The sequence below is a fragment of the Hyla sarda genome, chromosome 2 (genome assembly GCF_029499605.1).
Source record: "Hyla sarda isolate aHylSar1 chromosome 2, aHylSar1.hap1, whole genome shotgun sequence".
NCBI classification, from domain to species: Eukaryota; Metazoa; Chordata; class Amphibia; order Anura; family Hylidae; genus Hyla; species Hyla sarda.
Window position 1 is genome coordinate 102,052,772 of NC_079190.1, and position 144,179 is coordinate 102,196,950.

The 144,179-nt window shown below is 44.4% G+C and overlaps 2 protein-coding genes across 9 annotated transcripts; one reads left to right on the top strand and one right to left on the bottom strand.

Moving 5' to 3' along the window:
* Positions 1-22,873: 22,873 nt before the first annotated feature.
* Positions 22,874-85,895, bottom strand: LOC130358853 (E3 ubiquitin-protein ligase TRIM39-like). 7 transcript variants are annotated; one of them, XM_056562735.1, is made up of 8 exons: positions 85,785-85,895; positions 82,780-83,201; positions 82,225-82,320; positions 79,590-79,820; positions 72,958-72,980; positions 35,820-35,908; positions 26,588-26,699; positions 22,874-26,210 (listed from the first exon to the last, which is right to left on the bottom strand). In XM_056562735.1, exons 2-8 carry the CDS (start codon positions 83,197-83,199, stop codon positions 26,183-26,185), a joined length of 999 nt encoding a protein of 332 aa, XP_056418710.1. In that variant the 5' UTR covers positions 83,200-83,201; positions 85,785-85,895; the 3' UTR covers positions 22,874-26,182. The 7 variants fall into 7 exon arrangements, with proteins under 7 accessions (XP_056418710.1, XP_056418709.1, XP_056418704.1 ...); XM_056562734.1 differs by having other exon boundaries at positions 26,518-26,699; XM_056562729.1 differs by having other exon boundaries at positions 22,874-26,699.
* Positions 85,112-117,203, top strand: GTF2H4 (general transcription factor IIH subunit 4). Of its 2 annotated transcripts, none has more exons than XM_056562738.1 (14): positions 85,112-85,242; positions 87,148-87,267; positions 89,324-89,428; positions 99,943-100,074; positions 101,516-101,612; positions 110,832-110,920; positions 111,391-111,499; positions 112,447-112,515; positions 112,688-112,771; positions 112,947-113,079; positions 113,325-113,455; positions 114,472-114,519; positions 114,650-114,728; positions 116,332-117,203. In XM_056562738.1, the coding sequence occupies exons 2-14, from the start codon at positions 87,149-87,151 to the stop codon at positions 116,499-116,501; spliced, it is 1,365 nt and encodes a 454-aa protein (XP_056418713.1). In that variant the 5' UTR covers positions 85,112-85,242; position 87,148; the 3' UTR covers positions 116,502-117,203. The 2 variants fall into 2 exon arrangements, with proteins under 2 accessions (XP_056418713.1, XP_056418712.1); XM_056562737.1 differs by lacking the exon at positions 85,112-85,242 and adding an exon at positions 85,867-85,976 and having other exon boundaries at positions 116,332-117,201.
* Positions 117,204-144,179: the final 26,976 nt, after the last annotated feature.

The window sequence follows — 144,179 nt, forward strand, 5'->3', positions numbered from 1 at the left end:
TTTTTTTTGTTACCACACACCAGCAAAAATGCAAGAAAAAAAATACAAGAAAAACTGACAAAACGCAGGAAAAAGCTGGGACAGTTTTTCTGTTTTTTTTTTTATGATGGACATTAAACCTCAATGGAATCCGACCTCAAAGCAATAGAACAAATCCCTACGTCCACTTTTCCTGTGAGGTAGAGGAGTGTACGATAGAGCGAGGGGGGGGGGGGGGGGCGTTTCTATAATTGCACAAGATTTATCAAAGGAGTGCACAGCCTTAGTAAATTCTGAGCAAGAGTGCACAATAGACAAGCAGTGTAAAGGGGTAGAACTGTTTCTACAATAGACACATATTGATGAATCCCCCCCCAATGTGTGTATGTTCCAGCATCACGTCCAAGCGGCTAAAGATATTAACATGAAACTTGGCACACGTTACTTATATGGCAACAACAAACATAGGATAAGTAATTTAACCCTTACGCACCCCCATTTGCCAGGGTCGAGGTTTTTGTTCAAAGTCCCATACAAGTCTACGGGAAATATACTGTTACTGCATAACTTCTAAACGGCTGTAGATATTTCGATAATACTTTGTCACATGTTACTTATATGTCCACTTACTTAAAATATAGGTTGGTTAATTTAACCCTTAACTACCCCCATTTGTGAGGGTTGGGGTTTTTGTTTAAAGTCCCATGCAAATCAATAGGAAATGTATGTTCCCACATAACTTTCGTATGGCTGGAGATATTTCAATAATACCTGGTACACATATTACGGGTTGGGATAGGAGGTCGGGATATGAGGACAGGATATGAGGACAGGATATGAGGACGGGATATGAGGACGGGATATGAGGTCGAGATAGGAGGTCGGAATATGAGGATGGGATATGAGGTCAAGATAGGAGGTCGGGATAGGAGGATGGGATAGGAGGTCGGGATATGAGGACGGGATAGGAGGTCGAGATAGGAGGACAGGATAGGAGGTCAGGATATGAGGTCGGGATAGGAGGTCAGGATATGACGACGAGATAGGAGGAGGGGAGGAGGGGATATGAGGTCGAGTTAGGAGGTCGGGATAGGAGGATGGGATAGGAGGTCGGGATATGAGGACGGGATATGAGGACGGGATATGAGGTCAAGCTAGGAGGACAGGATAGGAGGTCAGGATATGAGGTCGGGATAGGAGGTCAGGATATGAGGACGAGATAGGAGGATGGGAGGACGGGATATGAGGTCGAGATAGGTGGTCAGGATATGGGGACTGGATATGAGGGCAGGATAGGAGGTCGGGATAGGAGGTCAAGATAGGAGGTCGGGATTTGAGGTCGGGATATGATGACGGGTTATGAGGTAGGAACATGAGGACGGGATATGAGGTTGAGATATGAGGATGGGATACGGGGTTGGAATATGAAAACAATATATGAGGACAGGATATGAGGTCGAGATAGGAGGATGGGATAGGAGGATGGGATAGGAAGACGGGATATGAGGATGGAATAGGTCGTTGTCACGATGCCGGCTGGCAGGAGGTGGATCCTCTGTGCCAGAGAGGGATTGGCGTGGACCGTGCTAGTGGACCGGTTCTAAGTCACTACTGGTTTTCACCAGAGCCCGCCGCAAAGCGGGATGGTCTTGCTGCGGCGGTAGTGACCAGGTCGTATCCACTAGCAACGGCTCAACCTCTCTGACTGCTGAAGATAGGCGCGGTACAAGGGAGTAGACAGAAGCAAGGTCGGACGTAGCAGAAGGTCGGGGCAGGCAGCAAGGATCGTAGTCAGGGGCAACGGCAGGAGGTCTGGAACACAGGCTAGGAACACACAAGGAAACGCTTTCACTGGCACAATGGCAACAAGATCCGGCGAGGGAGTGCAGGGGAAGTGAGGTATACATAGGGAGTGCACAGATGAACACACTAATTAGAACCACTTGCGCCAATCAGCGGCGCAGTGGCCCTTTAAATCGCAGAGACCCGGCGCGCGCGCGCCCTAGGGAGCGGGGCCGCGCGCGCCGGGACAGGACCGACGGAGAGCGAGTCAGGTACGCGAGCCGGGGTGCGCATCGCGAGCGGGCGCCACCCGCATCGCGAATCGCATCCCGGCTGGAGGCGGTATCGCAGCGCACCGGGTCAGTGGATCTGACCGGAGCGCTGCAGTAGCGAGAGTGTAGCGAGCGCTCCGTGGAGGAGCGGGGACCCGGAGCGCTCGGCGTAACAGTACCCCCCCCCCTTGGGTCTCCCCCTCTTCTTAGAGCCTGAGAACCTGAGGAGCAGACTTTTGTCTAGGATATTGTCCTCAGGTTCCCAGGATCTCTCTTCAGGACCACAACCCTCCCAATCGACCAAAAAAAAAGTTTTCCCTCTGACCTTCTTGGAGGCCAGTATCTCCTTTACGGAGAAGATGTCCGAGGAGCCGGAAACAGGAGTGGGAGAAACAAGTTTGGGAGAGAAACGGTTGATGATGAGTGGTTTAAGAAGAGAAACGTGAAAGGCATTAGGAATACGAAGAGAAGGAGGAAGAAGTTTGTAAGAGACAGGATTAATCTGGCACAAAATTTTGAAAGGACCAAGATAGCGTGGTCCCAATTTGTAGCTAGGGACACGGAAGCGGACATATTTAGCGGAGAGCCATACCTTGTCTCCAGGAGAAAAAATGGGGGGAGCTCTTCTTTTCTTATCAGCAAACTTCTTCATGCGTGATGAAGCCTGTAAGAGAGAATTTTGGGTCTCTTTCCATATGGTGGAAAGATCACGAGATATTTCATCCACAGCGGGCAAACCAGAGGGCAAGGGAGTAGGGAGGGGGGGAAGAGGGTGACGGCCGTACACCACGAAAAATGGGGATTTGGAGGAAGATTCAGAGACTCTGAAGTTATACGAGAATTCGGCCCATGGTAGAAGATCTGCCCAGTCATCCTGGCGGGAGGAAACAAAATGCCGTAAATAATCACCCAGGACCTGGTTAATTCTTTCTACTTGCCCATTGGATTGAGGATGATAGGCAGAAGAAAAGTTTAATTTAATCTTGAGTTGTTTACAGAGAGCCCTCCAGAATTTTGACACGAATTGGACGCCTCTATCCGAGACGATCTGCGTGGGCAACCCGTGAAGACGAAAAATGTGTACAAAAAATTGTTTTGCCAACTGAGGCGCTGAAGGAAGACCAGGAAGAGGGATGAAATGTGCCATCTTGGAGAATCGATCAACGAGCACCCAAACAACAGTGTTGCCACGGGATGGGGGTAAGTCTGTAATAAAGTCCATACCAATCAGAGACCAAGGCTGTTCGGGGACAGGGAGAGGATGAAGAAGACCAGCGGGCTTCTGGCGAGGAGTCTTATCCCGGGCACAGACAGTGCAGGCTCGCACAAAATCCACAACATCCGTCTCCAGAGTCGGCCACCAATAGAAACGAGAGATGAGTTGCACGGATTTCTTGATGCCCGCATGACCTGCGAGATGGGAGGAGTGACCCCATTTGAGGATTCCGAGGCGTTGGCGTGGAGAGACGAAGGTCTTCCCTGGAGGAGTTTGCCTGATGGAGGCTGGAGAAGTGGAGATCAGGCAGTCAGGAGGAATGATGTGTTGCGGAGAGAGCTCTACTTCCGAGGCATCCGAGGAACGAGAGAGAGCATCGGCCCTAATGTTCTTATCGGCAGGCCGAAAGTGAATTTCAAAATTAAATCGGGCAAAGAACAGAGACCACCTGGCCTGGCGAGGATTCAGCCGTTGGGCAGACTGGAGATAGGAGAGGTTCTTGTGATCGGTGTAAATAATAACTGGAAATCTTGAACCCTCCAGCAGAAGCCTCCATTCCTCAAGTGCTAATTTAATGGCTAGTAGCTCTCGATCCCCGATGGAGTAGTTCCTCTCCGCCGGAGAGAAGGTCCTAGAAAAAAAACCACAAGTAACAGCATGCCCGGAAGAATTTTTTTGTAGAAGGACCGCTCCAGCTCCTACTGAGGAGGCATCAACCTCCAATAGGAAGGGTTTAGATAGGTCAGGTCTGGAGAGCACGGGAGCCGAAGAAAAGGCAGACTTGAGCTGTTTAAAGGCGTCTTCCGCTTGAGGAGGCCATGACTTAGGATTGGCATTCTTTTTTGTTAAAGCCACGATAGGAGCCACAATGGTAGAAAAATGTGGAATAAATTGTCTGTAATAATTGGCGAACCCCAAAAAACGTTGGATAGCACGGAGTCCGGAGGGGCGTGGCCAATCTAAGACGGCAGAGAGTTTGTCTGGATCCATTTGTAGTCCCTGGCCAGAGACCAAGTATCCTAGGAAAGGAAGAGATTGACATTCAAACAGACATTTCTCCATTTTGGCATAAAGTTGATTGTCACGAAGTCTCTGAAGAACCATGCGGACATGTTGGCGGTGTTCTTCTAGGTTGGCAGAAAAAATCAGGATATCGTCCAGATACACAACAACACAGGAATATAAGAGATCACGAAAAATTTCATTAACAAAGTCTTGGAAGACGGCAGGGGCGTTGCACAGGCCAAAGGGCATGACCAGATACTCAAAGTGTCCATCTCTAGTGTTAAATGCCGTTTTCCATTCATCCCCCTCTCTGATGCGGATGAGATTATAAGCACCTCTTAAGTCCAGTTTGGTAAAGATGTGGGCACCTTGGAGGCGATCAAAGAGTTCAGAGATGAGAGGTAGGGGGTAGCGGTTCTTTACCGTGATTTTATTAAGACCGCGGTAGTCAATGCAAGGACGTAGGGAGCCATCTTTTTTGGACACAAAGAAAAATCCGGCTCCGGCAGGAGAGGAGGATTTGCGGATAAAGCCCTTTTTTAAATTTTCCTGGATGTACTCAGACATAGCAAGAGTCTCTGGGGCAGAGAGAGGATAAATTCTGCCCCGGGGTGGAGTAGTGCCCGGGAGGAGGTCAATAGGACAGTCATAAGGCCTGTGAGGAGGTAGAGTCTCAGCTTGTTTTTTGCAAAAAACATCCGCAAAGTCCATATAGGCCTTAGGGAGACCGGTTACAGGGGGAACCACAGGGTCACGGCAAGGAGAACTGGGAACCGGTTTAAGGCAGTCCTTGAAACAAGAGGGACCCCAACTCTTGATCTCCCCAGTGGACCAATCCAGGGTTGGGGAATGGTGTTGAAGCCAGGGTAGTCCAAGGAGAATTTCGGAAGTGCAATTGGGGAGGACCAAAAACTCAATTTTCTCGTGATGAGGTCCGATGCACATTAGGAGGGGCTCCGTGCGGAAACGTATGGTACAGTCCAATCTTTCATTGTTAACACAATTGATGTAGAGGGGTCTGGCGAGACTGGTCACCGGGATGTTGAAGCTGTTGATGAGAGAGGCCAAAATAAAATTTCCTGCAGATCCGGAATCCAAGAAGGCCATAGTAGAGAAGGAGAAGGTAGAGGCAGATATCCGCACAGGCACAGTAAGACGTGGAGAAGCAGAGTTGACATCAAGGACTGTCTCACCTTTGTGCGGAGTCAGCGTACGTCTTTCCAGGCGGGGAGGACGGATAGGACAATCCTTCAGGAAGTGTTCGGTACCGGCACAGTACAGGCAGAGATTCTCCATGCGGCGTCGTGTCCTCTCTTGAGGTGTCAGGCGAGACCGGTCGACCTGCATAGCCTCCACGGCGGGAGGCACAGGAACGGATTGCAGGGGACCAGAGGAGAGAGGAGCCGGGGAGAAAAAACGCCTCGTGCGAACAAAGTCCATATCCTGGCGGAGCTCCTGACGCCTTTCGGAAAAACGCATGTCAATGCGAGTGGCTAGATGAATGAGTTCATGTAGGTTAGCAGGGATTTCTCGTGCGGCCAGAACATCTTTAATGTTGCTGGATAGGCCTTTTTTAAAGGTCGCGCAGAGGGCCTCATTATTCCAGGATAGTTCAGAAGCAAGAGTACGGAATTGTACGGCGTACTCGCCAACGGAAGAATTACCCTGGACCAGGTTCAACAGGGCAGTCTCAGCAGAAGAGGCTCGGGCAGGTTCCTCAAAGACACTTCGAATTTCCGAGAAGAAGGAGTGTACAGAGGCAGTGACGGGGTCATTGCGGTCCCAGAGCGGTGTGGCCCATGACAGAGCTTTTCCAGACAGAAGGCTGACTACGAAAGCCACCTTAGACCTTTCAGTAGGAAACTGGTCCGACATCATCTCCAAGTGCAGGGAACATTGAGAAAGAAAGCCACGGCAAAATTTAGAGTCCCCATCAAATTTATCCGGCAAGGATAGTCGTAGGCCTGAAGCGGCCACTCGCTGCGGAGGAGGTGCAGGAGCTGGCGGAGGAGATGATTGCTGAAGCTGTGGTAGTAGCTGCTGTAGCATCACGGTCAGTTGAGACAGCTGGTGGCCTTGTTGCGCTATCTGTTGTGACTGCTGGGCGACCACCGTAGTGAGGTCGGCGACAACTGGCAGAGGAACTTCAGCGGGATCCATGGCCGGATCTACTGTCACGATGCCGGCTGGCAGGAGGTGGATCCTCTGTGCCAGAGAGGGATTGGCGTGGACCGTGCTAGTGGACCGGTTCTAAGTCACTACTGGTTTTCACCAGAGCCCGCCGCAAAGCGGGATGGTCTTGCTGCGGTGGTAGTGACCAGGTCGTATCCACTAGCAACGGCTCAACCTCTCTGACTGCTGAAGATAGGCGCGGTACAAGGGAGTAGACAGAAGCAAGGTCGGACGTAGCAGAAGGTCGGGGCAGGCAGCAAGGATCGTAGTCAGGGGCAACGGCAGGAGGTCTGGAACACAGGCTAGGAACACACAAGGAAACGCTTTCACTGGCACAATGGCAACAAGATCCGGCGAGGGAGTGCAGGGGAAGTGAGGTATACATAGGGAGTGCACAGGTGAACACACTAATTAGAACCACTTGCGCCAATCAGCGGCGCAGTGGCCCTTTAAATCGCAGAGACCCGGCGCGCGCGCCCTAGGGAGCGGGGCCGCGCGCGCCGGGACAGGACCGACGGAGAGCGAGTCAGGTACGGGAGCCGGGGTGTGCATCGCGAGCGGGCACCACCCGCATCGCGAATCGCATCCCGGCTGGAGGCGGTATTGCAGCGCACCGGGTCAGTGGATCTGACCGGAGCGCTGCAGTAGCGAGAGTGTAGCGAGCGCTCCGGGGAGGAGCGGGGACCCGGAGCGCTCGGCGTAACAGTCGTTGAGATATGAGGACGGGATAGGAGGTCAGGTATTGAGGTCGAGATATGATGACGGGTTATGAGGATGGGATATGAGGTAGGAATATGAGGATGGGATATGAGGTTGAGATATGAGGATGGGATACGGGGTTGGGATATGACAACAATATATGAGGACAGGATATGAAGTCAAGAGCTTCATCCTTTGTTGATTTTCCTCCCCAACAAGGATTAGGAAGGAAAAACCGGGCAACGCTGGGTACTCAGCTAGTATATATATATATATATATATATATATATATATATATATATATAAAACTCAATGTGTGTGTGTATGTTCCAGCATCACGTCTAAATGGCTAGAGAGATTACCATGAAACTTGCCACACGTTACTTATATGTCAACAATAAACATAGGATAGTTAATTTAACCCTTACTCACCCCCATTTGTGAGGGTCGGGGTTTTTGTTTAAAGTCCCATACAAGTCTATGGGAAATATATGTTACTGCATAACTTCCAAATGGCTGGAGAAATTTCGATAATACTTGGTCACGTTACTTATATGTCCACTTAAAATAAAGGATAGTTAATTTAACCCTTAAGTACCCCCATTTGTGAGGGTCGGGGTTTTTGTTTAAAGTCCCATGCAAATCTATGGGAAATGTATGTTTCCACATAACTTCTGTATGCCAGGAGATATTTCAGAATACCTGGTACACACATTAGTTATATATGATAGTTAAATTAACCCTTACCTACACCCTTATATAAAAGATGGGGTTTTGTTTCAAGTCCAAATGTGTCAAGACATGCCCACTGTTTAAGCCACACCCCTTTTATTCTCTTCCCTTTTTGTGCGTCGGTCTGGTTTGCAAATCACGCCCAGTCCCACAAAGTCACGTCCCCTTCTATTTTCAGCTTACAATATCTTCTTCACAAATAAGTCCCACTTGAGGACAGGATATGGGGATGAGACATAAAGGATGGGATATGAGGTTGGGACATGAGGACGGGATATGAGGTCTGGATAGGAGGACGGGATATGGGGATGGGATATGGGGTCGGGCTATGAGGATGGGATATGAGTTTGGGATATGGGGACAGGATATGAGGAAGGCATATGAGGACGGGATAGGTCGTCGGGATAGGAGGTCGAGATATGAGGATGGGATAGGAGGTCGGGATATGAGGATGGGATAGGAGGTCGGGATATGAGGATGGTATAGGAGGTAGGGATATGAGGATGGGATAGGCGGTCGGGATATGAGGATGGGATAGGAGGTCGGGATATGAGGATGGGATAGGAGGTCGGGATAGGAGGTAGAGATAGGAGGACGGGATATGGAGACAGGATATGGGGTTGGGATATGACAATAATATTTGAGGATGGGATATGAAGTCAAAAGCTTCCTCCTTTGTTTATTTTACTCCCCAACAAGGATTTGGAAGGAAAAACCGGGCAACGCCGGGTACTCAGCTAGTAGAAAATAAAATAGAAAATAATGGTAACTGTAAATCTCAAGGATAATACCAGGGTTACTGGTACATGATGAAATAGTATATGGGAGACCTTCAATTATAGGATTTTATTAAAACCATACAATTATAACTATAATTACAAGTCCTGTCACAGGGCCTTTGTGGCAGGATATAACATAAAACAATTGTAACAAAATAATGCACACTACTACAATAAAATAAATGATCCAGCACTTAAAAAAACAGTCCTGTATAGAACTGACCTGTGTAAATCTACGTTCATATAGTGGCAAAGTCTCACCCAAGCAAGGTGGTAGCAGGCGTCTCTTGATATTGCATACACACTTTACCTGCGAGTTTAGACGCATTAGAGTATGGGCTGATACTGCTGCGCTGTGAGGATCCAATAGTGCACAATGTAGATGTGCACTGGCAGGTGCTGCTGCAGCTGGTCCGTAAGCACCCGTGGATATCGCAGATACCGCTGGAACTCCAGCAGGTAGGGCAGTGTTAGAAGCGCAAGTATGCGCAACTAGTCTGGCAGTAGTAGGCTTGGAGGAGGCGGCAGTGTGACAGAAAAATGCGGCACTTGGATAGATGGAAGCAGCATTTAGATGGCAAGTACATACAGCACTGTGCAGAGTCCCCGTGGCTAGGCGCCTGATGTCAGCAGTGTTCTCAGGATCACCAGGTAAAGTCCAAAAGATGGAATGCTGGACCAAATATAATTGGAACTGCTGGATAAATAGACGACCCTTCCTTCAGTAGATATGTCAGTAAATGAAAATAAAAATATCCTTTTTATATTCACATGATCTCAATTTGAACAAATGAAACAGATGAAGCAAATGGTCACATTGTAATACATAATTCCAGGAATGGATCAAGTGGACCAGTCTCATATATCTAAGGTCCTAATACACATTGTGTTACAAGATAGGGAGAAGAATATATAATGGTAACAAACACATATACAGTCATGGCCGAAAATGTTGGCACCCCTGAAATTTTTCTAAAAAATGATTTCTCACAGAAAAGGATTGCAGTAACACATGTTTTGCTATACACATGTTTATTCCCTTTGTGTGTATTGGAACTAAACCAAAAAAGGGAGGAGAAAAAGCAAATTGGACATAATGTCACACCAAACTCCAAAACAAAATTATTGGCACCCTTTCAAAATTGTGGAAAAATAAAATAGTTTCAAGCATGTGATGCTCCTTTAAACTCACCTGGGCAATATAAAAAAAAAAATCACACCTGAAAGCAGATAAAAAGGAGAGAAATTCACTTAGTCTTTGCATTGTGTGTCTGTGTGTGCCACACTAAGCATGGACAAGAGAAAGAGGAGACGAGAACTGTCTGAGGACTTGAGAACCAAAATTGTGGAAAAATAACAATCTAAAGCATACAAGTCCATCTCCAGAGATCTAGATCTGCCTTTGTCCACAGTGCGCAACATTATCAAGAAGTTTGCAACCCATGGCACTGTAGCTAATCATCCCTGGGCGTGGAAGGAAGAGAAAATTTGATGAAAGGTGTCAACGCAGGATAGTCCGGATGGTGGATAAGCAGCCCCAAACAGGTTCCAAAGATATTCAAGCTGTCCTGCAGGCTCAGGGAGCATCAGTGTCAGCGCAAACTATCTGTGGACATTTAAATGAAAAGAAACGCTATGGCAGGATACCCAGGAGGACAACACTGCTGACATAGACATAAAAAAGCAAGACTACATTTTGCCAAAATGAACTTGAGTAAGCCAAAATCCTTCTGGGAAAACGTCTTTGGACAGATGAGACCAAGATAGAGCTTTTTGGTAAAGCACATCATTCTACTGTTTACCGAAAATGGAATGAGGCCTACAAAGAAAAGAACACAGTACCTACAGTGAAATACAGTGGTCCCTCAACATACGATGGTAATTCGTTCCAAACGACCCATCGTTTGTCGAATCCATCGTATGTTGAGGGATCCGTGCAATGTAAAGTATAGGAAGCTGTACTCACCTGTCCCCGCCGTTCCGGACCAGGTCCTCGATGCTGTCCCAGGGGCTCCCGATGCTGTCCCGCTGCTCCGGTATCTTCTTCGCGATCCTCTGGCTTCTTCCGCATCTTCTGCAGGGTCCGGGCCTTGCTTTCTGGTGACGTTATTACGCTGCTGCGCCGGCGCGGCGTGCGTAGTGACGTAATAACGATGCCGGAAAGCGAGGCCCGGACCCTGTAAAAGATGCGGAAGACACCGGAGGATCGCGAAGTGGACCCAGAGCAGCGGGAATAGGTAAGCGAACCTGCAAGGGATGCTTAAACTGCTTTCCGACATGAGCTTAAGCATTTTGCGCTGTTGGATAGCAGTTAATGCGATGGCCCCGACATATAAAAGCCTCGTATGTCGATGCTGACATCGACATGCGATGGCCTCTGAGAGGCCATCGTATGTCGATTTTATCATATGTAGGGCCATCGCATGTTGGGGGGTTACTGTATGGTGTAGGTTCAATGATGTTTTGGGGTTGTTTTGCTGCCTCTGGTACTGGGTGCCTTGAATTTGTGCAAGGAATCATGAAATCTGAGGCTTACCAACAGATTTTGGGTCACACTGTACAGCCCAGTGTCAGAAAGCAGACTTTGTATCAGAGATCTTGGGTCTTCCAGCAGGACAATGACCCCAAACATACGTTAAAAAAAAGCCAGAAAAGGATGGCAACAAAGGGCTGTGGAGAGATCTTAAAATTGCTGTTGGGAAAAGGTGCCCTTCCAATAAGAGAGAACTGGAGAAGTTTGCAAAGGAAGAGCTTATTGATGGTTATAGGAAGCAACTGATTTCAGTAATTTTTTCCAAAGGGTGTGCAACCAAATATTAAGTTAAGGGTGCCAATAATTTTGTCCAGCTCATTTTTGGAATTTGGTGTGACATTATGTGCAATTTGCTTTTTTTCCCTCCCTTTTTTGGTTTAGTTCCAATACACACAAGGAAATAAACGTGTATAGCAAAACATGTTACTGCAATCCTTTTCTGTGAGAAATTATTTTCTAGAAAAATTTCAGGGGTGTCTACATTTACAGCCATGACAAAAAATTTGGTTAACAACAAAAGTTAATCTCAATACTTTCTTATATACCCTTTGTTGGCAATGACAAAGGTCAAACGTTTTCTGTAAGTCTTCACAAGGTTTTCACATTGTTGCTGGTATTTTGGCCCATTCCTCCATGCAGATCTCCTCTAGAGCAGTGATATTTTGGGGCTGCCGCTGGGCAACACGGACTTTCAACTCCCTCCAAAGGTTTTCTATGGGGCTGAGATCTGGAGACTGGCTAGGCCACTCCAGGACCTTGAAATGCTTCTTACGAAGACACTCCTTCATTGCCTGGGTGGTGTGTTTGGGATCATTGTCATGCTGAAAGACCCAACCACGTTTCATCTTCAATGCTCTTGCTGATGGAAGGAGGTTTTCACACAAATGGCCCCATTCATTCTTTCCTTTACACGGATCAATCGTCCTGGTCCCTTTGCTGAAAAACAGCCCCAGAAGACAGAAGAGGATCCATAAGGGAGGAGAAGTGTAAGCCTTACCTTTATATGTCCTATTCCTTTTGAATACATTTCAGGCCCAAAAACTGCCAAAAACAAAAATAAGTGGAAACTTTGCCTAAAGGACACCACTCAAATAGTGGCAATCGTGGAAGCTTTTGTGTGGACAGAAAATCATATTCTAGCCACATCAGATGTCTCATCCCTTAACACCATAATCCGCCATAACCCGGGTCTAGCAGCCGTAAGGAGATTTCTTACACAGGGCCATATAAAACCACAAGAAATTGATTTAATTATCACAGCTATACACTTAATTTTAACACACAATAATTTTTATTTTGAGGGTGATTTTTATTTACAGCAGGTTGGTACCACCATGGGCACCAGATTTGCGCCAAGTTACGCAAATTTATTTATGGCGTCATGGGAGGAAGATAAAATCATTCCTCATCTTGGCGCAAATCTGGTGCTCTGGCATAGGTACCTGGACGATATTATTTTGATTTGGAAGGGTTTTTATTGATTTGGAATTATTTATTCACAATTTGAACACACAGACACCATATTCATTTTATTTCCATGATAAGTAAAGATTCTATAAAATTTGGGGATCTGGAGATCAAAGCCAATCTGGATAAATTAGTATGTAATACTTATTTAAAAAACCCACGGCCAAAAATGGGTTTATTGGTTACGATAGTTGCCATGTTGGCTGATGAATGTGCCCAAAGGCCAATATCGAAGATTAAAACGAAATTGTACCTGTGAAACTGCTTTTCTAGAGGAAACTAAGAACTTGTCCGTACAGTTCAAAGCGAAAAATTATCAAGATTTGCTGTTGACAAAATCTCTAGAACAAGTCAAACATCTTTTTTCACACCTAAGGAAACTAATTCTGCCACCTCTGATTATACCACTAAATTAATCAGTGAATACAAAAAAGTTTAAAAAATGATCAATGAACACTGCTATCTGATTAGACAAGATAAGGAAATCGGTTGGATGTTACCCGACCGTCCTTCCAAAGCTCCCAATTTGGGAATTGTAATGGCCCCTTCAGTAAAACCTTCAATTAACAAAACCAATAGTTCAAAAACCTGGTTGAATATCAAGGGGTTTTTTCCGTTGTGGTTTCTGCTCTAATTGTATGAAAACAAAAGGTTCCAAAAAAGTAACAGAGGTTACTTTACAGACTAATTCATCAGATTTCGTTTTTTTATTTATTTAGTTAGTGTAATATTTTGCACACTGAATAATAACATTAGTAATGCAAAAATTGTTTTTTTTTTTATAAAAATGATGACAAGTTGAGTTCAGTCATGGAACCATTGATGTCTACAATTTGATTGCATTCAACTGCCATATGTAAACCTAGCTTTAGAGATACTATAAAAAAATTAATAAAAAAGGAAATGTGAAAAAATGAAGGCAAAAGGCAGTCATTTAAAAATAAAAAACCAAGTTAAGCTGTAACCTTCTGACAGGAGGAATTCACAATCCGAGAGAACTAATGTCCTGTGACAATTATACTCGTGAGCGACAAAATAAAACAGAATAAGCGACACATTAATAATTAACAATGGAAAGGACAGAGTCGGAATGAAAGCCAGAGTACAAATACAACCCGACTTTTTAAATAAATAAGCACCTGGGTTTTTATCTGTTACCCCAATTTATTTTTTGTTTTATCTATTACTAAACAGCTATGGATTTATCTATATCTACTCTGGTTTGATAGATTTCCACAAGTAGCGCCTGACTAGGAAGTTGTTTTTTTTGTCTTGCCCCTGGGAGATGTGGCTATCTTATAAACCTCTCCCCTTTACAAAAGATAATTTTCCAATATCATACCATGTACCTCTACATAAATTATACAATTACCAAATACCAGTATACAAGAGGAAATATCACCAATGATACTCCCACCATTACAAAATCCAGTATACAGACACCAATATTACCAATAACACCCCTATAGGGGGGGGGGGGGGGCCTCTGCATACTTCGCTGGTGCCACGTTCTGTTCGTGTCAGAGAGTGATGTCTGGGTGTGGAAAAATTTCTATTGTGCCTGGGTGCAGTCCATCCCATACTCACAAATGGCCTCAGGCACGGACATTTAGAACAGGATTTTAGAAAGTGGCCATCTTCACCACAGTGGAAACACAGGCCTTCACTTCAGTGCAGCCATCTCTGCTCCTGTGGAGTCAATTTGCAACCAAGTTACATGGGTTCTTCCTTGGGCGTAGGTGGGTTTGTGGGAAACTGAGGAGCTTGCAGTGGACAGGAATAAGGAGTCACAGACCATTCCCTCTCTAGTCGTACAGCTAAAGTCATGGACTAGTCAAAGTTATAAGGAGTGGGGAAACTAACCAACAGGTCCTTTAGAAATCAGATGACCCCAACCCAACTGAGGCCGGATCTTTCCATTGGAAAGCCACACCCCATTTTTTTTTTAAAGTTGTCTACAACCCAGTCTCAGGGACAGTAGCTGCAACTCTGTCTTCAACCTAAGTGTATGTAAAAGTATGACCTACACTGTTTGCTGAATATAATAAAGCAAAAATGTTACCATAGCCAGCATCTTAACATAAATTTGAGATGGCACAGGATGGACATTTAGAGTGCACCTTGTAGTGGGAACTAGGAGGTAAAGACCGTAAAGGATGGAAGACCAGGGCGTTCCAACAATACGAAAGTGGAAAAATGCACAGCAGGTAAAAAAGTCAGCAGAGGAGCATATTTGGCACAAATGGTTAATAATGAAATAAAAGATGACATCACCAGGAGACCTGACGAAAAGCCAGTGGGTATGAAACAGTCGCCGTAGCCCAGGTGAGACGTCCCTGCTAATCTCCTCTCCAGCCTGGCAGCCTGTCCTTGTGTTACCGTGAGGTCTGTTACATCGATGAAATAAAGCAAGACACAGATTGAGCAGCATTACCGTGAGTGCATTCATACTTTCTTCTTACATATTCATGAAATAAAAGCTCTTGCTATAGGTTTAACCCTGAGGGTGCTCAGGTATTTAATGTAAACTGCCATAAAGCCTCCCTGTTGAGTAGTCTCCTGTGCATGTCTCCTCTCATAACACCAGGTAGTACCTTCTCTATAGAATAAGAGCAATTATGAACATTTACAAAATGTGCAATATTCCTTATTTGTTTCTAGAAGAATTGTTATCTATGTCATTCTGATGTTTTAGGATGTAAGTCCTAAATTTCAAATTGGTACCACCATATTTTATCTGGCATGTCTAACACACAATCACATAGAAAATGTTCATAGAACAGCAATTCAAAACCTGTTTGATGGAAAAATGGCATCCCTGTTGTCAGGAAAACATACAAGTTTTACACCGAATTCTAACGTGTCTATGAAATCAGCAACAGTGTAACCATGTATCACACTAAGCGAGGCTTGAACGAATAACGCTAGGTGAGAGCTGGTCACCCAGAGTAAAAGCTTATTTGGGATCAAAACAAAACAAAGATCTAAACTTGGTAAGATAAAATTCCAAAGCTTTTAGAGTGACATTCCATGGAATGCTAGTATAGAACGAGGCAACGTCATATGTCACCCAGCACCATCCCTCACTCCACTGTACATTGGCCAATCCTAAAAGTACATCCTTGGTTTCTGTGAGAAAACTAGGGACACATTGGACTAGAGGTTGTAAGAGCTGGCATAGTCACACAGAGATGCATTCAAGCAGGGAGCACACGGTGGACAGAATTGGACACATCAGGGGAGGTTCACTAACATGCAACTAACCTCTCTGATGTTAAGTAACCACACCTTGGGGGATACCCTCCTATGAGAGGCTGGACAATTCTTTGCAGTATTTGTCATGGGATTACTTCCAGGTTTAATGTATGTGGAAGCATCATTCAGCATAACTTGGATTTGTTCCACATACATCATTGTATCCATTGCCCTAACAAGTCCCCCTTATCGGACATATTATTTATCAAATCAAGGTCCAGCCTGAGCTCCCCGACTGCTTTTCATTCACCTTGGGTTAGATTACATGCTATGGGATGCCTGGTATGAATCTTATTACGTAATTTTAAAAACTGCTCCATTATGCACTCCTGGAAACGATCCATGCATTTCGATCGGGATGTGCAGGTGTAACTTTAATGGACTTAAAAGGGGTTTTCCCTTTCATTTTGCCTAACAAATACTCATTATATGGGCATTCAACATTGCTTCACCACATTATTGTGTTTCATCACTTCATAAAGTTGTAATATATTGACAAAAGATAAACTGATATTGATTTGCATGATGAATCAAGTGTAACAATTGTATTGTAATTACAGCATCAGTTTCTTAACTCTAAAAACAGTATTAATATTAATACACAGGAGAATAGTAATCTGAGTTTGTAATGTTATACAGCAAATAACAAGATAGTATAACCCTTAGAGTTCTGAGGTTTCTCATGCTCCCTGAGCGTCCTTGCTCGTACAAAGAGGTATTTATCTCTGGAGATATCCTATGGTGTTGATCATTAAAAGGGGCTAATTAGAAGCTATGCGGTTAATTAATGTGAGAAGAAATCACTGGAAAGATTACATTGGAAATATCACTCCGGGGTATACAGCAATGACCTGTATAATTTATTTGTGCTAATAGGTTTATATTTCTCAATCATGATTAGAAATATTAATTTAACAACTTATTTTCCAAATTTGAAGCTTCACCTAAACTCTCGCACATTTCATCTTCAAATTTCCAATTGTGTTAAAAACCTCAACATTTGAACATAGCCTTAGCCCTCCTCTATAGGACAATTGTTTACAAAGGATTTCGTGCATAAATGAAAAAAATGGCCCCATATCAGTAAATCAGAACATAGAGTAAACATCAAATTGTTACAGATACACAGATGGTTAATTCGGCTCACAAATTCCTCTGTTACATAGTTAGTACGGTCGAAAAAAGACATACGTCCATCAAGTTCAACCAGGGAATTGAAGGGTAGGGGTGTGGTGGAATATTGGGGGAAGGGATAGGATTTTATATTTCTGCATAAGCATTAATGTTATTTTGTTCCAGGAATGTATCTAACCCTGTTTTAAATTTATTAATCGTTCCTGCTGTGACTAGTTCCTGAGGTAGACTGTTCCATAAATTCACAGTTCTTATGGTAAAGAAGGCGTGTCGCCCCTTGAGACTAAACCCTTTCTTCTCCAAACGGAGGGAGTGCACCCTTGTCCTTTGAGGGGGCTTAACCTGGAACAGTTTTTCTCCATATGTTTTGTATGGGCCATTAATATATTTATATACGTTTATCATATCCCCCCTTAAACGTCTCTTCTCAAGACTAAACAATTGTAACTCCTTTAATCGCTCCTCATAGCTAAGATGTTCCATGCCCCATATTAGTTTAGTCGCGCGTCTCTGCACCCTTTCCAGCAACATAGTGTCCCTTTTATGGACTGGTGACCAAAACTGAACAGCATATTCCAGGTGAGACCGTAACAATGCTTTATAAAAGGGAGAGTGTCACGATCACACCCTATCGGTCCAGCCAAGACATTAGAGAGAGTGTGATAGTGCAAGGGTTAAGGCCACCAGACCTCTGGGTATCCACTACTAGTCCCAGCAAGTCACCAAATTAACCCTTAGATAAACGTGTTTCCACCAGAGCTGCCTTCAGAAAGGTGAGCTCATATATTTAGAGATCAAAGACCAGAGCTGATTAATTAAACATTTCATCTGATAAAAGGTATCACAGTGCTGACTATATAAAAATACAGAAACAAATTACATACAGTTACAAAAATATGAAAGAGTTTAGCAAGGCAAGTTCAGAAAACAAAAATGAAGTTCTTACAGCACGATGGTATAGCCATCCTTGTCAGAGAGAGTCCAGCTCTTTGCACAGCCTTGAACACACCGAGTCTAGCATTGTTAAATATTATATATCTGCCTTTTTGGAGGGAGACTCCATTCCCCCCTCCCCTCTGATCCTACCAGGGGGGCATCTCTGTTCCTGGCCCTCTTATCTGGGTTGATTATATGATGTGATCAGAGTGCCCCTTACATCCTGCTGCTTCAAAAGGCCTCTGACTACAAAGGAGATACAAACAAACAGCCTAACTCCCAATAAAATGCAATACACAAAAGGATACACCGTCTGAATGACCTGTCACCCATGTCTTGGATAATACATCACACACAGTTATAATTTATAATACACATATAGGATTTTAATAATCAGGCCTTGGGCCTGACAGGGAGTATTATGTCCCTGTCCCTCGAGTCCATGCCTCTTTTGATACTTGACAATATCCTGCTGGCCTTGGAAGCAGCAGTCTGACATTGCATGCTATTCTGTGATCTACAAGTACACCCAGATCCTTCTCTACCAGTGACTCTGCAGGTTTAACACCCCCTAAGACATACGATGCATGCAGGTTATTAGTACCCAGAAGCATAACTTTACATTTATCCACATTGAACGTCATTTGCCAAGTGGATGCCCAGATACTTAGTCTATCCAAGTCATCTTGTAACCTATACACATCCTCTAGAGACTGTACTGTGCTACAAAGCTTATTGTAATCTGCAAAGATGGAAACAGAGCTGTTAATACCATCCTCTATATCATTGATAAATAAATTAATCAACAGCGGTCCCAGTACTGAACCTTGGGGTACACCACTAACAACTGGGGACCAATCAGAGTACGAATCATTGACCACCACTCTCTGGGTACGATCCATGAGCCAGTGTTCAATCCAGTTACAAACTTAAGTTTCCAAGCCCAAAGACCTTAACTTACCTGTCAGACGTCTATGAGGGACAGTATCAAATGCTTTAGCAAAATCCAGAAACACTATATCCACAGCCATTCCTCTGTCAAGGCTTCTACTCACATCTTCATAAAAGCAAACTAGATTGGTTTGACAACTTCTATCCTTAGTAAACCCATGCTGGCTATCATTTATAATACAATTATCCCCTATGTATTCCTGTATGCAATCCCTTATAAGTCCTTCAAACAATTTACCCACAATGCACGTTAAACTTACCGGTCTATAATTTCCTGGGGAAGACCTAGAGCCCTTCTTGAAGATTGGTACCACATTCGCCTTGCGCCAGTCCCTTGGCACAATACCAGACACCAGAGAATCTCTAAATATCGTGAACAAGGGTACAGATATTACTGAACTTACCTCTCTAAGAACTCTTGGGTGTAATCCATCTGGTCCTGGAGATTTGCTTACATTAACTTTACTTAACTTACCTTGTACCATCTCTACATTAAGCCAGTTCAGTACATTACATGATGTGTTACAAGCATTGACCTGGCCAATGTCAGCTCCTCCTTCTTCCCTAGTATATACAGAACTAAAGAACCCATTCAGAAGCTCCGCCTTCTCTTGATCGCCCGTGACAACCTCTCCTGCTGCTCAATCTTTCTGAAATCCACTGCTCAGGAAGGGGCATGTCCTAGGCAAGCACTGAGCTTGCTCTTACCATGCATTCACTTCCTCCCTGGGTCTGCTGTGCTGGGTATCTTTATCCCGTCACTGCCGGCTGCTCTGTAACCCTCTCCTCTCTGTTTTCATGCTGCAATTTGATAGACAGGACAGGAGTGAGCACAGAGGAGTGCTAGTCCCACCCTCACTTACTGGACTTTGTCCCAGTCTTTACTTCAGTTGGGACAAAGATGATGCTGCAGCTGACCTGAATTTTGTTCTGGATGATATGGTGACCACTAGTGGCCGTGACCCCGCTAATCATAGCCGTAACCCTCGGGCTAACAGCGTGCGGCATCGAACGTTGTGCCGCGCGCTGTTAACCATTCAGATGCGGCGATCAAAGTTGACCGCCGCTTCTGAAAGTGAAAGTAAACGCTTCCTGGCAGCTCAGTCGGGCTGATTGGGACTTCGCGATAAAATCGCGATTTCCCGATCAGCTAGGGGGCAAGCGGAGGTCTCCTTACCTGTCTCCGCGGCGTCCGATCGTCGATTGATTGCTCCAAGCCTGAGCTACAGGCTTGAGCAATCGAGCCCCTATCTCACTGATCCGTGCAAAGCTATGGCTAGAGATCAGTGTAAGCAGTGCTATAGGTCCCTATGGGAGCTATAGCACTGAAAAAAAAAAGTTAACAAAGGTCATTTAACCCCTTCCCCAATAAAAGTTTGAATCACCCCCCTTATCCCATAAAAAAAAAAAAAAAACTGTGTAAATAAAAATAAACATATGTGGTATCGCCGTGTGCGGCAATGTCCAAACTATAAAAATATATTGTTAGTTAAATCGCACGGTCAATGGCGTATGCGTAAAAAAAATTCCAATGTCCAAAATAGTGTATTTTTGGTCACTTTTTATATCATGAAAAAATGAATAAAAAGTGATCAAAAAGTCTGATCAATACAAAAATGGTACCGATTTAAACTTCAGAACACGGCGCAAAAAATTAGTCCTCATACTGGCCCATACGCGGAAAAATTAAACAGTCATAGGGGTTAGAAGATGAGAATTTTTAACATATAAATTTTCCTGCATGTAGTTATGATTTCTTTTCGAAGTACGACAATATCCAGCCTATATAAGTAGGGTATCATTTTAACCGTATGGCCCTACAGAATAAAGATAATGTGTTATTTTTACGGAAAAATGCCCTGCGTAGAAACGGAAGCCCCCAAAAGTTACAAAATGAAATTTTTTCTTCAATTTTGTCGCACAATGAATTTTGTTTCCGTTTCGCCGTAGATTTTTGGTAAAATTACTAATGTCACTGCAAAGTAGAATTGGTGGTGCAAAAAATAAGCCACATATGGAATTTTATGTGCAAAATTTAAAACGTTATGATTTTTAGAAGGTGATGAGGAAAAAATAAAAATGCAAAAACGGAAAAACCCTGCGTCCTTAAGGGGTTAAGCTATTAACAGCTGTTTTTTATGGACTTCTACATTATTTACTAGTTAAAGCATTCCCAAAAACTGCACTTGTCTGCCATGGTTATCTACCGCTAAGAGAGAACGTAAGTGCAGCGTAACTTATAACTTAAGGCACACATTTACACATATGTGACTTTTTACAAACCCACATACGACTATTGGAGAAATTAGGTGCACCGAAGTACCACTCACATCGCTCTTCAGGGCTAGTTAGTAAAGTAATAAAAATAATATTTTATTAAAGGGGTACTCCGGTGGTATATAGGTTTTTACCTCACCATCATGCATTGGCTGTTTAGCGTTCATTCCTCTGCTCCCGTGCATTGTGCTCTCCTCGTTTTTTTTATTTTTCTCTCTCATGGTTTTGTGCTAGTTACTCATGGTTTTTCCGTTTCCGTTTTGTAGTGTGAGGACTACGATTCCCAGGCGCCCGGGCGTCTGCATGTCCCGCCCTGCTGCTATGTTCTTCCGCCCATGTGGGCCTGTCTATTCTGCAAACCCACACCTTTCCTTATTAATTATTCATTGCCCGCAGTTATAATTTGTATAATTTATTCTGCCCCTAATACGCCCTTTTTTTTTCTTTCATCTTTCTCCTGCTGATTGGTTTAACTGGCTTGCGTATGGCATTGTTGCTTGGGCCAATCACCTTTCTGCTAGGCAGGGTCACGTTGTCGCACATGCACAGGTAACTGAATCCAGAAAGGAAAATAGGTAAAAGTGCGCCTGCGTCGCAGTCATCGGCTGATTGAAGAATAAACAACCAATGGAAAAAACAAAACAAATTAGAAAGGAGGAGCGCCGGGACAATAAATGAATATTTAAGACACAGGTTGTTAGCGAAAAAAAAAAAAAAGACCGGAACGAAAAGGTCGTCTACACCCAGGAAGAACACGTCACGCACACAACATGGCCGCCGGACCCAGCAAACCAGTGGTCGCCAGCAAAAGGATCGCAATGAAACTACAGAACTTCTGATCATACCAAAAAGGTAAGATTGCAACACAACACAATAGAATACAGAAACCAAACTCCAGGGAACATACAAAAAGTATACTAGAGCCTATATAATCGCAACACTGCATAACCAGTGGAGTACCCCTTTAAAGTTCCATTGATGCTTTCTGCAGTATGATTACTATATGTCTTGGAAAAGATCACGACATATACCTCATATGTGTCAAAATGATGCTGTTCTCCGTGCAAGATCAAAAACACTAGATCAGATCATTAGAGCACGCTTTGTTGTCTCCTAACTCAAAAAATATTTGAGGGATGAAGTTTGAAAACAACTAATATTGATGAATTTAGTTTTTGCACTGATCACTTTGCAGTCAAACTGATATGTTTCCAAATGCTGTGGTTAGCAGCTCCACCACAGCCACCTTAACACACCCGTGCAGTGGACCTGCCAGCACCGCTCCAGCCTCAAGAAGCAATGTCCATACAAAGAGATGCCCAGCACCCAGTGGTCAGGTAAAAACTTCTTGCTTTTATTGTTGTTATTCACAGGACAAAACAGGTACAAAAATTTGTATTTATCTGACACGTTTCATGCAGTGATGAGTAGTAATCTTACTACTCACAGAACATGTTAAAATACACAGAACTTTGTCACATGACACAATAAAAAAATAAAAAAAACAGCTCTAAAACCTGGATCGGACCATACCCGAACATTGTGATACATAAAGCCCGGAATATTATAGGGTAACAAAAATAGTAAAATTGTTGAAATACGGACATAGATGTAACACCATAATATATTCTAGACTCTAATACATGGTAATGATATCTAGTCTTTGGTTAAGTCCCTGCCTCCTGGTATGTCCCCCTCGTACATTTCTATTGCTTTTTTCTTATTGATATGTTGTTATCTTTATTTTGCAGATCAGTATAATTAGTACAATTACACCAATATTCTATTTTATTTCTTTTTTTACAATTTATTATTCCCACAAAAGGGCTTTTATAAGCAAACATTAGGTTGCATTTACAGTTCAGTACTGTATGGCAGTAAACCGCTCAGTTACTCTGGCAGCCCATGATTGTGTTGGTGAGACCACTCCTTATGTAATGACACAAAGACGACTGCTGTAACTAGGTGTATCAGTGGTCATTTAGAGGTTAAATTATATACCAATAGGAAATATTTCCTACACAGTGTTGCCTGTATAAACACACTCAACACAAGGCAATGCACAAACAGCAGAAATATGTAATAATTTGACTTTTATTCTGAATTCAAAAAAAGTGCATTACATATTTTATAGATCTGTTTACAAACACACACAAAACTGCACTATCCCCACTGCGTGGATTAAAGAACACTATTTTTAAGTTTTTTCATACGCAGTAGATATTATCATACTTTCAATTAAACATGCATTGCCCTAAATGTAAAAGCATGAAATAAAATGAAAATGCAAACAGAATGCAAAACTTAAAACAAACAACTATTTAACTATTATCAACAACTACTACAATTATTATCTTTATTATTGTTAAAAAAAGCCTTAAAGGTAACCTGTCAGTTAGAATTTGCTGCCAAATTTGGAGCAGTCTGTCCCATTGGCTGACTGCGTGCACCCTGAAGAGTCACCACTTCCCCATCCACCTGCCATTGATTGACAGGTTTCCTCCTATCACTAAGCATAGAGAGAAACTTTTCAATCACTTACAGGTGGGCGGGGCAGCGGCAATGGTGAGTCTTTTAAGGACACAGTGACTCTTTTCAATGACTCCTCTTCGAATCTACACCATGTATTGGCATAAGGGACAGACATTTGGTATCCGTGTTTCTGTTCCTATGTTATGCTGCCCTTAGAGAGAAAGTAAAAAAGATATTTGTATTAAAGCAATGCTCCAATTTAGTAATATATTATCTATATTGCCCCCTTCATAAAAGGTGGACAATTCCACAGTGGAAGCAGATTTTGGTGAAGATATTTGCTTTGCAAAAAATTCAGTGGTCTTTGATATAACTGGGATTCTGCAGATTTGAAAATCATGCGTAAATAAAGCATTTGATCCCATGATGCTAAGTTATAATATTTTGTAATATGCTTCTATTACCTCCATGCACCACTTTGTCCTGTTTTAAAGGGGTACTCCCCCCTCTAGACATCTTATCCCCTAGCCAAAGGATAGGGGATAAGATGTCTGATCGTGGGGGTCCCGCCACTGAGGACCCCCGCAATATAGCATGCGGAACCCACCTGTTTCTGCTCCGGAAGCCCTGGAGGGTCTGGGTCCCGACCACCGGAACGGAAGTACGTGACGTCACGACTCCGCCCCGTATGACGTCACGCCCCGTCCCCTTAATGCAAGTCTATGGGAGGGGGCGTGACGGCCGTCACGGACGGGACCCGTGGCTAATAGCGCGCGGCATTGATCCCGGTGCCGTGCACTATTAACCCTTTAGGCGTGGCATTCAAAGTTGAACGCCGTGTCTAAAGTGAAAGTAAAACCATGCCGGTTAGCTCAGGGAGCTGTTCAGGATCGCCGCGGCAAAATCGCGGCATCAGCTGACATGACAGCTGGAGGAGCCCTACCTGCCTCCTCGCTGTCTGATCGCCGAATGACTGCTCAGTGTCTGAGATCCAGGCATGAGCAGTCAAGCGGCAGAATCATCGATCAATGGTTCCTTACGAGAAACCACTGATCAATTTAAAAGATCAGTGTGTGCAGTGTTATAGCCCCCTATGGGAGCTATAACACTGCAAAAAAAAAAAAGTGAAAAAAAAAAAAAAAGTTAATAAAGATCATTTAACACCTCCCCTAATAAAAGTTTGAATCACCCCCCTTTTCCCATAAAAAAAAAAAACTGTGTAAATAAAAATAAACATATGTCAGAATTATAAAAATATATCATTAATTAAACCGCACGGTCAATGGCGTATGAGTAAAAAAATTCTGATCAAAAAGTCAATACAAAAATGGTACAGCTAAAAACTTCAGATCACGGCGCAAAAAATTAGCCCTCATACCGCCCCATACACGGAAAAATTTAAAAGTTATAGGGGTCAGAAGATGACAATTTTAAACGTATACATTTTCCTGCATGTAGTTATGATTTTTTCCAGGAGTACGACAAAATCAAACCTATATAAGTAGGGTATCATTTTAATCGTATGGACCTACAGAATAAAGAGAAGGTGTCATTTTTACCGAAAAATTTACTGTGTAGAAACGGAAGCCCCCAAAAGTTACAAAATGGCGTTTTTTTTTCAATTTTGTCTCACAATGATCTTTTTTCCCGTTTCGCCGTAGATTTTTGGGTAAAATGACCGACGTCATTACAAAGTAGAATTGGTGCAAAAAATAAGCCATCATATGGATTTTTAGGTGCAAAATTGAAAGAGTTATGATTTTTTAAAGGTAAGGAGGAAAAAACGAAACTGCAAAAACGGAAAAACCCAGAGTCCTTAAGGGGTTAAAACAAGTCAAAATGAGGCTCAGTAGGGTGTGTGGCCTCCACGTGCCCGTATGACCTCCCTACAACACCTGGGCATGCTCCTAATGAGGTGGTGGATGGTCTCCTGAGGGATGTCCTCCTAGACCTGGACTAAAGCATCCGCCAACTCCTGGACAGTCTGTGGTGCAAGGAGCGAGACATGGCGTTGGTGGATGGAGCGAGACATGATGTCCCAGATGTGCTCAATCGGATTCAGGTCTGGGGAACTGGCGGGCCAGTCCATAGCATCAATGCCTTCTTCTTGCATGAACTGCTGACACACTCCAGCCACGTGAGGTCTAGTATTGTTTTACATTAGGAGGAACCCAGGGCCAACCGTACCAGCATAGAGGGATTCCCAGAGGGATTAATGTAATATAGCACAACAGAAACTGTAAATTAACACTGAATTCCGAGCTACTGACCATCTATATTATAAAATGACTCCAACTTACAATCTTAGTGAAATCCATTAGAGAACTAATCCAAATGGGATTTCCAAATACAGGAATACAGCTTTACATTTTTAAAAGCTGGTAATATACTTTAAAGAGATTTTTTTGTAGTACGCACATTAATGGCTTATAAACTTTATGTGCTCTAATAAAAACTATGAAAAGATGCTTTGGTTTTATTTGTGGAACTTTCCTGCAAAAAATAGCTTGGAGGAGAATCGTTAAGTTTCAGTTCCGTTCCTAAGGCTCCTACACAAAAAAAGGGAAAGATTTTTTCAGACACTTGCAGAAAATGAAATGTGAAAAGGTGTTCCAAATTCAGAGCATTGTAATAGGAAACATAGCCTTCATCAGTGTTTAAAAAGACTCCAATTCTTTCAGGTTGTTCCTTAGGATTCAAGAGGGTGTCTGGGTTGGTAAAAGCATAATATCTATCTGTATACATGCCAAGTAAACCAATTGCCCATATTCCTCTCCCTGGTTCAATTCTAAACATTCCTTTTCTACAGACAGACTCTTTTGCAATGCCAATGGTCCAGTATATTCCCCCTCCTACCTCCACTTCCCAATAATATTTCCCTTTTCTGAATCCGGTGGTTGCCAATACACATGGTTTTGAGTCAAACCTCTCTGGACAGGGGGCCAAATTCAGAGCCTCTTCCTCATATTTTACACATTTTCTGTTGCAGGTTACCAGAAGATTTGGGTTGACAGTTTTCAGATCCAGGGATAATGGAACTGGAAAGAAAAGGTGTAAAGATGTTTAGGTTATCTTTAAAGAACCATTCTGAAAACATGTTTTAGCACCACTGCACCCCTTCGATGATTGTCTATTAGACTCTGTACATATATTAAAGGGTACTTACTATATCAGTGTAAAAACATCTGAAATTACAAAAGTTTTGATCAGTGAGGGCCCAGGTGCCAAAACCCCTATGATCGCTAAAATTAACAGGGTGAAGCGTTTAGCCATATGCGGTTACCCTCCACCCTCTCCCTGCTGCAGGAGAAGGGCTTTCAGACTTTTTATAGTGCTCATCTCCTGCAACGAAAAGGGAGCAAAGTGAAACAGCGCTCAGACTCTAATGATTGGAGTAATCTTAATAAAGGGGTACTCCGGTGGAAAAAAACTTTTTAAAATCAACTGGTGCCAGAAAGTTAAAGGGGTATTTCCGGGCAAAAATATTTTATCCCCTATCCAAAGGGGTGGATAGGGGATAAAAATGTTTTGCCCGGAATACCCCTTTAACCAGATTTGTAAATTACTTCTATTAAAAAAACGTAATCCTTCCAGTACTTATCAGCTGCTGTATACTACAGAAGTTGTATAGTTATTTTCTGTCTGACCACAGTGCTCTCTACTGACACCTCTGTCCATGTCAGTTCCATGGACAGTTCCTAGCTTGGACAGAGGTGTCAGCAAAGAGCACTGTGGTCAGACAGAAAGGAACTATACAACTTCCTCTGGACCATACATTAACTGATAAGTACTGTAAGGATTAAGATTTTTCAATAGAAGTAATTTACAAATCTGTTTAACTTTCTGGCACCAGTTGATATAATCCCCCCCCCCCCCCCCCCCGGAGTACCCCTTTAACCCTTTCATTTTCCTCCTCACCTTCTAAAAATAATAATGCTCTCAGTTTTCCACCAACAGACCTATATTAGGGCTTGTTTTATGTGCTACCAATTTTACTTTTTTAACATGACATCAGTCATTTCACCACAAAATCTGTGACGAAACCAAAAAAACAATTATTTGTGGGACAAAATAAAACTAAATAAATAAAAATGCCATTTTGTAAGTTTTAGTAGCTTCCGTTTCTACGCAGTGCACTTTTTGGTAAAAATTACACCTTATATTTATTCTGTAGGTCCATACAGTTACAAGGATACCCAATTTATGTAGGTTTTATTTTACTACTTAAAAAAAATGATAACTACATGCGCCAAAATTAGTATGTTTAAAATTGTCATCTTCTGACCCCTATAACTTTTTTATTTTTCTGCATACGGGACTATGTGAAGGCTAATTTGTTTGTAGTTTTTATCGATACCATTTTTGTTTTGATTAGACTTTTTGATCGCTTTTTATAAATTTTTTTAGGATATACAAATTAACCAAAAATACGCAATTTTGGACTTGGATTTTACATATACGCCATTGGCTGTGCGGTTTAATTAACATTATATTTTTATAGTTCAGACATTTATACACGCGGCGATACCACATATGTTTATTTTTGTTTACATATTTATATATATTTTTTTTTTTATGAGAAAAGGGGGTGATTCAAACTTTTATTAGAGAAGAGGGTTAATTCACATTTGTTTACTTTATTTTATTTTTTACACTATTTTATAGTCCCCATAGGGGACAATTACATGCAGTCTTCTAATTGCATACACTGTTAAATACTATGCCACAGCATAGCATTGATCAGTGTTATCTGCACTCAATTGCTCCAGCCTGTTGAGCCTGGCTGGAGCATTACAGAAGAGATCGGACGGCGAGGAGGCAGGTAAGGGCCCTCGTGCCGTATTCTAAGCTGATCGGGACACTGCGGTTTCACTGAGCTGCCGGGAAGGCTTTTTTTTTTATACTAGCTGAGTACCAGGCGTTGCCCGGTTTTTCCTTCCTAATCCTTTTTGGGGAGGAAAAAAAACAAAGGAGGAAGCTTATGACTTCATATGCAGTCCTCATATATTGTTGTCATATCCCAACAACACATCCCGACCTCCTATCCTGTCCTCCTATCTTGACCTCCTGTCCCGACTTCCTATCCCATCCTCCTAGCCCGTCATCCTATCTCGACCTCCTGTCCCGACTTCCTATCCCATCCTCCTAGCCCATCCTCCTATCCTGTCCTCCTATTCCGTCCTCCTTTCCCGCCCTGCAATCTTGACCTCCGATCCCGTCCTCCTATCCCAACCTCCTATCCAGACCTCCTATCCCGTCCTCCTATCTTGTCCTCCTATCCCGACCTCCTACCCGTCCTCCTATCCAGACCTCCTATCTCGACCTCCCATCCCGTCCTCATATCCCGACTCATAATATGTGTACCAGGTAATGAAATATCTCCAGCCATATGGAAGTTATGTGAGAACATACATTTCCCATTGATTTGCATGGGACTTTATCACATGCTGTGCTCTGGCCACTCAGGAGCTGCAGGTGCAGGGCCAATCAACTCTGGCCTTAGTACCCGCACCCTCCTGAGATGGTCTTCATAAGGCTATCTTCTGCTTCATTGTTTGTGATATAGTTAATTTTCCTCACTAGCTCTCAACTTGTGCTTTGCTTTATTTCTGTGTATTCTGACCTTGGCTTGTTCTGTGATTAATCTTTAGTTTTTTTTTTTGTAATTGTACTGCGCCGCCATCTAGGTTTTTGCACAGTCCCTTTGACTTCTCTTTATCTGCCTGCTTGTTTATTTCCTGGATTTAGTTTTTGTCTTTACTTCTGTGCCTGTTAACCCCTTAAGGACCAAGCCCATTTTCACTTTAAAGGGGTACTCCACTAGAAAACTTTTATTTTTTTATTTTATATTTTTTTAAATCAACTGGTGCCAGAAAGTTCAACAGCTTTGTAAATGACTTCTATTAAAAAATCTTAATCCTTCCAGTACTAATCAGCTGCTGTTATGATCCAGAGTGCTCTCTGTTGACACCTGTCTGTCTGTCTCAGGAGCTGTCCAGAGCAGGAGAGGTTTGCTATGGGGATTTGTTCTTGCTCTGGACAGTTCCTGACATGGACAGAGGTGTCAGCAGAGAGCACTGCGGTAGGTGGAAAGGAAATTTAAAAAGAAAATAACTTCCTTTGGATCATACAGCAGCTGGTAAGTACTGGAAGCATCAAGATTTTTTAACAGAAGTAATTTACAAATCTGTTTAACTTTCTGGCACCAGTTGATAAAAAAAAAAAAAAAAGTTTTCTAGTGGAGTACCCCTTTAACCCCTTAACCCCTTAACGACGCAGGACGTATATTTACGTCCTGCGCCGGCTCCCGCGATATGAAGCGGGATCGCGCCGCGATCCCGCATCATATCGCGTGGGTCCCGGCGCTAATCAACGGCCGGGACCCGCGGCTAATACCACACATCGCCGATCGCGGCGATGTGCGGTATTAACCCTTTAGAAGCGGCGGTCAAAGCTGACCGCCGCTTCGAAAGTGAAAGTGACCCGGCTGCTCAGTCGGGCTGTTCGGGACCGCCGCGGTGAAATCGCGGCGTCCCGAACAGCTGATCGGACACCGGGAGGGCTCTTACCTGCCTCCTCGGTGTCCGATCGACGAATGACTGCTCCGTGCCTGAGATCCAGGCAGGAGCAGTCAAGCGCCGATAATGCTGATCACAGGCGTGTTAATGCACGCCAGTGATCAGCATTAGAGATCAGTGTGTGCAGTGTTATAGGTCCCTATGGGACCTATAACACTGCAAAAAAAATGTAAAAAAAAAGTGTTAATAAAGGTCATTTAACCCCTTCCCTAATAAAAGTTTGAATCACCCCCCTTTTCCCATAAAAAAAATAAAACAGTGTAAAAAAAATAAAAAATAAACATATGTGGTATCGCCGCGTGCGTAAATGTCCGAACTATAAAAATATATCATTAATTAAGCCGTACGGTCAATGGCGTACGCGCAAAAAAATTCCAAAGTCCAAAAAAGCGTATTTTGGTCACTTTTTATATCATTAAAAAATGAATAAAAAGTGATCAAAAAGTCCGATCAAAACAAAAATCATACCGATAAAAACTTCAGATCACGGCGCAAAAAATGAGTCCTCATACCACCCCATACATGGAAAAATAAAAAAGTTATAGGGGTCAGAAGATGACATTTTTAAACGTATAAATTTTCCTGCATGTAGTTATGATTTTTTCCAGAAGTGCGACAAAATCAAACCTATATAAGTAGGGTATCATTTTAACCGTATGGACCTACAGAATAATGATAAGGTGTAATTTTTACCGAAATATGCACTGCGTAGAAACGAAAGCTCCCAAAAGTTACAAAATGGCGTTTTTTTTTCGATTTTGTCGCACAATGATTTTTTTTTCCGTTTCGCCGTGCATTTTTGGGTAAAATGACTAATGTCACTGCAAAGTAGAATTGGCAACGCAAAAAATAAGCCATAATATGGATTTTTAGGTGGAAAATTGAAAGGGTTATGATTTTTAAAAGGTAAGGAGGAAAAAACGAAAGTGCAAAAACGGAAAAACCCTGAGTCCTTAAGGGGTTAAGGACGGAGCCCATTTTCACCTCTAGGACGAAGCCCTTTTTTGCAAATCTGACCACTGTCACTTTAAACATTAATAACTCTGGAATGCTTTTACTTATCATTCTGATTCTGAGATAGTTTTTTCGTGACATAATCTACTTTAACATAGTGGTACATTTTTGTGGTAACTTGCATCCTTTCTTGGTGAAAAATCCCCAAATTTTATGAAAAAATTTAAAATTTTGCATTTTTCTAACTTTGAAGCTCTCTGCTTGTAAGGAAAATGGATATTCCAAATATTTTTTTGGGGATTCACATATACAATATGTCTACTTTATGATTGCATCATAAAATTGACGAGTTTTTTTCTTTTGGAAGACACCAGAGGGCTTCAAAGTTCAGCAGCAATTTTCCAATTTTTCACAACATTTTCAAACTCACAATTTTTCAGGGACTAGTTCAGGTTTGAAGTGTATTTGAAGGGTCTTCATATTAGAAATACCCCTTAAATGACCCCATTATAAAAACTGCACCCCCAAAGTATTCAAAATGACATTCAGTAAATGTTTAACCCTTTAAGTGTTTCACAGGAAAAGCAGCAAAGTGAAGGAGAAAATTCAAAATCTTCATTTTTTACACTCGCATGTTCTTGTAGACCCAATTTTTGAATTTTTACAAGGGGTAAAAGGAGAAAATGTATACTTGTATGTGTAACCCAATTTCTCTCGAGTAAGCACATACCTCATATGTCTATGTAAAGTGTTCGGCGGGCGCAGTAAAGGGCTCAGAAGCAAAGGAGCGACAAGGGGATTTTGGAGAGTACGTTTTTCTGAAATGGTTTTTGGGGGGCATGTCGCATTTAGGAAGCCCCTATGGTGCCAGAACAGCAAAAAAAACTGAGCCTTAATACCCCACAGGTGTTTCACGACTTTTGCATATGTAAATAACAATTTTTTTTCCCCAAAAATGTTGGTTTTCCCCAAAATTTCTAATTTTTTAAAGGGTTAATAGCAGAAAAGACCCCCCAAAATTTGTAACCCCATCTCTTCTGAGTATGGAGGTACCCCATAAGTGGACCTGAAGTGCACTGTGGGCGAACTACAATGCTCAGAAGAGAAGGCGTCATATTTGGCTTTCTGAGAGCAAATGTTGCTCGGGGGGCATGTCACATTTAGGAAGCCCCTATGGTGCCAGGACAGCAAAAAAAACACATGGCATACCATTTTGGAAACTAGACCCCTCACAGAATGTAATGAAGGGTACAGTGAGCATTTACCCCCCACTGGTGTCTGACAGATCTTTGGAACAGTGGGCTGTGCAAAATTTTTCATTTTCACGGACCACTGTTCCAAAGATCCGTCAGACACCTGTGGGGTGTAAATTCTCACTGCACCCCTCATTACATTCCGTGAAGGGTGTAGTTTCCAAAATGGGGTCACATGTGGGTGTGTTTTTTTTTTGCGTTTGTCAGAACCGCTGTAACAATCAGCCACCCCTGTGCAAATCACCTCAAATGTACATGGCGCACTCTCCCTTCTGGGCCTTGTTGTGCGCCCCCAGAGCACTTTGCGCCCACATATGGGGTATCTACGTACTCGTGAGAAATTGCGTTTCAAATTTTGGGGGGCGTTTTTCCCTTTTACCTCTTGTGAAAATGAAAAGTATAGGGCAACACCAGCATGTTAGTGTAAAAATGTTTATTTTTTTTGCACTAACATGCTGGTGTAGACCCCAACTGTTCCTTTTCGTAAGGGGTAAAAGGAGAAAAAGCCCCCCAAAATTTGTTAGGCAATTTCTCCCGAGTACAGCGATACCCCATATGTGACCCTATTCTGTTGCCTTGAAATACGACAGGGCTCCAAAGTGAGAGCGCCATGCGCATTTGAGGCCTGAATTAGGGACTTGCATAGGGGTATTCTATGCCAGTGATTCCCAAACAGGGTGCCTCCAGCTGTTGTAAAACTCCCAGCATGCTTGGACAGTCAATTGCTGTGCAGAAATGCTGGGAGTTTTAGTTTTGCAACAGCTGGAGGCTCCATCTTAGAAACACTGCTGTACAATACGTTTTTCATTTTTATTGGGGAAGGGGGGTGGTAGGGGGGGCAGTGTACGTGTGTATATGTAGTGTTTTACTCTTTATTTTATGTAAGTGTAGTGTAGTGTTTTTAGGTTACATTCACACTGGAGGCAGATTACACTGAGTCTCCAGTTAGGAGTTTGAGCTGCGCCGGAAAATTTGCCGCAGCTCAAATTTGAAGCGGGGAACTCACTGTAATCTGCCGCCAGTGTGAATGTAGCCTGTACATTCACAGGGGAGGGGGGTCAAAACTACAACTCCCAGCATGCACTGACAGACCATGCATGCTGGGAGTTGTAGTTTTGCAACAGCTGGAGGCACACTGGTTGGAAAACCTTGAGTTAGGTTCTCTGACCTAACTCAGTATTTTCCAACCAGTGTGCCTCCAGCTGTTGCAAAACTACAACTCCCAGCATGTACTGATTGCGGAAGGGCATGCTGGGAGATGTAGTTATGCAATGGCTGGAGGCACGCAAGTACAACTCCCAGCATGCCAAGACAGCCTTATGCTGTTCCTGAATGCTGGGAGTTGTAGTTTTGCTAGATTTAGAGGGGTTCAGGTTGTAAATCACTGTTCAGTGGTCTCAAAACTGTGGCCCTCCAGATGTTGCAAAACTACAACTCGCAGCATGCCCAGACAGCAAACTGGGGCTAAAACGTGCAATCTTATGATTGCATATACTGATCAGTGCTATGCCATAGCATTGATCAGTGTCACCAGGGCTCTGCTGCTCTAGACTGCCGTGCAGGCAAGGAGCAGTAGATCGCAGATCGCACAACGGAGAGGCAGGTGAGGACCCTCTCATGGTCCGGTAAGCTGAACGGGAGATCGCTATTATGTCGCAATAGTCCCGATCAGCTCCTCTGAGCTGCTGGGACAGTTTCGCTTTCATTTTAGATGCCGCTATCAACTTTGATAGTGGCATCTAAAGGGTTAATACCGGGCATTGGCCTGATCGTTGGTGCCCAGCATTAGCCGTGGGTCCTGGCTGCCTACAGTAGGACCAACTGGGTTTAACCCGTTCTCCGCTGGTGAGAACAGTTTAAACCCTGTTAATGGGACTAGCGGGTATAGGTACACCCTTGGTCCTTAAAGGGGTACTCCGCCCCTAGACATTTTATCCCCTATCCGCGGTCCCGCTGCTGGGGACCCTCGGGATCGCCGCTGCGGCACCCCACTGTCATTACTGCACAGAGCAAGTTCGCTCTGTGCGTAATGATGGGCGATACAGGGGACGGAGCAACGTGATGTCATGGCTCCGCCCCTCATTACATCACGGCCCGCCCCCTTAATACAAGTCTATGGCAGGGTGCGACAACCGCCACGCCCCCTCCCATAGACTCGTATTGAGGGGGCGGGCCGTGACGTCACGAGGGGCGGGGCCGTGACGTAACGATGCTCCGGCCCCTGTACTGCCCGTCATTACGTGCAGAGCGAACTCGCTCTGTGCAGTAATGACAGCGGAGTGCCACAGCGGCAATCCCGGGGGTCCCGTGCAGCGGGACCGTGGCGATCTGACATCTTATCCCCTATCCTTTGGATAGGGGATAAGATGTCTAGGAGCGGAGTACCCCTTTAAGTACCAGGGTCCGAGGGTGTACCTGTACGCCCTTGTTCCTGGAAGGGTTAAACTCATTGCAACTTGGCCTGTTTCCCTGACTTCTGTTTGGTGTTTATTTATTTATTTTTTATTTGCTATGCCCTGCAACCTTACACTGTGGTTGGGGCCACCCTTTAAGGAGGTGGGCAACCCAAAAGCCATGGACAGAGGTCTGGGCGAGCTCAGGACCACACTTATCCTTGATAAGTCACGACACACCCCAGGAAAAAAATATTACTACTGCAGTAACTACGGTAAATAAAACTTTTTTGTTTAAATAAAATCTATACACCAGTATCACCAATAACACAACCAGACAAGGAACAAAACATTGTGCCACACCATGACCACTACCATTACCACCACATAGTTACTGGATAATACCAACATAATAATACTGAATAAAAACCATCATACACAGACCAATGGCTCTGCTATTGTAGCAGAGAGCAGACACCGCTCCCTCGCTACAACTGTAAAAGCGGCACCTGCGCTCTGCTACAATAGCAGAACGCTGACATGACCGCAGGCTCTCACAGAAAATGTTATATTCATATGAAGGTCAGGCATAGTGCAGCATATAGAGGAGGCAGGGAAGCTCAGCAAGCCAACTCCCTGCCTCTGTTGTGCAGAGAAGAGCTGTAGAAATACAACAATGGGGCAGCTATATGGGAACCTAACACCAGACATTGTGTGGTCGATTTATGGGTATACACTGCCCGACTAGAAGACTTGAACTATCTCAGAGCTAAGGGTAGACTCCATATAAGCAATATAATACAGTACAACTTTCTTTTTCTTCAGCCGACTACAAATCAATGAAATTATCTAGGGATAACAACCAAGTTTCAATTATTTATCTATGAGCTCTTTTTTGTTGAACTGTAACTTTGCTAAAATATAGGTGATAACAAAAATAATAGAACAACATGAATGTAATGACGTAACCTTGTTCTCACCTTGGAATAACTTTAAATTGTCCAGCGTTGCCCTGCTACCAGCATGTCTGGGTACTCTACATTTAGAGTGAAGAATTTCAGGAAGGTCCCTGAAAGGAAAGAAACATATGTTACACAATACAAAAACTTTCCAAAATAAATGCTTTCTGTGGTCAAAATATTACCATTTTAATATGAAACCCCTGAAAGATAAGCATCTTAGTGTATAAAAACAGCTTCTAATCTAGACTTAAAGGGGTACTCCGCTGCTCAGCGTTCGGAACAAAATGTATAACACTGATCCATTTTATCAGTGATCCACTCGTTCAGACTGCCTATGGCAAACTGTATTGGTAGCTCAGTCACAGCAGCGATGTTGACATGACAATGACATGACAATGGACCAGCTCCCCCAAGTTTGTATCACATGGATCTTATTCAGCCCCTGGGCAACCAATAACAGGCGCCGAACACTGTTTTAATAGTGTCATTTTTCACAACAGCATGTAAACAGGTATAAGATTGCAACTGAGATCACTGCATGCCCACTATTAAGCAGCAGCTGGGAGCCGCTGGGTATGGGGCAAGCTTGAGTATCGAGTATTTCTATACACTGTTATCGGTGCCTTGAGAGATTTTTGGTAGATTAAAGAGGTGTTTCAGTATCTTAGAATTGTATTTAAATAAAGCTATCACCCCAAGGCATATAACTTACTATTAGCAGTGTTGTCACAATTTGTACTAGCTTCTATATGCTTTTGCTTGACACAACGCTGGCAGCAGGTTCTGTACTTTCATTTTCAGTGTGGTGTTTCAGCAGCTCACCAGCTCCTAACTTCACTGCATCTGCTGTGTAAAGAGAGGTTCTGCAGCAGCTCTGGGTGGAGAACTTGCAAGAGCCTGTGGGCCAGGAGCAGGCAGGGTGGGAGAGCTGTGATGGAGTACAGTGATCATCTCAAGTGGCAAGAGAGAACAACAGAGCCACAAAACCAATGGATTTATGATGATTTAATAACTGGGAGAGACCCCTTTGGGGAAGAACAGTAAAGTATTCACTGCCTTGTCTATTTCTTGCAAGCTGTAAGGATTTCCACATATAAACATTGTGGGCTTCCTATACTAGGAGTCAGTAGAAGACATAAGAAGAGTTTGCTACAATAAGGATTGAAGATGAGGACTGGAAGGATATTTTACCACACCACGCCCCCTCCCATAGACTTGCATTTAGGGGGGTCCGTGACGTCACAATGCTCCGGCCCTTGTATCGCCCGTCATTACGCATAGAGCGAGTTCACTCTGTGCAGTGATGAAGGCGGGGTGCCGCAGCCGAGATCAAGGGGGTCCCCAGCGGAGGAACCCCCACGATCAGACATCTTATCCCCTATCCTTTGGATAGGGTATAAGATGTCTAGGGGCGGTGTACCTCTTTAAGACAATGTAAGCGAGAGTCCTGTATCCAGCTCACATCCTACGACATGGACTTGCCCGGATCCAGCACACAGCCAGGTGCAAAGTACTCGGAAAGAAAAGCAGAGATCCAGCAATGTCAGATGATTCCAGCTTTATTAGACGATCCACAATAAAACAAGTACAGTAATTGCTAGCAAAGCATCAGACAGCTTTCAGGCGCATGTGCGCCCTTCGTCAGTGACAGATTTAAGACACCCTCTGCCAGATGCAACAAAGCAATCCCAATACATAACAGTCCCTCATTCATGCTGTAAAGTGTTCTTCTCTTTGTATGCTTCATTTTTGCATCTGCGAACATAGAGCTAATGTGACTTGTCAAAAAGCTCCAGTTTTGCTTCATCTGTCAAAAGGACCGAAGAGACAAAACTTGAGCTCAAGATTACCAATGCATTCTGGAGCAAAATAAGCTGCCCGGTGTTAGGAAGCTTGGTCTCTGTTGCAGGCAAAACACAGCTAAAACACCCAAGAAAGGCTAAGAACAAAACACTGGACTTTTCTGAAGTGGCCTTCTATGAGCCCTGATCTGAATCCTATTGAACATCTGTGGAAGGAGCTGAAACATGCAGTCTGGAGAAGACACCTTCACACCTGAGACAGCTGGAGCAGGATCTTATGAGGAGTGGGCCAAGATACCTGGAGAAGGCTCATTAAGACTTACAGAAATCATGTGACTGCAGTGACTATGTCAGTAGGTTGTGCAAGAGAATATTAAAGGGGTAGTCCAGTGGTGAAAAACTTATCCCCTATCCTAAGGATAGGGGATAAGTTTGAGATCGCGGGGGGTCCGACCGCTGGGGCCCCCCGCGATCTCTCTGTACGGGGCCCCGGCTCTCCGCCGAGATAGCGGGTGTCGACCCCCGCACGAGGCGGCGGCCGACACGCCCCCTCAATACATCTCAATGGCAGAGCCGGAGATTGCCGAAGGCTGCGCTTCGGCTCTGCCATAGAGTTGTATTGAGGGGGCGTGTCGGCCGCCTCTTCGTGCGGAGGTCGACACGCCCCCTTCCCGCGGGCTGTCGGGGCTCCGTACAGGAGATCGCGGGGGGGACCAGGGGTCGGACCCCCCGCAATCTGCAACTTATCCCCTATCCTTAAGATAGGGGATAAGTTGTAAACCACTGAGTCACCACTGGACTACTCCTTTAAGTTCAGGTACCATCATTTTTGGGCAGATCAATTTCATTTTTTATTTTTATGATTCTGTTGAACCACAATTCAAAAGCAAGGTCTGATTAATTTTAAATAGTTTTTTCTTCATTATTAGTTTTGTCAGTTAAAGTTATTTATTGGCAAACCCAAAATTTTTTATTTGTGTGAGCAAATTGAAAAAGAGATTTTTTTGTACTCACCGTAAAATCTCTTTCTTGTAGCCTTCGTTGGGGGATACCTTACTAATGGGTATATGCTCTAGCCACTAGGAGGCGCAGGATATACCCGCCCACTGGAAGTGAGGTAATCAGTTTTGTCACAAAGCAGTAGGAGAAGCCAACAAAAACATAAGTCTGAAGGATCCCAGAAAGGAAACATGGAAAAAGAACCAGAAGAAACTATCTGGATAAAAAAAATGAAGACATGGGTGATTGCGGTGTCCCCCAATGAAGGCTACGAGAAAGAGATTTTACGGTCGCTCTTCATTGGGGGAAACCTTACTGATGGGATGTACCAAAGCAATCCCCAATGGTGGGAATAATGTCTACTAGAGGAAGGGAAACAGTAGGAGACCAATCAAAGGGAAACAGTCGGAGACTGTAAGGCCTAAGGACGAGACCCCAGGCAAGAGACAACAGAGGCCCAGAAGCTGAGCTCCTGAAAGATAACCCATCCATGGAGATGGACTAGGACACCAAGGAAAGGACCGTCCTTTGTAGAGACTCACACCTACAGTCCAAATACGGAGACAAGAAAAAGTAGACTAGGAAGCCAGTTGGGCCGGAACAATCCCGGAAGGCGGTTGTAAAACAAACCCCAAGGAACACAGAACCAGACAGAGTTGGGAAGTTGCTCGGCTGGGAAGCAAAAATGGAAAAGGGAACAAAAAGAGAACCCCATCCAGAATTGACCGAAGAGAACATGGCGGGAGACGCCAGGGAGAGCAGCGTACACCTGAGCAGAAGGCGAGCACCCAGGAAGCGAAATTAGCTTGGCTAGAGTCATCCGGATGACCCAAACGCCCCCATCTCAGGAGTACATGAACCCCAAAGAAGGAGACTGAAGCCATAACAGCAAAAAGGAACGGAACACCCTGAAAAAGGGGCATCCCTGAAACCGGAGCGACAGACATGGGAACTGGCGGCTCCCGAGTCACCTGGAAGACGTACATGGAAGGGTAAATGGCCAAGAAGAAAAGCGGTACAGAAAGACCCACAAAAAGGAAAAAAGGAAATGCGGAGAAGCCTAGGCCGGATCGCTACCCATGTCCGAAACCTCAACCATCACTAAGGCCCAAATAACCAGGAGGGCCAACGCAAAAAGGCACGCCACTGCGGTCTAGGATAGTGTCCAAGCTAAGGAGACAAACCAGAGTTGGACCCCAGAGGCCCGAGAAGATCAGAACACTCCGAAGTAAGATCCCATCAGGATGGGAACGAAGGGGAAAAAACAAAAGGGAACCCAGCAGAGGCTCCCCGATACGGGGCACAGGAAGTTCACTCTAGAGGATACCCAAAAACAGGAAGAGAGCCAGGTTGCAATAGTGGGCAGTAATCACAGAAGCATAGAGAAGGAAACAGCTCTTCTGAATGCTTTCAGCAAAAAAACAAGGGTCCAGCCAGATACCCCCCCCCAATATAGTGGGAAGAAAGAGATGGCTCCATCGTGGCAGAAGATAGCACACAGCGAAATAGTCCCCCAGTGAAGGAGAAAAAACACAGGGAGGTCGAGAGAAAACCCAGGCACCGACCACGCCAGCTCCCTGATCCCCGTACCCCACGGAAGGGGAATTGACAAGTGTGCCAGGTACTGTGGAAGCAAGGAAATGCCGCACTACGGCAACGGGACAAAGTACTGGGCCGTCGTAGCCTCCCAGGAACCCTATGATAACATATAGAGATATGGAGGGATCGGACCCCTGGACACAGGAGCTGGTCAAGAAACCAAGACATGGGTACAAATGCGAGTAAGAAGCACACGCACACCGCAACCAACAGCGTTGAGAGGAACACCCCATCAGGGTGAAACCCTAGACCAGATGGGTGCCAAGTTTGCCATCCTCGACGTGTTCAAGGCAACAGAGCAGATGCATGCGCCACCTTGCACAGGAAACCAGGAAAATACATGGAGGCAGAGGAGGCCCCAACAGGCCCCCTGCCAGAACAGAGATGCTCAACTGTCGCAGGTCTTTAGATCAAGATCACAGGAAAGCTCGAGGCACACTACACCCCATCTTTTAATGGTGCTACGCACCAGGACTGCATTTACAGATGCAGAGATGAGGAATGCATGTGGGGTAGGACAGAAGAGGTCCCAAGAACCCATAGAGGCACACTTTGTGGAACTTCACAGGGAAGGATTCACCGGACTGCAGTCGCGGAAGCGCCAGGAATGGGGGAGGTGACCTGGTGGGGTAGAAAGCCATGCAGACACAGTCTGGCTATCTGGCAGGGACCATGGCCACACCGGGTCCCGGATACAGAACCCCACACTAAAAGTGAGCTGCCAGCCGTAAGCCTTGTGAATGGCAGGCATGTGGACAGGGACCTCGTAAAGTTGGGAACCCCACAAACCAGCATGTGGAGCATTGCAGAGGGCCCAAGGAACAACATGGTGAGACCCCCCTCAGACTACTCCTTGGCAGTGGGTTACCTGAACTTCCTCCCCACTGTGGAAAGTGTATAGCAGTTGACCCGACGTAGCAGTAAACTACAGGAACAGCAGACTGGCTGACTGGTGGAGGATTCCTGAACGCACAAGAACACTCATTCGAACCCTCCCCAAGAGAGAGTGGTACAGGAGGGGAGGCCAATCTTATAGGTGACCAGGAGGTGTAGGAGACCCTGCAGACTAAGACTGGCTGAATGGCAGCAGTGAGGTACGGGAAGCCACAGCTATGCACGCGGCAGCCCAGAGACGGAAGACCTACAGCAGCGGAAACAGTACAGACGGTCTGGCGTAATGAGTGTCCCTCCAGGCACTGGTGATAAGGGGACACAGTCAGATAGGCAATGACTGTGCCCCTTTGATGCATAAGGAAGAGCAGTGAAGCCTAGAAACCATGAATAGAATCCCCGTCATCCTGGAAGATCGGGGGAAGCTTAGGAGCCGAGCATTGTATCTCGTCCTGCATAGGGTCCAAAGGACACGACAGGTTACTCCACCGGACACTAGCAGTGAGGTACTGTAATTTCAGCCGCAGATACTTCAGCCCTTGGAGAAGTGACAGGCAGCAGAGAAAACCATGCAGACCACTGTCTGGCTAATTAGAATGAGTCCATGTAGACGACAGGGCACTCCAGCGGTCACCTCGCACTAGTAGTGGGGTACCGAAATTCAGCAGCGGACGCTGCAGTGGTGAGATGAGTGACAGGTGAGACTCCTGTCTGGCCTAATGAGAGTAGGTGCAATCCATGGCCACGCAGGGACACTTGCACAGAGACCTCGCACTGGACGTGGGGATCCGGGACAGCAGCCGCGGATGTGGCAGCCTGTGGAGGAGAGAATAATGTATGTACACGTCAAGTACACCTGCGGACATGGCAAACATGTCATGACAACCGGTGGTAGAGGTGAAATAGTTCTGACTGTAACCCTGGTATCTTCCAAGGGATCATGAAATTCCTGGTACGACCCGCCACAGCGAGTAACATATGTCTCTGACAGAGTGAGAACCTTGGCGAAAGAATCCGTACACCTTTACAACTTTGTAGCCTTCAACGACTTTGCTGAACGCCACGTGCTTTCCGTGCAGGCGGTGTAGGAAACCATGCAGACACTGTCTGGCTAACTGGTATGGGTCCATAGCAGACAACGGTTCACTCCACCGGACACCTCCCACTAGCAGTGGGGTAACGGAACTCAGGCTACAGATACATCAGCCGTGTGATAGGCTTCATAGGAAACCATAAACAAATCACTGATATATAGATAAATAATAGCTAGCTCAAACTAACAAATCAAAATCTCAAATAGCTAAACATATTTCTTTATTACAAATAACTTGTTACAGAATACAATATATATAAATCCCCATAAAAACAGTAATTCACAACGATGCACAAAGTGCAATATTTATAGGGACAATCCCCAGTAGTACATCCTAACCCGACGCGTTTCCCCGTAACTGGGTAATTTACAGTAACATACGGTTCATCAGGGGTAAAAAGATGGTTGTGGTTGCTTTAAAGCACAAACTTATATGTGAGCAGCATATAAAACATATAAACAACGACTGAGGCAAAATACATGAAAAATCGTTATTAGATTCTGAGATAATCAAACAGTCTGTTCAGGTTTTGGAGCTGCAAATTGTAGTGATGCATCCTCAGACCTAAAAGAAAGAAAAAGCACAAACAGCAAAAGCAAGCAACAAATACAGCACATAAATAAAGCTAACATACAAGCCACATAAAGTGCAATAGAGGCAAGATGCTATAAGGAGCTGGCGACATACATGTAACACAGAGGCAGGACAGCATACAAGCAGAGCAGCATGTTGAGCATACAGATGTCTAAGACCATACGTGACAGATATGATAAGATATATTACAATACAAAATAAACCAAGGAAACCATGCAGACCACTGTCTGGCTTACTGGTATGGGTTCTTAGTAGACAAGAGGCCACTCCATCAGAGTAAGACTACTTTCCAGAAAATCGATATGAAGGGGGGCGCAGGGATGCGATGTATCTGCGCTGCACAAGCCCCATGCCACTGGAGCGGCGACGGCTCAAACCAGCGCTCTATAGGAGCGCCTGTAATCCACAGCATACCCTCCAAGATTAGGGGGAGGCAGAGAGTGAGTTAACCCGTGCTTCGCGTACTGCGAGGGAGAAGGTGGGCAGAGCTAACCACTCCGCTGAGAGCATAATGACACGAGGCACCCCAATGAAGATCGCTGCCAGCGTAATGAATCGCCCAGTGGCTAGGTAAGGGCAGGCTGTTGCGCTATGGCACTGAAAGCGGCTCCCTTACAGTCCGTCCGCAAGACAGTGAATGCTCTCTCAGCTCGTCTGAACCTGCAGATGATAGTGAAAGTAATAAAGAAAGTCTATAGCAGGCCCCCGCCCGACAATAAAATGAACACTTCCAATAAGCACCCTTGCCACACGCGAGCGATTCAGGTTCTGCAGAGGGGGAAATCGCTCCTCTCCATTAATAGAGTCCATAGCCCATGAAAAAGTAGGGTTAACCTTTGAGTGCCATCCATATCAGAGGGACCCCTGAAGAAAGAGGGGAGGGGGGTTCCCCACCTGAAAAAACAAAAGGGAGTAAAGAACTTATCTAAACAGCCCTTAATAGTAAATAAAAAAAAAAAAAAAGACCAGGTCTAAGGAGCTACCAGACACGTGTCTTGTTTCCTACTGACACTAGCTAAAACTGATTACCTCACTTCCAGTGGGCGGGTATATCCTGCCAGGGAGGAGACAACTTTTTTTCTTCCTTGTGTCAGCACATCCTAGTGGCAAGAGCATATACCCATCAGTAAGGTGTCCCCAAATGAAGAGCGACTGAGAAACTGAAATTTAGCAAATTTTGGATGGTCTCGTTTTCACACAATGCACTTTACGGTAAAATGACATGTATTCTTTATTCTTAGGGTAAAAACAATTACAATGATACCCATGATTATATACTTTTCTATTATTGTACCGCTTTTAAAAAAAAATCTTTATTTTTTTTTAACAAAATCAGTATGTTTAAAATTGCCTTATTTTGACCTATAACCTTCTAATTTTTCCATACAAGAGGCTGTATGAGGGTTCATTTTTTCTGCCATGATCTGTAGTTTTTTCTGGTACCACTTTTGCATATATATGACTATTCGATCACATAAAAAAATGTTTGGAATGTGATGTGACCAAAACACAGCTATTTTGGACTTCCTTCCTTCCTTTTTTTTTTTTTTTTTTTACTTTTACGCCGCTCACTGTACTACATAATTTACATATATTTTGATAGTTCAGACATTTATGCATGGGGTGATACCAAATATGTTTAAAACATTTTTTTTAACGCTTTTTGGGGGTAAAATGGGAAAAAAAAGGGTGATTTACACTTTTATTGGGGGAGGGGGATTTTTACATTTAAAAATTTTTTTTTTTTACACTTTTTCCCTTAGTGAACTATGTATAGCAATCAATAGATTGCTTATACTGTTCAGTGCACTGATCAGTATTATTAGCAATCTTCTTCTCTGGTCTGCTAGATGTCAGACCAGAGAAGACCCCGGGAGAGCAGCAGAGGCAGGTGAGGGAACCTCTGTTCGCCATCTTGGATGATCGGATCCCCGCGACTGATCCGATCATCCATTCAAAGGGCCGCATTGCCGCAGAAGCCGTGATCTGAATTGATCACTGCATCTGAGGGGTTAATGGCGGATATCAGCGCCTGATATTTTTGGCTGATGATAGCAGTCGGGACCTGCCGTGCATGATGCAAGCACCGTGCCAGTGCTTGTGTCATGTACGGGACGTAAATGTATGTCCTGGTGCGCTAAGTCCCAGTGTAACAGGATGTACAGGGTGGGCCATTTATATGGATACACCTTAATAAAATGGGAATGGTTGCTGATATTAACTTCCTGTTTGTGGCACATTAGTATATGTGAGGGGGGAAACTTTTCAAGATGGGTGGTGACCATGGCAGCCATTTTGAAGTCTGCCATTTTGAATTCAACTTTAGTTTTTTCAATAGAAAGAGGGTCATGTGACACATCACACTTATTGGGAATTTCACAAGAAAAACAATGAAGTCTTTGGTTTTAACGTATTATTTCATGAGTTATTTACAAGTTTCTGACCACTTATAAAATGTGTTCAATGTGTTGGATTGTCAATGCAACCCTCTTCTCCCACTCTTCAAACACTGATAGCAACACCGCAGGAGAAATGCTAGCACAGGCTTCCAGTATCTGTAGTTTCAGGTGCTGCACATCTCGTATCTTCAAAGCATAGACAATTGCCTTCAGATGACCCCAAAGATAAAAGTCTAAGGGGGTCAGATCGGGAGATCTTGGGGGCCATTCAACTGGCCCTCGACGACCAATCCACTTTCCAGGAAACTGTTCATCTAGGAATGCTCGGACCTGACACCCATTATGTGGTCGTGCACCATCTTGCTGGAAAAACTCAGGGAATGTGCCAGCTTCAGTGCATAAAGAGGTAAACACATCATCATGTAGCAATTTCGCATATCCAGTGGCCTTGAGGTTTCCATTGATGAAGAATGGCCCCACTATCTTTGTACCCCATATAGCACACCATACCATCAATTTTTGTGTTCCAACAGTCTTGGAGGGATCTATCCAATGTGGGTTAGTGTCAGACCAATAGCGGTGGTTTTGTTTGTTAACTTCACCATTCACATAAAAGTTTGCCTTATTACTGAACAAAATCGTAAACTGAGGGTCCTGTTCCAATTTTAGTTTTGCCCATTCTGCAGCACCTGAAACTACGGATACTGGAAGCCTGTGCTAGCATTTCTCCTGCGGTGTTGCTATCAGTGTGTGAAGAGTGGGAGAAGAGGCTTGCATTGACAATCCAACACAATGGGCAGCACATTGAACACATTTTATAAGTGGTCAGAAACTTGTAAATAACTCATGAAAGAATAAAGTTACGTTAAAACCATCATTGTTTTTCTTGTGAAATTCTCAATAAGTTTCATGTGTCACATGACCCTCTTCCTATTGAAAAAACAAATGTTGGATTCAAAATGGCCGACTTCAAAATGGCCACATGGTGACACCCATCTTGAAAAGTTTCCCCCCTCACATATACTAATGTGCCACAAACAGGACGTTAATATCACCAACCATTCCCATTTTATTAAGGTGTATCCATATAAATGGCCCACCCTGTACATTTACGTCCAATGTCCTTAAAGGGGTACTCCGGTGAAAACCTTTTTTCTTTTAAATCAACTGGTGGCAGAAAGTTAAACATATTTGTAAATTACTTCTATTAAAAAATCTTAATCCTTCCAGCACTTATTAGCTGCTGAATACTAGAGGAAATTCCTTTCTTTTTGGAACACTGATGACATCACGAACACAGTGCTCTTTGCTGACATCTCTGTCCATTTTAGCAACCATGCATAGCAGATGTATGCTAAGGGCAGCATGGAGGCTCAGTAGTTAGCACTGCTGCCTTGCAGTGGTGGGGACTTGGGTTCAAATCCCACTAAGTACAACAATAAATAAAGTGTTATTATTATTATTATAATAACGCCAGTAGAGAGAACTGTGGTCGTGATGTAATCAGAGAGCCTTCCAAAAAGAAAAGAATTTCCTCTGTAGTATTCAGCAGCTAATAAGTACAGGAAGGATTAAGATCTTTTAATAGAAGTAATTTACAAATATGTTTAACTTTCTGCCACCAGTTGATTTAAAAGAAAACAGGTTTTCACTGGAATACCCCTTTAAGGGGTTAAAAATATCATGGGTACCAAAAGTGAATGAATGACACCATATAGTGGTTGTCACAATGCTCCACTGTGGAACTCCCGACAAATACTACACAATCTGGTCCCCTTGGATCTATGTCACCGATTTTATGCTTCCCATTAATAGGTCTAATTGACCCCTGACAATTCCACACTCATATCTATGAATCTATATACCGTATATAAAACTCAACGTGTATATGTGTGTATGTTTGTGTGTATGTTCCAGCATCATGTCCAAACTGCTAAAGATATTAACATGAAACTTGGCACACACGTTACTTATATGTCAACAACAAACAAAGGATAGGTGATTTAACCCTTACTCACCCCCCAGGGGCGGGGTTTATGTTTAGAGTCCCATACAAGTCAATGGGAAATATATGTTACTGCATAACTTCCAAACGGCTGGCGATATTTCGATAATACTAGGTCACACGTTATTTACATGTCCACTTAAAATATAGGATAGTTAATTTAACCCTTAACTACCCCCATTTGTGGGTGTCAGGCTTTTTGTTTAAAATCCCATGCAAATCAATGGGAAATGTATGTTCCCACATAACAGGATAGGAGGTCGAGATATGAGGACGGGATAGGAGGTCGGGATAGGAGGTCGGGATAGGAGGACAGGATAGGAGGACAGGATATGAGGACGAGATATGATGACTGGATAGGAGGACAGGACATGGGGTTGGGATATGGCAACAATATATGAGGTCAGGATATGAAGTCAAAATCTTCCTCCTTTGTTTATTTTTCTCCCCAACAAGGATTAGGGTGGGTTCACACTACGTTTTCTCCCATACGGGAGCGCATACGGCAGGGGGGAGCTAAAACCTCGCGCTCCCGTATGCCTTCGTATGCGCTCCCGTATGTAATTCATTTCAATGAGCCGGCCGGAGTGAAACGTTCGGTCCGGTCGGCTCATTTTTGCGCCGTATGCGCTTTTACGACCGGACCTCAAACCGTGGTTGACCACAGTTTTAGGTCCGGTTGTAAAAGCGCATACGGCGCAAAAATGAGCCGACCCAACGTTTCACTCCGGCCGGCTCATTGAAATGAATTACATACGGGAGCGCATACGAAGGCATATGGGAGCGCGAGGTTTTAGAAAACGTAGTGTGAACCCAGCCTTAGGAAGGAAAAATCGGGCAACGCCGGGTGTTAAGCTAGTCTATATATATAAAACTCAACGTGTGTGTGTGTGTATGTTCCAGCATCACGTCCAAACGGCTAAAGATATTAACATGAAACTTGGCACACGTTACTTATATGTCAACAACAAACATAGGTGATTTAACCCTTACTCACCCCCATTAGCCAGGGGCGGTGTTTATGTTTAAAGTCCCATACAAGTCAATGGAAAATATATGTTACTGCATAACTTCCAAACGGCTGGAGATATTTCGATAATACTTGGTCACATGTTACTTATATGTGCACTTAAAATATAGGATAGTTAATTTAACCCTTAACTACCCCCATTTGTGAGTGTCGGGGCTTTTGTTTAAAGTCCCATGCAAATCAATGGGAAATGTACGTTCTCACATAACTTCCGTTTGGCTGGAGATATTTCAATACCTGGTACACATATTACCGGTCGGGATAGGAGGACAGGATAGGAGGATCGGGATAGGAGGAAAGGATAGGAGGTTGGGATAGGAAATCTGGATAGGAAGTCGGGATAGGAGGTCGGGATAGGAGGACCGGATAGGAGGATCGGGATAGGAGGAAAGGATAGGAGGTTGGGATATGAAATCTGGATAGGAAGTCGGGATAGGAGGTCAGGACAGGAGGTCGAGATAGGAGGACGGGATAGGAGGTCAGGATAGGAAGTTGGGATAGGAGGTCGAGATATGATGATGGGATAGGAGGTCAGGATATGAGGATGGGATAGGAGGTCAGGATATGAGGATGGGATATGGGGTTGGGATATGACAACAATATATGAGGACAGGACATGAAGTCAAAAGCTTCCTCCTTTGTTTATTTTCCTCCCCAACAAGGATTAGGAAGGAAAAACCGGGCAACGTCGGCTACTCAGCTAGTCTATATATATAAAACTCAATGTGTGTTTGTGTGTGTATATATGTATGTGTGTATGTATGTTCCACAAAAACGTCCAAACGACTATAGATATTAACATGAAACTTGGCACACGTTACTAATATGTCAAAAACAAACCTAGGATAGGTGATTTAACCCTTACTCACCCCCATTTGCCAGGGTCTGGGTTTTTGTTTAAAGCACCATACAAGTCTATGGGAAATATATGTTACTGCATAACTTCCAAACGGCTGGAGATATTTCGATAATACTTGGTCGCATGTTACTTATATGTCCACTTAAAATATAGGATAGTTAATTTAACTCTTAACTACCCCTATTTGTGAGGGTCGGGCTTTTTGTTTAAAGTCCCATCCAAATCAATGGGAAATGTATGTTCTCACATAACTTCTGTACGGCTGGAGATATTTCAATACCTGGTACACATATTACAGGTCGGGATATGAGGACGGGATGAGAGGTTGAGATAGGAGGTCAAGATAGGAGGACAGGATGGTCGGGATAGGAGGTCGAATTAGGTCGAGATATGAGGACGGGATAGGAGGACGGGATGTGGGATGGTCGGGATAGGAGGACAGCATAGGTGGTCGAGATAGGCGGTTGGGAGAGGAGGTTGGGATAGGAGAACGGGATAGGAGGTCGGGATAGGAGGACAGGATAGGAGGACAAGATAGGAGGACAGGATAGGACGACGGAATAGGAGAACTGGATAGGAGGATGGGATATTAGGTTTGGATAGGAAGACGGGGTAGGAGGACGCGATATGGGGTTGGGATATGACAACAATATATGGGGATGGGATTTGAAGTCAAAAGCTTCCTCCTTTGTTGATTTTCCTCCCCAACAAGGATGAGGAAGGAAAAACCGGGCAACGCCGGGTACTCAGCTAGTCAGATATAAAAGTCCACCTAGACTTAAAGCCATTGGAAACCACTCTGATGCCACCAACACTAACTCCACACAGATAGGAAATTGTTAAGTAAAGAGCGATATGCTGCCTTTTTGCAGAAAGGTGTTTCACAGGAATAGCAGCAAAGTGGAGGAGAAAACTCAAAATTTTAATTTTTTACATTAACATGTTCTTGTAGCCCCATTATGTTCATTTTTACAGGGGGTAAAAGGAGAAAGTCCCCCAAAATTTGTAACCCAATTTCTCTCAAGTTTGGAAATACCTCATGTGGATGTAAAGTGCTCTGTGGGTGCACTACAAGGCTCAGAAGAGAAAGAGCTAAATTTGGCTTTTGAAGAGCGAATTTTGCTAAAATGGTTTTTGGGGGCATGTCTCATTTAGGAAGCCCCCATTTAACAGCAAAAGAAAGAAAAAAAAACATGGCACACTATTTGGGAAACTACATTCCTCAAGGAACATAACAAGGGGTACAGTGAGCCGTAACACCCTACAAAACAACACCCTACAAACTTTCGTTAAAGTGGGACATAAAAATGAAAAAAAGAAAATTGTTATCCCAAAATTTTTCATTTTCACAAGGTATAATAGGAGACAACTCCCCCAAAATTTGTAGCCCAATTTCTCCCGAGTAAGGAAATTACCAATATGTTGACATAAAGTGCTCTGCAGGCGCACAACATGGCTCAGAAGAAGAAGAGCCATTTGGCTTTTGAAGAGAGAATTTAGCCGGAATAGTTTTTGGGGGCCATGTCACACTTACAAAGCCCCCATGGGACAGTGGAAACCCCCTCCTGTGACCCCATTTTGGAAACTATACCCCTCAAGAAATGTAATAAGGGGTGCAGTGAGAAAAAGCCTCCCAAACTTTGTAAAGTGTTCAGGGGGCGAACGGTAGGGCTCAGGAGGGAAGAAGCACCATTTGGCTTTTGGACAGAGAATTTGGCTGGAAAAGTTTTTGAGGGCCATGTCACATTTATAAAGCCCCCATGGTGCCCAGAAAGTTGAAACCACCCACATGTGACACAATTTTTGAAAAGATACCCCTCATAGAATGTAATAAGGGGTGCAGTGAGCATTTACACCCCACTTACGTTTGACATATTTTTGACAAGGTGGGCTGTGAATACGAAAAATTCAATTTTTCATTTTCTCGGACTACTGTTCCAAAAATCTGTCAGACATCTGTGGGGTGTAAATGCTCACTGCACCCCTTATTACATTCTGTGAGGGGTATCTTTTCCAAAGGGGAGTCACATTTTTTTGCGTTTATGTCAGAACCTCTGGAACTATCAGCCACCCCTGTGTAAATCACCAATTTAGGCCTCAAGTGTACATGGTGCGCTCTCACTCCTGAGCCATGTTGTGTGCCCACAGAGCACGTTACGTCCACATATGGGGTACTGTACCGTACTCAGGAGAAATTGCGGTACAAATTCTGGGGGTCTTTTTCTCCTTTTACATCTTGAGAAAATATAAAGTATATGGCCACATCAGCATGTTCGTGTAAAAAATGTAGTGTAGTGTGGTGTTTGGTGCTTTTACAGTATCTACACACGGTCGGGTTTACATCGAGTTTCCCGCACTCAAACTCGCAGCGGGAAACTTAGTGTACGGTGCTGTGTGCTAAGTGATGCTTAGCAGCGATGTACATTTACGGTGCTCGTCCTTAAGGGGTTAATCTTCTGTTCTGTATTATATATTTGCTCTTTTTTTCTCTCAAAAAATTTTTCAAAAATGTTTATTAACTGTTTTGAACTCAGAGGCATTCAATTAACAACACAAAATAAGCAATAAAGACAGCAGGTAAATCAAATGGAATGTCATGAAGAAGCCAAGATGGAGTGTCTGATTAGGGAATAGGTGGTTGGGTAGACAGTATTTAGGAAACAGGATAGTTTCCAGGGGGGGAGGCTACACATTAACTTAATCCGGTGGCATACCAACATGAAAATGCAACGTAATGAGATTCGGTGTAAGGCTGGGCTCACATCACGTTTTTACCAATACAGGACCGCATACGGCTGGGGGGAGCTAAAACCTTGCACTCCCGTATCCCTGCCGTATGCCGCCCAAATGTAATTCATTTCAATGAGCCGACCGGAGTGAAACGCTGACTCCGGTTGGCTCATTTTTGCCCCGTATGCGGTTTTCCCACTGCACCTAAAACCGTAGTCAACCACGGTTTGAGGTATGGTGGAAAACCGCATACGGGCCAAAAATTAGCCGACCGGAGTCAGCGTTTCACACCGGTTGGCTCATTGAAATGAATTACATATGGGCGGCATACGGCAGGGATACGGGAGCGCAAGGTTTTAGCTCCCCCAAGCCGTATGCGGTCCCGTATTGGTAAAAACGTGATGTGAACCCAGCCTTAGAGATACTCATCATGGCACAGCAGCTATTAAAGGAAATCTGTCATCAGAATCACACGCACTAAACCTGCTACACAGGCTTGTAGTGCGGGTGATCCTGATTAAAACGCTCCTTACCTGGTTAAAAATTGTTCAGCGGTTCTTCAGATATCTTTATTTTTAGTTTTCTGTTATTCCCTGGCTTGGGACTCAGTGGAAGGTGTTATCATCTGGGACTCGGCTATACGTCATTCTAGCTGGGTGGAGCTGCCGCCCGGCTCATGAATATTCATGACCTTATCCTAATGCACCAGACTTAGAAAAAGGAGTTAGACCACGAGGATAAGTTCATGAATATTCATGAGCCGGGCGGCAGCTCCGCCCAGCTAGAATGACGTGTGGCCGAGTGCGAGATGATAACACCTCCCACTGAGTCCCAAGCCAGGGAATAACAGAAAACTAAAAATAAAGATATCTGAAGAACCGCTGAACCATTTTTAACCAGGTAAGAAGCGTTTTAATCAGGATCACCCGCACTACAAACCTGTGTAACAGGTTTAGTGCGGGTGATTCTGATGACAGATTTCCTTTAAGCCTAACTATTTTGGAAACCGGTCGGTAAATAAAACAACTACTAATAGTTCAATCTAGGTGCCTGAATCTTTTAGCATACCAGCCTATAATATAATGAAATGGTTGTATGGTGTATTAATGGCTCCTTTCAGATGGCATTTAGAATGAGTCTTTCTTTTTTTGGAAGCACCAACTATTTACATGGACAGCATAATAGATGAGTAACATAAAGCATTGATAATGCACAAGAAACAAAATAAGCCCAGAGTTAACTGAATAGGGCAAATTAGTGCAGATGTATTAATTTTCTTGTCAAATTAATCAGTGCCAACAACTGTAAAACCTATCTGCATTAAAGTTCAACTGAAGAAGCCAGAAGGGAGTATTATGCTGCATCCTAATGGGGGAAAACAGGTATAACAAGGGAAGTGCTGTTTAACCACTAAAGAACTAAACATAATAAATTGTGTTTGACAAAACACTATAAAGTGTATATATTATATGCAGCTTGCCAACACCCACCGACTTATACAAGGCACAAGTACTGATGGCGTACAGTGCCGATTCTGTTGCAATAAGAAAACATAGCTTAAGTCCAGTGTCCAAAGCTTGTGCAAGAAGCCATTTTCCTGTGTTAAAGGAAAAGTGTCAGCCTGTTTACCCCCAGTAAACATTGGAACATTATAACATTGGGTTACAGCATTGGTGATCGGGTGTCCAAGGAGGGGTCACTTACTAAAATTTGTCCAGAAGGTCCTGAGATATGTCCCCCAGAAGATCGTCCGCTAAATTCAGTGAATTGCACACTTTCAATTTACATATTCATTGTCTGTGACTCCACTTCACTAGGAAGGGGGGTCATAGACAATGAATATGCAAGTGCACACAGGAGCCCCGCCTCCTGTGCACGATTCACTGAATTAAGCAGAGGATCTTCTAGGGGACAAATCTCAGGACCTACTGGACATATTTAAGTAAGTGACCCCTCGTTGGACTCCTGTTCACCCACAATATAACCCAGTATATTGGGTTTAGTGTGGGTGAACAGGCTGACAGTTTTCCTTTAATGGCATTTTAATATTAGATGAGTAAAGAATGTTTTTTGCACAGACTTTGGAAGCAGGATTTCATCGGTGTTTGCTTATAACAAAACAATGTTTTCATATCAACCTTTTTGGAGGAGTCTGTACCTGTACGTAAAGACAGACATGTGGAGAAACTGTTCCAGTGAGATTTCAGCAAATAGCCAAACACGGTGGTAAATGTTTTCAAATCAACTGTAAATTACTTCTATATAAAAATGTTAAGCCTTCCAGTACTTATCAGCTGCTGTATACTACAGAGAAAGTTGTGTAGTTCCTTCCATTCTGACCACACTGCTCTCTGCTGACACCTCTGCCAATATCAGGAACTGTCCAGAGCAAGAGAAGTTTGCTATGGGGACTTGCTTCTACTCTGGTCAGCAGAGAGCACTGTGGTCAGAATGGAAGGAACTACTCAACTTCCTCTGGAGCATACAGCAGCTGAAAAAAAAAAAAAAAAGGGAAAATGGTCACTAACCCCCCCCCCCCCCCCAACCAGTGGAACTGGCTGGTAGTCCGGGGGACGCTGATCAATATGATGCCTACCATGCCCGGATCCGTCAAGCTGTTCACCCGTTATCTTCATTTTTCAATATATGCAAATCATCTTGTAACTGGCATGGGCAGGGTTACTGCCTTCATCTGGCGCTGTGACGTCAGCGCCGCTTGTCCACAGCACCGCCAGCTTATGCATATTCATGCCCTCGCCTCCCCGCTCTGTATGTGACTCCACTGCGCATGTGCCGGCTTACTGCACCTTTACTTACTAGTAAGTACTACACCCTTACTGCAGCTCCGCTGGAATGAAGCCGCTTCCGGGTGTACACAGGAAGCCGGCACATGCCCAGTGGAGTCACATACAGAGTGGGGAGGAGAGGGAGAGGCGGAGGGAGGGCATGAATATGCATAAGCCGGGCAGTGCTGCGGACGAGCGGCGCTGACGTCACAGTGCCAGATGAAGGCAGTAACCACGCCTGTGCCAGTTAGAAGATGATTTGCATATATTGAAAGATGAAGATAACAGGCAAACGGCTGGACAGATCCGGGCATGGTAGGCATCATAATGATCAGCGTCCCTCGCACTACCAGCCAGTACCTCTGGTCAGTGCAAGGGGGGGGGGGGGGGGGGGTTTAGTGACAGTTTTCCTTTAAGATAAGGATTAAGATTTTTAATTTTTTTTATGCGTACTGAAGGTTAGATGCTTTGAGAGAATTGAGAAGAAATTTACGCTGTCTCTGCTTAGCCAGGATACATAAAGTGATGTCTACATAGGACATGCGTCCACATAAACTGTAATGTCCCTCAGTTGGTTTAGACTTAGGGAAGAGGGAAATGTGTATCCTCTCAATACTGATGGAAGCAGCCCTTTTCTTGCCGAGAAGACTAAAGTAGATCTCTGTAGCAACTCGTCTTTGTGGCAAGCCTTTTATAAGGACAGATTTACTGATGGCTTCTATTTTCCTGGTCTTCGATCAAGCTAAATGGTTAGTTTAAGACTCTACACTCTTTGCCCAGTATGTAAGCTTTGTTGCCAGTTCAGGCATTATTGCCTTGAAAGCTTTGCGAAGGATTGACCTATTAATCAGTTGAGGAGTGGTTCCCTCTTCTTCACAATCAGAAAGACTATCTAAGTCAGAGTCTTCTTGCAAGTCAGGAGGTGCTGGTTGCTCAGCTGCCATCTTAGAGGTCCCGGTAGGAAAGGAAACACTGCTCTTTTGTAGGACATTCTTTTGGCTTTTGTTGTTCCTGGGTGTGCTGACACTGTCCTCGGAACTTTCCCAGCTCATCCGGACCCTTTTTAAGCTGTAAAAAATTCAGTAATAGGCAATATAAATATGCACTGAGAGACAGCAATAGGCTCACATTGCTATCCTGTTCAGTGGCTAGGCTGTGCCCCCTATATATTTGAGTGTCTGAATAGGCACATATGGAGGCCTTAGGGGTCTTCTTTAGGGCACTGGCTGCCATGGAAACCAACTAACACCACAAAGGGGTGACAGAGGGAGCCCAGTTCTTTTGTCTGATCACTTTAACCCTTTAAGGACTCTTTTCAGTTTTTGCAATTTCGTTTTTTCCTCCTTACCTTTAAAAAACCATAAGCTTTCAATTTTGCACCTAAAAATCCATATGATGGCTTATTTTTTGCGTCACCAATTCTACTTTGTAATGACATCAATCATTTTACCCCAAATTCAACAGCGAAACAGAAAAAAAAAATCATTGTGCGACAAAATTGCAGAAAAAAACACACCATTTTGTAACTTTTGGGGGCTTCTGTTTCTACGCAGTACATTTTTCAGTAAAAATTACACCTTATCTTTATTCTGTAGGTTCATACGATTAAAATGATACCCTACTTATATCGGTTTGATTTGGTCGTACTTCTTGAAAAAATCATAACTACATGCAGGAAAATGTATACGTTTAAAATTGTCATCTTCTGACCCCTATAACTTTTTTATTTTTCCGCGTATGGGGTAGTATGAGGGCTCAGTTTTTGCGCAGTGATCTGAAGTTTTTAGCGGTACCATTTCTTATTCAGCTCCATTGGGTGACACAGGAACCGTGGGTATATCTTGCTGCCACTAGGCATACCAAAAAGAAGTCGGCCCCTCCCAGCAGGGTATACCCCACCTACTGCCTTAGAGACACTCAGTTTTAGCTTAGTGTCATAGGAGGCAACACGGGCCTGGATTGCTCCAGGCCTAGTCTTTTATTATTTTCTAGTGATAGTGTTTAGAAATTTTCGTCTTTTAAATTTTTATAGGTAGGGGCGACAGGAGCATGGCGCTGCCTGTTTCCCCGCATGCGACTGAAGGGCACAGTTCCATAGAGTATGGACCGTTATCCCTTCCTCGCCACCGGCCAGCACAGGTCTGTACCTTGGGTCCGGGTCGCCTATTGCCTCTGCTCGCCCCGCTTACAGAAGCCTGGCATGATGCAGCAGGCTTAGTCTGGTGAAGACTTCTCGGGACAGAACTTCTTGGAGGTAAGTATACCTCCATAATCAGGTGAGTACCTACACTACACCCCCCCCCATTTACTAGGGCTCCATCAGGGCTTATAGGGGGGTGACTTTATTCAGATGGGGGGACCTAAAACTTGGGGGCACTGGCTGCGACCTTGGGGGCACTGGCTTCGATCTTTTACTGGGCTACAGCCCCCACACATGGTGGGACAGCTGCCGGCCCTCCAGAAGACGGTTCCCCGAACCGCCATTCCAGATCCCGGTCACCCAGATCAGGAGCCTCCACTAACCGTTCCCGATCTCCGGGTGAATTGGCGGACTCAGAACCTCATTCGGATTCTGAAGAGCTGTCCTCCATGTCTGACTTGGAGGATGGCCTGGTGTCTGCAGTCAGGGACACTTTCCATCTACAGGACCCTGGACCCTCGGACCCTGCTCCTGAGGTTTCCTTTGCTTCTGGAGTTTGATGTGCTTCTGGAGACCGCCTGGAAACTTCCAGAGAAGCGCTTCCAAGGAACTAAAAGGTTAAAGTGCCTTGTGTCCATTAAAGGTTACCTGTGTCCATTCCCTCAGGACCTTATTTCTAAATGGACTGTTCCTCCATCTGTGGACCCCCCAGTCTCCCGTTTATCCAAATCCACCACTCTACCGTTGGCGGATGCCGCTTCCTTCAAGGATCCCGCGGACAAGCGGGTCGAAAATTTGGCCAAATACGCATTTGAGGCGGTAGGATCCTCCCTGCTTCCGGCCTTCACTTCCACCTGGGTTGCGAAGAACTTAGCGGTGTGGGCTTCTCAGCTTCGCCATTCGTTGCTCCATGTGGCTCAAAGCTTGGAACGCCGATTCGGCTTCCAAGAAATCTCTGATGGCAATGGCCTTTACTGGCGGTCGCCTCTTTGGGAAACGGCTAGACGACATCATCTCTGAGGCTACATGAGGTAAAAGTTCTTTGCTTCCCCAGAACAAGGCCCGCTGCACTACCGCTCGTGGGGTTTTTCGTAAGTCAACCTCCTTTCGGTCCTTTCGCCCCCTGGGTCAAGGGCGCCAGGAAAAATCGAGTCCCTCGCAAGGTAGGCAGGGCCCGTCCTTCAAACCTCGCTCCTCCTGGAAGCAGGATAATCGCTCCAACCGATTTCCCGCTAAATCAGGAACCCGCAAACCTGCCTCAACCTGAAGGGGCGCCCCCACCTCGGACTCCGTCTCGGGTGGGCGGTCGCTTACTTCTTTTCGGAACGTCTGGTTGGCACAAGTCCAGGACTCTAGGGTTCGGGATGTGATCTCCGACGGTTACCGAATCAAGTTCACTTCTTTTCCCCAGGATCGTTTTTTTTGATCCCGGCCTCCTCGTTCACCTACTCTGGCCGCATCTTTTCATTCTGCCATTCACACTCTGCTACAACAGGGTGTTATTGTGCCCGTTACACCTCAGGACCGTTTCAGGGTTTCTATTCAAACCTCTTCGTGGTGCCCAAAAAAGAGGATTCAGTTCGTCCGATTTTGGACCTGAAACTCCTCAACCAGCATCTTCGCCACTTCCGTATGGAGTCACTACGGTCAATCGTAGCATCCATGGATCAGGGTGAATTCCTGTCTTCAGTGGACCTTCGGGATGCGTATCTACACATCCCGATTTTTCCTCCTCATCAACGTTTCCTCCGCTTTGCCGTTCCGCAGGGTCACTTTCAATTTGTGGCTCTGCCCTTCGGCCTGGCCACAGCCCCTCGGGTTTTTACCAAGGTCCTGGCGGCTGTCATGGCCATTTTCAGGTCCCGGGGGGATCTGTCCTTCCTTACCTGGACAACCTTCTCATTAAGGCCCCGTCCCAGATCCAGAATGAGGAGAGTCTCCGCATCACCCTGCTGACCCTAACCAGCTTCGGGTGGCTGATCAACGAGGAGAAGTCCAACCTTTCTCCCTCCCAGTCTCTGGTCTTTCTGGGCCTACGGTTCGATACCGGGAGTGCCCGAATCTTCCTTCCTCCGGACAAGCGGAGTGCGCTGCTGTCAGGCGTTCCTCACTTGAGACGCCCGCATCCAGTGTCCATTCGTACTTGCATGGCAGTGCTGGGCAGAATGGTGGCGGCTATAACGGCGGTCCCGTTTGCACAGTTCCGTTGCCGTCCGCTTCAGTGGGCTATTCTGTCTCTGTGGGACGGATCCCCCCTGTCCTTGGACCACCGGATCTGTCTGCCCGCCTCGACTCATCAGTCTCTTCTTTGGTGGCTATACTCCCCCCTCCTTCAGAGCGGCCTACCGTTGAACTGGCTGGTTCTTACCACGGATGCAAGCCTCCTCGGTTGGGGTGGGGGGGGGGTGTTCTCCTGGACCGGACGGTCCAGGGCCGGTGGTCACCTCGGGAAGCCAGGCTTCTTATCAATGTCCTGGAGATCCGGGCGATATTCCTTTGTCTCCGACACTGGGAGTCTCTTCTTCGGGGTCGCCCGGTTCGCATTCAGTCCGACAACGCCACGGCCGTGGCGTATATCAACCGCCAAGGGGGCACTCGCAGCAGTGCCGCCTTGACTGAGGTGTCCAAGATTTTGACCTGGGCGGAACGCATGGTTCCCTCCATATCAGCGATCCACATTCCGGGGGTGGAAAATTGGGAGGTGGACTTTCTAAGTCGCTCATCTCCCGATCCCGGGGAGTGGTCCCTTCACCCGGAGGTGTTCGAGTCCATTTGCCGTCGTTGGGGGATTCCGGACGTGGACCTATTTACAACCCGCTTAAACCGGCAGGTTCCAAGCTTCGTGGCAAAGTCCAGAGATCCTCTGCGCTGGCCGCGGACGCCCTTGTCATTCCCTGGTCTCGGTTCACTCTCCCGTATCTGTTTCCGCCAATTCCCCTCCTTCCCCGAGTGCTCAGGAAACTCAAGGCGTAAGGCGTTCCGGACATTCTAGTGGCCCCGGATTGGCCCCGCCGATCTTGGTACGCCGATGTGGTTCGGCTTGTGGCGGATGTTCCCTGCCGACTGCCAGATCGCCTCGATCTTCTGTCTCAGGGTCCACTTTGCCACCCCAATTCACAGCCGCTGCGTTTGACGGCGTGGCGGTTGAAACCGTGGTATTGAAGGCTTGCGGTTTCTCATCTGCGGTTATTCGCACTATGCTCAGGGCACGTAAGCCATCCTCGGCGAGGATCGGGCATAGGACTTGGCGGGCTTATTTTCGGTGGTGTGAGGCCCGCTCTCTTTCCCCGGTCCGTTTTTCTCTGCCGAACCTTCTGGCGTTTCTGCAGTCAGGTCTTGAGACGCACCTGGCTCTTAGTTCCCTCAAGGGTCAAGTATCGTCGCTGTCTATTCTTTTTCAGCGGACTCTGGCTTCTGACTCATCGGTTCGCACCTTCCTCCAGGCAGTTGCTCACGAGATTCCTCCCTACAGGTCTCCTACTCCCCCTTGGGACTTGAATTTAGTTCTGAGTGCCTTGCAGTCCGTTCCGTTCAAGCCTATCCGCGATATTTCTCTCCGTTTCCTTTCCTGGAAGGTCGCTTTTTTGGTAGCTGTGACCTCGATCCGTCGGGTGTCGGAATTGGCAGCTCTTTCTTGTCAACCTCCCTTCCTCATTCTTCATCAAGACAAAGCAGTACTTCGACCGGTTCCTTCTTTTCAACCGAAGGTGGTTTCGTCCTTTCATCTGAACGAGGATATCGTTCTCCCTTCCTTCTGCCCTGCTCCGTCTCATCCTAAGGAGCGTTCTCTCCACAGTCTGGATGTGGTACGAGCCTTACGAGTTTACCTCAAAGCCACCTCTTCTTTCCGACGGTCGGAGTCGCTGTTTGTCCTTCCGGAGGACCGACGCACGGGTTTGCCAGCTTCTAAGGCCACCATCTCCAGATGGATCCGGTTCGCCATTTCTGAAGCATACCGTTCCAAGGGGCAGGATCCTCCCTTCCCGGTTACAGCTCACTCCACTCGCTCTGTGGGGGCCTCTTGGGCGGTCTTTAACAGGGCTTCGGCACTACAGGTGTGTAAGGCGGCTACTTTGTTTTCGGTGCACACGTTCGCCAAGTTATACCAAGTGCACACTTCTGCATCCACCGACGCCTCTTTGGGGCGTAAGGTTTTGCAGGCAGCGGTGGCTCTGCCGTCCGCTTGATTCTGGGTTACATGGTTTTCCCACCTCCGGGGACTGCTTTGGTATGTCCCACGGTTCCTGTGTCCCCCAATGGAGCTGAATGAGAAAAGGAGATTTTTTACACTTACCGTAAAATCTTTTTCTCAGAAGCTCCATTGGGGGACACAGCTCCCACCCTGTGTTGTTAGTTGTGATCTGAGTTTTGGTCGCCTGTCAGTCTGTTGGTTTGTAGTTTTGACTGGGCGCCCTCTGGACTCTGTATTTTTCGGTTCCTCCTATTGCTTTGGGGCTAAAACTGAGTGTCTCTAAGGCAGTAGGTGGGGTATACCCTGCTGGGAGGGACCGACTTTTTTGTATGCCTAGTGTCAGCCTCCTAGTGGCAGCAAGATATACCCACGGTTCCTGTGTCCCCCAATGAAGCTTCTGAGAAAAAGATTTTACGGTAAGTGTAAAAAATCTCCTTTTTGGTATTGATCGAACTTTTTGATCGCTTTTTATAAATTTTTTTCATGATATAAAAAGTGACCAAAAATACACTATTTTGGACTTTGGAATTTTTTTGCGCGCACGCCATTGACCGTGTGGTTTAATTAACGATATATTTTTTATAATTCAAACATTTCCGCACGCGGCGATACCACATATGATTATTTTTATTTACACAGTTTTTTTTTTATGGGAAAAGGGGGGTGATTCAAACTTTTATTATTTTTTTTTTTTGCAATGTTATAGCTCCCATAGGGGGCTATAACACTGCACACGCTGATCTTTTAAATTGATCAATGGTTTCTCATAGGAAACCATTGATCAATGATTCTGCCGCTTGAGTGCTCATGCCTGGATCTCAGGCACTGCGCAGTCATTTGGCGATTGGAAACCAGGAGGCAAGGTAGGGAACCTCCTCATGTCTTACAGCTGTTCGGGATGCCGTGATTTCGCGAACAGCCTCCTGAGCTAACCGGGAACATTTTACTTTCACTTTAGACATGGCATTCAACTTTGAATGCCGCGTCTAAAGGGTTAACAGCGCGTGGCACTGCTATTAGCCACGCTGTGGCCCTGCGTTATAGAAGTACAGGTACGCCCTGAGTCCTTAAGGGGTTAATGTATGGTCACTATTGATCTGCAACTAACACCTTTAGTGGATATTTCCTATGAAGGCACCATATATGCACAAAACATTTACAGTGTGTAATGCTACCTACATAGTGCCAGCACAATAAATATATACAGTGTGGCCCCAAGAGGTTAATACCCTAGAAAACAATACCCTTCCAAAGGACTAATTAGTAAAATTTTTTTAACTATTTAATCCAGTGGTCTACAATTTTTTGTAGGTTACAACATATTTAAATAACAAAAAAAGACCTGGTCTCAAATGGCAGGAGGTGCTCAACCCCAAATGCAGTTGTGCATATATACTGGGAGAGCAGATCCTGCCCTTGTGGTCCGTTGCTAAGGGCGATCCCCAGCATAAAAATGCATACAATGGAGGATGCCTGCAATAGACTAAAAATGCCACAATGGCATCCTACACCAGATAAACGGTGTGGATGTGTAACAATTAGAATACAATACGGGAATTTAGGTGCACTACTGTGGTAGATGTATACAATGACATTGGCTATCCCTCAACACTGATGTTAAAATTGAGACATTCGCCAGTGTATCCTTATATGAAGGACACACCAGAGCCAGCACACCAACGCCAAGGTTTCTCAAGTGGCACGGGACCTAACACTAACCTACCTGTGTGTGATAAGCAAAAACCAGGGGCCAGTGGGTAATTACAGCAGCATTAGGCCAACTAGCAGCCTCCTCCCAGTTACCTCCAGTGTGACTGGGCACACATACAATGGGAGGAGGGAGGCAGACTACAAGCCCCACCTAAGTTGGCTGATATGTGCACCTAAATTCCTGCATTGTATTCTAATTGTTACACATCCACACCGTTTACCTGGTGTAGGATGCCATTGTGGCACTTGTAGACTACAAGGGCAGGATCTGCTCCCGCAATATATATGCACAACTGCATTTGGGGTTTAGCACCTCCTGTCATTTGAGACCACGTCTTTGTTGTTGTTTAAATCTTAAACTTGGAGGTGTATAAACTCCACATTTAAATGGCCTTGATCACTATTAAGGCAGCATTAAGGTTCACCTGTGAGGCCGGCACACATATCAGCCAACTTAGGTGGGGCTTGTAGTCTGCCTCCCACCTCCCATTGTATGTGTGCCCAGTCACACTGGAGGTAACTGGGAGCAGGCTGCGAGTCGGCCTAATGCTGCTGTAATTGTCCACTAGCCCCTGGTATTGCCCATACGGCACAGGTAGGTTAGTGTTGGGTCCCGTGCCACTTGAGAAACCTTGGCGTTGGTGTGCGGGCTCTGGTATGTCCTTCATCTATGGACATACTGGCGAATGCCTCAATTTTAACAGTGTTGAGGGATAGCCAATGTCATTGTATACATCTACCACAGTAGTGCACCTAAATTCCCGTATTACAACATTTTTACCTGCAGAAAAACTAGAACTATGTTTTTTTAGTTTACTATTTCTATTTTAAGAAATTGTCAACTTAACTCGTGCAACTTAATTTTCTGCATTTTGAGCATAAGCTTTTTAACACTTTCTTCAAAAATGACATGTTTTAAAGGGGTACTCCGCCCCTAGACATCTTATCCCCTATACAAAAGGATAGGGGATAAGATGTCAGATCGCCGGGGTCCCGCTGCTGGGGACCCCCGGGATCGCCGCTGCAGCACCTTGCTATCATTGCTGCACAGAGCGAGTTCGCTCTGTGCGAAATGACGAGTGATACAGGGGACGGAGCGGCGTGATGTCATGGCCCGCCCCCGCAACACGTCGTCACACCCCCTGCCATAGACTTGCATTAAGGGGGCGGGCTGTGATGTCACGAGGGGGCGGAGCCATGACGTTACGCTGCTCCGTCCTCTGTATCGCCCATCATTACGCACAGAGCGAACTCGCTCTGTGCAGCAATGATAGCGGGGTGCCGCAGCGGCGAACCCTGGGGTCCCCAGCAGCGGGACCCCGGCGATCTGACATCTTATCCCCTATCCTTTGGATAAGGGATAAGATGTCTTGGGGGGAGTACCCCTTTAAGGGCAATTTAAATGGTGCAGGCTGTGGACCAATGCCAAAAAGAGCATAAGTAGCATAAAAAGAGACGCTGTTTAGTCCCCATGAGAAAAAATGTGAAACATTAATTGATGTTTGGAGGAAGTACACTACAATTTGAGAAATGGGTAATATCATGATTATCTTATGAATTCTTGTAAATAATCTCGTTACTCTTTTCCCTCAAATCTTGTATGACTATTTTCTGTCAGAAGTTTGTATTAAACTGAGTGCATTTTGAAATCTTTTGTAACATGGATAATAGCATATTTTACTAGCAAATTTAGGTTATGAGAATGCATCATGCCCCATAGTATTCCTTAATGTAGTGTCCTGTTTACAGATTTCCCCAGTTTTGTGTTTTCAATAAAGGTGCCATGGCAACCGGGGCCTATAAAAAGCTCCAATATGTGCGATGTAAAACTAAAGCTTGTTCCACAAGTAACATTTACAGAAAAAATAGAGTTATGGATCTTATAATATGAGGATACAAAAGTCAATTGCACTGCTCAAAAAAATAAAGTGAACACTTTAAACAACACAATGTAACTCCAAGTCAATCAAACTTCTGTGAAATCACACTGTCCACTCAGGAAGCAACACTGATTGACAATCAATTTCACATGCTGTTGTGCAAATGGAACAGACAACAGGTGAAAATTATAGCCAATTAGCAAGACACCCCCAATAAAGGAGTGGTTCTGCAGGTGGTGACCACAGACCACTTCTCATTTCCTATGCGTCCTGGCTGATGTATTGGTCACTTTTGAATGCGGGCGGTGCTTTCACTCTAGTGGTAGCATGAGACGGAGTCTACAACCCACACAAGTGGCTCAGGTAGTGCAGCTCATCAAGGATGTCACATCAATGCGAGCTGTGGCAAGAAGGTTTGCTGTGTCTGTCAGACAGACACCATGAGGGTGGTATGAGGGCCCAATATCCACAGGTGGGAGTTGTGCTTACAGCCCAACACTGTGCAGGACGTTTGGCAAATTTGCTACTGGCACCCAGTGCTTTTCACAGATGAAAGCAGGTTCAAACTGAGCACATGTGACAGACGTGACAGAGTCTGGAGACACCGTAGAGAACGTTTTGCTGCCTGCAACATCCTCCAGCATGACCGGTTTGGCGGTGGGTCAGTAATGGTGTGGGGTGGCATTTCTTAGGGGGCCGCACAGCCCTCCATGTGCTTGCCAGGGGTAGCCTGATGAGACCCTCAGACCCTTTGTGAGACCATATGCTGGTGCGGTTGGCCCTGGGTTCCTCCTAATGCAAGACAATGCTAGACCTCACGTGGCTGGAGTGTGTCAGCAGTTCCTGCAAGAGGAGGGCATTGATGCTATGAACTGGTCCGCCCGTTCCCCAGACCTGAAACCGATTGAGCACATCTGGGAAATCATGTCTCGCTCCATCCACCAAAGCCACGTTGCACCACAGACTGTCCAGGTGTTGGCGGATGCTTTAGTCTAGGTCTGGGAGGACATCCCTCAGGAGACCATCCACCCCTCATCAGGAGAATGCCCAGGCATTGTAGGGAGGTCATACGGGCACATGGAGGCCACACACACTACTGAGCCTCATTTTTACTTGTTTTAAGGACATTACATCAAAGTTGTATCAGCCTGTAGTGTGGTTTTCCACTTTGATTTGAGTGTGACTCCATATTCAGACCTCCATGGGTTGATAAATATGATTTCTATTGATAATTTTTGTGTGATTTTGTTGTCAGCACATTCAACTATGTAAAGACGAAAGTATTACATTTGATTAGTTCATTCATTCAGATCTAGGATGTTATCTTAGTGTTTCCTTTATTTTTTTGAGCAGTGTATTTTTCTTAATCAAAGTTAATCAATAAATTGTATGCATCCCAAAATGGTGCCAATTCAAAACCCAACATAAAAAAGGCCTCATAAGGCTATGTAGAGAGAAAAATAAACATTTGGAAGGTGAAGGGGCATCCCACAAGGGCTCAAAGGGAAAGCACACTGGAGAACATGTAATACAAGATTCAAATTCCAGGACGGGGTGGGGAGAGGTAAATAGTAAGGGCATGAGCCATGCCGTGGAAGAAGGTCTTGACATGACTAACTGAAGATAAGGGTCTCTGGAAAAGAGCAGAAAGAGCAGACACCTGACACTAACAAGAGCTGAGGTCCAAGCTTGTGTCCAAATGTATCAAAGAAGGGTCCCAACACTCAAGATACTAGCTCAATCTCAATTTGTTTATTTATGCATAAACATGGCATACATGAGTACGCATTACGGCTAAACAGCCTTTATCAACTGTGTGTTGTATCCGTTAGGACACATTATATAGGATATCATCCGACTCAAAGATACCGCATCATCACAATTAATTAATGAGAAACACATATGTAGAAAAATAATCACAGTAAATACTTGTATTATTCCGTGCGGAGTCTTCTCGGAGTAATCTTTCAATTCACTCCCCTATGGTTGTGCACTTTAAGCGACCATGTAGCGCTATGGCCCCCCCAAACAACAGAGCGGCAGCTATACTACATCTATCCAGATGTTAATACCCACTTGTCTTCTGTTTCTACCTTCATAGATGGTCACCGGATGTGCAGCAGTAAATAAAAGACATAATCACTGTGCAAGTTTAAATGGGCACTGTCATGAACATTTTTTTTGATATGTTGTAGTACTTAAGTACTACAACATATCTCTAATGTTGGGGGGGTAGGGGGAAGGGGGGTAGGGGCAGGAAGAGGCTCCCCCGCACCCGTCCCTCCCGCATCAACTCCCTCCTTCCCCCATGAAGCTCCTGTCCTGGGCGGCGGCAGCCAGCAAAGCCCCGGGCGGGGGGTAGGCCTGGTGCAGGGAGAAGCGCAGCTGGAAGGGGCTCCGCACGTCCTTCTTCAGCAGCCACCTGAGGGGAGTCCGGGGCTCCAGGGGCCCCTCCAGGTCCACTCCACTTCCATGGCCGTGCTCCGGCTCAGCTCCAGCTCCCCGCCGCTGTCCGCCCGGTAAGAGGAGTGAAAGAAAAGAGGAGCGGAAGGAGAAAGAGGAGCGGAGGGGGTAACTGCATCCATAGAATCATAGGGGCATTTGTAGATAGAGCTTGTGGGTCTTCAATCCGGGAGACAAACTGCAGCAGCTGATGATTGAGGCACAATGTTATGAGATTGACATCCGGGGTTCCCTACCTGAGGCAGATCTGGGTGAAGACCTTGGGATGTAGAGCCTATACTCTGGCATCGGTACACAGAATGTGCTGTTACATTCTATGTCTAAAGCTTCTATTAGTCTGTCTATTTCAGACACAGAATTGGCCAAAGGACAGTGGTAAACTTGGAGAGGAAACTGTTCATTTAGGGGTTAGCTGACCACAAAGACACTTGATCCAGGGAAATGGATAAAGGATGTCCATGCGCTTATGGTTTGTAAAAGAGCTTGTCCAAATGCTTCTATTCTTTAGTGAGCAGTTTTTTAAAAGAGAAGGAATAAAAAGAAAAGAGAGAAAAAAAAAAGAGATAGAGATGTAGAGATAGGCAGCAACCTACCATTGGTACCTGTGTCCCCCCAAAAGATGCCTTGGAAAATACAAATTTTCCTGATTATTTTCATATCATGTTTTAATGCTGTTTATTCATTGAATAATATTTACCCCGAGTCATCCCGTGCATGAAGCGAACTCTGCTCCATGCCGGATGATGGGCGACCACAGCTGTCACGCCCCCTATATTCATGTTAAGCCACCTTCCATAGACATGAATGGAGGGGGTGTGGCGTGAAGTCACGAACACAGAAGCTCCAAGAACGTCGTGGTACCGACCCAGAGATCATGGGGTCTCAGCGGCAAGATCCCCCACGATCAGACATCTTATCCCATATGCTTTGGATAGGGAATAAGATGTCTAGGGGCAGAGCACCCCTTTAAAAATAATAAAGGCCCTATTTAAAAGGGTACTCCGGTGCTTACACATCTTATCCCCTATCCAAAGGATAGGGGATAAGATGCCTGATCGCGGGAGTCCCGCAGCTGGAGACCCCCGGGATCATGCACGCGGCACCCCGTTTGTAATCAGTCCCCGGAGCGTGTTCGCTCCGGGTCTGATTACGCTCGACCGCAGGGCCGGCGGCGTGTGACGTCACGCCTCCGCCCCCATGTGACGTCACACTCCGCCCCTCAATGACAGCACACGGGGGTGGAGGCGTGATGTCACACGCCGCCGGCCCTGCGGTCGAGCGTAATCAGACCCGGAGCAAACACGCTCCAGGGACTGATTACAAACGGGGTGCCGCGTGCATGATCCCAGGGGTCCCCAGCTGTGGGACTCCAGCGATCAGGCATTTTATCCCCTATCCTTTGGATAGGGGATAAGATGTGTAAGCACCGGAGTACCCCTTTAAGCTTTTAAACATACAGCCCTACATCCACTTAACACACAGCCTCTGAACATAGGTGATAATTAGCTGGTACAGAAAATGTTATCCATACAAAACAGTCATGCAGGATGTCTGAAATTTGTGTGTGTGCAGTTTGAGAGGTATGAAGCTTTCTTTTTCCTTTTAGTTTATTACATTTATTTTCATTTTATTTTAAGATATTTTTGGGTTGGGCCGGGTTAGCAGGGAACATGTTTTCCATGTGTTCCCTGCTGTTCCTATATACAGGGACAAGGAACAGATTTTTTCAGTCACCTGTCACAGTACATGAACAAGCTTTTAGTGCGAGACCCTGATCATGCCAACAGTTATGTGTGCAGGAGTGTGCAGAGCTGTTGTTAACCCCTTGGGGACGGAGCCCATTATGACCCTAAGGATGGGAGCATTTTTTGCAAATCTGACCACTGTCACTTTAAGCATTAATAACTCTGGGATGCTTTTACTTATAAGTTTGATTCCGAGAATGTTTTTTCGTGACATATTCTACTTTATGTTAGTGGTAAATTTTCGTCGATACCTGCATCATTTCTTAGTGAAAAATTAAAAAATGTCATGAAAAATGTGAAAATTTTGCATTTTTCTAACTTTGAAGCTCTCTGCTTGTAAGGAAAATAGACATTCCAAATAAATTATATATTGATTCACATATACAATATGTCTACTTTATGTTTCCATCTTAAAGTTGACATGTTTTTACTTTTGGAAAACATCAGAGGGCTTCAAAGTTCAGCAGCAATTTTACAATTTTTCGCAAAATTTTAAAATCGGAATTTTTCAGGGACCAGTTCAGGTTTGAAGTGGATTTAAAGGGTCTTCTGGTTAGAAATACCCCATAAATGACCCCATTATAAAAACTGCACCCCTCAAAGTATTCAAAATGACTTTCAATAAGCGTGTTAACCCTTTAGGTGTTTCACAGGAATAGCAGCAAAGTGAAGGAGAAAATTCAAAATCTTCATTTTTTACACTCGCATGTTCTTTTAGACCCAGTTTTTGAATTTTTACAAGGGGTAAAAGGATAAAAATCCTCTCAAAATTTGTAACCCAATTTCTCTCGAGTAAGAAAATACCTCATATGTTTATGTCAAGTGTTCGGCGGGTGCACTAGAGGGCTCAGAAGGGAAGGAGCGAATGGGATTTTGGAGAGTGAGTTTTTCTGAAATGGTTTTTGGGGGGCATGTCACATTTAGGAAGCCCCTATGGTGCCAGGACAGCAAACCCCGGCCAACACCGCACACTATTATGGAAACTACACCCCTCAAGGAACGTAACAAGGGGTACGGTGAGCCTTAACACCCCACAGGTGTTTGACAACTTTTTGTTAAAGTCGGATGTGTAAATGAAAAAAAAAAATTTTTTCACTAAAATGCTGGTTTTTCCCCAAATTTTACTTTTTTACAAGGGGTAATAGGAGAAAATGCCCCCCAAAATTTGTAACCCCATTTCTTCTGAGTATGGAAATACCCCATGTTTAGACGTCAAGTGCACTGCGAGCGAACTACAATGCTCAGAAGAGAAGGAGCGTCATTGAGCTTTTAGAGATAATTTGTTTGGAATGGAAGTCTGGGGCCATGTGCGTTTACAAAGCCCCCCGTGGTGCCAGAACAGTGGAACCCCCCCCCACATGTGACCCCATTTTGGAAACTACACCCCTCGCGGAATGTAATAAGGGGTACAGTGAGCATTTACACCCTACTGGCGTTTGACAAATCTTTGGAACAGTGGGCTGTGCAAACAAAAAAATTACATTTTTCATTTTCACTGACCACTGTTCCAAAAATCTGTCAGACACCTGTGGGGCGTAAATGCTCACTTGCACCCCTTATTACATTCCGTGAGGGGTGTAGTTTCCAAAATGGGGTCACATGTGGGTATTTATTTTTTTGGGTTTATGTCAGAATCGCTGTATAATCAGCCACCCCTGTGCAAATCACCAATTTAGGCCTCAAGTGTACATAGTGCGCTCTCACTCCTGAGCCTTGTTGTGCGCCCGCAGAGCATTTTACGCCCACATATGGGGTATCTCCGTACTCCGTACTTTTTTTTCCTTTTACCTCTTGTGAAAATAAAAAGTAAAGGGCAACACCAGCATGTTAGTGTAAAAAAATTTTTTTTACACTAACAGGCTGGTGTAGACCCCAACTTTTCCTTTTCATAAGGGGTAAAAGGAGAAAAAGCCCCCAAAATTAGTAGTGCAATTTCTCCCGAGTACGGAGATACCCCATATGTGGCCCTAAACTGTTTCCTTGAAATATGACAGGGCTCCGAAGTGAGAGAGAACCATGCGCATTTGAGGACTAAATTAGGGATTGCATAGGGGTGGACATAGGGGTATTCTACGCCAGTGATTCCCAAAAAGGGTGCCTCCAGCTGTTGCTAAACTCCCAGGATGCCTGGACAGCCAGTGGCTGTCCAGAAATTGCGTGGAGTTGTTGTATTGCAACAGCTGGAGGCTCCATTTTGGAAACACTGTCGTACAATACATTTTCATTTTTATTGGGGGGGCAGTGTAAGGGGGTGTATATGTAGTGTTTTACTTTTTATTAGGTGTTAGTGTAGTGTTTTTAGGGTACATTCACACTGGTGTGTTACGGTGAGTTTCCCGCTAGGAATTTGCACTGCGGCGAAAAATGTGCCGCAGCTCATACTTGAAGCAGTAAACTTACTGTAAACCCGCCCGTGTGAATGTACCCTGTACGTTCACATGGGGGGGGGGCAACCTTCAGCTGTTTCAAAACTACAACTCCCAGCATGTACTGACAGCCCGTGCATGCTGGGAGTTGTAGTTTTGCAACAGCTGGAGGCACACTGGTTGGAAAACCTTCAGTTAGGTTCTGTTACCTAACTCAGTATTTTCCAACCAGTGTGCCTCCAGCTGTTGCAAAACTACAACTCCCAGCATGTACTGACAGACCGTGCATGCTGGGAGTTGTAGTTTTGCAACAGCTGGAGGCACACTGGTTGGAAAACCTTCAGTTAGGTTCTGTTACCTAACTCAGTATTTTACAACCAGTGTGCCTCCAGCTGTTGCAAAACTACAATTCCCAGCATGTACTGATCACAGAAGGGCTTGCTGGGAGATGTAGTTATGCAACAGCTGGAGGTAAGCAACTACAACTCCCAGCATGCAGAGACAGCTGTTTGCTGTTTGGGCATGCTGCGATTTGCAGTTTTGCAACATCTGGAGGGCTACAGTTTAGAGACCACTGAACAGTGATCTCCAAACTGTGGACCTCCAGATGTTGCAAAACTACAACTCCCAGCATGCCCAGACAGCAAACAGCTGTGTGGGCATGCCAGGAGTAGTAGTTTTGCAAGATCTAGAGGGCAGTATAGATATCATTGTGCAGTGGTCTCTAAACTGTAGACCTCCAGCTGTTGCAAAACTACAAATCCCAGCATGCCCACACAGCAAACCGCTGTCTGGGCATGCTGGGAGTTGTAGTTTTGCAACATCTGGAGGGCTACAGTCTAGAGCCGTCCTCTTCTGCCGCACGCAGATCTCCGTGGCCGCCCGCCGATCACCGTCGCTCCACTGCCTCCGGACGGGTAAGTGATCTTCGGCGCCGCTCCTCTTAGTTTTCCCCGTTCTGGCCCGCCTATTGGGGGTGGGCAGGACGGGGAAAACGAAAGTAAACCCCCCGCCCCCGATCTGCTATTGGTGGTCGCGTCTAGACCACCAATAGCAGGGATAGGAGGGGTGGCACCCGTGCCACCTCACTCCTATCGCTTCAGGGGGATCGTGGGTGTCTTAGACACCACCGATCCCCCTTATATTCCGGGTCACCATAGACCCTTAATGTCCCGGAATCCACGCAAATCGCAAGTGAGAATTTACACGATCGCCGATATGGGGGGGGGGGGGGTCTAATGACCCCCCTGGGCATTTGCACGGGGTGCCTGCTGATAGATATTCCCACGGGCGTATGGATACGCCCTTAAGTACCAGGACGCAAGGGCGTATGCATACGCCCTTCGTGCCCAACAGGTTAATAAACAAGCTGCAGGCACAAGGAACAGCTCTTTAGCTTGTTAACATACGTGGAGCAGACGTCATAGGGTTAAAGGGATTGTCCCGGGAGCTAGAAAGCTATATTTTACCTTTCTCTCTCCCCGGAGCTCCACTTTTGGTGCATGTGGACACTGCTCAACAGTTTTCTTCTTGAAGGGGGTGGGTTGTGTAGCCAGGGTCATCTACTTAGTTGTGACTGATGCTTGTGGGCAAAACCACACACACAAGGCAGTGGTGAATGGGCAACTTAGTACATGCCCCAGTGGGGGAATGTATGTTTATGAATGGGGAAAACTGGCACAATCTTGAACTGGTTAAAATATCTTTGGGATCATAAGATAAGTACTTTCCTTTCGATGAGTTGTGTCCATACATTTGACTGGATATATGTTCATTTGTTTGGAGCAAGGTATTTCGCAATTCAAAGTGTGTGAGATGTTTAAGCACAACTCAAGTTCTGTATATATGCACATTAAAACAGGAAAACTGTACCTGCCCACAGTAGCTTTCTGGTCCTGTGTTGGGCAAAGAAAGAAGAAAAAAGTTTTAGTATAAGTCCTTATGCCTGATCCAAGCAGTGTTATTTTTAAGTCCAATGTGAATGGCCTATATAAGTACCAATGAATTCCTTCCCACCCCACAAAACAAGCAGGGCCATATGTCCTTCTCTTTCTTAAAACGGCAACGTTTCAGACAATATTTGTTTCAATCATTATTTTACATTTATTTTTATAGTATTCATTTATTTACAGATTATAATAAGCTGCAGGTTCCAGGGGGAGAAATAAGTATTAAAGCGCAACTGTCATGAACTCCGGGCTATACAGCCTTTGTACTGTGTGCAGATGGTGTGTACAGCATTGTTTTTACCTTATTTCTGCCAGCTTTCATCACCCCAAAAATGCTTTTGATCACAGCCACACACAGTCGGATAGGTGTGGAATGAGGTACGCTATGCCCTGCCACCGCCACGCCCACCCAGTGTCAGTGCTGTTAATGCTGTGTGGCTCGCTCCCCCATTGTCTGCTCCTCGCTCCCCCATGGCGGGGCATAGCATACCTCGAGCCACGCCTATCCGACTGTGTGTGGCTGTGATCAAAAGCATTTTTTGGGGTGATAAAAGCCAGCAGAAATAAGGTAAAAACGGAGCTGTACACACCATCTGCACACAGTACAAAGGCTGTGTGTAGGTTATAGCACCCAGAGTTCATGACAGTTGCGCTTTAAATATGTCACCATTTTTCTCCCTAAATATATTTCCAAGGTGCTACTGACATGAAATGTTCACCAGATGTTGATAACAACCCAATTAATCTATATATACAAAAACAAGCAAAACAAATAAGTAAAAAAATTAAGAAAGCGTTAACTGTCATTAGTAAGAAACTTAAAAAAGTTTCTTACCAAAAAAAAAATAGTACAGATAAAAACTACAGATCACTGTTCAAAGAATGAGCCCTCACACATCCCCGTATATGAAAAAGTATAGTGGTCAGAGGAGGACAATTTTAAACTTACTAATTTTCATACAAAAAGTTAATCTAATTTGGGTATCGTTGTAATTATATGGACCTAAAGAATAAAGAGAGTATCATTTTTACCGATACCTGGATAGGTGATAAGATGTCTAGGGGCAGCCTCTCCTCCTTACCTTTTAAAAATCATAACCCTTTCAATTTTCCACCTAAAAATCCATATTATGGCTTATTTTTTGCGTCGCCAATTCTTCTTTGCAGTGACATTAGTCATTTTACCCAAAAATGCACGGCGAAACGGAAAAATCGGGAAAAAATGCCATTTTGTAAATTTTGGGGGCTTTCGTTTCTACGCAGTGCATATTTTGGTAAAAATTACACCTTATCATTATTCTGTAGGTCCATACGGTTAAAATGATACCCTACTTATATAGGTATGATTTTGTCGCACTTCTGGAAAAAATCATAACTACATGCACAGAAATTTATACGTTTAAAAATGTCATCTTCTGACCCCTATTACTTTTTTATTTTTCCACGTACAGGGCGGTATGAGGACTAATTTTTTGCGCCGTGATCTGAAGTATTTATCGGTATGATTTTTGTTTTGATCAGACTTTTTGATCACTTTTTAATGGTATAAAAAGTGACCAAAAATACGCTTTTTTTGACTTTGGAATTTTTTTTACGTGTACGCCATTGACCGTGCGGTTTAATTAATGATATATTTATATAATTCGGACATTTACGCACGCGGCGATACCACATGTTTATTTTTATTTACACTTTTATTTTTTTTATGGGAAAAGGGGGGTGATTCAAACTTTTATTAGGGAAGGGGTTAAATTACCTTTATTAACACTTTTTTTTTACTTTTTTTTTTGCAGTGTTATAGGTCCCATAGGGACCTATAACACTGCACACACTGATCTTTTACACAGATCACAGGCGTGTATTAACACGCCTGTGATCAGTGTTATCGGCGCTTGACTGCTTCTGCCTGGATCTCAGGCACGGAGCAGTCATTCGCCGATCGGACACCGAGGAGGTAGGTAAGGGCCCTCCCGGTGTCCTGTAAGCTGTTCGGGACGCCGCGATTTCACCGCGGTGGTCCCGAACAGCCCGACTGAGCAGCCGGGTCACTTTCACTATAGAAGCGGCGGTCAGCTTTGACGCCACTTCTAAAGGGTTAATACCGCACATCGCCGCGATCGGCGATGTGTGGCATTAGCCGCGGGTCCCGGCCGTTGATGAGCGCCTGGACCGACGCGATCCCGCTTCATATCGCGGGAGCCGGCGCAGGACGTAAATATACGTCCTGCATCATTAAGGGGTTAAAGGCATTGAACAGGATTAGAAGAACCTGACTACCACCTATAGAAAACAGTGTCACATCTGTCTATGGGTAGTGTCTGGTTAGGCAGTTTTTCTAACACTGTACAACCTATTTAATCTCTTTCTGACATTTCATATGTACGTACATCAATATGTCAGGAGGGCAGTATGGAGTGCATTAACCCCTGCGTCAGGTCTATAAATCAAGCTCAGGAGCTGAGCTCGCTTCATATCCGTTTGGTCACAGCTGCTATCAGCTGTTTGCTGATTGGGACACCCGTGGCAAAATAGAGGATGGTGGGAAGGCCCTTACTTGCCTCCTTGCCGTCCGATCGGTGTTCCAGGAAGCCATAGCAGGCTGTAACAATGGAGCACAGATAACACTAATCAATGCTGGTCTATGAGACAGCATTGTTCAGTGTTTGCAATCTAAAATGTGCATATAATCGTTCCCTATGGGGACTAAAAAATTGTGAATAATGTTGATAAATGTGAATTAACCCCTTCCATAAAAGTTTGAATCACCCCCCTTTTCCCATTTTGTAAATAAAATTATGTAAACAAAAATAAACAAATATTTGTGGTATCTCTGCATACGTGAATGTATGGAAGTGTGTTGTTCATTACATTGTAATAAACAACTTTTAAATAGCATTGCTGTTAAAAAAATGTCTATTTATATATATTTTTTGCTTTCTTTGAAATGACCATTAGGGGTCTCCCTAGATGTCCTGACCGCAAGTCTCCAATAGAGTTCGGACTTATGTCGACCTGGCATGAGTCCAAACTCTGACAGTGCAGCTGGGACACTGATAAGCACAGCTCCACTCCCTGCCTGTCAATCACACATAATGGGGAACACTAGGGCATACTGAGCCACTCTGTGGGCATTTGACTAAATTACTTATTATTTTTACAAAAACCCACCATTTTCTTTATATAGATTGGTCACGGGTCTCGGCAGATGCGCAGCGCAGCACAACAGGTCCGGTGATGCTCCTATACTCCTCCTCCCTGAATAGCACATGCAGTGCTAAACAGGGAGCAGGAGGACCCGGAGCAGCCTGCTGTGCAATTGGCCGCTCATCTATGTGCGTTCCGACAGGGAGCGCAGCATAGATGAGCAGAGGGCAGAAGAAGGCCCCCAGCAGGCTTCAGTGACATCACGCCTGCTGGGTAATGCCAACTTCTTCGGCTTGAAGCTCCGGCAACAGTGAGCAGTAAGGTAAGTAAAGAAAACATTTTTAAAGCTAGAAACATTTTTTTAAAGGCAGAGAGGGGGGGTTAGCGATAGTTGGGTAACAGGTAGGGACAGAAAAAAAATGATAGATGGTGACAGGTACTCTTTAAACTGCATGATGAACTGCCTGCACATATAAAAAAAAAAAATTTGGTATATATATATATATATATATATATATATATATATACCAAAGTCCAGAATTGCATATTCTTGTTCACTTCATATACCATAAAAAAATTGTAAAAAAATTGGCCAGTCCTTAAGGGGTTAAGAAGCCGACCATACTCCATATGCAGTGAATGCCAGCTGTGTATTACAACTGACACTTGTCTGCTATAACTGGAATCAGAGATAACTCTGATCACAACAGATTAATCCCGGTCTATAGTGGCCTCAGCATCTATGCCATTAGACAGGTTCTTGCATGTCATTTGATCAGCCTCTCGAGGTTACAGTACAATACACTGCAAACCTCCTAAACCACATTATATATCGCACAGAGTTAACTCTGTAACGCGTTGTTGTATTCTTGTCATGAGTTGTACCCGCAGAAACTGCCCGCTTACCCAATCACTGACAAGGATCTTCACTGTGGCCAGTTAATGGTTGAGCGGGCAGTTTGTGAAATTAATTCCTATCTTATTTTACCATCATGAACATAGAAGGGCTTATTTTTTGTGGAATGTTTTTATTTTTTTACCTGTGAGGGCTTCTATAACGTGAGTGAGATCAATTGTACTTTGTTATGATATCACACATTTTACCACAAAATCTGCAATGAAGCTCAAAATAAATTATTTGTGGGGTGAAATAAACTTTTCGGAGGTATTGTTTCTATGCAGTGCACTTTATGGTTAACGTGAAAAAGTATCTTTTGGTCCATATGGTTACAAAGATACTCCATGTTTAAAACTGTCCTCTTCCGACCTTTACAACACTTATTTCTTTATTTTTTTGCATCCAAGGCCTATATGAGGGCTCATTTTTGTGCTGTGATCTGTAGTTTTTATCAGTACCATTTTTGTTTTGATGGGACTTTTTGACCACTTTTTTATGGTTTATAAAGTGACCACAAATCAGCAATTTTGGACTTGTACATGTATGTCCTGTGTCCTCTAAAGTTTAATTTTGCCTATAGGCAACATACTGTATAACTACTGTTATAGTTTTTTACAGAAAGGGGAAGAAAACAGCTACCTTGCCATTGGTTTTTAACCCCTTAAGGACTCAGCCCATTTTGGCCTTAAGGACTCAGACAATGTAATTTTTAAGTTTTCGTTTTTTTCCTCCTCGCCTTCTAAAAATCATAATTCTTTTATATTTTCATCCACAGACTAGTATGAGGGCTTGTTTTTTGCCTGACCAGTTGTCCTTTGTAATGACATAACTCATTATATCATAAAATGTATGGCGCAACCAAAGAACACTATTTTTGTGGGGAAATTAAAAAGAAAAACACAATTTTGCTAATTTTGGAAGGTTTCGTTTTCACGCCGTACAATTTATGGTAAAAATGACGTGTGTTCTTTATTCTGAGGGTCAATACGATTAAAATGATACCCGTTATTATATACTTTTATATTATTGTTGTGCTTAAAAAAAATCACAAACTTTTTAACCAAATTAGTACGTTTATAATCCCTTTATTTTGATGACCTATAACTTTTTTATTTTTGGTATGAGGGCTCATTTTTTGCGCCATGATCTGTACTTTTTTTTGATACCACATTTGCATATATAAAACTTTTAATACATTTTTTATAATTTATTTTTAATAAAATGTATTAAAAAAGTAGCAATTTTGGACTTTTTTTTTTTTTACGTTCACGCCGTTCACCGTATGGGATCATTAACATTTTATTTTAATAGTTCGGACATTTACGCACGCGGCGATACCAAATATGTCTATTAAATTTATTTTTTACGCTTTTTGGGGGTAAAATAGGAAAAAACTGACGTTTAACTTTTTTATTGGGGGAGGGGATTTTTCATGTATAGGACATAGAACAGATCAGTGTTATCGGTCATCTTCTGTTCTGGTCTGCTCGATCTCAGACCAGAGCAGGAGACGCCAGGAGTCGGAAGGTGAGGGGACCTCCGTGCGGCGTTCTTTATGATCGGATCCCCGCAGCAGCGCTACGGGCGATCCGTTCATTCATTGAAATCGCGTACTGCAGCAGATGCCGGGATCTGTATTGATCCCGGCATCTGAGGGGTTAATGGCGGACGCCCGCATTGCCGGCGGGTCACTGGCTGCGATCAGCAGCCGGGATCAGCTGCGCATGACACGGGCATCGCTCCGATGCCCGCGGTTATGCACAGGACGTAAATGTACGTCCTGGTGCGTTAAGTACCACCGCACCAGGACGTACATTTACGTCCTGCGTCCTTAAGGGGTTAAAGCTGTAATTTTATGGGTTTTACCATTGTCTGGGCTCTGAATGGATAAAAAAAGAAAAGAAAAACAAACTAATTTGCTTTCATTCTTCACTGTGTCCATTCAGACAGTGCTTGGTTCCAGCAGAGCAGCTAATCCTGCTTTGATAGGAAGCAGGCGTTGACAACCAATGGTAGCAGTGACCTACCTAAGTGAGTGAAGTGCTGCTTAGCTAGGACTGGACAACATTGGGACAGACATGTAGGGGAATTAGGGCATGTGAGTATATGTTATATTAAAAAGGAGATCTCCAGGATAGAAAAACGTATCCCCTATCCTAAGATCTCCAGTACGGGCCCCGACTCTCCTCCTGAATTGGTCGTGTCGACCACCACATAAAGCGATGGCCAACACGCCCCCTCAATGCATCTCTATAGGAGAGTGCTGCACTTGGGAATCTCTGGCTTTCCCATAGAGCTGCATGCGGAGGGCGTGTCGGTCATCGCTTCGTGTGGTAGTCGACATGCTCCATTTAGAAGACAGTGGTCGGGCCCCCCACGATCTCACACTTATCCCCTATCCTGGAATACTCCTCTAACATTGATTCCAATCTTATACAGTTTTTTTTTTTTTTTTTTTTTTTTTTAAGGTTACAACTTTTGTGCAGTTAACATAATCCACTACTTTTTCTCACCTGATCAATAGGGCTGTTTGAAACTTGAAAACTTTTTTCAAGGTCATCAATGATTTTTTGGAGGGATGAGAGCTGGTCATTGAGCCTGCTGACACTTTCATTTCTCCTCTGTTTAATTGTTTTCTCAAGGTTATCCAGGCGGTGGATGATGATTGTTTCTTCATCAGCCAGAAGTTGTCGTAAATTTTCAAAACCTGAAGTCACCATTTTACGTTTTTGTAAAACTTCAGCCTTTGAGAATGAGTAGAATCACAACTTTAGTGCAAGCAAAGGTGAAAAAAAACTAAATCATGACCAGCAAACTTTCTAAAATATCATAATCACTGGAAAGTGAATCAATACAAAAAATATAATTCATACGTTCTACTGTCTACAGATGATTACTGACCTTGGTAATATGAATGTAATATGACTATTTTATTGTAAAATTTTATTGCAATATGAAAATAATTTTTATTACACGTTTAACTTTGGAGTATAGTCCATTAGCTAAATTCAGCACAACCCCTTTAGTTAAAAATTATCAGGTTTCTGGTGCCTTACACACTGGCCCCAGCATCTGAACTAGGGATCGACCGATTATCGGTATGGCCGATATTATCGGCCGATAATCACGATTTTGGGCATTATCGGTATCGGCAATTACCTTGATGATAATGCCCCGCCCCCACCCCACCCCCCACCGTAGTGCTGGGCGGTATACCGGTATGGATTTTTGCCCATACCACTATACCGGTCAGGCCCCTCCCCCACCCTCCGAGTCAATAAAAAAAAATTTAACTTACCCGTAATGGGGGTGGTCCGGGCCATCCATCCTTCCTGTAGTGTCCGGCGGCATTCCGGGTGGAGGGTGAATCGGTCCGGGCTGTCCTTCTCCGGGGGTCATCTTCTCCACTCCGGGCAGGCTCCGGCCTAGTATGCTGCATAGACGCCGCTACGCTGTGATGTCAGGTGCGTCACTGCGCACGGGCGTCACTGCGCAGCGGCGTCTATGCTGCATTACTAGGCCGAGGCCTGCCCGGAGTGGAGAAGAGGACCCCCGGAGAAGAAGGACAGCCCGGACCGGCTCACCCTCCACCCGGAATGCCGCCGGACACTACAGGAAGGAAGTGGGAGAGAAGCGGGTGGTGGCGGCGGCCTATGGCACCGCAAAAGCCACTGCAGTGCATTGATTTAAAGCGCCCCCTTTAAATCAATGATCTGCCGCGGTGTCGCGGGGGGATAAATAGCCGATAATTTATACCGGACTATCGGTATAAGTTATCGTCTATCGGCCCTAACCTCCACTGATTATCGGTATCGGCCCTAAAAAAACGATATCGGTCGATCCCTAATCTGAACGTTCTCACCTTGTTCTCCTAGGCTTGATGCATAAAGTCAACATTGACCATCACAAACCAAATACAAGTGACTGCACAGTCACAGGGGAGTCAGTGTGGTGGCTTAAAGTCACACTCACTGTGCCATCCTCCTACTAGCCAGACTAGATTGACAGCCTAAATGTAAGCCCTTCACATTTAATCAAGATGGTCTGAGTGGGAGGAGGGTGCAGCAAGTGTGACTGGCACCTGCTGTGTCCGCACCATGTGACTGGATAGTAGTTATCTGTATACGGCGCACACTGTTCAAAGTTTTTTTTCAGGTTCATGCAGCAACGCATAGAACATAGGAGAATGGCGTCAGAACATTAGGGGAGATTTATCAAGATCTGATCGGTTGCTATAGGCAACTGGCCGACTTTTCCACTGCAAAAGTTTAAATGAATCTCCCCCATTGATCCTGGAGCCAATGTGAGAGGCATCGGGGACCTGCTTTATTTTAAATGGTCAATTTAACTTCAAAACAACTTTCCTCCAATTCATAGCCTGTGTCACTCCTAACATCTCTGTAAATCAAAAATGACTCCTTACACCAAAAAACAGCTCTAAAAACCTGGCCCTAGGCATCTCACTCCCCTGCAATCTGCTGTTTTCTGCCTGTTGGTTCATTCAAAACAGCAAGACATAACACAGGAAATGAGGATTTAGCATGTGGTCTGTGCTGGGGAGAGGAGAGAAAGAAAGACAGTGTACTTATATCTGTAAGGCTAAGTTCACACGGCAGAATTTCTGCACCGAATTCTGCATGAAAATTCTGCAAATTAATTACCCATTCACGTCAATGGAATTCCTGCAGCGGAAAGTTTAAAGTGTCTAGTGGATCTGGATTGTCCATTCAAGGTAAATCTAGGCTTCCCTCTCATCTCAGCAGCAGTACTAAGCGTAACCATTTCCTTACTATGCTGATGCTGTTTACTCCCTTTCTACTCACAGCACTTTGCAAACCCTACTTCTGCCAAAAGCCATCTATAGTGGTATATTGTATATCATCCCCCAGCACAGTGCCAGTCTGTTCAGTGCTTAGGATAAGCCTTACCTTGCTGTCCTGCAGTTTCTTTTATGTCTGCTTACATTCCCACTTGCAAAAACCTGTGTGCATCAGTACCATCAATCAGTGTCCTGAGGCCAATAGGACTCTAGTTACACTCCTGCTAAGACTGTGCTATTATCCCCCCAAAAATGATAATCTATCCCATTGATTAAAGAGGTTGCACTGTATTTAACTTTAAAGGTTTCCTACTAGTGTGTAACTATACCTGTAGCTCTACAGCTTTCTCTTCTTCTCCAGTTATACGTTGGGCAATACTGGCAAGCTCCTTTCTTAATGCCTGCATACGATCTTGAACTTCGCCCTGTTTAAGGAGGATTAACATGGCTGATATAGACTAAGTAACATTATAATACTGGCCTACAAGCATCATCATTATGACATTGTTTCTCATCGATTACTAGCGTACACATGTCTAGACCTGACCATCCAAAATTGCATTGAAAAGTGTTCCTTTATGGGGGGAGCTCTTCTCAAAGAAAATGGCCACAGTGCATAATTGTAAAGAAGACTGAAAATCAGTCACACACAAAATCTTGTCTGGATAAAGGTGAGGTCTTCTTAAAGGGATAGACTTTTGGAGAAGTTTCACTGTATATGTCAATATATGCATGTAAACGTATACAAACTCCCTCCTAGCAAACTCCCTCCTAGCTTACAGAAGCCAAAATATGCTATTTTCTAACATCTCTCTTCCCAGTGTCACTTAAAAAATTATTCTGAAAGTTTAAAGTGCTCCCCTTTTCCTCATAGGGGACTTTACCTTAAATTCCTTGCTTGTTTCTTCTACCGGTATTACCGTATGGCTCCTGTGATAGAATGACTCTCTGCACACAACACAGATTTCTTTAGCATCATTTATACAATACAATTTGAGCGGCTCTTGGTGCTTCTCACACTGTTTCCGGTGTTCTTCACCTCCTTTTGCTTCCATCAGCTGAGCAGAAATCTTCAGGACACTTCCCACAACACGATTGGGTCTTAGGAACTTCCATCTGGACACCTTCCGACACTGAGGGCACGAGAAGTTGCTGCGAACGCCCTTCCATGTTCGAGATATACATTCTCGACAAAAGTTGTGACCACATTGTATAGAGACCGGGTCTATGAAGTTATCGAGGCAAATGGGACAGGTTAGTTCCTCCTGGAGGTCTTTAACGGGATCGGCCTGTGCCCTCGCCATTGCTGAAGGATAGAAAGGCATACAGCTATTTTAGGACATATGAGGATAACATGTATACAGGAGGTCCCTTGTCTGCGGTTATCGCACCTAGATAACAATTAGAGCCCATGCTCACTATGGAATTTCCAAGCAGAATTCCATTTAGAAATCCCACTGCTATCAATTTTGCTGCACAGTGCACACTATGGGATTAGCGCTGCCGCTAAAAATTAATCCAGCAAAAAAATGAAAATGTTAATTCTTTCAGCAGAATACCAAGCAGAATGCATTGCCAGCTATAAGAACTGCCAATACACATGGGGTGGAAATTCTGTAGTGTGCATAATCCTTTACTGTCAGGCGTCCATTTCATGTTATGTAATATCAGTATAAGGCAGTATAAGGTGTTCACACTGCGTTTCTGTCTCCTTTTGTTTCTGTGACCATACGTTTAATTATTCTGTATGCAAATATGAAGTCAACTATGCTATTGCGCACCAAAAAAAAAAAAAAGTACTTGTATGTCCCTGATATCTATCCTGATAAATGCAGACAAAAAAAAATCCCTCTCCCGTTCCCTATACTCCCTTGCTCCCTCACGGAGGCCTCTTCATAATTTGCTCTGTTATCTAGAGTGGTGCAGGACCTGTTGCGTGATGACATCATTTCAGCTTGCAGAAAAGGTCCTGCACCACTAACAGAGCGAAGGATGAAAAAGCCTCAGCGCTGGAGTATAGAGACGATAAAGTGGATTGTTTTTCTTTCTTTTCTTTTGGAGGGGACTTTTCCGGGGGAACTACTATGTGGAGGCACTAACCTAATAGAAGGTTTCCTACCTACCACCTGACTACTTGGAGCTTTAACCTAAAAGGGGAGGGTTCCCTACCTACCTATCGGGGGCTTTAACCTTATAGGGGGATTTTCTACTTACATATCTTCTGGGTTTTCCACCTATGAGCGGAGGGTTACCCACCTACCAGATTTTCGGTTGCATATAATCCTCAGAGGATTTTGCTACTATTGACTTCAATGGGTTTGAAGAAAAATAATCTGCAAATCTGCCTCTATAGCGGATTTTCCGCTGACCCATTGAAGTCAAGGGTAGCAAAATCCACTGCAGATTTTCCGCAGCAGATACGCATTCCTACCTACTGGGGGTTTCTACCTAATAGTTAAAGGGGTAGTCCAGTGCTGAAAAACGTATCCCCTATCCTAAGGATAGGGGATAAGTTTCAGATCGTGGGGGTCCGACCGCTGGGGCCCCCTGAAATCTCCGCACGAAGTGGCGGCCGACACGCCCCCTCAATAAATTGCTATGGCAGAGCCGGAGATTGCGGAAGGCAGCGCTCCGGCTCTGTCATAGAGTTGTAGTGAAGGAGCGTGTCAGCTGACGCTTTGTGCAGTGGTCAAAACGTCCCCTTCCCGCGGGCCGCCGGGGCCCCGTACAGGAGATCGCGGGGGGCCCCAGCGGTCGCACCCCCCACGAACTGAAACTTATCCCCTATCCTTAGTTTTTCAGCACTGGATATCTCCTTTACGATTCCCTACCTACTGGGGGCTTCTACCTTACAGAAGGAATTCTCTACTTATTTACTGAGGCCTCTACCTAATAGAAGAGAGAGGATTCCCTACCTAACTACTGGGGTGATATCTTAAAGGAGAACTCCAGAATAGAAAAATTGTCCTCTATAATGCCGGCAGTAAAAAAATAAATAGATACGTACCTTCATTCGCTCCTCCGGTAACCCACTCCGGTCTCCGCCGCGATCCTCTTCCTGGTTGCCGGTGGTCGGCGAGTCTCATACTGCATTCAGCCAATCACCGGCCGCAGCGAAGTCCAGATTCGGCCGGCGATAGGCTGAGCGGCAGTGTGATGTTTTCGGCCCCGGCAGCAGGTGCCGGGGCCAAAAAACGTCACACTGCCGCTCAGCCTATCGCTGGCTGAGTTGGGACTTCGCTGCGGCCGGTGATTGGCTGAATGCAGTAGGAGACTCGCCGACCACCGGCAACCAGGAAGAGGATCGCGGCGGAGACCGGAGTGGGTTACCGCTGGAGCGAAGGAAGGTACGTATCTATTTATTTTTTTACTGCCGGCAGTATGGAGGACAATTTTTCTATTCTGGAGTTCTCCTTTAATTAGGAGTTTCAGAGAGGGCCTCAAGCTCGACTTTACCTAAGGCAATGGCAGAGGATGTCCGGGCATGCTGGGAGTTGTAGTTTTGCAACAACTGGAGGCACACTGGTTGGGAAACACTGACTTATTTATGTGCAGGATGTGAAGCTGTGTCCAGTCATTTCCATTACATTAAAATCTGCTGCTTCAAATCATGTGAATCAAATATGCGCAGTATACTGTATGTGTGAATAGACCCCAAAGAGGCAGCCGTTTAGCGGTAATTTCCCTCCAGGCTCACACGCTGCAGATTCTCCATGTAAAAACTGAACACCCACAATTCACAGCGGTAAAATGATGCCCAACCTGTAGCAATGTAGGCGCTCTCTGTGCTACCTCTAGGCTGCGGCTGTCAGGGTATGTTGGGAGTTGTGGTTTCCCGAATATATGGCGCAACGCAATCAATAAAAACTTAACGCACAGCGCCCGATACCTCCAAAGGCCGTTCTCCCTGACAGACACGATGACGTAGAAGTCACGTGCTGTTAGAGGCGGCCCACGTGACCTTCATACCGTCCTATTCCACACTGCAGCGGCAAGGGCCTTCTGATCACGTGACATGCGGAGTCACGTGGCTCAAGATCCCAAGCTGGCCGGTGTTGTTCCGGGAGGTTCCTGCAGTGAAGTGGGTGACGGGGAGTAGTGTTTTTTGGTGATAGACGAAATGAGGGGGGAGGGGGAGTCACGGGGGTTTGTCTGCATAGGTTATAGCCATTTAAGCAGGTTTAGGTTAAGATACCATATTTCAGTGTTTCCCAACCAGGGTGCCTCCAGCTGTTGCAAAATAACAACTCCCAGCATGTCCAAATTGCCAAAGGCTTTACGGGCATGCTGGTAGTTGTAGTTTTGCAACAACTGGAGACACACTGGTTCAAAAACACTGCCTTATTTTATGTAGTGTAGAAAAGTGTGTAGTATCAAAATATATATATATATATATATATATATATATATATATATATATGTCAGGATCACAGTGGGTTACTAGGGGCATAGGAAAGGATGATATACAGAGATAATAAAAATCCATCAGAAAAACATGTTATTTTATATGCCTATTTAAAAAAAGTGTTAGCACAAGATCCACACAGAAAATTACCTGCGGGCACTGGCAGGACTGCACGGAAATGCACCGTCCACACAGAGGGCAATTTATTTCTGAGCGGATTGTGCAAAAAAAGAATCAACATGTTAATTCTTTCTGGGGAGACGGAAATCGAAATGTGCAGATGCTTCAGCTGTGGAAATTCCACTGTGTGCACGGTGCAGTGTAATCCCAAGTGAAAACAATGGGACTCTGCTTCATCAAAATTTCCGAGCAGAATTTTCCCACTGGAATCTGCCGAACTTCCTGCGCGTGAACCAGGCTTATGAAAGAAAATCCCGGTGGTGCCCAAATGTGTCATGAATGTAGTCAAAACAATGTTAGCGCTTCAAAGATCAGTGCCCATAGTCTGATACAGCGTTTCCCTACATGTGTGCCTCCAGCTGTTGCAAGAACTACAACTCTCAGCATGCCCGGACAGCCTTTGGCTGTCCGGGCATGCTGGGAATTGTAGTTCTTGAAATAGCTGGAGGCACACTGGTCTGATAGCACAGTGCTCGAGCCCGGATAAGACCCAGGAATTAAGATTTTTTGTTGTTGTTGTTAAAATACATCATAATTTGTATATATTATTATAATTTTTTTTCTTGCACTAAAAAAAAGATACTTGCCCCAGAATATAAAATGTATATTCCATGCTACTTTTTCTGTACATTTGATCTAATTGTGTGATTCTTGTTTGTATTCCTAGAATGAAGCTGCAGCGAGTCCAACTGAAGTGCAAGAACCTGCATGAGTTTCTTCAAGAACTGAGCCCAGGGATTCTCGATCGTCTGTACAATCATCCTGCTACGTGCCTGGCTGTTTTTAGGTGAACCTTAAATGATAAAACAGGAGTCTGTATGGCCTTACAGTCGGCGATGTCCAGACTGTTATAGAGAGATGTAGAGATATTACAATGCAGTAAATGCATTGAAAATGCTAACTTGAATTGAGGGGTCCACTTGTGTGTGTGAGGCCTCTTCTTCATGAATTTTTAGGATGGGTTCACATTAGGGATCGACCGATATCGATTTTTTTAGGGCCAATACTGATAATCTGTAAACTTTCAGGCCGATATTCCGGTATAAGTTATCGGCTATTTCTTCAACCCCCCCGGCCCCGCAGAAGCCGCTGCAGATGAATGATTTTAAAGCGGGCGCCTTAAATCAATTAACTGCCGCAGCTTTTGCGGGGCCACAGACCACCACCACCGCCCGCTTCTCTCCCTCTTACTGTCCTGGGGTCCTCCTGAGTCCAACCACCACCACCCCTGACACCCCCCCCCCCCCTGCCTATCCTCTGGCCAGAGACCGCCACCCGCTTCTCTCCCCCTGCCGGTCCTGAAACCAACCACTGTCGCTGCCCCATTGCCTCCCCCATCCCCGGTTTTATAATTACCTGTTCCTGGAGTCCGCGCTACTTCTGGCTCCGGCGCCGTCCTGAGCTGTCACTGTGCGCACTGACGGTGACGTCGTGTTGAGGACGTCACTCGTCATTGCACAGCGCACATCAATAGCGCAGGACGCCGCAGGAGCCAGAAGTAGCACGGACCCCGGGAACAGGTAATTATAAAACCGGGGATGGGGGAGGCAATGGGGCAGCGGCGGTCTCTGGCCAAGGGGGTGGGGCCAGACAGGACATTATTGGCAAGGTAATTGCCGATACAGATAACGTCCAAAATCGTTAATATCGATAATCGGTCAATCCCTAGTTCACATGCAATATTTTTATCAGTATTTTAGTCAGAACCGGTATTTACTGCACATCTTTGCAATATAGTTTTTCTCTGTGTTGGTCCCACTCCCCATTTTGGCTAAAATACTGGGCAAAATACTGTGTGTAAATCCGGCCTTGTAAAAAGGGGTTTCAGGGACATTTATATTGATGACCAATCCTCAGGAAACGCCTGCAATATTAGCTCAGCTAGTGAAAGGGTCGATGGCGCCCTTATCTGGTACAGCATTGCACATTTGGAAGCAGCTCTGCTTGGTATTGCAGCTCATTTGACTTATTCAGTGTACAGTACAGTTTTTTGTTATTCTCTTATATTATCGATAACTGCCATTAAAGGAGTACTCCGCTGCTCAGCGTTTGGAACAAACTGTTCCGAACGCTGGAGCCGTCGCAGGGAGCTCGTGACCTCATAGCCCCACCCCCTCATGACGTCATGCCCTGCCCCCTGTCACGCCCCCTCCAATAGACTTGCATTGCGAGGGTGGGGCGTGACATGAGGGGGCGGGGCTATGACGTCACGAGCTGTCGGCGCCGGCTCCAGCGTTCGTAACAATTTATTCCAAACGCTGAGCAGTGGCGTACCCCTTCAAAGGGATTGTCTAGTGGAAACAGTTAAATTTGTACTGTCCCCAGGCAGCTACAAAAATAATAAACATGTTGACTACCCTTCCCTTGTAGTTCCGGTATCATGGCGCCCCATCTCCGGACAGTGCTGTTAGCCAATCACTGGCCAAAGCAGGGAACCGCTGCTGCCAGTGATGGAAGGAGTGCCGATATGACGTCACATCGAAAGTTCTGTCTGGCTCCGCTGAAGCAGGCTGTCAGTGGAGCCGACCGGAGCTGTAGACTTGAAGTCTTATTGCCGCTCCGCCAATCACTGGCTGCAGAGGTTCCCTGCTTTGGCCAGTGATTGGCTAGCAGCACTGTCAGTTCCCTTGGCTATAGATGCTATGCTCTGCAGCTCATGGGAAAGCTCGGTCACCAGCCTTGGAGAGGGCGCCATCACACCGGAGCTACAAGGCCAAAAAGTGAGATAAAATGTTTATTATTTTTGTAGGCAGACTAAGGGCCAATAAGAAAGAATTTAATTCCACTGTACAACCCTTTAAATATGATATTTAATTATTAAAACCTTGTCACTGTTTTTACAGGGAACTCCCAGGACTCGCCAAGAACTATGTGATGCGTATGCTGTTTCTTGAACAGCCATTGCCCCAAGCAGCTGTTGCTTTGTGGGTGAAAAAAGAAAATCACAAGTAAGAAATGACTGAAACAAACCGCTGACTTAGTTTTGATATGTTAGATCTGTATTCAGATGGATCCCAATGGTTTTTGTTTCCAACAGAAAACTTATGACCTCAAGAACAGTGTTGCCTGTAGTGTCTTTCAAAAGAGAAACCATTTGGCATATTTGGGCCTTGAAAGGTGCCAGGTGTTCAGATGGTATTAGAAAATTAAACTGTACAGAAGCTGCTACAATAACTTTGTATTTTGGTTAGGACTGGTTTATCTCTGCTCATTCTTCTTCTTCCGGTATTGTAAAATTCCACATCACATTGCAGGTCTGTGTGGCAAACAAATGCCGATTTATTGTCATGCTCTTCTTCCTGTGTGTTTATTTTTATTATTTTTTTTAGTTAGAAAGCTGAATAAATCACTCCTCATTTTTACCCCTAGATGGCATCGGCATACATGTACACCCTTGACGTTTAATGCACCAGGGTGTAAATGAATGCCCTGGAGTGTGAAGTTACTATAAAGTGAGCGCAGGAGCTGCACTCGCTTCTTAGGTGGTGAGTGAAGGCTATTATCCGTAGCCTGACATTCCCCAATAATGGTGGGGATTGGCAATCCAGCTGCTGCCCATCATTAATCCTTTTTTTGCTGTGAACAATGTCGATCATGGCGTCTTAAGTATTAAATCCTACATTCCTGTTAATGCAGCATGCTCATCAGATGAGTTAAAATGGCGGTGAGGGGTCCCTTTAGCTGCCTGTGCACCGATCCAATAATACATAATGCTGTACAATATGCATAGCATTATGCAATGAATTCAATCTAGTGATTGTACTTAAAGAAAGGGGTTCCAGCTGTTGCAAATAGTAGGAATAGTATTAGACTTCCAATGGTGATCTGAATGTTGGGGGAAGGTAAGCTAGACACGTTTCGGGAGTGACCCCTTTTTCAATAGCTATAGTATACCCCATGTTTGAGGGTTTATATAATCCATGTTGCTTTAATTGGCGGCATTTTTGGAGTTCATTACAAAATGTGAACTGGGTTGTTGGTGGTATATAAAACACGAACTAGATCATGCACAACTTAGACATAGTATATTAGAAAAACTCAGATCCTACTAGTCAATGGGTGAATATGAAGATGTAAATAAAATTAGGATAAGTTATATAGATGTATAATAGAGATGAGCGAACTTACAGTAAATTTGATTCGTCACAAACTTCTTGGCTCAGCAGTTGATGCATTATCCTGCATAAATTAGTTCAGCTTTCAGGTGCTCCGGTGGGCTGGAAAAGGTGGATACAGTACTAGGAAAGAGTCTCCTAGGACTTTCCAGCCCACCGGAGCACCTGAAAGCTGAACTAATTTATGCAGGAAAAGTCATCAACTGCCGAGCCGAGAAGTTTGTGACGAATCGAATTTACTGTAAGTTGGCTCATCTCTAATGTATAATTAGTTTATATATAGAATGTAAATAAATAAAATAGATAAAATACAATATGACATATTAATGTGGGGTGAATAACATAACTTGTGTGTTTTAATAAATATGAGTATATGGATATATGAAACCATGAATAGTGAGATGAGCGTATGTGTAAAAATGGGTATATATAAATAAATGAATATGTGAAAAATTATATAGAAATTGTAGATGAAAATATGTAAATGTACAAAGGTTGGTACATAAATTGGTATAAAAATAAAATTGGGTATATAGAAGTACAAAAATAGTAAAAATTATGTATAGACTTTTTATATAAAAATTATGTAGGAATTACATGTAAAAATAGAAGATGTGGGTAAAATTTATATGAAAAAGGGGAATGAGTGGTGTGGTCTAAAACCGAATGACATAATGGTATAAGGTACTATAATTTAGATATGACAATAAATAAGACAATAAATGTGGACTGCTGGTGCAGATGTATTTTATTGTTTGAGTAGATCCATAGAAGGGTCCTGCTAGGACTACTATATTAAACTAACTATTTATACTCTATTCATATACTGCTAGCCTATCACTTTATCGCCTATTCACATACACGCCTACCTCATTATTACACATACACTCCTACATTTCTACTAAATTTTAATATATACCCATCCTTGTAATATATACCTAGAGGTCTGTATATACTATTATATTTTCTTTCTGGTGGACAATAAACTCAACTTTAGCATTCAGTGTCAGGCAGCGGCTGCCAAGGGTAACAAAGTCATGGGATGTATCGAGAGAGGGATAGAGGCTCATGACATGGACATTGTTTTGCCTCTGTATAAATCACTAGTCAGACCACATATGGAGTATTCTTTTTTTTTTTTTTTTCCAAATCAAAAGGTTTATTGAAGTTTTTCATAAACTTTTACAAGCACGAAATGGGTAACAGTTCAAGAAGTAAGCAAGGGAGTGCCCTTTCACTCGGTAACTAATAACAGTCTAAACAGAGTGTCTATTGGTTAGTAGGAGGAAGTCACACAAAAATAAATTTCTAGTATTAGAGCAATCTCACTCCGTTCAGAGTGGCCTAAGGCCAAGCGGCTGGGAGGCGACTCCCGTATCATCATTGTCTATAAGAATGGAATGGAAGAAGAAGAAGAAGAAGAAACAAAAGAGAGAGAGAGAAAGAAAAAAAGAAGAGAAGGGGCTATGTCAGGGGGAGAGGGTGGGAGGAAAGAAGGAGTGTGGGGTAAGGGTGGAGGATGGAGGGGGGGGGGATATGTTGGAAGGTGTAAGGACCAGAGAGAGATAACTATGAACTAACCTCCGAGCCCGGAACAATCTGGAAACTCCGGAGCACCCGGGTCTGAGCTGTCTGTTAGTCATGGGATCAAGGCGTCAGAGTGTCCAGAGAGTGAGGAACGGTCAGCAAATGCAGCGCGACGTAATGGCATAGAGAGTTGTCAGTTACTGAGGTGTAGTGTTTCATAATCTGTGGAAGTGGCGAAGGCCACCCAGGGGGACCAGACTAAATGATATTTTGTCAGTTGCTTACTGGATTCCGCTAACAGTTCCTCCATCCTGTGTAGTCTAGAAACCTCCTGTAACCATGATGAAATGGATGGTGAGACAGTCGTCTTCCATAACCTTGGTATCACTGCCCTAGCAGCCAATAATAGGAACAGGATCAAACGGGTCGTGTGTCTGTCGACCGATGAGGGTATGATTGATAGAAGTAGAATATCGGGTGTACGCTGTAAGCGTACTTCTGTTATGCGTTTGATCACATCCAGCACCCTTGACCAAAAGGGGGCCAGAGAGGGACACGTGAGCCACGTATGTAGCATTGTACCTCTATCTGAGAGACATCTCCAGCATAAGTCCGGGACATTAGGGTACATGGATGCCAGCAAAGTAGGAACTCTGTACCATCTTGTGAGCAATTTATAATTAGTTTCCTGTGCTTTACAGGATATAGAGGTTTTATGACAATTATAGAGAGCTTTCCTCCAGTCTATGTCAGAAATCGAGGATCCCATGTCCCTCTCCCAGCCCGTCCTGAAAGGCAAAGGCTCGGTGGAGTGTTTCGCCAAGAGCAATGGGTAGAGTATACTGATTGCGTTCTGGACAGGCGCGGATGATACACAGAGTCGTTCAAAGTCACTAAGCTGTCTGTGAAGGTGCAACTTTGTTTTTGTAGAGTTGTAGAAATGGGTCAGTTGTGCATATTGGAACAAGTGAGTCGTTGAGGGGGGGTGACCTCCAAGTAGGTCCGGTAACGGCTTCAGTCCCGTCTGCGTGAGGAGTGATGATAGGGTGGTATACGTCTGTTTATGGAGTGTAAGGAATTGGCTCTGGTGTAATGTCGGAGGGAACAGTGGATTATTGAACAGTGGTAAGAGTGGGCCATTCTGGTCAAGCAGTTCAAGTCGGGACATGAATCTAGACCTAGCTTTACAAATAGAGGATATTACCGGGGGTAGATTGTCCAGGGTCATACGGCTATTAGCTGTTCTCGGGCTCCATATTACTGCTCTTGGGTCACATCCCACTGACTGATGTTCAAGACGTACCCATTGCTTGTCTTGCGTATGGTGGAAGCAATCTAGGACGCGTGTCAGCACCGAGGCCAGGTAGTAGGAGGTGTATTCTGGTAGGGCAAGGCCCCCATCGCATTTCTTTCTGACCAAGATTCGCCTGGCCAATCTGGGGTGTTTGTGTGCCCATATGAATTTTGATTGGAGTGATACTAATTCTTTAAAAAAGGTGCGAGGGAGAAGGACTGGCAGGCAGGAGAAGAGGTAGAGTAGGCGGGGTAAAATATTCATTTTGAAGATATTGATTCTCCCTAACCAGGAAAAGTCTCTCTTGTCCCATCTAGTGAGGTCATTTCCCAGCTGGAGTAGTAGTGGGGGAAAATTGAGACGGTAGGTGTTCGTCATATCCGCTGGGACCCTGACCCCTAGATATTTAAGAGAGGTAGGTTGCCACCTGAATGAGTATGCGGATTGGAGTTGCTGGACCAGTTGTTGGGGGAGAGTAATGTTCAGGGCTTCACATTTAGACATATTTAGTTTATAATTACTAAGGGCAGAGAAGTGTTTCATGGTGCGAAGCAGGGAAGGCAATGATGTGAGGGGTGAGGATAGGTAAAGTAAGAGGTCGTCTGCGAATGCAGCACATTTGCAATGGCACGAGGGGGTGGGCAGCCCCCTAATATCTGGGTTCGTCCTTATGGCTGTTAGCAGGTGTTCCATGCATAGTACATACAACAAAGGGGATAAGGGGCAGCCCTGTCTCGTGCCATTGCAGATGATGAATGCGGGGGATAGCTGGCCATTGAGCTTAATGTGAGCCTGTGGGTTTGCGTATAGTGCCATAATCCTCGATTTCATAAGGGGACCTATGCCTATTTGAGACAATGCCGCCGACATGAAATCCCAGTCCACCCTATCAAAGGCTTTCTCTGCGTCTAACGACAGCAGGAAAAGAGGTGTATTTTGCTTTCGGGCCTGGTGTATGATTGAGAACGTGCGGAGGGTGTTATCCCTCGCTTCTCTTCCTCGAACGAAGCCCACCTGATCTGGGTGGATAAGGGATCTCATGTGGGGTGCCAACCTATTCGATATCAATTTTGCGAACAACTTGGTGTGCGAGTTAAGGAGCGAGATAGGCCTATAGCTTGGGCAAAGCAGGGGGTCCTTGCCCTCTTTCGGTAGGACGGTGATAAAGGCTGTTAGGAATGATGTGGAGGGGGGGGATGAGGTAGAAATATCATTAAATGCTTCCAGCAGTGGAGGGGCAATCTCAGTTTGGAGGGTTTTATAAAATTTAAAGGTATACCCGTCAGGACCGGGACTTTTACCTGCAGGCATTGAGGCTATCGCCTCTGATAGTTCTAAGTGAGTGAAGGGCTCCTCCAGAGCTTGGATTGCATCAATGGGCAATTCGGGAAGGGCAGTGTCGGCTATATATTGAGCCAATGTGGGAAGGTCTGAGTCAGGTGGTCGGGCGGTGGCCGGTTTCGGGAGGTTGTATAGTGACACGTAGTATGACCTGAATGATTCTAGCATTTCAGATGTCAGGTGGGAAACTTCACCCGAGGGGGATTTGATAGCCGGGACAAAGAGAGAGGACTTTCTATTTTTCAGAGCTTTGGCGAGGAGTTTCCCGGACTTATTTCCCCACTCATAAAAAAGCTTTCCGGTCAATTGTCTATAGTAACTGTGTGATGCGTTCATGTGGGCCAGGAGATCTGTGCGGACTTTAGTGAGTTCTCTAAAAACTAGATCCTGCTGCGTCCGTTTATGGAGTGCTTCAAGAGTCTGAAGTCTAGTTTGCAGGGCAAGGAATTTCGCTGACGCCTCCCTCTTCAGCCTAGCCCCGTGTTTCATCAGGATGCCCCTGAGAACACACTTCAAGTCTTCCCACCTAGTTAGCGGGGATGAAGGGTCTGAAGCATGATCTGATATGAAATGCGTAGTGAAGGACTTCAATTCCTGGAGACATAGCTCATCCAGTAAAAGAGATTCGTTCAGGCGCCAATTGGAATGTGGCTTTGCGAAAGAGGGAAGCGAGAGCGAGCATAATACAGGGGCATGGTCAGATATTGTTATGGTGCCAAGGTGGGTATGGGTTATGGAGTCTAAGAGGTGGTGCGGGCAGAACAGGTAATCTAGCCTGCTATATGTTTGGCGAGCATGGGAGTAAAAGGAGTAGTCTCTATCTTGGGGGTGTAGAGACCTCCAGATGTCAGCGAGTTGCATGGCGTGAAGCTTCCTCCGTAATGCCCGGAGCTTGCTGTGGGAGATTACTGATGTGCCTGTTGAAGTGTCCATTTGTGGGAAAAGTGGCAAGTTGAGGTCCCCACCCATCAGAATGGTACCGGTGGCAAAGGATGTCAGAGCATCCAACTTTTTAAGGAGAAAGGAAATCTGTTCTCTATTAGGTGCGTATATAGATGCAAACGTGAACTTCTTACCAAAGATGTCGCAGTTTACAAATACATGGCGAGCGTGGGGGTCTACGTCTGTGGAGGTTATTACTGCAGGAAGGGACTTGTGTATGGCAATCGAGGTTCCCTTAGAGCGGGATTCAGGATTAACGCTATGTATCCAGGTGGGGTAATATCGGTTACGGAGAGTAGGAACATGTCCTTCATTGAAATGTGTTTCCTGAAGAAAGAGTACATGTACTTTTTGTCTATGGAAGGAGTAGAGGGTGTGAGCCCGTTTCTCCGGGATATTGAATCCCTTAACATTAAGGGACGCCAGTTTAAGGTCAGTCGTCATGTTTAGTCCAAGTCAATGATTGCCACTTACCCCAGGTGCTCCAGGGCTCCAGCTCGTCCGGTCCGGGGTGCGTTCGATGATCAGGGGGTGAGGTCCTGTGCAGGGTGGTAAAAATAGGAAGGAGAAGAAACCAAATGTTAGAGAGGGTAAGAGATAGAAAAGACATAAAAAAAGGTGTCCATAAGGGAATGGAGACACGGGTCCTAAAAGGGGGGGGCCATAAGGGCCGGTGGTACGACTAGAACCAGTCTAGTCACCAGTCTAGAGAGGGCAACGTGGAAGGTCGCCAGGGGTATGCGCCGACGTGTTAATAGGAAATAGGTGGGTCAGTCAGGGCCCTGGCCGCTCCATCATATATCAGCGTTTAGTGTTGCGCATTCAATACTGTGTAGCAGTAAGAACGCGATTAAGGGGGGACGAGTAAGTGAAAAGAGATGATCCGTAGATCAAACTCTATCTTAGTTGAGATGCTATGGGAGGTAGTGATCTGTGAACATATCAATCAGGAAGGGAGAAAACTTGATGCCTAATTGGGAGGGGTAAGGGGAGAGGGGGGGGGGGATCAGAACAACATCAGATAGCAGACAGCAAGTCAGCATTAGTATGAATTTCTAGACGACACTTCTAAAAAAAAAAAAAAAAAAAAAAGGGAAAAAAATAAGAATGATAATAAAAATGAACAACAAAGTATCCGTATGTATTGATAAGGGGAGAGCTAACTGTAGGAAAAACAGCATATACAAACGGCTGGGAGATGTCTAACTCAGCCTAAAAAAAAATAAAAAAAATAACTATAACACTACGCCTTGACCTAGGGGATAGCATATTCAACAAGCACCAACATGGTACGGCATGTAGAGACAGATCCAGAAGGTAGGGTCAGGTGCGATCAGGTCTTGTATCTCGGTGACGCCGTCTGAGGTGTCAGGCGCTGCGCTCCCTGCGATGGCCGATCCGTGCGCAGTGGATGGTTCTTCATCAATGGAGGAGCCGAAGTAATGTCAAATAGTCTGTGCCAGTCAGGTAGCGGTACATGTGGAAGCTTGAATGTAGACAAAAAGTTCTTTAGGTCCATAGGATTGCGGAGTACAGCAGAGGTCGTGCCATGTTTGGCAATCAAAGAGAACGGGAAGCCCCATCTGTATACTATCTGCGCATTCTGCAATATCTGGAGGAGAGGTTTCAACGCAGCTCTGAGTTGTAGGGTGCGCAGTGATAAGTCGGGAAATAGGCTGATTGGGGCACCATTATAGGTCAGGTTCTTCAGTGGTCTGGCCTTCCTCATAATGTCCTCCTTCAAGGTGTAGTGGTGGACCCTACAGATGATATCTCTCGGTTTAGTCGGGTCAGGGTTTTTAGCTCTGAGAGCTCTGTGTGCCCTATCTAGCTCAAGAGGGGTGTCAGGCGGTCTTTGCAATATCTCATTAAAGACTTTCTGGAGGGTAGTCGTGATGTTCTGAGGAGCCACTGTCTCGGGTAAGCCTTTGACCCTGATATTATTGCGGCGATTTCTATTGTCCAGGTCGTCGATATGACTAATTTCAGCCGCCTGATGTAGTGATAGGTTTTTAGTGGCTTCTTGCAAAGATTTAAGTTGTGTGGAGGTAGTGGAGCGGAATTCCTCTAAGGAGCGCACTTTGTCCTTTAATTGGTCAATTTCCTTTTTGACAGGTTTGAGGTCCTGTCTCCAGGCTAGGCGCAGGTCAGTTGCCATCGCCTGGATGTCAGATTTAGTAGGTAGCAGCGCAAGCAAGGCCTGCAATTCAGGGTGGTTTTTCAAGGTATTTGTTGCCATTTCTGGCGATGGTAGTGTTTGGTCCGGTGCTGGGAGCTGGATGCAGGGACGGTCTTCAGGTGAACGAGTTCGTCTGGAATAGTGGCGTTTATCAGACAGGTTGTCATCAGAAGAGGAATGATCAGTTTTCGTAGCGGAATTCACAGATGCTTTTATAGGCGTTTTAAAGAGTTTTTTCTTAGCTGGGGGACTCGCTCCCCAGTATTCCGGAGTGTCACTGTCGTCAGCTGATTCAGGAGTGTCCCCACCCGAGTGAGATATGTCTGAGTCCATGGTCTCTGCCCAATTAACTGCGTCAACAGCTGGAGGACCAGGAATGGGTTTCTGAAAGGGAGTAACTTTGTGGTTAACAGGTGTCACTTCACGTGCAGGTTTTGAAATTGATGTGGTGTAACTATCTGGGGCAGATTTCTTGGGCTTAGCAGGTGAAGCCAGGGGAGGGTCAGCAGTCAGGGATGGCCATTGCAGCTCCATTAGATCGTCAGGGGCTGGAGGAGTGAGTGTGAGAGAGATGGTGGCTTCCTTCTGACCCCTTATTAGCAGCTGGTGGGGTTATGGTTTGAGCAGCAGCTCTCACATATGGCCTGGAGTTGGAGGGAGGAAGGGGAGAGGGTACAGCAGTCTGGGTGAGGGCATCCCGCTCACCTGTCACAGTGGTGGTTTCAGTAGCGGAGGGGCCTCTACTCCCCGGAGTAGCAGCAGGAACCAGGGAGGAGGCCTCTCTCCGAACCCCGGCCTGGGGAGGTGTGGAGCGACAGGTCCGGTCTTCTGGGCGGCAGTGGGGTTGATGCGACTCGGAGCGGGCTGCGCTCCCTGGTCGCAGCTGCCATTGTATTCTGAGGCACCTCCGAGTCAGCGGGTTGGCGTACAGTGGGGTCTGAGCTTCCGGATGTGCGCGGCTGCAAATCGCGCGCAGCGAAGTTTCCCTGGGGCGGCGGAGGGGATGCAGGCCTCGGCCGGGATCCGGAGGACTGCGGTGGAGCGAAGTAGGTAGCGATGGGCCTGGGTTGGTCGCTGGGAAAGTGCAGTTTCTTACGATGTTGTTTTCTCCTTACTCTGCCTCCCATAGCAGGATAAAGTGTCCCCAAAGAAGCGGTCCAGGCAGGAGCTCCTAAGACATGCGGCTCATCCCGAGCGTGCCAAGCCACCCCCCTCCATATGGAGTATTCTGTCCAATTCTGGCCACCTGTTTATAAGAAGGACATGGCTGTACTGAAGAGGGTGCAGATGAGGGCGACAAGGATAATTAATAGTATGGGAGGATTACAGGGTCAAGACAAGCTATCAAGCTTGTGGTTATTTAGTCTGGAGAAAAGACGTCTTAGGGGGCGATCTGATCACAATGTACAAATATATGAATGGACAGTACAGAGATCTTTTTAGTGTTTATTTATATATATATATATATATATATATATATATATATATATATATACACACACACACACACATAGGCCGTTAACCATGACATGGCGGCATCCTCTACGTCTAGAGGACAGAAGGATTCACCATCATCACGGACAGAGATTCTTAACTGTAAGAGCTGTGAGACTATGGAACTCCCTCTGCCTTGTGATGTCTGATTCAATAAACAAGTTCAAGGGGGGGGGGGGGGGGGTCTGGATGTTTTTCTGAAAATCTATAACATCACAGATTATGGATACTAGATTTATGTGGATAGAATATTGATCCATATTTTATTTTATTTGGAGTTCGTAAGGAATTTTTCCTCTGTTATGGGGCAGTTTGCATCGGCCTCATGGGGGAAGGCGCTTCCTCTAGATCAACACAGTAGGATTTTTGGTTGAACTTGATGGACTTTTTTTTAACCTTTATAAACTGTGTAATCCTGGAAAATGAACTTTATGAATACAACTTGTACAGTTGTTTACCATGCTAACCAATAGGAATGACACGTATTATTCAACCGTGTCTTTGAAGATGTAATTTAAGTAATCATGTGAATTTTTCCTCTACCGCTAATAATTCTTTATTTTTCACCAGGGAACATGAGGAGAATACACAGATTTTGTCTGGACTGCGACTATGGCACACACAACAACTTCCAGGGGGTCTGCAGGGACTTATTCTAAACCCAATTTTTAGAGAAAATCTGAAGATTGCTCTGCTAGGCGGGTAGGGGAAATTAGATTTCTTTTCTCCACTTCAGTACACAGAAGACTTAGACATCATGTCAGAAAAGTTCTAGAGGCAAACACCTAAGTATCTTTCTGATGTGCATTAAGTCATTCTAGATAATTAGGTCAGGGTAATATTGTATATACTGGCATTATATAGCATGTGTGCCCTTTTCCCACCTGTCACAGCTTAGAGAGTTTTGGTATACTTGTTTTATAAAAAAAAAAATATATATATATATATATATATATATATATATATATATATATATATATATATATATATATATGTGCGTGTGTGTATAATCCCAGTAGTAGGATATTTGTATAAAACAAAAAAATTTAACCGGATGCCACCCTGAGACAGAAGAGCCCGTACATATGATAAACCTAAAAAATTGTGTAGTAATCTTCACCTAATAGGTGCTTGAAATCATGGTACATATGAGGCTTACTTTGCATGTCTCTGTATAGTAGTGGTCCATAACTAGTGGCTCTGTACATGCAACCCGTTTGTTTGACTTTTTGGCTTGCTGTCGGTTTGGGGCATATTCTCTAGTTACAGTACAACATTGACACTCTCAGAATCCCTGACTCCAAACCCCTGAACAGTGGAATTGTAATGTGTCAAATGTGCCACTAAAATCTTTGCAAACTGCACACATTTAAAGGGGGTTTCCACCCATTTTCACATATAATGTTGGCTAAACTTCATATGGCAACTGCATTCTGTACATTCTGTGCTATCTATCTTGGGCCCATCTGAAGTGCCATTCTCTTGCTCTCTGCACTTCTTCCTGCCAGTCACTTGAATGGGCTGTTTTGTCCTTTCATTGGTACAATGGAGCAGAGCTGAGAGACTGACAGCCTCATGAGAGGTGAGAGGGAGCAGCAGCACTGATGTCTTAAAGGGGTATTCTGGGCAAAAACATCTTATCCCCTACCCAAAGGATAGGGGATAAGATGTCTGATCGCGGGTGGCCCGCTGCTGGGACCCCTCGCGATCTCCCTGCAGCCCCCACATTCTATGTGGGGCTGCGTCTCCAGGCTCGGAAGCCTCTGGGTTTCCGGGACTTGAGATGTGATGTGACGCCACGCCTCCTCGTGACGTGAAGCCACGCTTCCTCGTGATGCCACGCCCCCTCCATTCATGCCTATGGGAGGGGGCATGGTGGCCGGAGGTTTCAGATCCTGGAGACACAGCCCCGCATATAATGCGGGTGCTGCAGGGAGATCACGGGGGGTCCCAGCGGCGGGCCCCCCGCGATCAGACATCTTATCCCCTATCCTTTGAATAGGGGATAAGATGTTTTTGCCCAGAATACCCCTATAACAGCCTCAGAAGACAGGGTGGGGAGGAGCAGTGCAGAGGCATGAACAGTGACGTTATTTCCCCTTTGCTGTGTTTTCTTATAATTCCTTGTGTTCTCTCTCCACAGTGGAAAAGCTTGGGCAGATGATGGCAGTCTGCTTGGTCCTGATAAACATGGAAAGGATGTGCCTTCACTGGATAAATATGCAGAGAGCAGATGGGAGGTGAAGTGACCTGCTAAATAAAATACTTGCTCTGCTGACATCACTCCTACCTCTAACTGTTATACTTTTTCCAGTACAAAGCTTGCGGGTTATTTAAATAGTAGAATCTATGTAGAGGCTGTCAGTGCTGGATATATTTCATAAAGATTGCTATGTATAAAAATTTTTGCATTAATGGGGTACTCAGGTGGAAAACTTTTTATTTTTTATTTTTTTAAATGAACTGGAGCCAGAAAGTTGAACAGATTTGTAAATTAGTTCTATTCAAAAATCTTAATCATTTCAGTACTTTTTAGCAGCTGTATGCTACAGAGGAAAATCTTTATTTTTTTAATTTCTTTTTCTCTATCGGCTCCATTGGGGGACACAGACCATGGGTGTATGCTGCTGTCTCTAGGAGGTGACATTATGGCAACAAGAAATTCAGCTCCTCCCAGCAGGATATACCCGCCTCCAGGCCCTGAGCTAATCAGTTTAAGCTTAGTGTCTTGCAGAAGGTGGACATGGTCTGGATTTCTCCAGACCAGGTCTTCTGATTTTTTATTTTCCTAGTATAGGGACGTGTTCGTTTTTTATTCCTTTTTCTTTTCTGTTTTCAGGTGGGGACTCAGGGACTCCGGTTCCCTGTTTCCCCATTGCGTGTAGGGGGGCACAGACATTGCGTATATGCGCTGTTCACCCCCCCCCCCCCTCGCCAACGGTCAGCGCCTGGGTTGGTACCTCATGGGTCCGGGTCCCCCTATTTCCCTGCTCACCTCGCTTGCGCATAGCAGCCAGGCGTGATGCAAGTAACTAAAGCTGACTGAAGACTTCACTGAAGACTCCATTAGGTAAGTTCTTCTGACTGAGGTAAGTACTTCCTCCCTTTTCTCCATAGGTATGGACTTGCAACCTCTGGAGACCCCCTGTTTTTGGCCAACCTTTTAGGTTATGGGGCTGGCTTATAGAGGAGCTGGACTTTTATTCTGGGGGAGCAGTGGCATCTTAGGGGGCATGGACTTGCAACATCTGGAGACCCTCATTTTGTGGCCCACTTTTCAGGGTCCAAAGGGCTGGCCTGTGTTAGGGGCTCTATTTTTTATTCTAAAAAAGGGGGAGCAATGACAGAATGTATGGGTTACTTTATTATGCACATGTGTGTGTGAGTGTGTTCTATTATGCGGCTTACAGCCGCGGTGCTTATTATGCGGCTGACAGCCGCGGCGCTTGCACTTTCGGGCGCATGTAGCGCCGACTTGCTTTCACTTTCGGCAGCAGACGGCTGTCGGCAGATATGTGTATCGTCCACTCACTTCCCCGCGGGCGCATGTACGGCTAACATATGCGCTCGGGGCAAGGAGCAGGCGCCATTACTGTGTTTCTTCCCGGTGGCCGGGAGGCGTGAACTGCCCTCAAATCAGCGCTGTGCACGCGATTCAGGTGGCAGGGGCCAATCAAAGACAGTGCCCCTGCTCCAGGAACGCCCCTCTCAGGCTGTTGGCTAGCTCCTCTCTGTCTGCATAGATCGGTGTCTCCACTCAGCAGCGACAAAGTGTTACAGTGTTGGGATTAAAATCTCTCGGCTCTCACGCTGAATTACTGTCACAGGGGACACAAATCTGTTCCTCCCTCTAAACTGACAACTAGTCTTCTGTTAGTCTGTATGACATATTATTCCAAAAATGCCTGGTTCTGCTTAGCTTACTGTCTTCCTGCTCCCCCAGACCCCCTAGCTTCCCCGGATGTTACAGTTTCCGGTGGATTCGGCTGCCTCTCCAGCCTGGGTTCCTTCCTATACCAGTGTATGGCTGACTTGACTCAAGTCTCCCTTTCGGTGGCTGAGTCCTCCCATGACATGGTGTCCACCTTGAAGGGGTCTGCCCTGTGCTGGCCCTCTAGTGGGTCCCGCTCCTCTTTTTCACAAGCCTCACGCTCTCGCAAGCGTACAAAGGGTGCTTTTTCTGACTCTTACATTGAGTCTTCAGGTAGATGTGGGTGTCCCCCCCCCCCCCGTGTCATCTGATCACAGACGTTGCTCCTCCAGAGGACGTTCCTGGAATCGCCGCCCTGCCTCGCCAGAGCCGCGTACCCGGTCAGGGTCGCCCCTCTCCAGGGCTGCCTCCACTCGTTCACATTCTCCTGGTGAACTGGCGGATGAGGCCTCCGAATCGGCATCTGACTCAGGACCGCTCGGATACAGTTGAAACGGGGAACTCATTGGTTGCGGCCATAAGAGACACCTTTCACTTAGAGGACCCAGGATCTTCGGACGTGACTCCTGAAGTATCCTTTCATCGTGTTCAACCAGCACCTCAAGGGTTCAGCTCTCACGCTGAATTTCTCATCCTTCTGGAATCTGCATGGAAACATCCGGACAAGAGGTTCTCGAGAATGAAGAGGGTTCAAGTGCGTTACTCATTCGCCAAGGACCTTGCCTCTAAGGTGGTTTCCCCTCTCTCGGTGGATCCACCAATTTCCCGCCTCTCTAGGCTGCTACACTGCCGCTAGCAGCGGCTGCCTTCAAGGACTCGACAGACAAGTTGGTGGAGTCCTTAGCGAAGTTTGCCTCTAAAGCAGCAGGCTCTTCTCTGCTTTCCAACTTCGCCTCTGCATGGGGGTCCAAGGCCCTTTCGGTGTGGTGCTGAAATCTTTTTGCTTTGGTTCTCCAATGCTCTAAAGCTGAGGGCTTTCTGTGCTCAGCTACCATGCAGTCAGTCCGTTGTGCTGCCTTTGCTGTGGGTCTCTTAGCGGCCCTCCGCCGCTCCATGTGACTTAGGGCGCGGGATGCGGATGCTGCCTCCAAAAGGTCTCTTACCGAGTTTCCATTTACTGGTACACTTCTTTTTGACGGGCGCCTTGACGAGATTATCTCTGAGGCGACGGGGGGTAAGAGTTACTTGTTGCCTCAAGATAAGGCTCGCTTTTCTTCCCAGAGGAGGTCCTCTTCCTTTCGGACCTTTGGCCCCAATAAGGGGTCTGGGCAGGCGCCTTCGCGGGACAAGAGGTCTCCCTCGTTCTGGGCGTGTCCGTCTTGGAAGTCGGACACCAACCGTTCCGGCCGTTTTGCGGTCAAATCTGGTAACCGCAATCCCACTTCCGCATGGAGTGAAGCCACCACCCGCAGGTTTTTCTCGGGTGGGAGGTCGTCTCTTACTTTTTCGAGACAGCTGGACCACAAACATTCAGGAAATCCCGAGCTCCCCGGTCTCCTTCTTTGGCAAAGCAGTTTCGGGAGGCCCTCCAGTCCCTGCCCAGGGAGTCATTGTCCCCATTTCTCCAGGGAAATGTTTTCAGGGTTCTTTGTTCCAATTTTTTTGTGGTCCCCAAGGAAGGCGTTTCTGTGCGACCGATTCTGGACCTCAAGCGTCTCACCGTCATCTTCACCGCCACTTCCGAATGGAATCTCTCCGTTCGGTAGTGGCATCCATGGAACAAGGGGAGTTTCTTTCTTCGTTGGTCATCAAGGATGCCTACCTCCATGTTCTAATATTTCCCGGCCATCAGCGGTACCTCCGCTTTGCGGTTCCGGAGGGGCATTTTCCATTCATAGCCCTCCCTTTTGCTCTGGCCTCGGCTCCTCGAGTCTTTACAAGATCCTTGCGCCAGTAATAGCCCTGTTGCGGTCGAGAGGAGTCTCAATGATCCCTTTCCTGGACAACCTTCTCATCTAGGTTCCCACTAGAGTCCAGACTCTGGAGAATGTGGATCTCACTCTCTAGATCCTTAATCGTTTCGGGTGGATGGTCAACCGGGACAAGTCTGTCCTCTCTCCCGCCCAGTCTCTGATTTTTCTTGGAACTTCAATTCAACTCGGCCCCTGCCCGGACTTGCCTTCCGACGGACAAACGTCTGACGCTCCTGTCAGGAGTCCGCTCTCTTTGGGCCCAGGCCCCAGTTTCCATCCGCAATTACATGGAAGTCTTGGGTCGGATGGTAGCGGCCATGGAAGCCGTACCCTTCAACTGGCAATTCTCGCTCGATGGGACAGATCTCCTCTGTCTCTCGATCGCAAGATTACCCTCCCTCGTCGGATCCGTCAGTGCTCTGGTGGCGATCATTTCTTCCCCTCCACTGGCAGGTGGTGACAACAGATACCAGTCTGTTGGGCTGGGGCGGTGTGTTCAGGGTCTGGACGGTTCAAGGCCTCTGGTCTCCCCGGGAAGCCCTTCTTCCGATAAACATCTTGGGAATGAGGGTGATTTCTTCTTTGTCTTCTTCTTTGGGAGTCCCTGCTTCAGTTCCGCCATGTCCGCGTCCAGTGGGACAATGCCACGGCCGTAGCGTACATAAATCGGTAAGGCGGCACTCGCTGCTCGGCAGCCATGGCCGAGGTGACAAAGGTTCTTCTTCTGGGCGGAAAACAATGTTCCGGCCATTTGGCGATTCACATTCCGGGTGTGCTCTTCTGGGAAGCGGATTTCCTTAGCCGTTCCTCAGTCCTCCCCGGAGAGTGGTCCCTGCATCCAGAGGTCTTCGCGCAAATCTGCGACCTCTGGGGCATTCCAGACGTGGACATCTTCGCGTAGGCACAATAGGAAGATTCTTCCATTTTGTCAATGTTCCGGTACCCCCTGGCTCTAGCCGTGGACGCCCTAGTGATTCCTTGGACTGGGTTTGCTCTGCCCTGTCTGTTCCCTCCCCTTCCGCTCCTTCCCAGGGTTCTGAGGAAGCCCAAAGCGGAGGACGTTCCTGCCATGCTGGTAGCTCCAGTTTGGCCCCGTAGGTACGCTGACGTCCTGGAAGACACTCCACTGCGCCTTCCACTTCGTTCGGACCTGCTGTCTCAGGGTCCTCTTTACCACCCCGTGGTTCCCTTCCCAAGTCATTCGCACCATGTTCAGGGCTCGCAAGCTTTCCTCAGTGAAAATTTACCACTGTACCTGGCGGTCTTATTTTCGTTGGTGTGAAGCTCAGGTTTTGTCTCCTGTTACCTTTTCTGTTCCCCGTCTTCTTGCAGTCGGGATTGGGACTGGGGTTGTCTTTCAGTTCCCTTAAGGGTCAGGTTTCGGCCTTCCCTATTCCTTTCCAGCATCCTCTGGCTTCTAATTCTCATGTCCGGACCTTCCTTCAAGGAGTAGCGCATGCGGCCCCTCCTTATCGGTCACCTTCTCCCCCTTTGGACTTGAATCTGGTTCAGGGTGTCCTCCAAGGTGAGCCTTTTGAACCCCTTAGGGAAGGTGTCCCTGCTCCTCTTTTCTTGGAAAGTGGCGTTTCTTGTTGCTATCACCTCCATTCGGAGGGTGTCTGATTTGGCAGCTGTTCACCAGGACAAGGTTGTCATCCGACCAAATCCTTCCTTTTTGTCTGATTGTTTCGGCCTTCATCTCAATGAGGACATTGTTCTTCCGTCCTTTTGTCCCGCTCCTTCTCATCCTAAGGAGCATTTACTCCACAAACTGGATGTGGTTCGGGCTGTTAGGTATTACCTCTCTATCTCCTCTTCGTTTCGTCAGTGCGATTCCTTTTTTGTCCTTACGGAAGGTCGTCGTAAGGGACAGCCTGCTTCCAAGGCCACCACTTCTCGCTGGATCCGGTCTTTTTTTTTTTTTTTTTTATCAATTCTTTATTTATTTTTCATAAGGTAGAGGTACATACAGAAAAAAGACAATCAAAATGTTTTGATAACAACAACAGCATCCCGGTTGGTAACTGGGACAACCACCCACCCCCACCGCAGGAATTGGGGCCGAGGTGAGAGGCCGTCATTTTAAAGGCCAACATGAGCATAACTCCCAAAGCAAATCAATCCCCTATTATCATCCGTCGGGGGAAGCTATCTAATATCATTCCAGTAACACCAGAAGCAATGTAAGACATATAAAACATTGAACAAATAACATAAGACAGAGACAAACAACACAACACATATACGACATGGAGAAGAAGAAGATGCTCAAGTAAGAGCAGAGAGGGAGGTATCCGTAAGAGAGAGAGGAGGTGCTAGCACAGAAAGCAAGAAAGAGAAGATATAGGTTATAGGGGGGACGATTAGGTAAGAAAAGGGAGGTGGAGGGGAAGGGTATAGGGAAAGAGAGGGTGAGGGCGAGAGAGGTTGAGCAAGAAGAGAGGAGGAACCAAGGTTAGTTGGAAACCAAGAATTGAAAATCGTAGATCAGGGGAAGGGTTCAAGCAAAATTGTGGCAAGAGAGTGTGGAGCCGAGTCTCACAAACAAGGCAAGGCAGCCCCCTGTGTGCAAGTGAGCCGCGTTAAGGGAGGGATCTGTACATCTGCCAAGGCCACCAAACCTTAATGAAGGTGTCATGTGAGTGATCGCTCCAGCATGACAATTCCTCCATCCTGTGAATTTGAGCTACTTTCGTAATCCACATTTGTATAGTAGGTGGATCAGCCTTTCGCCATTGTAACGGGATGAGAGCCTTGGCAGCTGCTAGCAAGTGGGCCAGTAGGGAGTGTCTGTGTAATGAAGTGTCAGTCTGTGGAAGTCCCAGAAGAACCATGGTGGGGGTAAGGTCAATATGTCTGCCCAAGATTTTGTCCACTTCCGCCCCGACCTCCCTCCAAAACGTACTGATATTTGGGCAGTTCCACCAAATGTGGGACAGTGAGCCTACCCCTGCATGACATTGCCAGCAAAGGTTGTCTGAGGAAAGACCCCTATGATGTAAGAGTTCTGGTGTGCGATACCACCTGGTCAGCAACTTGTAGTGTCCTTCTTGTAGTTTGACGCATCTAGAGAAACCCATTGAGTTGGATAGGATCTTTTTACAATCTGATTCCGTTAGAGAGACATCTAGCTCCTTCTCCCAGGAATTAACAAACAAGGGTGTAGAGAGTGCGCATTCATCAAGGAGACATGCCTGGAATGTGGAAAGTGTAGCGCATCCCACCGTAGGGTTAGCGGCAAGAGCTAATTTTTCTAGCCACGTGAGGTCTTTACCAATGCCATACACCTTAAGCAATGAAGTGCACGCCCTCCTGATCAAGTATGCCTGGAAAAAGTTAAGAGTGGCGGGAGAAACCAGTAGTTGGAGAGAGTCTGGAGTCGGTGGGTGTCCGTCTGTGAATATGTCCTTCAGTGTGGTGGATGACAGCAATGACCAAGAGGCGTCGGGTGAGAGAGTCAGAGGGGACAGGATGTAAGGGATAAGGGATCCTGGTAACGCAGGGGATAGTTTTGGTTTTTGTCCCGTTTCATCTAATTTGAGTCTATTGTAGGCTTCTTTCATCAACAATGTGCCTTTTGAGGATAGGATTAGTTATGTGTGTCGGTGGATCCGGTCTGCCATTTTGGAAGCCTATCGCTGTAGGGGGAAGATTCCTCCCTTCAGGGTTGTGGCTCATTCTACCCGCTTCTATTGGGACATCCTGGGCTCTCCAGAACAAAGACTCGGCCCCGCAGATTGCAAGACTTGGTCGTCTTTGCACACTTTCTCGAGGTTCTACCGGGTTCATACCTTCGCATTGGCTGAAGCTAGTCTGGGCAGTAAACTGCTGCAGGTGGCAGTGGAACAGCAGTCTGCCTGACTGATTATCTGCCCACCCAAGGGATGGCTTTGGTACGTCCCACGGTCTGTGTCCCCCAATGGAGCCGATAGAGAAAAGGAGATTTTTTAACACTTACCGTAAAATCTCTTTCTCGAAGGATCCATTGGGGGACACAGCTCCCGCCCTTTTGGGTTTCTCCTTGGTTCTCTGTCCGAGTGTGTGTTCAGTTATATATTTTCTTCTGTTCTCAGACAGTTTGTGTTTTTTCCTTGACCTGTCAGTCCTCTCCTATTGCTCTAGTACTTAAACTGATTACCTCAGGACCTGGAAGCGGGTATATCCTGCTGAGAGGAGCCGACTTTCTTGTTGCCGTAGTGTCACCTCCTAGAGACAGGAGCATACACCCACGGTCTGTGTCCCCCAATGGATCCTTCGAGAAAGAGATTTTATGGTAAGTGTTAAAAAATCTCCTTTTTGTCTTGTCCACAGTGCTCTCTGCTGACACCTGATCCCTGTATCAGGAACTGTCCAGAGCAGGAGAAAATCCCCATAGCAAACCTATGCTGCTCTGGACAGTTCCTGACACGGACAGAGGTGTCGGCAGAGAGCACTGTGGACAAGACAAAAAAGAAATTCAAAAAGTAAAGAATTTCCTCTGTAGCATACAGCTGCTAAAAAGTACTAAAAGGATTAAGATTTTTTTAATAGAAGTAATTTACAAATCTGTTTAACTTTCTGGCACCAGTTCATAAAAAAAAAAAAAAATAATAATAATAATTTCCACCGGAGAACCCCTTTAATTTGTGGTGATAATAAATGCGATCCATGCTGTAAATGACCAGTAGTATACTGTCAAGCTGAAACTATATAACATCAGTCACTGTTGAGTGGATTTTCCAGGGAAAACCCATTAATGGCCTATCCACAGGCTAGGCCAGTGTTTCCCAACCAGGGTGCCTCCAGCTGTTGCAAAACTACAACCCCCAGCATGCCCAGACAGCCTTCGGCTGTCTGGACATGCTGGGAGTTGTAGTTCTGCAATAGCTGGAGCCACCCTGGTTGGGAAACACTGGGCTAGGCCATCAATACTGACTATACTGCACAGCCAGGAGCCTGAAGTAAACCATGTTATGACCTAGTAGTTTCAGCTACTTACATTGTGTAATGGTGGTGTCAGGTTACTGCAGCACACCTCCCACTCAAGTTAGGGCTGGTTCACATCACATTTTCCGCAATACGGGACCGCATACGGCAGGGGAGAGCTAAAAACTAGCGCTCCCGTATTGAGCTGTATGCGGTCCCGTATGCAATTCATTTCAATGAGCCGGCCGGAGTGAAACGTTCGGTCCGGTCGGCTCATTTTTCCCCCGTATGCGCTTTTACACCTGTACCTAAAACCGTGGTTGACCACTGTTTTAGGTACGGTTGTAAAAGCGCATTCGGGGGAAAAATGAGCCGACCGGACCGAACGTTTCACTCCGGCCGGCTCATTGAAATGAATTACATATGGGACCGCATACAGCTCAATACGGGAGCGCTAGTTTTTGGCTCTCCCCTGCCATATGTGGTCCCGTTTTGTGGAAAACGTGATGTGAACCAGCCCTTAGCAGGATCTGCCCTTCAGTAATCTACTGCCAACACTATACAATGTACGGAGCTACAGCTTCTGGTCCCATACACTGTTTACTTCAGGTGCCAGGGCTGTACCAAACAGTTCATTGGCTTTTCTATGAGGTTTCCTATAATAATACTAAGAATAAGAATGTATAACATCTCAATTGTATCATTTGTAGGTTATACTGCAGTTTATGGTCGGTTCACCCAGTGCTACTGTTAGCCAGGATTTGGCACAGCTCCTCATTCAAGCCGGTCTGATGAAAAGGTAGTATTGGCATGGTTTACAAACTTTCTCATGTGGCCCACCTCAGTACTTGAAGGAAGGCTTACGTTTATGTTATCAAGCTCTGCACTTCATAAACACAAAGCAAAACGGTTGATGTGTAAATTGACTGTCTTGGGTGCATGATGCCGACCTCATAAGGTCGGCTGAAAAGGACTACTAGGTACGATAAAAAGAGGACTCCATTTTTGATGGTGTCTTATAATATTTATTAAAAATACATAAAACTTCCCCCTCTGGGTATACAGCTTTCATTACATACGAGATCTGGTCACAGCAGACAGGTTATCACAATCACATCTTGCCTTTTTACTTAGGTTATATTTCTATGTAGAATACAGTTGAAGAATGAACAGAATTTTACTTCCTTATATTTATTGTAAATTTGTAAGCTTCACAGTTGTGGGAAAGTTTCACTTTTTAACCTGTACTGCTTTATGTCAATTCTGCAGTGATGCTGGAGAAGCGCCTAGCATTTCTTCTGCAGGATTTCAGTTTTTGCTTCTGGACACAGCATCTCAGCTCTGGTATTTTATGCTTCAGTACCTTAAAACAGCTGAGGCAAGTATAGACTTTACTTCATGTGTTTATAGTATTGTGTTCTGTTTTATTTGTACATAGATATTCAGTACTGTATTGCGTTTGTGTCTATGATTTGTATATAGGAATCTGACCTGTACGTTTAGAAGTATTAAAGGGGTACTCCGGTGAAAACCTTTTTTCTTTTAAATCAACTGGTGGCAGAAAGTTAAACATATTTGTAAATTACTTCTATAAAAAAAATCTTAATCCTTCCTGTACTTATTAGCTGATGAATACTTCAGAGTAAATTTTTTCTTTTTGGAATGCTCTCTGATGACATCACGACCACAGTTCTCTCTGCTGACGTTATTATAATAATAATAACGCTTTATTTATTGTTGTCCTTAGTGGGATTTGAACCCAAGTCCCCAGCACTGCAAGGCAGCCGTAGTAACCACTGAGCCACCATGCTGCCCGTAGCATAAATCTGCGATGCATGGTTGCTAAAATGGACAGAGATGTCAGCAGAGAGCACTGTGCTCGGGATGTCATCATTGTTCCAAAAAGAAAGGAATTTCCTCTGTAGCATTCAGCAGCTAATAAGTACTGGAAGGATTAAGATTTTTTAATAGAAGTAATTTACAAATATGTTTAACTTTCTGCCACCAGTTGATTTAAAAGAAAAAAGGTTTTCACCGGAGTACCCATTTAAGTACATTGAATATATTATATTCATGTATCTTCACAAACTTTTCTTATTCCTCTCCCCTGAGCTGTTGCATTGGTTTTGTGTAACATTCATTTTTGATGCACATATTTGATATGCAGGATTTGAAGCTGCAGAGTTCAGTTATAAAAATGACTGAACACAGCTTCAAATCCTACGCATCAAATATGCACAGACCCTAAAACTAAATTCATACATAGTTTCAAAACAGAAATATTTATCTTCTGATTTCCTAACATCTATTTATTTGTTATCTCAGACTCGGGGAATGAATCTGGTGGAGATACTGTCCTTCATGTTCCAGCTAAGCTTTTCTACGCTTGGAAAGGTAAATTGTAACTGCTCCTAATATATTCTCCAACAGAAAATCTGCTTGTAAATCTGCTTGTGTTAAAAAAAAAAAAAAAAAAAAAAAAATATATATATATATATATATATATATATATATATATAAAAAATATATACACATATATAACAGCTCTTTGCTTTATACTCATAAGGACTACTCTGTGGAGGGGATGAGTGACTCACTACTGACGTTCCTACAGCACCTACGAGAATTTGGACTGGTGTTTCAGAGGAAGGTTAGCAGTTCTGTATTATGACATTACATTCTTCCACCACAGTTTGCTTCTCTACCATAATATCAAGCAGGCAAGCTGTCGTACACATGTCTTGTAATCCTGGTAATAAAAATTTTGTCCTGCTACATGATCTGTGGTTTACAAACTAAAGAGCAGTTTCTCATATTGTTCTCAGAGAAAGTCTCGTCGCTATTATCCAACTCGTCTGGCGATAAATCTGGCTTCTGGAATCTCTGGGACTACACCTGACAGTCATAAGCAGGGATTTATTGTGGTGGAGACTAACTACAGAATATATGCATACACAGGTCAGTAACACTAGAAGCTAGTGTGTGACTGAGTCTTCCAGTTAGCGGGGTTCTTTCGAAAATGTATCGCTTTTCCTATTAAAAATAATTAATTTGTTGGATTCCTGAAAAAGAAGTATCGGATAATCCAATGTCAGCCAACACATGACAATATAAACTTTTGCAATGATTTTATTTGGGTTTGTCATTCATTTTCTCTGCTTTGTTGTTTTCACCTACTGAATTAATACATTAAATATTTTCAGATTCAGAACTTCAGATCGCACTTATTGCTCTCTTCTCGGAAATGCTTTATCGGTTTCCTAACCTGGTGGTGGCACAAGTTACTAGAGAAAGTGTTCAACAAGCTATTGGAAATGGCATCACTGCTGAGCAGGTAACAGCACGAGAGAGTGTGAGATATACTGAGAATGAATCATGTTTAGAACTAATTAGTTGACCGATAATTTGCAAGTTAGATTAGAGAGGGAGTTAATGAGGGGGAGGGGATAATTCTTTTAAATATCAATTTTTTTCTTTTCTTTTTTTTCTTGTAAGGGCTATACCCCCTTCCTGTTTTTTTACCTGTAACCAGATGGGAAGGCCAGCACATTCCCTGGTTGTCCATCCTACATGCCCCCAGCAGACTATTTAATGAAGAGGAGGCCAGCATATATAATCTTTTACTTCCTGCATCTTCTCTCTGCAACTTTTGAGTCCGGCCTTCAGCACAGAGCCCAACAACCAGGGACTCATGATGGCTGCAGAAAGGAGCTGCAGGGAGCAGAAGATGGTGTGTGCTGGGCCCCTCTTCACTAAACAGGCTGCCAAGGACCACAGTTGTATATACTTAGTGATAATTGCTAAGTATATGTGAACATAAAAAAAAATCTGATCAACTAATCGACCAACCCATTATTCCATTATGAAAATAGTTGACAACTATTTTTATAATTGATTAGTTGCCGATTAATTGATTAGTTGTTTCAGCCCAAATTGTGCATAATAATTAGAGTGCTACAGTATCAAGAGACAACAGTATCGAGAGACAACAGTATCTTTTTGGTATGACCTGGGAATGTTCAACATAGGAAGGGAAGGGGCAAGGCAATGAAGAAGGGGAAATGGGAGGGGGGGGGGGGGTGGACAAAAGATGTTCTCAGATCCACCAGCACTTAAGGAATGGGCACTACTTAGGGGTTACATAGGGGGATGGCCCCCTGTTTTCCTGCTCGAGATATCGGGTATATTGAAAGTGTTCCTGAATGGCCAATTGTGTGCTAGAAGTAACTATTGCAGTTCACTGGATCAGTAACAAATCAGCAAGCTATGTTGTATAAGCCAGTAAGACATTGATGCCTCAACTAAAATTATCAGCACAAAATCATTTATTTTTCATTTTATAATTCTAAGATAATCCATTTCCTTCGGACCAGAGCCCACTCAGTAATGTTGCAGCAGGTAATGACAGTTTTCATTTCTAAGAGTCTGTATGATTTTTAGTTCACATGTCATGAGTTGTTATAATTAACCAAGGCTCTAGACTGATGGCAGATCTTACTGCATATACAATCTCCTGTATGTTTCGCAGAATCCTGTGCTTCCCCCGACCATCACTGACCAGGTTCGTCTTTGGGAACTCGAGAAAGATCGCCTCCGTTTCTCTGAAGGTGACGAGTTTTCTTTATTTCTCATTTAATGTTAGTGATGTGTTAAGAGGAGTAAAAAATTACATTTTCCACAGCCAGACATGCTGCAGCTCCTCTAGATTTGCCCATAGGAAGCACACAAAATCTTTGTCATATTATTAATGGAGAAGCCTGCTATTGATGTGAGAGCGTGATCTTTAGATTTCTTTAGAACTCAAGTTTTTAAAATGACTTGGTGTCTGGTCCATTCACATCCAAGCAATAATGGGCTTGTCTGCGGCTCTAAAATGTTATAACATCCTTACTTTTCTCCACTATCATGCCCTTGTTGGCATAATTGATTTCCTTCCAAACACTTGATGAGGGTGGGCCTTGTTGCTAGAGAATGTGTGGCATGGTTTGTTGTAGCATTTTAGAGCCCCGGACAACCCATTTAAAGGGGCAGCAAATGTATGGCAGTAAACTTCAAATGAATGTACTTGTGTGCTAGACACAGCTGCTGCTATTAAATGTATGGTGGTGTATGGCCCAGTAAATATAGAGGGTGCTGTGGCACTGTGGCCCCTTTAGTCATCTGATAACCTGGTATCCGGGAGTCCCACTGATCTGGTATTGATAACTAAGCCTAACAATAGGCCATCAAAATTTCAGTCCCCAAAAACGCTTTAAACTCCTGCCAATACCTAATATGTAGCCATCTGTTTTCTAATTTGCCAGTGCAGTTATTTGCCAAATTCGTCATTGAAAAAACATTCACTTTGAAAATGTTCAGTGATTTGATTTAGCCAACCAGAGAACATCTTCAGACTGTGTTGACATGTTGCAAATGTGTTCTAGCAACTTCACAGCTTTCTTATGATTTTTCAGGATTGCAGTACGAATAATGTGGTTCTGAAAAATCACTAAAATTGCATCGGTACTGTGCAGTCTGAAGCCACATCACATAGTACAAGCATTCATTTGGCAGCCTGCTACATTGAGGCACATTTCTTTTAGGGGTAGTCCAGGATTGAAAAACTTGTCCCCTAATTTTAGATTGTGGGGGGGTCTGAACACTGGGACCCTCTGTGATCTCCCGTATGGGGCCCCTGCACTCCAGCCAGATAGCGCGTGTCGACCTCTGCACGAAGCAGCAGCCGACACACCCCTCTGAATACAGCCCTGTGGCTGAGCCGGAGATTGCCGAAGGCAGCGCTTGGGCTCTCGAATAGTTGTATTGAGGGGGCTTGTCAGCCGCCGCTTCATGCAGTGGTCGACACGCCCCCTTCCCTCTGAATGCCGGGGCCCCGTATGGGATATCACAGGGGCTCCCATTGGTCGGACCTCCTGCAATCTGAAACTTATCCACTATCATCTTGGCTTCTATAACTAACCAATGGGCCCATTATAATGGGATCCACTTAGGTTTCCATTATTTTGATGGCAAGATTAGCACTAAATGCTGCACCTTTCTTGCTATTAAAGTGTCAGAAGGTTTCCTTTTTATTGTATTGTATTTTAACCATCAAGATCAATGCTGTTGGTAAGTCTGTTGTTGTCAAAAACAATGGACACCTCACAAAGCTGCCACTAGTGTGATCAGAGCCTGAATCAATTTATAACCTGATCTTTTTCTGTCTTCTAGGTGTTCTTTACAATCAGTTCCTATCACAGGTGGACTTTGAATTACTGAGGAATTATGCTCGGGATCTTGGAGTACTTGTATTTGAAAACCCAGCAAGGCGTGTAATGGTGGTTACACAAGCAGGCCATTCAGATGTTAAACGTTTCTGGAAGAGACAAAAACACAGCTAGTGAGACGCACATGGGATTTTTGAATACAGCTCAGGAGTGATTTCAGCTCTCTGGACCTGTTTGCCATTGATGTGCAAGCCTTGCATATTTTTGTACAATCTTTAGTTACAAGACACTAGCACATCTTGTGTTTATCACAGGGCTTCCCGTCTATACAAGAACAAACAACTTTTTACTTATATTGTGACCCCTTTTTTTTATATATTCACTGGGATTTTTTTTTTTTTTAAGCTAGTGTTCTCACACATCTGGATTTAATAGTATTGTTATCTAGAAAACTTTCAATATTTATTGGACCTAAATGACTAAAAGAGGTTGTGCCATCTTGGAAAGTACTCTGCTGCTTCCACGTATACTATATAGAATGAATGAAGAGGAGCGTTCTTGATATTGAGGGGGGGGGGGGGGGCAACAGTGGACGGACCGTGACGCAATCAATTACCTATTCCCTGTCCTGTGAATAGGTGATAACATTCCAAGATGGCAACTGCTTTAACAGTTAGTCCTCTACATTGCTGACAATGGACTGGATCTCTGAAGATCACAACAGATTTTCCCTGTAATTGCTTTCTCATTGCTGCTTTATAAATAAAGTGTTTAGGAGGCGTACTGTGTTTTTTTGCTTTCCCTCAGAAGATACTGCTTTTGTGAAAATGAAAATTACTGAAAAAATACTTATTTATGTAATAAATTCATCTATCTATTTTTTATTTTTTTTTGCAAGGCTCTAGAACAGTGGCCTCCAACCTGCTGACCGCCAGATGTTGCAAAACTACAACTCCCAGCATGCCCGGAGAGCCAAAGGCTCTCCGGGCATGCTGGGAGTTGTAGTTTTGCAACATCTGGAGGTCCGCAGGTTGGAGACCACTGCTCTATAAGATAAAATTCACTACTGCTGCAGTATTCTCCCATAGAAGGTGAAGCAAACTTCATTGTGCAGTAAGTTATGCCATGTTTTTTCTCGCAAAATTTGTGTAAAAAAAAAAAAATAATCTTTGTGAAATGAAAGCACCTAATGGTACAGTATAGGCCCTTATTCTTTTAGTGACTGATGATACGCCTTTTTGTGGTACTTGGCCGTCGTTGAATATTGAGGTGAACTCTTTCTATATGTGCCTGTTGTATCTAACTGCTGACATCTCCCAGCATCGGACTTTAAGCAGATCCCAGCAACTTGACCCTCTGCATGCCATATATTAGCAAACGAGACATGCAGAGTGAACTGGCAGGTACCGCACCGGTCAGGGGTTCAACAGTGTGGTACGCATTTGTTACCATTACCCCCTTTTCCCATTTTTTTGAATAAAAGACCAAAAATAAATAAATAAACATATTTGGTATCGCAGTGTGTGGAAATTTCCAAACTATTAAAATCTAATGTTTTGGAAGCTGAACATTGAAAGGTGTAGGTTTAAAATCGTACTGATGTGCAGAATAGCCATACTATGTCAGTTTTATTGCAAAGTTAACAGTGCGCAAGCTAAATCCTACAAATAATTTATGGTAAAAAGTACAAAAGGTTCCGCAAAAGAAAAAAAAATGCCCTCTTGTAGCTCTGTGTGTGGAAAAATAAATGTTAAGGCTCTTTGAAGATGTTACAAACATTGCAAACACTTCTGATGAAGGAAGAGGTTAAAGGGGTACTCCACTGGAAAACTTATTTTTTTTTTATCAACTGGTGCCAGAAAGTTAAACAGATTTGTAAATTACTTCTATTTAAAAATCTTAATCCTTCCAGTACTTATCAGCTGCTGTATGATCCACAGGAAGTTCTTTTTTTTTTTGATTTTTCTTTCTGCCTGACCACAGTGCTCTCTGCTGTCACCTCTGTCCATTTTAGGAACTGTCCAGAGTAGGAACAAATCCCCATAGGAAACCTATCCTGCTCCGGACAGTTCCTCAAATGGACAGAAGTGTCAGCAGAGAACACTGTGGTCAGACAGAAAGGAAATTGAAAAAGAAAAGAACTTTCTGTGGAGCATTTAGCAGCTGATAAGTACTGTAATGATTAAGATTTTTAAATAGAAGTAATTTGCAAATCTGTTTAACTTTCTGGCACCAGTTGAATTTTATTTTTTTCCAGTGGAGTACCCCTTTAAGTATACGTAGGTGGATTTTCAAGGATACCAAAACAGTAAGTGTCAATGGGGGAGATTTATAAAAACCTGTCCAGAGGAAAAGTTGCCGAGTTGCCCATAGCAACCAATCAGATCACTTCTTTAAGTTTTTTTAAAAGGCCTGTGAAAAATGAAAGAAGCAATCTTATTGGTTGCTATGGGCAACTCAGCAAGTTTTCCTCTAGACAGTTTTTGATAAATCTCCCCCAATGTGTATTCAATGGGGTACGTGTATCAAATATTTTACCCCTTTTTTGTGTTTATATTTTGCACAAGCTATTTTGTTTGCATCTTTTTTTGTGTACATTCTGGTGGAGCATTTCCTTCAGATGTGTAAGTTTCGGTGTACCTTGGAGTGACATATTAAGTACGCACAAATTTATTTCATTTACCTGCAGAAATCTTGCCCAATTACCATATTTTTAACGCAAATATAAGCCATCTTGGACTGCACCTAGCAAGATGCTCTAAATCATCGATTTCATTTTTCAAAGAATGGAATAATAATAATAATTAATATAATAATAATAAGTATCCATAATGTTCAACCTTTCCTCTCTCTCACAATTGATAATTGTAATTATGTTCTTAAGTGTTACTTCAATCAATTTTCTTGACATTCTTTTATAGTTTAAATACGTTTATGATTGTCTGTAATGTTTCCTATATGTTGGATATTGATCTTCTCAAAGTGTAAAGATAACAAAGCCATGATCCCCTGCAGGGCCAGATCCATTAAGGTTGTTATTAGACATCTACATAAAAAAATTTTGGTTACTTCTCTATAGGACAACAGGGATGTTGAAAATATTTACAAGGAAACACTGAACCTTAAAATTTAGAAAATAGCGCCACGGTTACGATTTAAAGGGGTATTCCAGGCACAAACTTTTTTTATATATATCAACTGGCTCCGGAAAGTTAAACAGATTTGTAAATTACTTGTATTAAAAAATCTTAATCCTTCCAATAGTTATTAGCTTCTGAAGTTTTCTGTCTAACTGCTCAATGATGATGTCACGTCCCGGGAGCTGTGCATGATGGGAGAATATCCCTTGCATGATGGGAAAATATCCCCATAGGAGCTGGACAGCTCCCAGACGTGAGTCATCAGAAAGCAGTTAGACAGAAAACAGCGACTCAACTTCAGAAGCTAATAACTATTGGTAGGATAGGGTTTCACGCCGAGTCCCGACAGGACCGTGAGTGCATATTTGCCTATTGTGGCTAGGCATCTCCCCTTCCCAGCTACGACATGTTGTACTGAATAGGGTTTCTTGTTGTCTGCATCTTTTTTTATAGGTGGAATCTGGGAAGGGTGAAGGAAGCGCTCCAGATACTTCGAGCCACATCATGGCTATAGACCAGTAAAAGAATTGATATTATCCATTAATTCATTGTGGATAAATGATTTTTGTTTCATGGCATCCATTTGTTGAGCCCCTGAGGAGGACACATGTTACTTTGTGCCGAAACGCGTAGGGCTGTTGTGTAATGGGTTACATCTAGACCCTCTGGGCAGATAGCATCCTGGATGTATAATCTTGGTGTATATTTTTGGGAACTAATTTCCCCTGGTCTACATTTTAGCAGCATAGCTTTGGCGTACTATTGCTAAGAGGCCCCTATCTGGGTCAAATGGCTGATTATAATTCATCACTACTATTATATTATTTTAGAGGTGTTTATTGAAAGTTATATTTTATGCACACTCCCCCCACTTTTTCCAATTTAATTTTGGGAGCTGATTGATTATATTGGTCCGTAGATACCATATCATCTACCTGTATATCAACTATTGGAAGGATTAAGATTTTTTAATAGAGGTAATTTACAAATCTGTTTAACTTTCCGGAGCCAGTTGATATATACATTTTTTTTAGCCTGGAATACCCCTTTAAATATGTTCCAATACGCTACAGACAAAGCATATACAAAATAGAGTGACGGTGTACAGTGGAGGAGATTACTATATTTGCCCGCAATTTATTAAACTCATTGCGCAAGATTGATAAATTTAGCGCATCTGCGCATAATTTAGAAGTCGGGGAAAAGGGGTAAACTGCTTCTACCATACACAAAGAATGATACATGTGTTTTGTTTTATTGTGTGCAGTAGCTGGGGCACCAGTTTTAGTGTGATTCTGTTACATCCTGAATGGTAGTCTGGATGTGATCACCTTGTGCAAGTGATGTCTAAGTGAGATTTCTTTACCTTAGAGCATCTTTTATTGATTTTAGTGTTATTTAAGTGAATGGAGCCAAATCATAATACCACCCACAATAAAGATGGATAGAGCCAAATACATTGCAGTCTTGAAAATCTAATGCAGTTTGCAAATGACTTAGGACTGGGACAGAGGTTTATCTTTTAAGATGGACAATGACCCTAAACACAGAGCCAGAGCTACACTGGTAAGGTTTAGATCAAAGCATGTTACAGGGTACATCAGAGGAAAAAATATTTTCAAATTAACTAGTGCCAGAAAGTTACAGATTTGTAAATTACCTGTATCTTAAAATCTTAATCCTTCCAGTACTTATCAGCTGCTGTTTACTGCAGAGGAAGTTGTTTAGATCTCTCCTGTCTGACCACAGTGCTCTCTGCTGACACCTCTGTTCTTGTCAGGAACTGTCCAGAGCTGGAAAGGTTTCCAATTGGTATTTGTTCATGCTCTGGACAGTTCCAGCCTCAAGCAGAGGTGGCAGCAGTAAGCACTGTGGTCGGACTGGAAAGAACTACACAACTTCCTCTGGAGCATACAGCAATGATAAGTACTAGAAGACTTAAAGGGCTTCTCTGCCCCTGGACATCTTATTCCCTATCCAAAGTATAGGGGATAAGATGTATGATCACAGGGGCTAAGCCACTGGGACCCCTGCGATCCTTTGGACAGGGGATAAAATGTCTAGGCGTGGAGTACCCCTTTAAGATAGATATTTAACCCCTTCCCGCAGAATGGCATATATAAACGCCGGGTTGTGCAGTGCGTTCACGCATCCTGGCGTTTATAAATGACATTCAGTTAACCCGGCACTGCACAGCAGCGCACGGGTTAACAGGCAGAAATCCCGTGCCCAGCGGCGGGAGACAAGTTCTGCTTGACATCCCAGGACCATCTGTAATTGGTCCTGGGATTAGAGCCCTGTGATTGGTCCCTGTGGACCAATCACAGTGTATCAGCGTCTTTGTAACACTAACACCGGCTCCGAAGCTTTCAGTTCGTTCTGAACAGCGATCGGAGCCGGTGTTAGTGTTAGGACAGAAGACAGAAGAGTGTTAAAAAGCTTTTCTAAAAGCTAAAAATTTAAGTGAAAGTAAAAGAATCCCCCCCTGTAGTGCCCCTTACCCTGCTGCTGCTGCCGCCGTCTGAAGTCTGCAGCCTGTCCGATCTGACAGGCTGCAGTGAAGATCCTAGTGACTGTCACTGTATATAACAGTGACAGTCTTGTATAAATCTGTGCCCCAGCAGTGCCCATCTGTGCCCATCTGCTGCCTCCTAAGTTTGCAGCCTGTGCGATCTGACAGGCTGCAGTGAAGATCCTAGTGACTGTCACTGAATATAACAGTGACAGTCTTGTATAAATCTGTGCCCCAGTAGTGCCCAGCAGTGCCCCTCAGTGCCCATCTGTGCCCATCTGCTGCCTCCTAAGTCTGCAGCCTGTGTGATCTGACAGGCTGCAGTGAAGATCCTAGTGACTGTCACTGAATATAACAGTGACAGTCTAGTGCCCATCAGTGTCCAGCAGTGCCCATCAGTCTCCAGTAGTGCCCAGCAGTGCCCCTTCCAATTGCTGTCCTCCCTGTCTGAAGTCTGCAGCCTGTGTGATCTGACTTGTAACTGTAACTGAATATAGTTACATTCTACAGTACAGTACAGTAATAAAGTTTCAGTGCCCATCAGTGCCCCTTATCCTGCTGCTGATTCATTCATTCGTTCATTCATTCGTTCATTCATTCATTCATTCATCAGCTGTAATCTGTGAAGAAATTGAAGTCTGTCACTGACCATAACAGTGACAGTGAAGAATAATATAAAATACTGTCAGTGCCCCTGAAGTGACTGTCACCCTTTCATCCCATCACCACCTCGCACACCTCCATACTACCCTGTTACCTTTTTTCCTGGTGCGTCACTGATTAGTGACAGCAGTGACAGTTCGCCGCTGTTTTTTTTTTACTTCTAGTGGCGCTTTTTGTTTCTGTTTTTCCGTTGTTATAAAAAAAGTAAAAAAAATATAAAAATATAAAAATACAAAAAAAATATTGTTCTAGTGTTGTACATCAGAGACACTTCGCCACTTATAGTGTCATCCAATATGTCAAGGCGTCGCATGTACAGCACTGAGGAGGCATATGCCTTCTTGGCATCTTCCTCTGGTTCAGATAGTGGTGAAGAGTTGTTATATTTGCCCTCTTCCACTGATTCTGACGAGGAACCTCCCCGCCACCGCCCTAGGCCAGGTCCTAGTACCAGTCCTAGTACCAATATTGAGCCAGGTCCTAGTGCCATCTCTGAGTGGGCTCCAGCTTCAAACTTTATACCCAATTTGCCTGAGTTTGTGGCCACTGCAGGCATTCGTGTTGACACTGCGGGGTTGAAAGAAGCTGATTTTTTTCAGCTCTTCTTTTCAGAAGAGCTGATTAATTTGATAGTGGAGGAAACCAACCGGTATGCTGAGCAATTCATTGCGGCCAATCCACAGGCATATCATGCTAGGCCTTATCAATGGACGCCAACCAATGCACTAGAGCTCAAATTTTTTTTTACCCTTTTGTTTAACATGGGCATAGTTAAGAAGCCCAAAATTTGCTCCTATTGGAGTAATGATATGCTTTACCATACTCCACTGTACCGGTCGGTCATGCCAAGGGCTCGGTTTGAAGCCCTCCTCAAATTTCTACATTATGCTAATAATGAAAATTGTCCAACTCCCAGTGATCCAAATTTTGATCGCATATATAAAATTCGGCCCCTTGTTAATTATTTAAATCAAAAATTTTCTGAAGTTTACACCCCAGAAAAAGAGATTGCAGTGGACGAATCTCTTGTGCACTTCAAAGGAAGGTTGCACTTTAGGCAATACCTGCCTAACAAACGGGCCAGGTATGGGGTAAAACTTTATAAGTTGTGCGAGAGCGCAACCGGCTATACGCACAAATTCAGAGTCTATGAGGGGAAAGACTCTAAAATAGAGCCCCCAGAGTGTCCCCCCGTACTAAAAACAATGGGAAAAATAGTATGGGATCTAGTTCACCCCCTGCTAGATCAAGGGTATAACATCTACCTTGAAACTTTTTACACTAGCGTCCCATTACTACAATGGCTGTTTGCCAAGGGGACTGTGGCCTGTGGTACCATCAGGCGAAATCAAAGGGATCTGCCTAAAATTTTTGTATGGCAAAAGTTGAAGAAGGGGGGAAAGCAAGGCTGTGTGCAAGGACAACATGATGCTTGTGAAGTACCAGGACAAGCGTGATGTTCTTGTACTAACCACCTTACACCCAGACAGATCCACCCCTGTCCAAGTCCGTGGTACCACAGAGAGTGCCCCTAAACCTGTGTGTATCCAGGACTATAATAAGTTCATGGGAGGGGTGGATCTGTCAGATCAGGCCTTGCAGCCGTACACTGCCCTACGCAAAACTAAGACCTGGTATAAAAAATTGGCACTGCACCTCTTCCAAATTACCATGTACAATTCATTTGTGGTGTACAAACGTGCAGGAAATACATGCACATACCTGCAATTCCAGGAAAATGTTATTAAGGACTTTCTGTTTGGGGATCCGGAAGGGGAGGAAAGCAGAGCCACAGGATCGGAGAACAGAATAGTTCCAGGGCAACATTTTCCTGCGGTACTTCCCCGTAGAGAATCGGGGAGTAGGCAACAGAAGCGGTGTCGGGTGTGCTCCAAGCGTGGCATTAGAAAATGCACTATATACCACTTTGAGACATGTCCCCACAAACCCGGTCTGTGCATTGAAGACTGTTTTAAAATCTATCACTAGACTTGTGCACTAGAAAAATTTTCGTTTAATTTCGTTTCGTTTTGGAAAAAAATTTCGGTTCGGCAATATTTTCGGTTTAGATTTTTCGGATACATTCGGTATTCGGGTATTCGTGTTGTTTTTTTCGGATACATTCGGTATTCAGGTACATTCGGTAAATCTTTAGTCTTTTTTTGGACTTTAGCGATCCTAATAAATAATGGAGATACCTTTTTTATTAAAATTTCGTAGGGTATCATAAAAAAATCATAATAAAAAAGATACAGTGGTGATGGAAAAAATTGTATCTAACGAAATGTATCTTTTTTATTATGAAATGTTTATTCATTTTTAAACAGGGATCAATTTATGTGAGCGGGTAAAGCACTAAAAATGTAGCCGACAATAATGAAAATGTAGTGTGTGCGTGTTTTTCGCTTTTTTTTAAAACATTTTTTAGGTAGTACTACTACTCCCAGCATGGAACACACTCTTCCATGATGGGAGTAGTAGTTACCTGTACTAATTGACAGATTGCAGGGGTCCCTTGCGATCCTCTTGTATAATGTATAGATGCGCCGGCTGCTCTTCTATGGTCCCCTGCACTCACGTATATGTACACATATTCATATTTCCCGCAGAGCTGTGATTGGCCAGATGGTTCCAGCCAATCACAGCTCTCTGTGAGAAATAGGAATATGTGTATATATACGGCTGTGCAAGGGACCATAGGAGAGCGGCCGCCGCATTCATACATTATACTGGAGGATCGCAGCGGCTGTCAGGAGTAATACCTGTAGTGATCTTCGCTTTACTACAAGTACTACCACTCCCAACATGGAGTACACTCTGCTCCATGCTGGGAGCTGTAGTACCTGTATTAATAGACAGATTGCAGCGGGTGTCAGAAGTTACACTCGCTGCGATATGTCTATTAATGCAGGTACTACAGCTCCCAGCATGGAGCAGAGTGTGCTCCATGTTGGGAGTATTAGTACCTGCAGTAAGGGACAGATCCCAGCGGGTGTCACTCCTCCTGACACCCGCTGCGATCCTCCTGATGTGAATGTCGGGATCAGCTGTTCTCAGGGCTACAGAGCCGGGAGAACAGCTGACGCTGAGCCGTAGGTATACATCGTATATCTACTGCCCAGCAAGAACTTACAGTGAGCTTGCAATGTGTATACAGTATACACATTGCTGGCTCACTTAACCCCTTGCTGAGCTGTGCGCTATGCGCAAGCCCAGCAAGGGAAGAGTTAACTTACACTGCTGGACAGTGTAGGTTAACCCTTTGTGCGGTATACACTTTATACTATAGATAGCTGTATACAGTGTATACAGAAGACGAAGTCCAGCTTACTTCCCTCGAGTCCCGGGCCGGGTTCGTGTAGCTCCGCCCCCTAGTGATGACGTCATTAGGGGGCGGAGCTACAGAAGGGAACAAGGCTAGTTTATCTGAAGCTCTGTTCACATTGTACGTTTTGTATAATGTGAACAGACCCTTCTGGCAGTGTCTACCCAGACAGGGAGACTCCAGCTGTTGCTAAACTACAACTCCCAGCATGCCCAGACAGCCAAAGGCTGTCTGGGCATGCTGGGAGTTGTAGTTTTGCACCAATTGGTGGCTCCCTGTTTGGGTAGACATTGCATCATGGGTGCTCTCCCCAGCGGACAGCGCCAAAAATGTCATAACCAATTTTTTGTGTTTTTTTTTCTTCTCGTTTCAGATCCGTGTATGCAGAGGATTACTGCGGATTCGATGGATTAGGCGGATTATTTTTTTTCCCTTTAATAAAATGGTTAACGAGGGCTGTGGGGGAGTGTTTTTTTAAATAAAATAATTTTTCCAATGTGTTGTGTTTTTTTTTTTTTTTTTATTGAATTTTCAGGGTTAGTAGCGGAAGCTGTCTTATTGACGGAATCCATTACTAGGCCAGGGCTTAGTGCTAGCCCCAAAAACAGCTAGCGCTAACCCCCAATTATTACCCCGGTACCCACCGCCACAGGGGTGCCGGGAAGAGCCGGTACCAACAGGCCCGGAGCATCAAAAATGGCGCTCCTGGACCTAGGCGGTAACAGGCTGGCGTTATTTAGGCTGGGGAGGGCCAGTAACAATGGTCCTCACCCACCCTGGTAACGTCAGGCTGTTGCTGTTTGGTTGGTATTGTGCTGAGAATGAAAATACGGGGAACCCTATGCGTTTTTTTTTTAAATTTAAATAAAAAAATAAATAAAAAAAACGCATAGGGTTCCCCGTATTTTCATTCTCAGCCAGATACCAACCAAACAGCAACAGCCTGACGTTACCAGGGTGGGCGAGGACCATTGTTACTGGCCCTCCCCAGCCTAAATAACGCCAGCCTGTTACCGCCTAGGCCCAGGAGCGCCATTTTGACACTCCGGGCCTGTTGGTACCGGCTCTTCCCGGCACCCCTGTGGCGGTGGGTACCGGGGTAATAATTGGGGGTTAGCGCTAGCTGTTTTTGGGGCTAGCACTAAGCCCTGGCCTAGTAATGGATTCCGTCAATAAGACAGCGTCCACTACTAACCTTGAAAATTCAATAAAAAAAAAAAACACAACACATTGGAAAAATTATTTTATTTAAAAAAACACTCCCCCACAGCCCTCGTTAACCATTTTATTAAAGGAAAAAATAAATAATCCGCCGTAATCCATCGAATCCGCAGTAATCCTCTGCATACACGGATCTGAAACGAGAAGAAAAAAACACAAAAAATTGGTTATGACATTTTTGGCGCTGTCCGCTGGGGAGAGCACCCATGATGCAATGTCTACCCAAACAGGGAGCCACCAATTGGTGCAAAACTATAACTCCCAGCATGCCCAGACAGCCTTTGGCTGTCTGGGCATGCTGGGAGTTGTAGTTTAGCAACAGCTGGAGTCTCCCTGTCTGGGTGGACACTGCCAGAAGGGTCTGTTCACATTATACAAAACGTACAATGTGAACAAAGCTTCAGATTAATTAGCCTTGTTCCCTTCTGTAGCTCCGCCCCCTAATGACGTCATCACTAGGGGCGGAGCTACACGAACCCCGCCCGGGACTCGAGGGAAGTAAGCTGGACTTCGTCTTCTGTATACACTGTATACAGCTATCTATAGATAGCTGTATATAGTGTGTACCGCCCAAAGGGTTAACCTACACTGTCCAGCAGTGTAAGTTAACTCTTCCCTTGCTGGGCTTGTGCATAGCGCACAGCTCAGCAAGGGGTTAAGTGAGCCAGCAATGTGTATACTGTATACACATTGCAAGCTCACTGTAAGTTCTTGCTGGGCAGTAGATATACGATGTATACCTACGGCTCAGCGTCAGCTGTTCTCCTGGCTCTGTAGCCTTGAGAACAGCTGATCCCGACATTCACATAAGGAGGATCGCAGCGGGTGTCAGGAGAAGTGACATCCCTGGGATCTGTCCCTTACTGCAGGTACTAATACTCCCAACATGGAGCACACTCTGCTCCATGCTGGGAGCTGTAGTACCTGCATTAATAGACATATGGCAGCGAGTGTAACCGCTGCGATCTGTCTATTAATACAGGTACTACAGTTCCCAGCATGGAGCAGAGTGTGCTCCATGTTGGGAGTATTAGTACTTGTAGTAAAGGAAAGATCACTGCGGGTATCACTCCTGACGCCCGCTGCGATCCTCCAGTATAATGTATGAATGCGGCGGCCGCTCTCCTATGGTCCCCTGCACGGCCATATATATACACATATTCCTATTTCTCACAGAGAGCTGTGATTGGCTGGAACCATCTGGCCAATCACAGCTCTGCGGGAAATATGAATATGTGTACATATACGTGAGTGCAGGGGACCATAGAAGAGCAGCCGGCGCATCTATTCATTATACAAGAGGATCGCAAGGGACCCCTGCAATCTGTCAATTAGTACAGGTAACTACTACTCCCATCATGGAAGAGTGTGTTCCATGCTGGGAGTAGTAGTACTACCTAAAAAATGTTTTTTTAAAAAGTGAAAAACAAGCACACACTACATTTTCATTATTGTCGGCTACATTTTTAGTGCTTTACCCGCTCACATAAATTGATCCCTGTTTAAAAATGAATAAACATTTCATAATAAAAATGATACATTTCATTAGATACAATTTTTTCCATCACCACTGTATCTTTTTTATTATGATTTTTTTATGATACCCTACGAAATTTTTATAAAAAAGGTATCTCCATAATTTTTTAGGATCGCTAAAGTCCAAAAAAAGAATAAAAAGATTTACCGAATGTACCCGAATACCGAATGTATCCGAAAAATCAAACTATCTATATCCTTTTTATTATATTTGTTATCAGAATGAATTCTTCACGTTCGTTTACAGATAACGAATGCATTCGTTATTTACAGCATTATGGTTGGGAAATAACGAATGTATTCGTTACTTTGCTATTCGTATTATCGTGGCTATTCGGGAATGTTCAAAATATGTTTTCGTGCATTCGGTTCGGTCCGAATGCACGAAAACGGTAAAATTCGTTAATTTAGACATTCGTGTCGAACCGAATTGCACATGTCTATCTATCACACAACATATGATATCTAATTTTGTCCCCTTTAATTATTTTAAGAATTACTTTGGATAACTCTACCCAATGCACCCTTGGAATGACATGTGAGCAATTCATTTATTTTCCCCTTTTTCTCCACTACACTATTAAAAAAAATCTAATTGGCAAACCCCTAATAAAACTAAAAATTCCCATTATACCCCTAGATGAATACCTTGGCAGGTATAGTTTTATATTTTCAACATTTTGCTAAACCCTTAACAAAAAAAAAAAAATTCCATTATACCCCTAGATGAATACCTTGGCAGGTATAGTTTTGTTTTCACTATTTTGCTAAACCCCTAAACAAAACTTAAAAACATTTCCATTATACCCCTAGATGAATACCTCAGCAGGTTCCCAGGGTTCTGGCTCCATAGGGGCTTCCTAAATCCGACATGCCCCCAAAAAATTCTCTCTCCAAATTTTGCTCCTTCCCTTCTGAGACCTGTAGTTCACCAGCAAAGCATTTTACGTGCTTTTATGGGTTATTTCCTTGCTCAAGGGAAATGGGGCTACAAATTTTGGGGTAATTTTTCAGCTACCCCCTTGTAAAAATGAAAAATTTGGGGAAAAACAAGCATTTTAGTGATTTTTTTATTTTATTTTTTACATATGCAAAAGTCGTGAAACCCCTGTGGGGTATTAAGGTTCACTTTACCCCTTGTTATGTTCCCCAAGGGTTCTAGTTTCCAAAATGGTATGCCATGTGTTTTTTTTTTTGCTGTCCTGGCACCATAGGGGCTTCCTAAATGCGGCATGCCCCCAGAGCAAAATTTGCTTCCAAAAAGCCAAATGTGACTCCTTCTCTTCTGAGACCTGTAGTGCGCCAGCAGAGCACTTTTCACCCCCATATGGGGTGTTTTCTGAATCGGGAGAAATTGGGCTTCAAATTTTGGGGGGCATTTTCTGCTTTAACCCTTTGCAAAAATGTAAAATTTTTGAGAAACCAAGCATTTTAGGTAAAAAATATATATATTTTTTTACATATGCAAAAGTCGTGAAACCCCTGTGGGGTATTAAGGTTCACTTTACCCCTTGTTATGTTCCCCAAGGGTTCTAGTTTCCAAAATGGTATGCCATGTGTTTTTTTTGCTGTCCTGGCACCATAGGGGCTTCCTAAATGTGGCATGCCCCCAGAGCAAAATTTGCTTCCAAAAAGCAAAATGTGACTCCTTCTCTTCTGAGACCTGTAGTGTGCCAGCAGATCATTTTTACCCCCATATGGGGTGTTTTCTGAATCAAGAGAAATTGGGATTCAAATTTTGGGGGGTATTTTCTGCTTTAACCCTTTTGTAAAAATGTAAAATTTTTGAGAAACCAAGCATTTTAGGTAAAAAATATATATATTTTTTTACATATGCAAAAGTCGTGAAACCCCTGTGGGGTATTAAGGTTCACTTTACCCCTTGTTACGTTCCCCAAGGGGTCTAGTTTCCAAAATGGTATGCCATGTGATTTTTTTTTGCTGTCCTGGCACCATTGGGGCTTCCTAAATGCGGCATGCCCCCAGAGCAAAATTTGCTTCCAAAAAGCCAAATGTGACTCGTTCTTTTCTGAGACCTGTAGTGCGCCAGCAGATCACTTTCCAACCACATATGGGGTGTTTTCTGAATTGGGAGAAATTGGGCTTTAAATTTTGGGGGGTATTTTTTGCTATTACCCTTTTTAAAAATGTAAAATTTTTGGGAAACCAAGCATTTTAGGTAAAAATAAATACATTTCTTTTACATATGCAAAAGTCTTGAAACACCTGTGGGGTATTAAGGCTCACTTTATTCCTTGTTACGTTCCCTGAGGGGTCTAGTTTCCAAAATGGTATGCCATGTGGTTTTTTTTTTGCTTTTCTGGCACCATAGGGGCTTCCTAAAGGTGATATGCCCCCCCAAAAACCATTTCAGAAAAATGTTCTATCCCAAATTCACTTGTCGCTCCTTCGCTTCTAAGCCCTCTACTGCGCCCGCCCAAACACTTTACATAGACATATGAGGTATGTGCTTACTCGAGAGAAATTGGACTACAAATATAAGTAAAAATTTTCTCCTTTTACCCCTTGTAAAAATTCAAAAATTGAGTCTAAATGAACATGCGAGTGTAAAAAATGAAGATTTTGAATTTTCTCCTTCACTTTGCTGCTATTCCTGTGAAACACCTAAAGGGTTAAAACACTGACTGTCATTTTGAATACTTTGGGGGGTTCAGTTTTTATAATGTGGTCATTTATGGGGTATTTCTAATATGAAGACCCTTCAAATCCACTTCAAAACTAAACTGGTCCCTGAAAAATAGCGAGTTTAAAAAATGTTGTGAAAAATTGGAAAATTGCTGCTGAACTTTGAAGCCCTCTGATGTCTCCCAAAAGAAAAAACTCATAAATTTTATGATGCAAACATAAAGTAGACATATTGTATATGTGAATAATATAAAAAAAATAGGAATATCCATTTTCTTTACAAGCAGAGAGCTTCCAACTTTGAAAAATGCTAAATTCTCAAATTTTTTGTGAAATTTTGGGATTTTTCACCAAGAAAGGATGCAAGTTACCACAAAGTTTTACCACTATGTTAAAGTAGAATATGTCACGAAAAAACAATCTCGGAATCAGAATGATAGATGAAAGCATTCCAGAGTTATTCATGTTTAAAGTGACAGTGGTCAAAAAACGCTCTGGTCCTTAAGGCCAAAATGGGCTTGGTCCTGAAGGGGTTAAATAGAAGTAATTTACAAATCTGTATAACTTTTTGGCACCGATTGAGTTGAAAACATTTGCTGTTTTTTAATGTCCTAAACTGGCACGATCAAAGACCAGACCTAAATCTAATTGAGAATCTATGGCACGAAAATTGCTGTTCACAAATGGTCTCCATCCAGTCTCACTGGGGGTGGGAAGATGAATACTTAGCATCCAACAGATTTGGACTTTTTTGTTCTCATTGTGTTATAATAAAATGTATTTTGCACTTTCAAAGTACTATGCATGTTGTGTTGATCAAAAAGTCTATTTACGTCTATTTGAATTCCAGCTTGTAACAGTAGCAGATGGCCAAAAGTCCAAGGGGGTGAATATTTATGCAAGTTAATGTAGTTGCATTCAGATGCCAGCATTGTTCTATTTCCCCCAGATATAGCCAAGATACACTTACAGCACAGCAAATGTTGGATTCTTTTATGAAAGCAGATTGGCTGAGACCTGATGAGCTCTGACCTGGGTTCTTAAAGTAAAGGGGTACTCCAGTGGAAAACTGTATTTTTTTTCATATTAGCTGGCTCCAGAAAGTTATACAGATTTGTAAATGACTTCTTTTAACCCCTCAAGGACCCAGCCATTTTACAACTTTGGACCCGGCCATTTTTTGCACATCTGACCACTGTCACTTTAAACATTAATAGCTCTGGAATGCTTTTAGTTATCATTCTGATTCCGAGATAGTTTTTTCGTGACATAATCTACTTTAACATAGTGGTAAAAAATTTTTTTTTGGTAACTTGCATCCTTTCTTGGTGAAAAATCCCAAAATTTTATGAAAAATTTGAAAATTTAGCATTTTTCTAACTTTGAAGCTCTCTGCTTGTAAGGAAAATGGATATTCCAAATATTTTTTTTTTATTCACATATACAATATGTCCACTTTATGTTTGCATCATAAAATTGACATGTTTTACTTTTGGAAGACACCAGAGGGCTTCAAAGTTCAGCAGCAATTTTCAAATTTTTCACAAAATTTCCAAAATCAAATTTTTTCAGGGACCAGTTCAGGTTTGTAGTGGATTTGAAGGGTCTTCATCTTAGAAATACCCCACAAATGACCCCATTATAAAAACTGCACCCCCAAAAGTATTCAAAATTACATTCAGTCAGCGTTTTAACCCTTTAGGTGTTTCACAGGAATAGCAGCAAAGTGAAGGAGAAAATTCACAATCTTAATTTTTTACACTCGCATGTTCTTGTAGACCCAATTTTTTTATTTTTACAAGGGGTAAAAGGAGAAAATGTATACTTTGTAGCCCAATTTCTCTCGAGTAAGCACATACCTCATATGTCTATGTAAAGTGTTCGGCGGGTGCAGTAGAAGGCTCAGAAGGGAAGGAGCGACAAGGGGATTTTGGAGAGTAAGTTTTTCTGAAATGGTTTTTGGGGGGCATGTTGCATTTAGGAAGCCCCTATGGTGCCAGAACAGCAACAAAAAAAAACACGTGGCATACAATTTTGGAAACTAGACCCCTTGAGGAACGTAACAAGGAATAAAGTGAGCCTTAATACCCCACAGGTGTTTCACGACTTTTGCATATGTAAAAAAATTAAAAAAAAAATTCACTAAAATGTGTTTCCCCCCAAATTTCACATTTTTGCAAGGGTTAATAGCAGAAAATACCCCCAAAATTTGTAACCCCATCTCTTCTGAGTATGGAGATACCCCATAAGTTGACCTGAAGTGCACTACGGGCGAACTACAATGCTCAGAAGAGAAGGAGTCATATTTGGCTTTTTGAGAGCAAATTTTGCTCGGGGGGCATGTCGCATTTAGGAAGCCCCTATGGTGCCAGGACAGCAAAATAACCCCCACATGGCATACCATTTTGGAAACTAGACCCCTTGAGGAACGTAACAAGGGGTACAGTGAGCATTTATCCCCCACTGGTGTCTGTCAGATCTTTGGAACAGTGGGCTGTACTAAATTTTTTATTCGTACAGCCCACTGTTCCAAAGATCTGTCAGACACCACTGGGGTGTAAATTCTCACTGCACACCTCATTACATTCCGTGAGGGATGTAGTTTCCGAAATGGGGTCACGTGTTTTTTTTTTGTTTTTTTTGCGTTTGTCAAAACCGCTGTAACAATCAGCCACCCCTGTGCAAATCACCTCAAATGTACATGGTGCACTCTCCCTTCTGGGCCTTGTTGTGCGCCCCCAGAGCACTTTGCGCCCACATATGGGGTATCTCCGTAGTCTGGAGAAATTGCATTACAAATTTTGGGGGGCTTTTTTTTCCCTTTTACCTCTTGTTAAAATGAAAAGTATAGGGCAACACCAGCATGTTAGTGTAAAAAAAAATTTTTTTTCACTAACATGCTGGTGTAGACCCCAACTTCACCTTTTCATAAGGGGTTAAAGGAGAAAAATCCCCCCAAAGTTTGTTAGGCAATTTCTCCCGAGTACGGCGATACCCCATATGTGACACTAAACTGTTGCCTTGAAATACGACAGGGCTCCGAAGTGAGAGCGCCATGCGCATTTGAGGCCTGAATTAGGGATTTGCATAGGGGTGGACATAGGGATATTCTATGCCAGTGATTCCCAAACAGAGTGCCTCCAGCTGTTGCAAAACTCCCAGCACGCTTGGACAGTCAACGGCTGTCCGGCAATACTGGGAGTTGTTGTTTTGCAACAGCTGGAGGCTCCATTTTGAAAACAGTGGCGTACCAGACGTTTTTCATTTTCATTGGGGAGGGGGGCTGTGTAGGGGTATGTGTATATGTAGTGTTTTTTTACTTTTATTTTATTTTGTGTTAGTGTAGTGTAGTGTTTTTAGGGTACAGTCACACGGGCAGGGGATTACAGCGAGTTTCCCGCTGCGAGTTTGAGCTGTCGCGCAAAATTTGCTGCATCGCAAACTTGCAGCCTGATACTCACTGTAAGCCCCTTGCCCATGTTAATGTACCCTGTAGCTCCAGCTGAACCTCCAGCTGTTGCAAAACTACAACTCCCAGCATGCACAGTCTATCAGTGCGTGCTGGTAGTTATAGTTTTGCAACAGCTGGAGGCACACGGGTTGGCAAACACTGAGTTAGGAAACAGACAATGTTTCCCAACCAGTGTGCCTCCAGTTGTTGCAAAACCACTACTCCCAAACATTCTCAGGCATGCTGGAAGTAGTAGTTCAGCAACATCTTTAGAGCCAGATGTTGCCGAACTACAACTCCCAGCATGCTTGGAGTTGTAGTTTTGCAACATCTGGAGGACTACAGTTTGCAGACCACTAATACAGTGGTTCCCAATCTGTGCCCTTCCAGATGTTGCAAAATTACAACTCCCAGTATGCCAAAACTGTCCAGGCATGCTGGGAGTTGTAGTTCTGCAACATCTGAAGGGCCAGATGTTACAGAACTACAACTCCCAGCATGCCTGGACAGTAAGCGCATGCTGAAGATGTGTAGTTTTGCAACATCTGGAAGGGCACAGTGGTCCCAAAACTGTGGACCTCCAGATGTTGCAAAACTGCAACTCCCAGCATGCTCAGACGCCAAGGGCTGTCTGGGCATGCTGGGAGTTGTAGTATACAGGGTCCCAATAGAGCAATGCATGTCGCTTTACGGTGACGTGCATTGCTGTAAAGGGTCCGACCGCGGCTGAAGAGGAACTCACCTGTCGCCGCCGTCTTCATCGCCAGGATCCGGGTCTCCAGGGACTAGGTAAGTACCGGGGCGGGCCCCAGCACTCCCCCATCCCTCGCCGCGTCCTCTGGTCTTCCTCCCGTCCTCTCTGGACTTCCAGGGGCCGGGCAGGACGGGAGGAAGTAACCCCCCCCCCCCTGCGATTGGTCGGTTAGCTAACCAAAGAATCGCAGGGGATAGGAGGAGGTGGCAGGCTTGCCACCTCGCTCCTATACTTTAGCATGGTCCTGGCTGTCTGTGACAACCGGGATCATGCAAAATTACCGGGCGGTCGGGTCCCAGAGACCCGATCAGCCCGGTATCGCCGCAGATCGCAGGGGCGATTTCCCTCGCAATTTGTGACGATCGCCGACATGGGGGGCCTACATGGCCCCCCTCGCCGTTTGCCCTGGATGCCTGCTGAAGCATTTCAGCAGGCATCCGCTTCCGATCTCTGCCCGGCGAGCGGCAGGGACCGGAATGCGCCCGGACGTCACAGGACGTCCTGGGTCCTTAAAGCCCAGGATGCCAGGACGTCACAGGATGTCCTGGGTCCTTATCAGCTGCTGTATACTACAGAGCAAGCTGTATAGTTCTTTTTTGTCTTACCGCAGTGCTCTCTGCTGACACCTCTGTCCATGTCAGGAACTGTCCAGAGTAGGAGCAAATGCCCATAGCTCTCCTGCTATGGACAGTTATTGACACGGACAAAGAGCACTGTGGAGAGACAGAAAAGAACTACACAACTGCCTCTGTAGTATAAAGCAGCTGATTAAGATTTTCTAATACAGTGACCCCCCGACCTACGATGGCCCCGACATGTGATGAAATCGACATACGATGGCCTCTCAGAGGCCATCGCATGTCGATGTTAGCATCGACATACGATGCTTTTTTATGTCGGGGTCATCGCATTAAGTGCTATCCGGCCGCGCCAAATGCTTAAGCTGCTGCCGGATAGCAGCTTAATGTTCCCCGTGTGGTGCGGTAAGTGTTACTTACCCCTCCACGATGCTCCGGGGTGCCCTCCGGGTCCAGCGCTGGTCTTCCGGTGTCTTCTCGGTCCTCTCCGATGACGTCCATACGCTGCTGCTTACGTCATCCAATAGGAATGGCGTAGGCAGCGCGTAATGACGTCGCTATGCAGGCCCAGTAAGGCCTTGCGGAAGACAGCAGAGGACCGGAGAAGACAGCGGAGGACCGGAGAGGACAGCAGAGGACCGGAGAAGACAGCGGAGAGCCCAGCGGAGGCCGGGGTCACCATCGGGAGCGGCAGGGACAGGTGAGTACAGCTTCCTATACTTTACATCGCACGAATCCCTCAGCATACAATGGATTCGACAAACGATGGCTTGTTTGGAACGAATTACCATCGTATGTTGAGGGACCACTGTAGAAGTAATTTACAAATCTGTTTAACTTTCTCGCACCAGTTGATATGAATAAAATGGATAGGAGAGTAGATTGCTTTCTCCAAAGGGTTTATGTGACTGCCCCATCGGCCTGTAAGGCTTCTAAAATAGTTGGTGGAGCTGCAGTAGATATTGCTTATCCAAATTTCAGTGAGGCTTTTGACAGTATCCGAAATAGAAGACTTATTAATAAACTGAGGTCCTTGAGCTTGATCTCTCTGCTGCTTCGACTTGTCAAGTTCATGATGAAACTTGCTAATGCTATCAAAATAAAAACAAGCCGCAAATGTAATAATTTATAAAAAATAAAATAAAAAAATGAACTGACCCCTCTATTACCATGGTAATCTTTCATAAAAGCTTTTTCTTTACTAGCGGCCGGTAGGGGGTCACTGCTGAAATATTGGCTCCCATCATTGTTTATAAACATGATATGCAGTAGTAGTTTCAAAGTAACAGCAGAACTCTTAGGGTGCATTCACACCACGTTTTTGCAATACAGTTCCCGTATGAGGTTTTTGATGAAAAACTGATTCCTCAAAACCTGACTAAACTGTATCAAAACGTGTGTACAAATTTCAACCTGTATATGGTTAAAAACCTTATACGGTTTGAAAAATGTTGTCCGGTTGCACCCTTTTTTTTAAGACAAAAACGTATATGTTTTTAACTTTTCATTCCATTTTGAATAAAGTTTCACTTGTTTGATTGAAATTCCAATAAAAAAACTTTTCAAAGTCAAAAACCGTATGGGGAAAACTGTATGGAACCGTACGCACATACGGTTCTGTACGACGGTTCCCATGTTAAAAAAAAAACTTATACGGTTAAATACGGTTTTACACCTGGACCAAAAAACGTGGTAGACTACGGTTTTGGGTACGGGAAAAAAACGGACATAACCGTATATGATGCAAAACGGACTAAACTGGATGATGCATTTGACATACGGTTTACAATATTAAGTCAATGCTTATGGTTTTTTATACAGTTCCGTAGTGTTTTTTAACTTGAAACCGAATACAGGAACTGAAACGTGATGTGCATGCAGCCTTAGTGAAGATATTAATAAGACATTGGCTCCATCTAGTGGTAGTTACAGATTATAACAGCCTATTTAGCCAGTTTTAACCTCCTAAGCAGTTGTTGTTATTTATTTATTTTTTTTTTTTTTGGGAAAGCCACAACTTTTTGACTTTGCTCTATGACAGGTTTGTTTTATGTGTGATGAGGTAAAACTCTTAGTGGCTTAATTTAGGCAGGGGAAAAAAAAACAATCAAACATTCAGCTTTTTTTCCATTTTGAATTTTGAGATGTTTACCATGTGACATAAATAACCTGTTAACTTTATTCTGTAAGTTAGCATGTGTACAGTAATACGAAATGTATATCGTTTTTATGTTTTTCTACTATTCACCATACAAAAAAAAAGCTCTTTATACTCTCACCTGGGCTTCCTTTCCATTAGTAAAATGACCAATCACAGCACCCACTGCATACTGTTATGCCATGACATATAAAGCTTTGAAAAAGTCTTTAGACCCTTTAACTTTTTTACAATTTTTACCTTTTAGCCTTGTGCTAAAGTAAAAAAAAAAAAAAAAATCAATATGCACTTGAAACCGATAATGAGAATGTAATAACCGAATTTTAATAACATTTTGAACATTTTTGCTACTTTATTAAATAGAAAAAAATTCACAAAAACAGAAGTATTCAGACCCTTTGCTATGAAACTTGATATTTATCTCTGGGATCCCCCCATTTCTCTTGATCATCTCTGAGATGTTTCTACACCTTGATAGGGAGTCAACTGGGGTCAATTCATTTGATTGAACCTGATATGGAAGGACACAGTCCTGTCTATATAAATTCTCACAGCTGACAATACATATCAGAGCAAAAACCAAGTCATAAGGTGAACAAACTTCCTGCAGAGCTCAGAGTCAGGACTGTGTAGAGGTACAGTTCTGGAGAAGAGTAAAAAAAAAGAGCACTGGGGCCTCCATAATTCTTAAAGAGGTACTCCGGCGCTTAGACATCTTATCCCCTATCCAAAGGATCTTGCACGCCGCATCCCGTTAAAATCAGCTTTGATCGGCGCGTCTAAAGTGTTAATGCCGGACATCACTCAGATCGGTGATGTCCGGCATTAGCCAGCATGAAGAGAGTTCAGCTCTTGAGCTCTCTTCATATGCCCGCTGCACGGCTGCGCCGCTTATTAGCGGCGCCCAGCCGTGGTGGGGTTAATTCATCTCCCAGCGCTGCGCACTGCTGGGAGGAGGCAGTCACAGTCGGCCACACAGTGAAGGGACCGGACCGCGCTGCAGGGAGCTAACTTACCTCCGGAGCCCGGCTCTGTTCCCTTGTTTAATTGTCTGCTCCCGTGCGGCCCTGCTGGCCCCTTCATTGTGTGACCCACTGTATAAGCATCTATGGCGAACTACGGCCGCGTGCCCACACGCGTACCATTGGTTCGCCATCACTGCCTTAAGGACTCAGCACATTTTCGTTTTTGCATTTTCGCTTTTTCCTCCTTCCTTTCAAAAACACTTTCAATTTTGCACCTACAGACCCATATTAGGGCTTGTTATTTGCATCACCAATTGTGCTTTGCAATTACATCACTAATTTTAGAATATAACCTGCAGCGAAACCCCAAAAAATTATTTGTGGGGTGAAATAAAATAAAATACGCCATTTTGTAAATTTTGGGGGCTCCCCTTTTTACGCAGTGCAATATTTGGTAAAAATGACACCTTATCTTTATTCTGTAGGTCCATACAGTTACAAGGATACCCAATTTATGTAGGTTTTATTTTATTTTAATACTTTAAAAAATTATAAACTACATGCACCAAAATTAGTATGTCTAAAATTGGCATTTTATGACCCCTATAATTTTTTGCGCTGTCATCTGTAGTTTTTATAGGTACCATTTTTGTATTGATGGGACTTTTTGATCGCTTTTTATTAATATTTTTATGGTATGCCATCGACCGTGTGGTTTAGCTAAACTAATATTTTGATAGTTCGGACATTTACGAACGCGGCAGTACCACATATGATTATTTTTATTTTGTATTACTTTATTTTATTAAAAAAATGGGAAAAGGGGTGTGATTTAAACTTTTAATAGGAAAGGGATTAATGAACTTCTATAAAAAAAAAATTCCACTTAAAAATTTTTTTTTTTAGCTTCCATAGGGGGCTAAAACATGCAATCTTCTGATTGCATACACTGATCAGTGCTCTGCCATTGCAAAGCACTGATCAGTGTAACCGGCGCTCTGCTGCTCCAGCCAGGCATGGAGCAATAGATCGTCGATCGGACGACGGAGAGGCAGATGAGGACCCTCCCGTCATCCGGTAACTTTGATTGCGGCTTCTAAAGGGTTAATGGCGGGTATCGGCGCGATCGGCCATGCCTGGCATTATCCGTGGGTCCTGGCTGCCCATAGCAACCGGGACCTACTGGGTTTAACCCGTTCTCTGCTGGTGAGAATTGTTTAAACCCAGTAAATGGGACCAGGGCGTACAGGTACCCTCTGAGTCCTTAACCTCTTAAGGACGCAGAGTGTACCTGTACGCCCTGCGCCCGGTCCCGGTGTTTAAAACTGGGTCATGCCGTGACCCTGCATCACACTGGGTCGGTCCCAGCTGCTATTCATAGCCGGGACCCATGGCTAATAGTGCGCGGCACCGATCGTTTTGCTGCATGCTATTAACCCTTCAGACGCGGCTATCAAAGTTGATCGCCGCGTTGAAAATGAAAGTAAACGCTTCCCAGCAGCTCAGTCAGGCTGATCGGGACTATCGCGATAAAATCGTGATGTCCCGATCAGCTAGGACGCGAGCGGAGGCCCCCTTACCTTGCTCCGTCGCATCCGATCGGCGATTGATTGCTCCAAGCCTGAGCTACAGGCTTGAGCAATCAAGCCCCTATTACGCTGATCCATGCAAAGCTATGGCTTTGCAGGGATCAGGGTAAAAGATCAGTGTGTGCAGTGTTATAGCCCCCTATGGAAGCTATAACACTGCAAAAAAAAAGTGAAAAAAAAGTTAAGTCATTTAACCCCTACCCTAATAAAAGTTTGAATCACCCCCCCTTTTCCCATAAAAAAAACCTGTGTAAATAAAAATAAACATATGCGGTATCGCCGGATGAGTAAATGTCCAAACAATAAAAATATATCGTTAATTAAACTGCACGGTCAATGACGTACTCGCAAAAAAATTCCAAATTCCGAAATGGCATATTTTTGGACACTTTTTATGTCATAAAAAAATGAATAAAAAGCGATCAAAAAGTCCGATCAATGCAAAAATGGGATCGATAAAAACTTCAGAACACGGCGCAAAAAATGAGCTCTCACACCGGCCCATAGACGGAAAAATAAAAAAGTTATAGGGGTCAGAAAGACAATTTTAAGCATATAAATTTTCCTGCATGAAGTTATGATTTTTTTCCGAAGTACGACAATATCCAACCTATATAAGTAGGGTATCATTTTAACCGTATGGATCTACAGAATAAAGATAAGGTATGATTTTTACCCAAAAATGCACTGCTTAGAAACGGAAGCCCCCAAAATTTACAAAAGGAAATTTTTTCTTCAATTTTGTCACACAATGAATTTTTTTTCCGTTTCGCTGTGGATTTTTTTTTGTAAAATGACTGTCACTGCAAAGTAAAATTGGTGGCACAAAAAATGAGCCATCGTATGGAATTTTATGTGCAAAATTGAAAGCGTTATGATCTTTAAAAGGGGTTAAGAATCAGGGATGCAGGTCGTATGCATACGTCCTGCTTTCCCCAAGAGGTTAATCAACATTGAAGCACTCCGCAATCTGTGCTTTCTGGCTGAGTGGCCAGAAATAAGCCTCTTCTCTAGAGTTGCCCGAACCTGGATTTGATCCGAATTTTGAGTGGGCCGTGGCTAGCCAAACTTTCAAACATTGCCAGGTTCTGTTCAAGCAAACCTGGCAATGTTGTGGTTGAGCTGCAAACCTGGCAATGCTGAGGTTGAGCTGCTTGTACAGCTCATAAGTTAACCCCTTGCTGGGCGCTTTGTGTGAGCCTAGCAAGGAAAGAGTTAACTAGCGCTGCTGAACAGTGCTAGATAACTCCTTGGTGGGTATACATATTCAGCCATTTATATAGATGGCTGTGTATGTATTTTGTGGGCTCAGCCTGTAGTAACATCATCATTAGAGGCAGGGCTACAGAAGAAGAGATCAGGAATTAGGTAAGTTAGTGGTAGTTAAGTAAGTTAGTTAGAACAGTGATCTATATAGATTGCTGGTTTACTCTGAAAAAAAGAGTTAAGTTGGTCTGCATAGCAACACAACCTAACTCCTTGATTGCGGTTTTGTGGCAAACTTGTGTCTCTGTAAACCAAACACCTTCAGAAAGGTCAGTGAGTGTTTGCTCATCTCTGAGCTCATCTCTGCTATTCTCATTAAAAGGTGAGAGCTTGACTGGTGTTTGCAAACAAGTACCTGAAGTATTTTTGAACTGTTAAAAACAAGATTTTCTGGTCTGATAAAACAAAATTTTGGACTCAGTTAAAAGCATCATGCAGAGTGCTCTGGAAAAGACTGGGCCGGAGCCTCAGCTTCCAACAAGACAATGGGGGCAATTTTTATAAAACCTGTGCAGAGGAAAAGCTGCCCAGTTGCCCATAGCAATTTTTTATGCAAAATGAAAGAAGCGATTTGATTGGTTGCCATGAGCAACTGGGCAACTTTTTCTCCACACAGGTTTTGCTAAATCTCCCCCTATGACCCCAAGCACACAGCCAAAACATACAGAAGTGACTCGGGGACATCTCTGTGAATGTCCTTAATTGGCCTAACCTGAGCCTTGACTTGACCCCAATCAAACATCTTTGGAGAGACCTAAAAATTGCGTTCACCAATGGTCCAATCTGACAGAACAAAAGAAGAGCTGCAGTGAAGAATGGCAAACATTCCTGAATCCAGGTGTGCAAACCCTATGACATCATATCCCAAGAAGAGTGGAGGCTGTAATCACTGCCAAAGGGGCTTCGTCTAATTACTTAGTAAAGGTCTGAATACTTATGTGAATGTAAGATTTTAGTTTTTCTTTTGCAATAAATTAGCTAAAGATTTCTATCATTCTGTTTCACTCTGTCATGATGGAGAATTGAGAGGGAAACGTGGATTTTTATTTTGCTTTAGCCACGTATTAAAAAAAATAATTCCCTTTTCTGTGTTTGAGGAATTTTTCATGAAGCCAGAATGTTTAGCGATTAAAGAAATATTGTATTGTGCCTTTTTTGGGATTTGTGTACTTGCCATGAAGTTAAAAGACTGGGTTAAAGTGTGATGATTCCATAGTTTTTGAATGAGGTTGTAGTAAGGGTTAGTTTGGATTCAAGGTCCAAGAACAATGCTGCATTTGAGTAATAAGATTTCCATCAACCGGAAAGAACAGATGAGGGAAGTGTAAGAGGTTAAGAATTTAGAATGTATGGGCCTCATACTTTTTTGTTATGATGTGGAACAGGCAGACTTATTTTAATGAAGTTGACAATTAAAAGTTTTTTTTGGTAGAACTTTGCATTCGTCTCCTGGGATGCAGCAGCTTTGTGAAGTTCAAGTGACACATAGTAGCCTTTTCAGTACCTACTGTATGTCTCAAGTAGGTATACTATTTTACAATCTGGCTGAGGGTATGTTTCTTTTGCTACACTAAATAAATAAAAAATACACTCTTATGAATCATTTTATGGGGGAATTTAAAAATATGTCCTGCCCATATCCAGCTTAAATGGACACTGTCTTAAAAAAACTTATGATGTATTGTACAGATATAGCAAAAGCTTTGTTCTTTTCTCACCCTGCTTTTTGTCACAGGACAAACTAATATAAGTCTATGGGGTCATCCTATTTTTATAGACACAGATTAAAGGGAAAGTAGCACGGCCATTCAAGTGAGCCGCCACTCAAGCCGAGGGTGTAGGAAAATGCCTCAAAATACAATCTTTTTGGGTTTCCGTTCTAGCCAGGCTGACTTTTTGGGGCAAAGCTTGATAAGGAGGGCTTGGCTTATAAAAAAAAAAAGGCAGATCCCTCTCTCAGTACTTTAATAGCATGGTGAGGCATACCAGGTATGTCTGCGTTTCTTTCTAGAGACCTATCATTTCAACTAGAGGAGTTTATGTTTACA

Bases quoted from the DNA above. Each gene is read 5' to 3' on its own strand.
- LOC130358853 (XM_056562729.1), bottom strand. From the start codon at position 83,199: ATGGCGAGGGCACAGGCCGATCCCGTTAAAGACCTCCAGGAGGAACTA. The intron at 72,981-79,589 runs GTGAGAAAAAGT...TGCCCAACACAG, and splicing joins CAAACAGCCCTATTGATCAG to GACCAGAAAGCTACTGTGGG. The intron at 35,909-72,957 runs GTACAGTTTTCC...CTTTCCTTTCAG, and splicing joins CAGAAAGCTACTGTGGGCAG to GGACCTTCCTGAAATTCTTC.
- GTF2H4 (XM_056562738.1), top strand. From the start codon at position 87,149: ATGAAGCTGCAGCGAGTCCAACTGAAGTGCAAGAACCTGCATGAGTTT. The intron at 113,456-114,471 runs GTAACAGCACGA...TATAATTCTAAG, and splicing joins ATGGCATCACTGCTGAGCAG to ATAATCCATTTCCTTCGGAC. The intron at 114,520-114,649 runs GTAATGACAGTT...TATGTTTCGCAG, and splicing joins ACTCAGTAATGTTGCAGCAG to AATCCTGTGCTTCCCCCGAC.